We start from the raw sequence: 144,179 nt of genomic DNA, 5'->3' as shown, positions 1-144,179 counted from the left end.
TATAGCAGACTTCAATGCCTGATGTACTTTATTCAAGTTTAAAAAAAAAAAAAAAGGAGGGGGGGGGGGTGCAGTTTGTTGTCAACTTTATGTGTGCAAAATGCAAATGTGCAAATGCTTTAGCAGGTTCTGCACTGCATATGCCATCACACAGTTTTAGTGAGCCTTATACACCAACGCTTTCTTACTAGGAATTGGAATTGTATGTTTTTGCAGAGTTCAGGAAAACAATAAGTGGAAAGGAACATTCAATCTCACAGTAGGAAAAGTAAATGAGAATTATGGTGAAGGGGATCTCACTGTTGGAAAATATACAAGATACCAAAAACACGGATCATTCAAGCCAAACATGCGAGAAGTTCCCCAGACTCAGAGAAGGGAGATTTGTGCAGCACATTTGGCAAGTAAGGTAAAAGTGCAAGGAAACAAATGACAGTCCAGAATATTGATGAACCAGCAATTCCTGGATTTAATAATTTTCAGTGTAAAAGTGGCCCCGCTGAGGAAGTTCACAAGGAACGCAACGCGTACGGGGAAGAGCTCCGCATGAAGTCACCCGCTGCTGCCCTTCGGAACGAGAGACACGTCTGAGATTTTATGCCTGTAATCATTTTAAAATGTGAGTAGGCCATGTGTGGAGATAAATTTATAATCACACAGTGAGCACTTAGATCTTCTCTTTCTTATTATATATGGTCTGATACCCGTATTGAGCCTTTGAGAAGTCTGGAGAGAAGTGTTTGATCCGTTTTTTTTTACCCATTCGATATTGGGATCTGCTTGCATAACTACTTGTAAGCTCAGGAGTCCATGCCTTGAGGTGAGAGTACAAAATAAGATCGGGAGGTGGAGGGTCCCCCATTGTGTATTTTATTGTCACTGGTGAAGGCTTTCTGGGACCTGTTGTCCACTAACTCTCTGGACTGACTTTTACACTGAAAATTATTTAATCCGGGAATTGCTGGTTCATCAATACTCTGTACTGTAATTTGTTTGCGCTGCACTTTTACCTTGATACAATATTTACTACTTTGGAATTTTGTGATAACCCTTTATGTATGCAAGCTGAACATTAAAGAAGTATTTTATTTATATATTTCTGCGCTAACTGCACCTTCTGCTTTTATAAGTACAGAATCAAAGTTAAGGATTTGGCCTGGTGCTCGTTCCATGGCAGACATTATGTAACGGGCAACTTGAAGCATCGCTCTGCAGAGAACCGTGGTTGTCCAACAGTGGAGTGTGGAGGGGGGCGGAGGAGACTGGACCATTTCTTGCTTCAGTGCCCCTTCAATGTGTAAGTCTATAAGCAGGTGGGTGGGGCTCTGGGTATCCCCTTCCTTTCCCGCTTGAGTTATGCGAAATGGTCGTACGGGGCCTTTGCGACACATTGGGAATTTGAGACACTTTTCAAGTTAGCTTAGTAGTCCATTTCTTCACATGGAATGCACGGTGTCAGGTCTCCATGTTCACATGTCAGTCCTTCCTGTCCAGGTGGTGGCACGACATTCTGGGTGAGGTTGGGAAGATTTGGGGTATTGATAAGGACAGGTGGCGGCCGGGGGCATGGACAAAGGCATGGAGGAATGTCAGGTCCCTGTAGCTGCTGCTGTCTGTCTGGGTGTGTGACTTTTTTGTCCTTTCACGTACCCTAGATTTTTATATAAGATTGGATTTTTGAAAAAAGGCTGCATGCATGGGTTAAACGTGTAATCGTTTATTAGCCTGAGGGGGCATTTAGGTGGCGGTTAGGGCTTTTAGTTGAATTATTATTATGAAAATGCATCTTGGTTGACATATTTAGCTTTCTGTTTCTATGCTGATGTAAGCTATTTTTGTTTATTTTTATTTAATATTATGTTTCTAAGATTACAGAATAACAGTGTAAGATAATATGCAAAGAGGTTTGAGGGAAGCTTCAGAATGACAAAGATGGTTTTATTATAAATTATGTGAGCAGACTGCAGTTCCTCTTTAACTAGAGGGAAAATTCGAACGGGACGTGTGTAAATCTAGCCTCCTATTTTCACAAGTCTTTACGAAATAGTGGCCAATGCTCAATATCATGGAGAGAAAAAAAAAAAACAACAACCATCACAACACACGTGAACAGGACACATAGAAAACATGGTCTGGACAAACCTTCAGTGGTACTGTCCCAATATAGTAATAGGGGCAAGTATACCTCAATAAAATTAAGAGGTCATCCAGCACAGTGTACTAAAATAATAAAAGGAAAGTAATTAATAAAGTGCGTGTTACAAGTCAAAATATCATGGTGGGGCATCCAATATATCAAATTTACAGTTGTGCTCAAAAGTGTGCATCCCCTGGCAGAAATATTAAAATTTTGGCATCGATATTGAAAATATGACTGATCATGCCAAACGACTGTCTTATTTCAGGATAGTGATAATATGAAGCCATTTATTATCACACAATCATTTGGTTCCTTCTTAACTCAGAATTAAATCACCAAAATGACCCCGGTCAAAAGTTTCCATCTCCTGGAATGTCTGGCCTTGGCACAGACACAAATGGATTAAAACGCCAATTAAAAGGTTAATTTCCTACACTGTGGCTTTTTAAATTGCAATTAGTGTGTGTATAGTCAATGAGTTTGTTAGCTCTCACATGAATGCACTGACCAGGCTAGATACTGAGCAGAAAAGAACAATCAAAAGACCTGAGTAACAAGGTAATAGAACTTTATAAAGATGGAAAATTATATAAAAAGATATCCAAGATATTCCAGTCAGTACTGTTCTATCACTTATTAACCACTTAAGGACCAGGCCTCTTTTTCAGATGTGGTGTTTACATGTTTAAAACATTTTTTTGCTAGAAAATTACTTAGAACCCCCAAACATATTTTGTTTTTTTTTCTAACACCCTAGAGAATAAAATGGCGGTCATTGCAATACTTTTTTTCACACCGTAATTGAGCAGCGGTCTCACAAGAGCACTTTTTTTGGAAAACATTCACTTTTTTGAATAAAAAAAAAATAAGACAACGGTAAAATTATCCCTTTTCTTTCATATTGTGAAAGATAATGTTACGCAGAGTAAATTGATACCCAACATGTCATGCTTCAAAATTGCGCCCGCTCGTGGAATGGCATCAAACTTTTACCCTCAAAAATCTTCATAAGCGACATTTTAAAAAATTCTACAGGTTGCATATTTTGCGTTACAGAGAAGGTCTAGGGCTAGAATTATCGCTCTCACTCTACCGATCGAGGCGATACCTGACATGGTGTGGTTTGACCGCCGGTTTCATATGCGGGCGCTACTCACGTATGCGTTCGCTTCTGTGCGCGAGCTCGTCGGGACGGGGGGGGGGGTTTTAAAAAAAAAAATCTTATTTATTTTACTTGTTTTTATTTATTTTTAAACGGTTTAAAAAAAAAATTATAATAATAATGGTTCACTTTTACTCCTATTACAAGGAATGTAAACATCCCTTGTAATAGAAAAAAAGCATGACAGGTCCTCTTAAATATGAGATCTGGGGTCAAAAAGTCCTCAGATCTCATATTTGGACTAAAATGCAATTAAAAAAATAAAATTAAATGTAATTTTAAAAAATGAAAAAAATATACCTTTAGGAGGTATGGGCGGAAGTGACATTTTGACGTCGCTTCCGCCCTCCTATGGTATAGAGATGAGTGGGGGCCATCTTAGCCTCACTCATCTCCATACCCAGCCACCGGTAGGACCCGATCGCCTCCACAGCTACCGACGAGTCCAGTAAGCGGCGGAGGGCGCGGGAGAGCGACGGGAGGGGGGGTGGCACCTCTCCCGCCGCTGATAACGGTGCTCTTGTGGCGAACCCGCCGCGGAGACCACCGTTATCGTACACAAGACCGCCTCCTGTAAAGAGGGATACCTCGGTTGTGGCAGCAGCTGCTGCCGTTACAGAGATATCCCTCTTCAAAAAAAATGACGTATATTTACATGAGGCGGTCCTTAAGTAGTTAAGTGGAAAATTCGGGAATCTGTTGATACCCAGCCAAATTCAGACAGACCCAGAAGGACTACAGTCACAACTGTCAGAAGAATTGTTTGGGAAACAAAGAAAAGCCCACAGGTAACCTCAGGAGAAATACAGGCTGCTCTGGAAAAAGATGGTGTGGTTGTTTTTAAGGAGCACAATACAATGATACTTGAACAAAAATGATATGCATTGTCGAGCTGCTTTACTGCACCAATACCATTTAAGGCTGACTTTACACATATGCAGCCGGGGGTTTCAGTGCGGCAGTCTGGTGCGGTTGTGTTCACCGGTTCAGGTGCGACTTTTTACCTTAAATCGCACATGAATGGACCAAAAAAATAAAATTAAAAAAAAGCACAGGACTCTAAAAACCGTCACCGTGGCTGCTGCGCATGTGTGAACTGGCTCCATTGAAAGCCGTTCCAATTCAGATGTTATGCGAATTGGACGTGGTTAAAACCGCGTGAACCAAGCTAAGGATTTATAAGCTGCAATGTTACATTTTTTCTTTTTGGGTTTAATACAGCTTTAGATAGATCAAGGATATATATAGATCTGTATGTTTAACTTCTGGTTTTAACCTCAAAAACATTGGTGAAGAAGGTGTAGTGCTGCGATACAGGCTACACAGTGGAAATCTATGTGATGAAGGCTCAATTACACCGGATAGCGAGATATGTGTTTGTACTGCACATGCAAGAAAATGTATTCCAATAGGCCAAGTTCACACCATTGCAGTGTGTTTGAGTATCTAAGGCTCGGTTCACAGTGAGATTTCTGATGCAACTTGAATCAAACCGAATCGCATGACATTGGAAATCATTGTTCTCAATGGTGTCCGCTCACATCAATGCCACCCAGCACAGTGCAATTTTGGAAAGGTTTCTTGTGTTATTTTGGTGCAATTCCAGCACAACTTTGGCCCCATAGAACAAAAGAATGCATGAAGGTAACAAACCTTCACAACCACTTTAGGGCTTTATGCACACTAAAAAGCTAAAAACTGCTTTAGAACCGCTGGACAAAAAAATGCTAATGTTTTATCGTTTTTTGCAGGTGTTTAGCAGTATTTAGTAGCTCCAGTGTTAAGGAGCGGGGCGATCGGCATCCTTAACCAGGGAATAGCTGATTAAGGTGCGGGATGGGAAGCCAGCTGCCACGTCCTTAACGGATGAGTCCTCAGCTGTTGGTGAGGTTCTCCCCAGTGTAGATCCTTTGTCAATCATGTCACCTGCTGCCAGCACTGACCCAAAAAATAAATAAATAAATTAAAAACTTCAGTCATGATGAAGGCTCCTGCTGTCTAACAGCTCTTAAATAATGAAGGTGAGGTGCCACCCAGTGACATCAGGTGGGTCCACCCCATAGTTATTTAAGAGTGGTCAGATAGGGGGAGCTTTCGACAGGACCGTAGGGTTTTGTTTTTTTGCAGTGGGCGGCATAATTGACAATGATCTACACCAGGGGACATGGTGTAGATCCACAAACTTGTGTTATTTACTTTTTACACTATTTTGGTAAACGAGGAGGGGAGGTAAGATATGGGAGGCCCCTTGTTACAAAAGTGGAGGGGAAAAAAAAAAAAAGGATTTGGGGTCTTTTGGACACCAGATCTCTCCATATAGAGTACCTGTCATCCTTATTTCTATTACAAGGGATGTATACATTAAAGAGGAAGTAAACCCTGATGGGTTTACTTCCTCTTTGTCTCCCTGCAAAGGTAAAGCATAATGGACTACTATGCATCGCATAGTAGCCCATCCTGTGTCACTTACCTGGCACAGGAGCCTGCTGTCCCCTGTAGTGCGGAGCATCCATCTTCTTCCGGGTATCGCTGCTCCGGCCACTCACAGCACCAGAGCAGCGATGACGTCACACCCGCTAACGTCGATAGTGCGCTTGCGTGCCGCTGTCTACGGCGCATGCGCCGTAGACAGCTGTGACTGTGTTTTTGTAAATACATGGTTTAGGAGACATTTCTTGGACCTACAAGTAAGCTTTAATCTAGGCTTACCTGCAAGTCAAAGTGGTTTGTAAGGGTTTACAACCACTTTAATATTAACGTAAAAAATAAAGTAGGAATAGAAAAAAAAATTTTTTTTTTTTTAAAAAGTGAAAGGGACAGTGTAAAAATAAAAAAATATTTAAAAAGATGAACCCCCCCCACCCCCCCATGCTTGCTCGCATAACAAACGCATACGCAAGTCGCACCCGCATATGTAAATGATATTCGAACCACACATGAGGTATCACCGCAAACGTTAGAGCAAGAGCAATAATTCTAGCACTAGACCTCTCTAACTCTAATCAGGTAACCTGTAAAAGGCATTCAAATCATCAACTATGGAGATTTGTATCCACTGTAGTTTGTCGCCATTCCACAAGCATGCGCAATTTTAAAGCATTACATGTTGGGTATCTATTTACTCAGCGCAACATCATCTTTCACATTGTACAAAAGAACTGGGGTAACTATTCTGTTTTGTTTTTATTCATTAGTGTATGTTGTCCAAAAAAAATTGTGTTTGCAAAACCAATGCACAATTACAGTGTGACATACAAAATTGCAGTGATAACCATTTTATTCTCTAGGGGTTGTTGCTATAAAAAAATAAAGTATAATGTTTGGGGGTTATAAGTAATTTTTTTTTAGCAAAACATACGGATTTAAACTTGTAAACAAAAAGTGCCATAAAAAGCCTGGTGTTAAATGGATTAAGGTAATCACAGAGGATAAGGGGGCACTCTACATCTGGAGAAGAGAGAATTAATCTCCAAATAGGGAAAGGCTTCTTCACAGTAAGAGCTTTGAGAATGTGGAATAGACTCCATCCAAAGGTGGTTCTGGCTAGCCCATTAGATTTCTTTAAAAAAAGGCCTGGATTCTTTCCTAAATGTACATAATATAATGGGTGCCCCCAAAGGTTGATTTCCATGGGGGAACAATTGGGCATCAATTGACACAGACAGCAGGACTTGGCCATTGGCTCCTGCTGCTATCAATATATCCAATGAGGAAATGACAACGCAGCTGATCGATCGCGGCCAGATAAGTAAAAAAAGGGGGTGGGGTGGCTCTGGCGGACAGCTGTAACACAAGTATTTCACATTAATGCATAGAATGCATTTAAGCAGAGTTCTGACTTCCCCTCAAAAAAATTTAAGTCAGCAGCTACAACTACTGTAACTGCTGACTTTTAACATTAGGGCACTTTACCTGTTCTGGAGTCCAGAGCTGCAACCACCGTTTCCATCTGCTGTCAGGTGCTGCTGCCATCGCCGGTATGGGAACCTGGCAGTGGAGCCTTGCGGTTTCACGGCTGGGTCCCTGCTGCGCTGTGCTCTCCTACAGGCCAAACAGTAGGGGGAGGAGGAGGAGGGACTACCGATGTACCTTGCTGCAGCGAGGTCTGATGGAAGTGGGGACAAGTACCCCCCCCCCCCCAAAAAAAGGTGCCAAGTGTGGCACCAAAAGGGGGTGGGGAGACATAAGCAGAAGTTCCAATTTTGGGTGGAACTTCGCTTTAAGGTAAAAACCATAAAGCCTCTTACACAAGTTACGATTGTTGGCAGGGGATTGTCTTGACAGACTGTTGTCCTAAAATCTGATCGTTAGTACGCTCTGAAAATTGTTGCCAACTTTCTGCCAACAAATGTTGGACGGCAGGTTTATAAATTTTTGAGGACAACGGTTTGACGATTTTCGTATGGTCAGTACACAAATCCGCCCCACAAAAGTCGAAGGTACAAACACCGATGCTCGGAATAAATGCTCACCAAACATGAAATTAGCAGAAGAGTCCCAAAGGGTGGCGCTCAAGAGCTGAAATTCATCGTAGTACGTCACTATGTTCATGTTTGTTGCGCGACAATTGTGTGCCGTTAGTATGCAAAACAAGATCCTGGTACATGCCCTTAAAACAAAAAACAGACGCTCGGTTGGCCAACAATCATACCGTGTGTATGAGGTTTAAGACTTTACAACACCTTTAAACTCTACAGGGCTCAGTGAGGAGAGGTCTGATATTTGATTGGAGGGAAGAGACATGCTTCCCTTTAAAAGCAGCACATAGAAACAGAGCTGAGGCCGTCAGATGAAAGACCATTCCCTTTTACCCTTGGTGTCAGGAAAACTTGTCAGAAGTGCTTTGACAGAGGATCAAGGCAGCAGACGGGAATGACAGGGCTTTTTCACACCATAGGTGTAAGAACTGATAGTAAAACCGAGCAAATTTCACAGACACAGTTTTTAGGCACATTGACAAAAGTTTTCATGCACAATAGTTTGTGGTGTGAACAAGACATGTGTTGACATCACATCAGTTTTTTTTTTCCGTCGCGAAAACTGCATACACATTGCAAATTCCTGAGCAGAATGGTATCCTATGCAGATACAGTGTTGTGAACAGGACACACAATTGTTTTTTTTTCTTTTGGTGCCCTTGCAGAAAAACTGATGTCTACACATGGTGTGAACGAGGCAAGTCTGTCATAATGTGCGACGCATACTAGAGCTGCACGATTCTGGCTAAAATGAGAATCACAATTTTTTTGCTTAGAAGATAGATCCTCTCACGATTCTCGCAGTGCAACATCATCTTTCACATTAAAACAAAAAAAATTGGGCCAACTTTACTGTTTTTTTTTTTTTTATTCATTGAAGTGTATCTTTTACCCAAAAAAATTGCATTTGAAAGACCGCTGGACAAATACAGTGTGACATAAAATATTGCAGCAATTGCCATTTTATTCCCTAGGGTCTCTGCCAAAAAATATATAATATAATGTTTGGGGGTTTCCAATTAAAGAGGAAGTAAACCCGCCCAAAAAATTTCCATTTTACTAATGTTACTCTAATACTGTACATCAGCCTTCATTCTGTATATGTTATATCTCAAAACGAGCGCTGTAAATACCTTTTTTCTCTTTTCCAAATTATCTTCCTTCCGGGTATCACCCGCGCCATTTCAAATTGGGGCTTTGACGTCCTTTCCGGACGTCATTTCCGCCCTTAGTTAGATTTCACTCCGGAAATCTCGCGCATGCGCCGTAGCGTCAATAGAAATCCTAACCAAGCCTCGATCTCGGTTGCCGTTACTAAGGCAACAAAGCATTCATTCCCCTGCGTGACGTCTTCAGTCACAAGGGGGAGTGTCAGGAAGAGCAGGGATAGGATTACAACGCGAGACTTCTCCTCTGCCGCAATGAGGAGAATGCCTCGTATTAAAAAAAGGCAGAGAGGCAGGAAGATGAAAGTCGGCAATACAGTATACGCCGCATTCGCACGACCACACAGCGCAAGCGCGGCTGACGTCACGGAAATGTAAACGGCGGTTTTTACGAAAATGTGACAAGTAAGTTCACTTTCTCAGGCAGCGATCAGCTGCCTGAGAAAATTATTATCTAACAAGCTAAACATGTGTAGGAGGGTTTACTTCCTCTTTAATTATCTAGCAAAAAATATTGATTTTAACTTAAGCAAGTAGTGTCAAAAAGATTTAGACTTTAAGTGGTTAAACTTCCTGCATTTAAACATTGTTGAAAACTTGGCAGGCTGCCTTTATTTACACAGAAGTTCTCTTTGATCTAAGAAGGAAGCTTAGTTACAATGTTTCAAGTTGAAGACTTGGTAGACTGTTTTCTTTTGACAGCTGAGTGAGCAGATAGTCTGTCCACTTGTTTATATGAAAGAATTGACAAACTCTGCAGGAGAGATGGGGGGGGGGGCGGATGAATCGAGATCACAATTTTTTTTAACAATTAATTGTGCATCTCTAATGCATACTAGCACACATTGGCTTAAATCAGCGGGGGAGGGGGTGACTTTACTACCTCTTTCTGCATTTTTCCAATCAGAATGCATGTAAATGGACATAAACACATCACAACTGTGCAGTAATGTGTGTCCATGAAACTTAGGCTGGATTCACACCTATGCATTTTTGTGCTTTTTGCATATTTGCTCTACAGAACGTGTTCCATAGGAAACCATGTTAGATGGACTGCAGTGCAAATCTGCAAACTGCAAAAAGAACTAAAACTGCATAGGTGTGAAGCCAGCCTTAGTGAGAATGAGAACTAACATGCAGTGAAGGAGCCTGCAGTGTATATGAGCCCTACAGCAGTGTGATCGCTGTATGACTGGCAGTGTTCTGCGTGTCCGCTGTATGACTGGCAGTGTTCTGCGCGACCGCTGTATGACTGGCAGTGTTCTGCGCGATCGCTGTATGACTGCCAGTGTTCTGCGCGACCGCTGTATGACTGCCAGTGTTCTGCGTGGTATGCAATCATCGTCGTTGATTTACTAAAACTGGAGACTGCAGAATCTGGTTCAGTTCTGCATAAAAACCAATCAGCTTCCAGGTTTTATTATCAAAGCATAACTGAACAAGTTGAAGTTGGAAGCTGATTGGTTACTATGTAGAGTTGCACCATATTTTGCACTCTCCAGGTTGAGTCAATAAGCCCCAGTGTGTTCTCCAAACTTGTTATGACAGGAGCCGCTCCTTCGGTGTGGTGCAGCGCCGAGCCTGGCCCGGGCACACGGCGGATAGAAGCGGGCAGTGCGCTCAGCGCTCTCACTCACACAGGGAACTCTGGGTAACGTGTTGCTAGGAGAAGCGCTGCACGAGTTAACCGTCCCGTCCAAGTTGTGCTCGGTGACAGGCCGGGGCGGGCACTTACCGTGATAGTCGGGGGGTCACAGAGCAGGAAACGCAGGAGGTGTGCCGGCGGGCCTCCAGTCCCTGTGAGGGGGGCGGCTAGAGCGTACAGTCCCGGCTCCCGCAGCTGTCACACACAAGGGGGGGAGCAGCAATCTTTGGAAAGGACGGCAACAGCGGAAAGAGCTGATTCTTCCGCTTCCGCTCACGAGGGGAGGAGGGGACGAAGGGGGTTCCGGTGTACGCGGCCTCAACCGACCTGCGGGAGGCGCTCTGCTCGTGCCGTGCAGTGGGCGTGACACGAAGAGTTGGGGGCGCCTTGAAACTTTTGGGCGGGGCGGAGTGCGGAGGTCTGAGGGAGTGGGCGGGAGGAGGGAAGCGATTTGAGGGGGCGGGAAGACGCACCGTGCTGCGCGTTCTCGGCCAATCAGCACACGGCTAGAGAGTCTGAGAGAAGCGTCCAGCCTGCGCTCAGTTACGCTGGTTACCTGCAGCGTGAGATCAGGAAGTGGTGTCCTCCACACCTTGTTATGGAGGGAGGGAGGAAGGAAAGTGGGGGCGCTGGAGAGCTCCTGTGTTGTCTCATATCAGTGTGTTCTGCACACTTCACACACTACACCGTGGTTTGGAGCAATGACCCTCATGTGTCCCTAATTTTGGTGTGATCTTTATAGTTGTATAGAAAATGCATTTTTTATATTTCAAAAAGTGTTTCCCAGAGCTAAACCTTTCCTCCGAATTCTAAATTGCTGCATTTGGACAATTTAAAAGCTAATATAAAGGAATAGTAGTGATAAAAAAGCACTTCTCGGTTTAACCACTTCAACACAGGGCACTTATACACCTTCCTGCCCAGACGAATTTTGAGCTTTCAGCGCTGTCGTACTTTGAATTACAATTACGCACTCATGCTACACCGTACTCAAACTACATTTTTATCAGTTTGTGCCCACAAATAGAGCTTTCTTTTGGTGGTATTTGATCCCCTCTGGGATTTTTATTTTCTGCTAAACAAATAGAAAAAGGCCGAAAATTTTGAAAAAAAGCATGTTTTTTTTTGTTTTAGATACAAAACTTTGTAAATAAGTACGTTTTCTCCTTCACTGATGGGCAATGACAGGGCTGCAGTGACGGGCACTGATAAGGGGGCACTGATGGGCACCAATGATGTGGCATCAATGAAGTGGCACTGATATGCGACAGACACTGATAGGTGGCATGGATGGGCACTGATAGGCAGCACGAATGGGCATTGTATTGTACAGTATTGTAGTGATGGATGCCAATCAGTGCCAAACAGTGATGCCCATTGTGGGCACTGATTGGCATCCATTATGGGCATTGATTGGCATCCATTGTGGGCACTGACTGGCATCCCTGGTGGTCTAGGGGGGGCATACCTGGTGCTGGGCATCCCTGGTGGCGTCCCTGGTGGTCCAGTGAGGGCATCTTCAGGGGGCTGTGCTGATAATCGATCAGCACAGACTCCCCCCCCCCCCCCCCGTCAGAAGAGCAGCCGATCGGCTCTCCTCTACTCGCGTCTGACAGATGCGAGTGAGGAAAAGCCGATCACCGGCTCTTATTTACACTGTGATCACATGGTAAAGAGTCTCCGTCAGAGACTCTTTACCGAGATCATAGTTGCAGGGTGTCAGACTGACACACCGCAACAACGATGACCGCGTTGTATGCCCCCGGGGGCGCGCAGCGGCTTAATATCCTGATAACGTCATATGACGTCCGGTCAGGATATTAAAACCACTTTGCCACAGTAATTTTGCTATATTTGGTGGGCAGCAAGTGGTTAATAAACCTTTTTTTGTTAATTCTCCTTTAAGGGGTGTGGCAGGGGCATGTCATTTGTTAGTAGGTGTCCCTCATTCCCATCTCAAAATGTTGGGTGGCAGTGGCGTCACTAGGGGGTGGCTTTTGGGGCTATAGCCCGAACCAGGGGCCCATAGCCCCAAGTCTCTGCAGGGGTCCCCAAGGGGGAGGGGAAGCCCTCTGGGGACCCTGATGTAAGGGGGAGGCTCTCTGGGGATATATATATATATATATATATATATATATATATATATATATATATATACATGCACACGCATATATTATATACATGTGTATGCCCACCCAAGCATATGGCTTTCTTTACTACGCTGCTATGGGCTCCAGCCCCAGATCTTTAGTAGACCTAGCAACGCCCCTGTTGGGAGGTATGCATGCCTGGCATAGAGAGCAGACACACGCCTTTGCCTGATCCTCTCTATCACCAATCCACTACAAGACTTCTTTCATCTCAGTGAATCGTATCGGGAGTAGGAAATGGAACCGTCGTTGTGCTGTGCTCTCAACCCAACTGTCACACCACTAAATGTGATCAGTGATGAGATCAGACGTGCAGAATCACGGCAGGTGAAGATCAAACAGAGGCTTAGGCCGCGTACACACGCGCGGACTGTTCGCCCAACTTTGTCCGCTGAACAGTGTTTCAGCGGACAGTCCGCTCGTGTGTGGGCTTCAGCGGACAGTTTCAGCGGACAGTCTGACGAACAAAGTTTTTCGGAATTTCCGTAAAACTGTCCGCTGAAACTTGGTTTGAGCGGACAGTCCGCTCGTGTGTAGGCTTGTTCGTCAAACTAAGTTCCGCGCATACTCAGAAAGGATTTACACGCCGAAGGTTGCATTGCAGTGTATAGGACGTCGTTTTCTAGTCCCGTCGTACGTGCCGTTCACGTCATCGCGCACGGTTTCAGCGGACTGTTCGTTCATCGTGTGTGGTCAAGTCCGTTCATGCTAATTTTGAGCGGACTGTTTGTCAAACAGTTTGACGAACAAGGTTGGGCGAACAGTCCGCGCGTGTGTACGCGGCCTTACAGTGCCTTAAAGTGATACTAAGGCCCCATGTATGAGGGACGTTTTTACAACCTCTCCTGAACGATTTAACTTGACAGATAGTAAACCACGTTTAAAACGTTAATTTTGCTGTGTTTAGGAGCGTTTAAAAAAAATAAAATAATAAAAATGTATTTTTTTTTTTTTAATTCCCAAAAACGACTATGATCGAAATGTAGGGTACCACGTTTGGCATCTGAAATGTTAGAAACTTTGGCGCCTGAACCCGTTTTTGCTTTCAAAGAAACGCTGTTAAACGCAACTGCCTAAAAACGTCAATAAGCAAGACTGTGTACATGGTCACATAGGATAACATTGAAGAAGTTCAGGGCTCATTGAAAAAAAAACGTCCAACTGCCTCTGAACGTACGTTTAGCAGCGACCCGTGTACATGGGTCCTTAACCACTTTCAGACCGGACCATTTTGCTGGTAAATGACCAGAGGTCTTTTTACACTTTGGCACTGCGCTGCTTTAACTGGTAATTGCGCGGTCATGCAATGTTGTACCCAAACAAAATTTGCGTCCTTTTCTTCCCACAAATAGAGCTTTCTTTTGATGGTATTTGATTGCCTCTGCGATTTTTATTTTTTGCGATATAAACGTAAAAAGACCGCAAATTTTGAAAAAAAATTATATTTTCTACTTTTTGTTATTAGAAAAATCCAATAAACTCAATTTTAGTCATACATTTAGGACAAAATGTATTCAGCCACATGTCTTTGGTAAAAAAAAAGTCAATAATTGTATATTTATTGGTTTGCGCAAAAGTTGTCACATCTACAAACTAAGGTACGTTTTCTGGAATTTACGCAGCTTTTAGTTTACGACTGCCTATCTCATTTCTTGAGGTGCTAAAATGACAGGGCAGTACAAAACCCCCCCAAATGACCCCATTTTGGAAAGTAGACCCCCTAAGGAAATTGATAAGAGGCATGTTGAGCCCATTGAATATTTTATTTTTTTGCCTCAAGCGATTGAATAATGACAAAAAAAAATTTTTTTTTTTTTTTTACACAAAGTTGTCACTAAATGATATATTGCTCACACATGCTATGGGCGTATGTGAAATGACACCCCAAAATAAATTCTGCTGCTTCTCCTGAGTACGGGGATACCACATATGTGGGACTTTTTGGGAGCCTAGCCGCGTACAGGGCCCCGAAAACCAAGCACCGCCTTCAGGCTTTCTAAGGGCGTAAATTTTTGATTTCACGCCTCACTACCTATTACAGTTTTGAAGGCCATAAAATGCCAAGATGGCACAAAACCCCCACAAATGACCCCATTTTAGAAAGTAGACACCCCAAGCTATTTGCTGAGAGGCATGTTGAGTCCATGGAATATTTTATATTTTGCCACAAGTTGCGGGAAAATTACAAACTTTTTTTTTTTTTTTTTTTTTTTCACAAAGTTGTCACTAAATGATATATTGCTCATGCATGCCATGGGCATATGTGAAATGACACCCCAAAATAAATTCTGCTGCTTCTCCTGAGTACGGGGATACCACATATGTGGGACTTTTTGGGAGCCTAGCCGCGTACGGGGCCCCGAAAACCAAGCACCGCCTTCAGGCTTTCTAAGGGCGTAATTTTTTGAGTTCACTTCTCACTACCTATTACAGTTTTGAAGGCCATAAAATGCCAAGATGGCACAAAACCCCCACAAATGACCCCATTTTAGAAAGTAGACACCCCAAGCTATTTGCTGAGAGGCATGTTGAGTCCATGGAATATTTTATATTTTGCCACAAGTTGCGGGAAAATTACAAACTTTTTTTTTTTTTCACAAAGTTGTCACTAAATGATATATTGCTCACGCATGCCATGGGCATATGTGAAATGACACCCCAAAATAAATTCTGCTGCTTCTCCTGAGTACGGGGATACCACATATGTGGGACTTTTTGGGAGCCTAGCCGCGTACGGGGCCCCAAAAACCAAGCACCGCCTTCAGGCTTTCTAAGGGCGTTACAGTTTTGAAGGCCATAAAATGCCAAGATGGCACAAACCCCCCCCCCAAATGACCCCATTTTAGAAAGTAGACACCCCTAAATTTAGGGGTACACTAGTGAGACTAGGTAATAAATGGCGGGTGCCCTGAAACTATAAAAAAATAACTAACCAACCAGCGTCACCTGTAACAGTTATATGGTGATCACTGGTGAAAGGGTTAACTAGGGGGCAATCAGGGGGCTTTATGCGGTAGTATATGGGGGTCCCTGGCGCTATAAAAAGCTGCGGCGAACCTAAATACCTACCTGCCTAACTAGCGTCACCTGTGACACTAATACAGCGATCAGAAAAACGATCGCTTATTAGGCTGGGTTCACACTGGAGCGATGCGGGAACGCCACGAATGCGCGGCGGGTTCCCGCATCGCATGCCTCCCGGCGGCAGTTCACACTGCCCTATGCGAACTGCTGGGAGTGTCAGTGAAATGTTAATGACACCCCCAGATCAGTTCGCATATCGCAGTGCGATCTGCAAACTTGGATCGCATGGTGTGAACACCCATGCGATCCGATTCTGCTGCGGACCAAAAAAAGGGTCCCGTGCGAGTTTGCGGCGGGTGCGGCGGGTGCGACACGAATTCAGCCATACTATCTGTATAGCTGAACTCGAATCGCACAGAGATCGGATGTGATTTGCACTGCAGTGCGGTGCGAATCACATCCGTTCTCATAAACCGCTGCAATGTGAACCCAGCCTTAGTGACACTGGCGACGGGGGGTGATCACGGGGTTAAACCTTTATTGGGGGGGTTAGGGGGGTACCTTAGAACTAAAGGGGGCTAACCCTAACTGCCCTAACAGTTATTAGTCACAAATGACACCTGCCGGGTGATCAGGGGGTTAAACCTTTATTAGGTAATAAATGGCGGGTGCCCTGAAACTATAAAAAAATAACTAACCAACCAGCGTCACCTGTAACAGTTATATGGTGATCACTGGTGAAAGGGTTAACTAGGGGGCAATCAGGGGGCTTTATGCGGTAGTATATGGGGGTCCCTAGCGCTATAAAAAGCTGCGGCGAACCTAAATACCTACCTGCCTAACTAGCGTCACCTGTGACACTAATACGGCGATCAGAAAAATGATCGCTTTTTAGGCTGGGTTCACACTGGAGCGATGCGGAAACGCCGCGAATCCGCGGCGGGTTCCCGCATCGCATGCCTCCCGGCGGCAGTTCACACTGCCCTATGCGAACTGCTGGGAGTGTCAGTGAAATGTTACTGACACCCCCAGATCAGTTCGCATATCGCAGTGCGATCTGCAAACTCGGATCGCATGGTGTGAACACCCATGCGATCCGATTCTGCTGCGGGCCAAAAAAAGGGTCCCGTGCGAATTTGCGGCGGGTGCGGCGGGTGTGGCGGGTGCGGCGGGTGCGGCGAATGGCTGAACTCGAATCGCACAGAGATCGGATGTGATTTGCACTGCAGTGCGGTGCGAATCACATTCGTTCTCATAAACCGCTGCAATGTGAACCCAGCCTTAGTGACACTGGCGACGGGGGGTGATCACGGGGTTAAACCTTTATTGGGGGGGTTAGGGGGGTACATTAGAACTAAAGGGGGCTAACCCTAACTGCCCTAACAGTTATTACAGTCACAAATGACACCAATGCAAAAAAAAAAAAAAAAAAAAAAAAAAATGACATTGGTGTCACTGTGACTGGGGGGCAGGGGTAATTGGGGGGGTGATCGGGGGGTAAAGGGGGGGTGTGAGTGTGCCTGGCATGTTCTACTGTGTGTGGGATGTGTTGGTGCAACTCACTGATCCGCTCTCCTCCGTGTCGGAACGAAAAATACCGACACGGAGGAGAGAATACATCACTTCCTCTCCTGTGTTTACATTACAGGAGAGGAAGTGATGTCACCGGGGATTTCCATTCGTCGGGAGCGATCGCGAGGGGGTGGCCATGAATGAATGGCCGTCCCCTCGTCCGGGATCGCTCCCGAACGAAAACCGACCGCCGCAGGCACCGGGCGGGGGCCCGATCGGGCCCCCGACCCGCGGGAGGCAAATCACGTACATGTACGTGCTTATGCCTGCCCGTGCCATTCTGCCGACGTACATCGGCGTGCGGCGGTCGGCAAGTGGTTAAGCTTAGTTTTTTTAAATAAACATATACTTACCTTCACTATGCAGCTCATTTTGCACAGAGTGGCCCCCGAACATCCTCTTCTGGGAGCCCCCATTGGCTCCTCCCCACATTAGATAACCCCCCCTAGGAGAAGCGCTCTCCTAAGTCAATCATTTGGCATCCATAGAAGCCAAATATATGACTCAGCCCCGGTCACTGGATTTGATTGACAGTAGCGAGAGCCAATGGCTGCTCTGCTATCAATTATCCAATCAAAGCTGGGACATGTCAAAGCACACGCCAAATCGGCGGCTATTACCGGCAATGGCACCGTCCATTTGCGGTGCAACACAGATTCCCAAAAGTAGTTTCTGTACCACTTTTGGCGACTTCAGGGTGCTGATTTCAATAGACATCTGTACAGAAACCCGCACAGAGGTATCTGAAATCACTCACATCAGTCAGGACTGACATGCGGGAATGAAATTGTGCAAGTTCAGCTGAACTTGCATGATTTCATTCCCGCTGTCAGTGTGAACCTGGGCTTAACCGCATGCCGACCAGCCGCCGCAGCTGTACTACGGCAACATGGCTCTGCTGCGCGAATCACCGTTATGTTACGTCGGTAACATAAATGGTCACTAAGGGGCGCGTGCAATCGCTCGGGGCACACGGAGAACCAACAGCTGTGTGTGTAAACACACAGTTGCCAGTTCTCTGAGCAGTGATCTGTTCGTTTCCCTGCACAGGCCCATCCCCCTTTCAGTTAGAACACAAAATAGGATACATATTAACCCCACTCCTGCCTCCTAGTGTTAACCCCTTCACTGCCAGTGATATTTGTACAGTAATCAATGCAATTTTAATTGCACTGAACGCTGTATTAATGCCAATGGTCCCAAAAATGTGTCAAAACTGTCAGACGTGTCCGCCATGTCGTGGTCACGATAAAAAATCACTGATCGCGCGCAATTACTAGTAAAAAAAAATTATATTAATAAAAAAATGGCATAAATCTATCCCCTATTTTGTATACGCTATAACTTTTACGCAAACCAATCAATAAACGCTTATTGCGATTTTTTTTACCAAAAATATGTAGAAGAATATGTATCGGCCTAAACTGAGGAAAATTTTTTTTATATATATTTTTGGGGGGTATTTATTATAGCAAAAAGTTAAAAATAATGAATTTTTTTCAAAATTAGCGCTCTTTTTTTGTTTATAGCGCAAAAAATAAAAACCACAGAGATGATCAAAATACCACCAAAAGAAAGCTCTATTTGTGGGAAAAAAAGGACGCCAATTTTGTTTGGGAGCAATGTCGCACAACCGCGCAATTGTCAGTTAAAGTGACGCAGTGCCGAATTGCAAAAAGCGGTCTGGTCTTTGGTGTGCCAAATGGTCCGGGGCTTAAGTGGTTGATCAGAGAAGCAGCCAAGAGGCCCATGGCAACTCTGGAGGAGCTGCAGAGAGCCACAGCTCAGGTGGGAGAATCTGTAAGGAAAGAAAGAGAAAAGAACTCCCAAGGGCTTTTGCGCAGCTTACAAAAAAAATTTACTTGGGTCATTCATTTTCAAGGGCACCTAAACATGTTGCAGTTTTGCCGTAATGAATCATAACACACAAACCTTGTTGCATAAAAGAAGCTCCTACTCCTTTTGGGCAACAAGCTTAGCAGGTTGTGGCAAAATCACACAGTATTTTAACCCTTTCATGACTAAGCCTATTTTTGACACTTGGTGTTTACAAGTTAAAATCCACATTTTTTGCTAGAAAATTACTTGGAACCCCCAAACATTATATATATATTTTTTAGCAGAGACTTTAAAGAATAAAACGGCGATTGTTGCAATATTTTATGTCACACGGAATTTGTGCAGCAGTGTTTTAAACGCAACTTTTTGGGAAAAGACACTTTCATTCATTTAAAAAAAAAAAAAACAGTAAAATTAGCCCAATTTTTGCATAATGTGAAAGATAATGTTACGCCCAGTAAACAGATACCAAACATGTCACACTTTATAATTGCACGCACTCGTAGAATGACGACAAACTACGGTACCTAAAAATCTCAATAGGCGAAGTTAAAAATTTTTTTTACGGTTACCATGTTAGAGTTACAGAGGAGGTCTAGTGCTGGAATTATTGCTCTCGCTCTGATGATCGCGGCAATACCTCACATGTGTGATTTGAACACCGTTTACATATGCGGACGCAACTTCCGTATGCATTTTCTTTGCTGCGCGAGCTCGCGGCGATGGAAGGGCGCTTTAAAAAAAAAAAAAAATTCTTATTTATTTTAAAATTAATAAAAATAGTTTTTTTGAAAATAAAATAAAAATTTTGATAACTTTTATTGCTGTCACAAGGAATGTAAACATCCCTTGCGACAGTAATAGGTGGTGACAGGTACTCTTTATGCAGGGATCGGGGGTCTAAAAGACATCCAATCCCTCCTTTACACTTCAAAGTATTCAGATCGCCGTTTTCGGCGATTCTGAATACTGTATATATTTTTTAATGTCGCGCCATTGGCAGTCAAGTAAACGGGAAGTGACATCATGACTTTGCTTCCGTGTTTACAATTAGGAGACTGGAATGAAGCTGCTTATGGCTTCATTCCAGTCCCTCCCTAGCCGCCAGAAGCGGCGGATTGTTCATCGGTGCGCCCTGGTAAGAGCGGCGGGAGGGGGAGGATGTCCCCTCCCGCTCCTCCGGCATAACAGCCGAGCAGCTGTTAGCCACATCGGTTGTTATGGCTGGAAAGCCGATTGCCCGCTCTAAATATCAGTACCGGGATGATGCCTGCAGCTGCGGGCATCATCCCAGTATAACCCCCGGAAGCCAAGTACGCACATCTGTGTACGCTCAGCGGGAAGGGGTTAAAGTGGTTGTAAAGGCTGAAGGTTTTGTACTGTAATGCATTCTATGCAGGAAGGGCTAAAAACTTATGTATGCAGCAGCTAACCCCCAATCCAGAGCTCACGATTGGCTGTATGGGGGCTCTCCCTCATTGGCTGAGAGACAGCAGTAGGAGCCCATTGGCTCCTACTGCTGTCAATCACAGCCAGAGTGTCAATGAGGAGAGAGCACAGGGTGGGGCTAAGCCACAACTCTATGCGTTTTATGGACACATAGTGCAGTGGCTCAGGAGTAAGCACACAGCAGTGCCCACATAGCAAGCAGTTTTCTCTGGGTGCACTGTTCAAGGAGGAGGACCTAGGAGCATCGGTGGGGACCCCATAAGAGGAGGATCGGGGCTGCTCTGTGAAAAACCACTGCACAGAGCAGTAAAGTATAACATGTTTGTTATTAAAAACAAAGCTTTAATATCACTTTAAGGGCCATTGAAAATAATGGTACTGAACATGTGTTTTGCGATTGTAGTGTGCTTTTAGATCGCAAGAAGAGATGCAGCGATTCTGCCCAAGATCCCAAAACATCAAATGTAAAAAGAGCCTAAGATGACATCTTCCGATTTAGTTTAGTTCCGCTTTAAACCAAGGCATGTTAAAGATAACTGTTAAAAGTGCTTGTGCTCTCATCTGAATGGTCAGGCTATCAGATGGTCAATGTCTTAACTAATCACATGGGCAGTACCATGGCAACAGCAGATCAGACTTAAATGGCAGCTTCCTTCACTGGCAAGGATAGGAGGGTTTAGTTCCGCTTTATTACCAAAAAGACTATTAATCTAATTTGCTCAACATTTTAAGCTTCCTCATTGCATCAGCGGCATTGATGCCAAAAAAACGCATTTGATGGGGTGCATTAGAGTTTCGTACATGCCTCCCTATCACACACAGCTTTTCCCCTTTACATTTGGTAACGTTGTGCCATTTTACACATTACCATCTTACTGTGTACCAGTAAACGGTTCAATATCTGATGCTTTTCAAATTCACAATGCAGCTTGTTAATGCATTACACCCTAATGAACCTATTCAGGGGATAGTCATTGGGGCACCCAAAATTGGACAGATGACTTGTTGCTATACCTCTCCAATCCACATATTGGGCTCCCTTCTCTAATAAAGGAATTCAAATCCTACAGGAAACAAAGTGGATGTAAACCCAAATGTCATCCTTTCTAAACTACTGCCATAGGGGTTATCTATAAAGGATATACATGCCTCCTGCATGTATCTTTACCTATCAAATGTCTCCCCTCTGTCTGTTATGAGACCCGAAAAACTGCAGAGTCGGTGGGTGGGTCTGTTGTCTGGAGCTCGGTGGGTGGAGTCGTGATGTCAGTAGACTCCCTGCCCACCTCTACATTTCCCTGGTCAATATGCATTTTCTCCTGTGTATTTCTTACACTGAGCTTCTACTATAATCTCTAACATCCAGTGAAAAGACAGAAAAGTAACCACATGACTTCAGCATGCCCAATTATGCTGAGGTGGAGAACAGCCAATCCTGGCAGAGCAGCAGAAGAAAGGAGTGGGGGGGGGAATTAAAAAATAATGCATGTCTATTAGGCTAGTGCACGAGATATGCAAATCACCTGTCACTCACAGCAAGGGGGAGGATTTGACAGTTTTTCTCTCTCAAGATTTGACTGAACAAAAAAAGATGATTGCTCAGAGATGGATTACAGTGCCTTGCGAAAATATTCGGCCCCCTTGAACTTTTCAACCTTTTGCCACATTTCAGGCTTCAAACATAAAGATATAAAATTTTTATTTTTTGTGAAGAATCACCAACAAGTGGGACACAATTGTGAAGTGGAACGAAATCTATTGGATTTTTGAAACTTTTTTAACTAATAATAAAATGAAAAGTGGGGCGTGCAAAATTATTCGGCCCCCTTGCGTTAATACTTTGTAGAGCCACCATTTGCTGCGATTACAGCTGCAAGTCACTTGGGGTATGTCTCTATCAGTTTTGCACATCGAGAGACTGAAATTCTTGCCCATTCTTCCTTGCAAAACAGCTTGAGCTCAGTGAGGTTGGACGGAGAGCGTTTGTGAACAGCAGTTTTCAGCTCTTTCCACAGATTCTCGATTGGATTCAGGTCTGGACTTTGACTTGGCCATTCTAACACCTGGATATGTTTATTTGTGAACCATTCCTTTGTAGATTTTGCTGTATGTTTGGGATCATTGTCTTGTTGGAAGATAAATCTCCGTCCCAGTTTCAGGTCTTTTGCAGACTCCAACAGGTTTTCATCCAGAATGGTCCTGTATTTGGCTGCATCCATCTTCCCCTCAATTTTAACCATCTTCCCTGTCCCTGCTGAAGAAAAGCAGGCCCAAACCATGATGCTGCCACCACCATGTTTGACAGTGGGGATGGTGTGTTGAGGGTGATGAGCTGTGTTGCTTTTACGCCAAACATATTGTTTTGCATTGTGGGCAAAAAGTTTGATTTTGGTTTCATCTGACCAGAGCACCTTCTTCCACATGTTTGGTGTGTCTCCCAGGTGGCTTGTGGCAAACTTTAGACGAGACTTTTTATGGATATCTTTGAGAAATGGCTTTCTTCTTGCCACTCTTCCATAAAGGGCAGATTTGTGCAGTGTACGACTGATTGTTGTCCTATGGACAGACTCTCCCACCTCAGCTGTAGTTCTCTGCAGTTCATCCAGAGTGATCATGGGCCTCTTGGCTGCATCTCTGATCAGTCTTCTCTTTGTCTGAGCTGAAAGTTTAGAGGGACAGCCAGGTCTTGGTAGATTTGCAGTGGTCTGATACTCCTTCCATTTCAAAATGATCGCTTGCACAGTGCTCCTTGGGATGTTTAAAGCTTGGGAAATCTTTTTGTATCCAAATCCAGCTTTAAACTTCTCCACAACAGTATTACGGTACTGCCTGGTGTGTTCCTTGGTCTTCATGATGCTCTCTGCGCTTTCAACAGAACCCCGAGACTATCACAGAGCAGGTGCATTTATACAGAGACTTGATTACACACAGGTGGATTCTATTTATCACCATCAGTCATTTAGGACAACATTGGATCATTCAGAGATCCTCGCTGAACTTCTGGACTGAGTTTGCTGCACTGAAAGTAAAGGGGCCGAATAATTTTGCACGCACCACTTTTCAGTTTTTTATTTGCTAAAAAAAGTTTAAAATATCCAATAGATTTCGTTCCACTTCACAATTGTGTCCCACTTGTTGGTGATTCTTCACAAAAAATTAAAATGTTATATCTTTATGTTTGAAGCCTGAAATGTGGCAAAAGGTTGAAAAGTTCAAGGAGGCCGAATACTTTCGCAAGGCACTGTTTGTGGCAAGACTGGGCTCAAATTATAGGAAATCTTATATGCTACATTATGACATAAAAAAATAAAAAATAACATTTCAGGTTTACATCCACTTTAAGAATTATAAAGTGAACCTGCAAAAGACAGAAATTGTGAATGTCTCACTTCCCGTGAGCATTTCACGGGTCAGAGACCTGGTCCCAGGTAAATGGAAGAGTGCTTTTATGACACACCTGGGTGTGCAGATCCCTTCTGATCTGATAGAGCTATATAAACTTAATAGAGAAGTAAGGCTTTAACCACTTGCCAAGTACATTAAAGCTGAATGCCTGCTACAGAGCAGTCATCCAGATCTGGCAGGGGTTCTATTGACATCCTCCCAGAACCCCGCCCCCCCCCTACGTGCCCTCACGCAGCACTGTCACTGAGGAAACAAAAACAGATAAATTGCGATCCCGTGACGGGACATTTACACTGATAATAAGGACATGGCTCATCAGCGCACATCAGTGAAGAAAAAAAGTATTTTTTGCAAGTAAGTAACAGAAACAAAACGGAAAATTGTATACTCACCTTTTTGTAATTTCCCTTTCCTGGTGCATCTTCATGGCAGCACACATCTGTATGCTGCCATGATGCACCAGGAAATAGATTTTTCATTTGTTTAGAAAAATAATAAAAACCCCCAGTGGTGATTAAATGCCACCAAATGAAAGCTCCATCTGTTTCAGAAAAATTTCAGATGAGTACAGCGTTGCATGACCGCGCAATTGTCATTCATAGTGTGACAGTGTTGAAAGGTGAAAATTTGCTTGGGCAGGAAGGTGGTGAAAGTGCCCAGTAGGCAAGTGATTAAACAAAAACAAACATTTACAATTAAAGTACTTAGTTGGATGCAGCATTGATCAGATGCTGCATCTGTCCCCCCCCCCCAGCTCTGTAATGAAAATTGAGCAAACACCCCTGACCACTCAGTTCTCCCCCTACACTGAGCAGAGAGTTGTGACTAGCAGGCACAAGTTCTCTGCTCTGTCCCTCCAACACTCCTCACTGGAACACTGGGCTGTGAAGGGGTTGGCTGAGGCTCTCAGCAGATTGCCAAACCAGGTGCTGCGCCAGGCTTCTTGGTGGATCCCGACCATATGATCAAAAAAGATTACAGGAGTACAGAACAAACTACACTGAGTGTAGTTAAAGGATAGCTATGGCTATATTTCACCTTTAACCACTTGCCGGATCAGCTCACATACTTCTAATGTGGCAGATTGGCAGTGCTACGTGAATTTCCATACCTGTAGGGTGGCCCGCGCAGTTGCTCTGGCAACCTGCGATCACCTAGAACAGAGGCAGAGTGGGGATCTGCCAGTGTAAACAAGTGGATCCCCGTTCTGACAGGGGACATGTCAGATCTTCTGTTCCCAGTGATCGGGAACAGTGATCTCTGTCATGTCCCAGTGAGCCCACCCCCTACAGAAATAACACACCTAGGGAACACACTTAATCTCTTCCCTGCCAGTGTCATTTTTACATTGATCAGTACATTTTTATAGCACTTATTAAATTTAATAAGATCACTTGTCCCCAAAAAGTGTCATTTGGGGTCAGATTTGTCCACCGCAATGTTGCAGTCCCGCTGAAAAATGCAGATCGCCGCCATTACTAGTGAAAACACTTTTAAAAAAATTATAAAAATCCCTAAATCTATCCTATAGTTTGTAGACACAATAACTTTTGCGCAAACCAATCAATAAACGCCTATTGCAATTTTATTTTACCAAAAATATGTAGAAGAATATATATTGGCCTAAACTGATGAATAAACGTGTTTTTTTAAATATTTTTTTGGATATGCATTATAGCGCAAAAAAAAAGTTTTACTTTAAATTTGTCACTCTTTGTTTATAGCGTAAAAAAGTAAAAACTGCAGGGGTGGGGTACAGCGTCGCATGACCGCGCAATTGTCAGTTAAAGCGACACGGTGCCATATCGCAAAAAAATGGCCTGGTCATTAAGGGGGCAAATCCTTCCAGCCCTTAAGTGGTTAAATTCCCCTCCTTAATGATATCTGTTCAACACTTCAAAATTGATCCAATTGACATCACACATGGGTTGGCTGTATAGCGCTTTTCAAGATGAACCTTCTTCTGCACTGCCTATACTTCTTCCAGACAGTTCCTATAAACTCTCATCAGATCTTTACCTGTTTGATCTCTGCTTTATTGAAATACATCTGGAAGGTTAAAAAACCAAGTCGGTTACCAGATCTTACCAAATGGAAAGAATACGGAGGGCCACTGTTTTCAATATTGAACTTTGCCACAAAGCCACACACACTGTTCTATCACGGTTACATGATAGTTTGTGTTTTTGGGATTGTATTTGAGATGTACAAAGAGAGAGCACACAAACACTTGTAGGTATACCATTTAATTAAATAACGGCAGATACAGATAACAAATGTAATAGAAAATATAACAAGAATACTTAAAGATGCCATTTCCTCCATGGAGTCCCGCTCACTTGGGCAGCGTGGCAGAGATGATCATGCCAGATGAATGAATGATACAGCTCTAGAGATGGAACTAAATATTCTAAGTTTTTAGCTGTGTTATATACAAGGCTCCCCTTGCAAGCAACATCACATTTTAAAGGACTTAGTTTGCAATGACTTTCCTTTGGTATGAAGTCAGCTAAGGTAACCAGGATATTGGAGGATTTTCTAGCTATTGTGAGACAACTGTAATAAGGAGATATGGGATATTGATGGGGAAATTTAAAATCTTAGAGTGGTTTGCCAAAATTACTTTAAGAGATTAATCTCTATTCCCTCGCTACCATATAGCACTACCAACATTAAAAGATTTACCTTTCTTTGCCCCAATAATACCTAGGACTTGGCGTTCCACTATGTCCACATTTCAATTATCTACTCTATATTGCCTGGGGTTCCCACCCACACAAGGTGCATAATCTTTCTTACACTATCAAGCAACTGAAGCATCATATCTAAACTGATGTCTGCAGGAAAGCCACACACACACACACACACACACACACACACTTTTTCTCAATAATTTTACCCCGAATGTCCACTAAGGGGTGACGCCTTCAGTGCCTGCAGCTCTCTCACTTTATCCGATTCTTGTCTAGCCAGCAACATCTATGCCACCCAGTCACTTTCTTCGAACAAGCATACTCCTTACCACCCTATGTATTTTCTATGTGGCACACTACTATCCTACACACCCATTATGAACTTCCATAGTCTCTTAAGTAGTGTAGACAAAAATAGTTACTGGTCCCCCCCACCCCCAGTGAAAACTTTCTGGGACAAAAATAGGTAATATTACCATTAACATTTATCCCTACACCCTAGCTGAACTTTCAAGATTACCAGGCTTGATATCCATGCAAAGAAATAGTCAAGTAGATTTTTTTATTTTTATTTCTGAAACAAAAACCCTTATCCCTATACTTAAAGAGGGAGTCCGCCGGGAGTCCGCGTTTTTTTTTTTTTTTTAAAGCCAGCAGCTACAAATGCTGCCGCCGCCATCTTGGGTATGGGAATCAGGAAGTGGAGCCTTTCGGCTTAATTTCCCGGTTCCCTACTGCGCATGCGCGAGTCGGCCTGCGCAATAAGGATGGACCCGCTGCCTCTGGGATCTGTGTGTTTCCCAGCAGGCAGCGGGGGACTTTCGGAAAGGGGCGTAATCTACGCCCCTTTCCGCAGAGAGCTATCCCGGAAGTGGGTGCAGATACCTGTAGTGTACAGGTACCTGCACCCCCCTCCCCCCTGAAAGGTGCCAATTGTGGCGCCGGAGGGGGGGAGGATTCCAATGAGCGAAAGGTCCACTTTAGGGTGGACCTCCGCTTTAAGCACACAAATGTAGTTCCACCAACTAATAAGTATGGAAATTGAATAGCTCACCAAAATGACACACATTAATCTTTTCATATTAGATGAATCACATGGTAGGTTTTTGTCAAGTTTTCAGAAACTTAACGTGACTAAAGTCGGTAAAAGTTGGATCAAATCTTTGCCAATTCAGCAGGGACCGGCCAAGATTCAACACCACCTTCTCAAGTCTCATCTCTCTATATTGCCGACCTTTCCTTATTACCTCACACTGTTTATATAAACAACTAAAACTTACCACCAACCCCCCTCCCCAACACAAATCTCTGTGGCAAGAAAACACCGGGGTGAATGCACTTCTCATTGGACATATGAGGATTTGTTAGCTTATGCTTGTTACAATGATTCAGTTACAGCCCCAATTCCAAAACATTTTGCAAGCTGTAAAATCTACATAAAAACAGAACTAAAACTAAGTAACAAAACGTGAAAAAAAATAAAAATAAAACCTCTAAAATGTGAAATGACACTCTGAAAAGCAAGCTCAATAGTGAATAAATGACCAATATTTTTTTTCTTACTAGTTTTGGTACCTAGCGCTGCACTTAATCAAATATTAATATACACTTAGGCTGAGTTTACATGTATGCAAAAAAAAAAAAAATCACTTTGAAAGCTCAGCTAGACATGTCAACCGAGCCTTACTGGGATTTGTTTATTTTGTTTTTTTAAACCAAAAACGTAGCAAAATAAATTTTGCCCTCAATTTATGAATATATGCGATTCGATATGTTTTATAACAAAGTAGAAAATATTGGGGGTTTTTTTTCAAAGTTTTCCCTTTTATCATTTATATAATAAAAAACCCAGAGGTGAGCAAATACCACCAAAAGAAACTCTGTTTATGTGGAAAAAAAATGATTTAAAATATCATTTGCGTACAGTGTTGCATGACTGCACAATTGCCAGTTAAAGAACTGCAGTGTAGAATAGGAAAAAAAAAATCTCTGGTTAAGAAGGGGGTAAAACTTTCCAGAGGTCAAGTGGTTAAAAAATTTGTGATATGATTTTATCTGATATGTTTTATATGTTCTATTGTGAAAAAATAATGGGTTTATGAGGTATGCAAATGATTGCATTCTGTTTTTATGTAGATTTTTACTCAGTGTCCCAGGTAATTCTAGAGCTATGGTTGTACATTTATGCAGATTGTCATACTGAAATAATTAATATAAGCTGAACTGCAGAACTGTTAGAGTAATGAAACTGCAGCCAAACTGTACTTGTAAAAAGGTAAAATATGCAAATTAAGCAAAAGTAAATCTAAAACTTAAATTCTCCAAAATATATGCATTTTTATTCCAAGATACACAAGCAGTTTATGCAGAAATACATATTAAATATTTAAGTCCATTGATGTTTATTTAGTTCTCAGCCTTCTCTTTTGAAACAAAGATTGCATATGTCTGAGGAGAGCCCCAGTAACAGTCTATAACCAAATATTTTAGTCATCATCTTGCCCCATCATGAGGCAATATTCGTGAAGTTTCTATGAGATCATCGGTCCATGCTGTAGTCATCAAGAGTATCCTGGAAGCAGATCTTCAAAAGACGCTCACAAAACTCCAACTCTTCCTAAAATAAAATAAAATAAATAAATACAAAAAGAAACAAAAACCTTTTTTCTTTTTAAAGTATCTAAAAGTAAACCATGCCTCCTAAATCCCTACTGTTTCCACTGCTTTCATCTTTCAATTAAACATAATGACCTCCTTGGTCCATGCTACCTTACTGTTGCTAAACACAGTGCTAAATAGTAAAACATAATTTTTCCATTTCCTTGAGTAAAGTAACACAAGCTTTCTTCAAATGATTATGACTGTTATATGCAGCTACCTTCAGATGACTGATCATTAGCAAAAGAAAGGCTGTAGGGATAATCCCCCTATACTTCCCCATCTTCTAGTTAGCTATAGGGAGAGCATAAGAATAGAGGGGAGGAGCCTATGTATTTTACTTCAGGAAACTAACTTTACTGGGAGGCCAAAAATCCAAATTTTCCTGATCGCACAGTGCAGGACACAGGCTTTTTTTAAATCATTATATCCGGGATGTCCAAAATCAGTCTAACTGAGGAGCGGGCAACATAGCAAAATGCAAAACAGACCAAAATAACAAACATGTCAAAAAGGCTCAACAGACTCAGAGCAGCTTGTATTGTCTGCATCTTAAACTATCAGAGGAGGCTGATGAAAGCCTTGCAAATCTGCAGAACATTTGCCCGATGCTGAAAAGGTTCAAGTAACACCAACAAATCTGTGCTTTAACAAGAAAAGGAGGAACCCTATTCAGGCTATAGGCCTTAAATGATAACTTGTCTAAACCACCTAGCAATGGTGAAGTGAGAAGTGTGGAGACTCTTGCAGGAACCTCCAGGTGCACAAAGATTAACCACTTGCTTACTGGGCACTTAAACCCCCCTCAGTCCCAGACCAATTTTCAGCTTTCAGCGCTGATGCACTTTGAATGACAATTGCGCGGGCATACAACACTGTACCCAAATTAAATTTTTATCATTTTTTTCCCACAAATAGAGCTTTCTTTTGGTGGTATTTAGTTACAGCTCGGAGTTTTATTTTTTGCTAAACAAACAAAAAAAGATGCAAAAAAAAAAAAAAAAAAAAAAATCATGTTTTAATAGTTTGTTATAAAATTTTGCAAACGGGTCATTTTTCTCCTTCATTGAAGTGCGCTGATAAGGCGGCACTGATAGGCTGCATTGGTGGGCACTGATGGGCTGCATTGGTGGGCACTGATGGGCTGCATTGGTGGGCACTGATAGGCTGCACTGGTGGGCACTGATAGGCATAGTTAAGGCGGCACTAATAGGCACAGATAAGGCGGCACCGATGGGCACAGATAAGGCGGCACTGATGGGCAAAGATGGGCACAGATAAGATGGCACGGATGGGTGGCACGGATAAGTGGCACGGATGGGTGGCACGGATGGGCACTGATAGGTACCACAGATAGATGGGACTGATGGGCACTGATAGGTGGCACTGATAGGTGGCTCTGATAGGTGGCACTGCTGGGCACTGATGGGCGGCACTGCTGGGCACTGATGGGCGGCACTGGGGTGCAGCACCTTTGAGGCAGATTGGGTGGCACTGTGGGTGGCACTGTGGGTGGCACTGTGGGCACAGACGGGGGCACTTAATTTTACTTTTAGTTCTACTTCAGGATGGCACTGCGGGAGGCAGGTGGGCACTGGCAGGTGGCATGTGGTGCCTTGCCTTGCCGGTGATCGGCTTTTTTTTTTCTCCTCGCGCTGTCAGCGCGAGGAGGAATAATAGCCGATTACCGGCTCCGTTCTATCACATGATCAGCTGTCATTGGCTGACAGCTGATCACGTGATAAGGGGTCGGGATCGACGATCAGGCGAGTCTCACGGACTCGCCGATCACAGAGCGCGCCGCGCGCGCCCCTCAGGGGGCGCGCAGGCCGCTCGTAACCGGGACGACGTCAATAGACGTAGTCCCGGAAATCTAGGTCCGCGCTAATGCCGTCATTCGGCAATAGCGCGGATCCCAAGTGGTTAAAAGAGTGAAAGTGTGGGATGTTAAAAAATAGGATTTTTTTTGTCACTTGCCTGTAAAATCCTTTTCTTTAAATACATCACAGGACACGGCTAATATTCATTACCTACTGGGTTATATGCCATCTCTAGGTGAATGGACACTGGTAGACAGTATTAGACAGGAAGTTATCCCATTATAACCCCTCCCATTCAGGAAGCAATTCAAATTTTGTAGCAAGCACTGAAGCCTCAAAACGAGGGGAGGAACCTCTGTGTCCCATAATGTAATCAAAGAAAAGGATTTTACAGATAAGTATGACGAAAAAAATCCTATTTTCTTTATCATACATCAGAGGACACAGAGTTGGCCAATATTCATTACCTACTGGGACATCCCAGAGCAATAGCTTTGAGGGTAGGGAGAAACCCTGCCAAACAATAGCCATCAGACTTTAAACTGCAGCCCGCAGTACACTGCAGCCAAAAGCTGAATTCTCAGCCGCTCGAACATCCACTTAAAATTTTGTGAACGTATGCACTGAAGACTAGTTAGCTGCCTTACAAATATAAAGTCAGATACCTGAAGGCAAAAAGCCCAGGATGTTCCTACACCCCTGGTAGAATGAGTTCTCACCCTAAAAGGGAGGAGCCCTACGTTTCCGACCATAGGCCTGAATGACCAACTGATGGACTCAATTGGCAATGGAAGCTTTGGCAGCTGCCTGCCCCTTCTTGGGTCCTTCTGGTAAAACAAAAAAGGAGTCTGATCTTCGTATCACCGCAGATCTAGACAAATAAACTCTGCCCAGACGACATCCAAGGAATGCAGTCGTCTCTCTTCTGCCGAACGAGGCTGATAGAAAAAAAAGAAGGCAAAACAATGTCCTGATTTAATAAAAGGCTGACACCACCTTTGGTAAGAAGGATGGAATAGGACACACCACCTTATTGTAGTGAAGATTTAGGTATGGTAACCTATATCAAAAGGGCCACCAATTCCCACACCTTCCTAGCCGAGGTGATGGCCATCAGGAAAGCTAGCTTGCGTGACTGCAGACTAATGGAATTTCCTTGATAGGCGCAATGGGGGGAAGCAAATGAGTTGCAACCTGCATAAAAGTTCGGACCAACAAATGGGAGGCTAAAGGCCTTTGGAAGAATACTGACAGGGTTGAAACCTCACATCTGATTGTACTCAAAGCCGTCCTCAGGGCCCACTAACACTCCAGGTTTGGGTGCAGGCTAGAATAATGCAATCACTAAGCAGCAAATGCTATCGCCTGCGATGTATTTCAGTTATCTTGCAAACCTGGCCTGTTAATGGGCCCTGAGGACAGGGTTAATGACCCCTGCTCAAAGCCAATCTGATTTCTACAGCCAACTGTAGAAAAGAGAATTCTCCCAATCACGTATTTCTGAGGATACCATTTTCTGGCTACACACCAAGCAATATAATTCTCCCAGACCTTATGATAGATCTTCCTAGTGACTGCTTTCCTAGAATTCACTAGGGTAGACACCACTGGTCCCGAGATGCCACAATCTTTCAGCACCTTAGCTTCAATAGCCATGCAGTCAAATTTAGAGACTGTAAATTGTGGTGGAATATAGGACAGTTGATCCGGTGGCATGGAAGTGTCCAAGGCCCAGGCTGATGCCACCAGAATGACTAGAACCTCCTCTCTCCCAAACCCGTGCAACAAATATGGAAGGAGAGGGATCGGGGAGGGGAAAGCATAAACCAGGGAGTACTGACTCCATGGGACTACAAGAGCATCTGCTCCGATTGCCAGGGGATCCCTTGTTTGGGACACAAACTGATGTAGCTTGATGTTGAACCTGGATGCCAATAGATCGACATCTGGCCATCCCCAACACGTGCAAATTTCCTGGAACACCCTTGGGTGTAGGGACCACCCCCCCCCCCCCCCCGGGCAGATCTGCTATGCCCTCCAGTTCTTTACCCCCGGGATATGAACCACAGATGGAACCGGCACATGTCCCTCTGCCCGGGCTAGTATGTGGTTCACCTCTTTCAAAGCTGAATGACTCCTGGTGGTTTTTATAGGCCACTGTAGTGGCTTTGTCAGACAGAACTCTGACAGAGCAGTCCTGAAGCTCAACAGTCCAGGAACGTAGGGATAGATATAGCCTGTAGGGCCAGATATATAGCCTGTGATCTCTCTGAGTGATCTCTGAGCAGGAGGTCGTCCAGGTACCCGAGCACCAAGATTCCCTGGGCAGTTAAAAGACCCAATACTGTTTGTGAACACCCTGGAAGCTGTATCAAGCCCAAAGGGCAGAGCCACAAACCGAAAATGATGTTCCTCTACTGTAAATCGCAGGAACCTCTGATGAGGTTGAAAGATGGATACGTGTAAATACACGTCCTTGATATAGATGGAAGCTAGAAAGTCTCCCATCTGGAGCGAGGCTACTACTGAGTGGACAAACTCCATCTGAAAGGACTGGATTAATAGATACTGGTTCAGGGATGCTAGATCCAAAATGGGCCCATTTGGTTTTTGAACTGTAAACAAGTTTCATTAAAACCCTGCGGCCCTTTCAGATGCAGGATCTAGTGCCTGAAACAATATGTTTCTCTTTGGAGGATCCGAGGGAACGCTGGATCTTGGAAACCTCTGAGGGGAACCCCCCGTAATTGCAGCTTGAAACCACGGGATACTGTCAAGGTGACCCACTCGTCCTGAAGCACAGTTCTCCAAAATGTCTGCAAAGTGCAGCAGCCTTCCCCCCCACCCGATAGAGTGGGGGCGTCTCCTCAAAAGGAGGGCTTGATGCTGGGTTTAGAAGAGTTTTGGACCCAGGATTTCTTCTGGCCCTGTGGCTTTCCCTTGGCTCTAGCGCCCTGTTGGTGGCGGAACTGCCTTGGCGCAGAGACACCCGAGGAAGTGGTCTCTGAGGTTTTAAAAGACTGATGCCTGGTCTTTCTCTTCACAGGAAGTAGTGAACTCTTCCCTCCGGAAGAGAGCTCAGCTGACCAATTCTTAAGCCACAAAAGTCTGCACATATGTACAGACAGGAGAGCCAAACGAGAAACCTGCTGTATTGAATCCTTTAAGGCATCAACAGCAAAACACAGCCCTCGAGATATATCTGCTCTGCTTTCAGCAGGATCATCCTCTTGGTTAGTCCTGTCAGGCTGTCTGACCTGATCCTTTAACTGCTTCCCGACAGGCGCACACCGATGTATGTTGGCAGAATGGCATAGGTGAGCAAAAGGGCGTACCTGTATGTACCTTCGTAATCCCTGGCTAGCGGGTGCGGGTCCCGCAGACTCAATGTCTGCCGGTGGCCCACGATTGCGACAAGGAGAGGCAGAATGAGGAAATGCCTATGTAAACAAGCCATTTCCCTGTTCTGCCTAGTGACATGACAGGGATCTACTGCTTCCCGTCATCGGGAGCAGTGATCTCTGTCATGTCCTAGGTAGCCCATCCCCCCTACAGTTAGAACACGCTGAGGGAACACATTTAACCCCTTGATCGCCCCTAGTGTTTAACCCCTTCCCTGCCACTCACATTTACACAGTAATCAGTGGCTATTTTTAGCTCTGATCGCTGTATAAAGGTCAATGGTCCCAAAATAGTGTCAAAAGTGTCCAATCTGTCAGCCGCAATGTCACAGATCACCACCATTACTAATAAAACAAAATATATAATAAAAATGCCATAAATCTATCCTCTATTTTGTAGACGCTATAACTTTTGCGCAAACCAATCAATATACACTTATTATGATTTTTTTATCAAAAATATGAAGAATACATATTGGCCTAAACTGAGAAAGAATTTTTATGGTTCTTTTATATATTTTTGGTGGATATTTATTATAACAAAAAGTAACACATTTTTTTTTTAATTGTCCCTTTTTTTGTTTATAACTCAAAAAAAAAAAAAAAAAAACAGAGGTGATCAAATACCACCAAAAGAAAGCTCTATTTGTGGGGAAAAAATTGTTTTATTTGGGTACAATGTCGCAAGGCCGTGCAATTGTCAGTTAAAGCGACGCAGTGCCAAATCGCAAAAAATGCTCTGGTCAGGAAGGAACTTCCGGGCTGAAGTGGTTAAGGACTGACAGACTCCAATTGTTTGCGACAGCTAGCTGAAATGGCCAAAGAAAAGGAAGCCTTTAAAAGGGATTCCAGTTTCTTGTCAACAGGGTCCTTCAAGCCCTGTGAGTTATCTACCAGACAAGCCAAGTTCTTGTTTAAAGAAGAGACTGCCGCCCCCTATCTAGCCCGCATCTATGGCTAGCATGCGCCACGTCTTAAACTTTTCCTCCATGGGATATAAAAGGGAAAACCTCTTAGGAGGAACGAAAATCCCGTCAGGATGTTCCCAATCAGCATACATTGCCTGTTCCAACAGTGGGTGCAAGGGGAAAGCCTGTGAGGCCTGAAGAGGCCTCGGACTCCCAAGAGGATCAGGGGGGCTCAAACCGCTGCAGGATGCAACTTAACTACTTCAGCCCCGGAAGATTTGGCTGCTCAATGGCCAGAGCATTTTTAGCGATACGGCACTGCGTCGATTTAACTAACAATTACACGACTCGTGCCGTTGTCGCTATACCCAAACAAAATTGACATCCTTTTTTCCCACAAATAGAACTTCCTTTTAGTGGTATTTGATCATCTCAGCGGTTTTTATTTTTTGCTCTATAAACAAAAAAAGGAGCGACAATTTTGAACAAAAGAGAAAAAGAAAAAAAAAGAAAAAAAAAAAAAAAACACAATATTTTGTACTTTTTGCTATAATAAATATTCCCATTTTTTAAAAAAAAAAATATAAATTTTTTTCTGTTTAGGCCGATATGTATTCTTCTACATATTTTTGGTAATAAAAATTGCAATAAGCGTATATGGATTGGTTTGTGCAAAAGTTATAGCGTCTACAAAATAGAGAACATATTTATGGCATTTTTATTTTATTTTTGTTATTAGTAATGGCAGCCATATGTGATTTTTATTGTGACTGCGGCATTTTATACACATTTTTGGGACGATTGATAATCATACAGCTATAAAAATGCACCGATTACTATATAAATGTCACTGGCAGGGAAGGAGTTAACACTAGGGGGCGATCAAAGGGTTAACTGTGTTCCCTGACTATGGTGTCCGTTTATGAAGGAGTGATCAGTGGAGATCCAGAGGATCACAGCCCATAAACAGTATATAAACCAGAGATAATCGGGGGAGAAGTGTTTGAACTTGTTCTCCCGCCGATTATCTCCACACACTGAGAATCCTCATAGACTGACACAGTAACGGTCACTTTATGAAGCTGTGATCTCAGCGCTTCACTGGTGATCTGTGTCAGAATTCACATTCCCCGATTCACCAACTCAGAGGTGGAGAACCGGGGAGTGAAGAGAGAATGTGGGGGGATCCGAGGAGGAAAGAGGAAGATAATTAACTTCCTTATGCCTCGTTCAGACCCCCCCACACTGTAACCATGTCCCCCTGTCATATGTATGTGTATATATATATATATATATATATATATATATATATACACATACACATATATATATATATATATATATATATATATATATATATATAATGTGTGTGTATATACATGTATATATATAATGTCTGTGTGTGTATACATGTATATATTATGTAGGGGGACGCTTTATTTCACTAACATTAATCACACCGCGTGTCAGTGTATTGAGCTGTGATAATTTATCACTGCTTAATAAATTGACATCTCTGTGTATCTGTGAATTTCTAGTACTGTAATCTCGTAAAGTCTCACGAGATTACAGTATTAGGTGCCGTTCTCCAGTGTTAGAAGCGTTTGTAGATCGCTTCACTCCTCCAAGGGTGAAGAAATCTACTCCGCTTCATAAAGTGGCACACAGAGGAGAAAGATCTCCTATGCGAATGCCGAAGAATGAAGCAGTGAATAGATTTCACTGCTTCATAAAAGGACACCTTTGTGTTCCAACTGTGGGGGGAGGGAACTGACTAGAGAGGATGACAGATTATGATTCCCAGCTATTGGGAACTCACAGAAAAGAACAGGGATTTGTGTGTTTACACACACACACACACGTCCCTGCGATCGCAAGCGCCGGTCACGAGCATCGGCACGCCCGCCTGCTATCCCGCTTAAAGGAGCCAACGTATAGCTATGACAGCTCGTGGGAACATGCCGACCTGCCACAGTATAATAACAAGGGCTGGTCGGCAAGTGGTTAAAGGCAAAATGAACCATCTCGGGAAGAGTCTGGATCAAAAGCCTCTGCGACTGAGAGGCAGACATCAACTGGACATCTTCTGGTCCAGATTGCTCTGCTCAGAAGCAGACTCATCAGCCAGGCCCTCCACAGAATCCTTGGCATTTAGTTCTTCCCAATCCTCAACCCATTCCTGCTCCAAACTAGGAGGCTCAGGAGAGGGGGATCTGTCACGCTTCTTGGCATCCTATGGGAATCCTGCCAGCAATCCTGTGCTCTAACCCAGCTAGGGACGAGGACAGTTCATCCCTGGTGATAAAGGGTGAATCAGCAGTGTTGACCACAGGCACAATACCAGACAGGAGCAGTGGCACAGATTATCTGGAAGCCTCTATTGTCTCAGGGGATACAACACTAGGGTTATGACTAGGTTCCTCAGGCGCTACTGACAACATAGGTGTGCCTTTCCCTGTAGTCTTAACCCTGCTCCTCTTTTTTTTTTTTTTTTTAAGACCTTGCAAGCAAGAAAAAGGGATTATCTGGGGTAGCATTTACATGCCCCAGAAGGGAGACCCCTTAATAGGGCTCACCAAGCCCCTATGCAACAATTCTGCTATGCACCTTAGCCTGAAAAGCAACACCTGGTGACTCACGTGACCCGGCTAAGGAAAAAATTAAACGCTGAAAATGGCCGGTTCATTGTCTGCTCTGTGTCTCACAGCTGCCCTCTGGAAGCACCACGTTTTGCATACAAAGCTTAAATAAGCTGGCTGTGCGCAGGGAAATTCCGCGCACCCACGTGCATGGTCCCGGGCCAACGGGCGTGGCAGTAGGCGCATATGACGCACCAGATTAGGATATTGCGCAGTTACGTGTGCACACAATGCCTGCGGCTGCCAACAAGGGACTCCTGAGCACCTTGTCCAAGGCAACGTGCATCATGCGAACCAAGATGCACAATGGCGCATCCTCATGCGTGGACCATCCATTAAAAAAAGGTAAAAACAGCCAGACAAGAAAAAAAAAAAAAAGAAGAAGAAGTACTCTTTGCAAACACCCAGAGCTAGCCCAAAACTCTCCCCTGTGGTCACCACACACAGGTGTCCAGCCTCTAGCTAGCTTGACTGATTGTGACACCCCAAAATACATAGGGGAATTTCACTTACCTGTCAAGGCGCAGGGCAGCCTTAGAAACCAAGAACCCAATCTTCACTCATCACGGTCGGTTCCTGTCACTTGAGAACCTTCAAGGACTGGGTACCCTTTTCATGTTTTAGGGTCCACTCCCTTGCACCTGTACAGCACCCTGCAGGAACGCATTAGCTCTGTGGTTTCCAGGATTCCACTACCCAGAGTCCAGCACCCGGAGGTCGCATTACAGCCAAAACCTCGCAGGGTCCTTACATCTTGTTTGCGAGGCTCCGGTACCATTTATCTAAGCATATAAGCCTGTGTCAAATGGATCCAATCAGTCAATCCCTTTATTCATTTCAGAAGCTGTTTTTGGGACTGAGCGCCTGGAGCTCAGACAGCTCAACAAAACGTGCCCATCCACTTTGCAAACACTGGTAAACTGAAGTGCTTCCTGTATAGAAGGGGTTATATAGGGGATCACTTTCTGTCTAAGACTTTTTCTACCAGTGTCCATTCACCTAGAGATGGCGTATAACCCAGTAGCTAATGAATATTAGCCCAACTCTGTGTGAGTGATGCATGATAAAAAAAACATTTATACTCACTGAGATGGATGTCACATATCCAAGCCGCAGCGGTCCCCTGCCAGCTCCACACTGGAGCACCATACTGTGGAGAGGGTGGAATAAGCTAGCTCAGGCTCTCAGCAGCATGCTGAAAGCCTGAGCCAGCTGTCTGTCAGGCATCTGGGTGAATCCCTACCCAACGGTCAAGATCCCTTCAGAAGCTAGAATGACAGTGACGTCAGCCGACAGTGTACCTTATCCCGCTGAATGTGGGTCACAGGAGTTTAGAACTAAGTGCACTCCTATGACCCATAGGATATCACTGCGTGCACCAATTCTAGACCGCAAAGACAAGTTTTCCCAAGGATGCCTCCGAGCAAGCATAAAGGAAGGAAATATGGACAGGATCCAGAATAAGGAGGAAGGTAGAGACCACCTTTGGGAAAAAAGGAGGCCTTAGGCCCCACAATGTCTTTCTGCAACACTAAGAAAGGCTTCTTACAGAATAAGGCCATTAATTCTCCTTGAGATGATATTCACAAGAAAGGCCACCTTACGGGTAAGGTCATACAAAACAATATCTTTGATCTTTAGTTTAAGGAGCAGGTTCTGAAAAGCCAAGAGTCCGAGATTGAGATCCCACGGGGATAAAGGGGGCGAAAAGGGGGAAAGCTTTGTGCAATTCCCTGAAAAAAGGCCATAACAAGAGTGGGACGTAAAGGTCTCTGAAAGAAAAGGCCAGGGTGGTACTTGTTAGTAGTGCTAAATACAAGAGAAAGGGGGGTGGGACTCTAAATGAGAGGCGGATCTTACATTGGTTAGACCAAAATCTATCTATAGAATATACTCAAAGGTAACAGTATTGTTGAGCGCGGATTTTAATAAAAAAAAAAAAATCATCAATATGTAGACCAAATGAGTGGTTGGAGTTAGAGTCCAAGCTAAAATGATGTACAACAGATATGGCTAGATTGTGACATGCTGCATCAACAGTGTATACATTACAAATGACACAAAATTATAAAATAAAATATAAACGCATAATGGTGTAATAGGATTGCATCAACAGGCTCAATGTGTTTTGTGGTCTGAAATCCCCTTCCTCAGGTGTAGAGGCATGCATCTCTACAAAATATATGCAACAATAATAACATGATTCCAAATTGGATCACTATACATATCCGCACATACCCCCAATATGAAAAGCCCCAATACCTTTCCAAGTCTACTTATCTATGCCCAGGGACAATACCACCTAAGCTCCTGTTAGACGATCCCCAGCTCTCCCAATTCGAAAGAACCAAATACTGACCAATGCACTGAATATGAGAAATATTAGGGTAGGTTTTCCACCTACTTGGTGTTTTCCTCCATTCCCCCCCCCCCCCTTATGTTTTTAATGAATACTGCATTGTTCAATTTAAATACTGATTTTATTGTTGTTGCATATTTTTTGTAGAGACGCATACATCTGCTCCTGAGGAAGTGGATTTCAGACCACGAAACGCGTCAAGCCTGTTGATGCAATCCTATATATTATTTTATTATTTTGTGTCATTTGTTTATTATGTATACACGGTTGATGCAGAATGTCACAATCTAGCCATATCTGTAGTACATCATTTTAGCTTGGACTGTTCCAATACTCTGTTACTTTTATCCTTCATTGTGTATATACTATCGATTTTGATTCACCCAATGTGAGCTACGCCTCTCATTTAAAGTCCCAACCCTTTCTCTTGTATTATGAAAAGGAAGGATATTCCTATCCCCTATGTAGGAGGTGCCCTACTTCTAGCACTGAGCCTCATTTAAGGCAGGTTTCTCATATAAAGTCCCAAACTCCCTTTTTGTTTGCAATTAGTAGTGCTAAAGGTACATTTCTGGTCCAGACCAAACTGGAGGAGGTACATAAATGAAAGTTCCCTGATTTGCAACAAGCAAACTAGACCCTCCAGGTGCAATGGCTGACTGTACAAAAAAGTGATTTACTAGCCTTCGAGAGGGCAGGGATCACAAGGCCCCCAGACTGTTTAGGACCATAGCTTCAACAGCCTTTCCAATAAAGCCAGTGACCAAGAAGCAGGATGAACACTGGACAATTCAGAAGAGCAGACAGGTGGACTGTCAGGAGCTTGAGTACATGGAAATCCCATTTACTGGGCCAATTTAATGCAATGGGGATCATCGGATGTCCTCCTTCTCAATCCTATGAAGAAGGCGAGGAAGAAACTGGAGGGACGGAAAGGCATAAATCAGACTGAACCTATCCAACAGTTTCACCAGTGTCCCCTGCGAAGGCCTAATGATACCCAGACTTGGTGACAAACTTAACCAGTTGCTGTTGAATCTGGACACCAAGAAGGTCCACATCAGGTGCGCCATACCAGTGGCAAATGCTTTTAAAGATCTCCAGATAAAAAGCCCAGTCTCCTGGATCCAGATGCTGATGACTGTAAGTTTCCCTGTCTGGAACGCCATAACGAGATGTTCTGCCCAAATAAGGATTAAGTCAGTTTCCCTTAGAGTAGCATTACTTCTGGTGCCTCCTTGAGGACAGATGAAGGCCACAGCATTTTCCAAATGTGTTCTTGTCAATTTACCTCATAATAGAGGAGTCCAGCATTTAAAGCATGACCAAGCCATCCCAGAATGTTGATCGAACTGACAACCAAGTCCCCTGTACTAAGATGTTCAGGACTGCTCTTTAGCCTGACAGGATAGCACCCATTGTGAGAACTCTCCACGATTATAGAAAATACGGTTTCCCCATTTCCAGTGCCGGACTGGAAATCCACCATGTCAAGGATAGTCTGGTCTTGGGGATCAGACATATCAGGTGGTCATAGGACTAAGTGTATATACTACTTGGCCAGAATTTTGAGGTTTTATGGTGTTGAGTGAAAGCAGGTTTGTGACACCACCCCAAAAAAAAAAAAAAGGCAACCATGTGACCCAAGACCCTCACGCATACACAGATTGAGGGCTACTTCTGAGAATGATAGGACAGAAGTTTATATCAAGGCAGAAACAATCTGGACAAATGTGTCTAATGCAAGACACAGGTACTTCAATCTGTGAAATAGATCCAGCGATGACTTTGGTAGGTTGAGGGTCTAACTGAAGCTCTATAGAACCTGTAGCACACGTTGAATGTTGGATGACAGGAAGGACTGATCCTTTAAACAGGAAAATGTCCAGGTACTCCACAATGTTGGTCCCCGGAGACAAAAGCAGAGCCAAAACTGGGGCAAGCACCTTTGTTAAAACAGGGTGGGAGACGTGACAGGCCCAAGGGAAGAGCGAAAAACTGGTAATACAGATTGCCCATCACAAAATGAAAACTGCATCAACGAGGCAGAAATGTGCAGAAAGGTATCCCGGATGTCTATGGAGGAAAAGAAGATAGCCAAAAAGAGGGAGGAAATGGCCGACTTTGCAATTTCCTTGTAAAACAGCTGAACCCATAGGAATACGTTTAAAGTTTTCAGATCCAGAATGGGCTGAACTCCACCATTCAGTTTTTAAGCTTTTAATTTTACAAGTATTATTATTTTTATTTTTTTTTAAATAGACTATGTACAGTAGCACAGGACATGGGTATACAAGTAAACCAAACAATGGCTGGTGTAAAAAATTACCAGACATCAGTACCAGAATGTAGAGGCACTTTAAAAACACATCCGCAAGGAGGTACAAATTCTATGGGGATTCCTCAATGAAAAAGGTAATACAATGCCCGTAAGAAAGGGAATGGGTGAATGAATTTGCTCATGATTAAAAGACAGTAAAAACTACAAATGGGGAAGGAATAGATAGTGACAGAGAAATGGAAAGGAAGAAGGGTAAAGGGAAAAAAACAAGCACATGAAAAAATTGGGACATGGGAAAAGGGTACAAAGGACCAACTAAGCAGCAAATCCAAGCTTTGGCTAACATCTGCCAGGCTGGAAAGAACATAAACCCCACCAGCTTACTCTTGTTTCTATTACAGACTGGGATAGGTCTATGGAATAGGACTTTTCATGGTTTATGAGTGAGATTGACATCTAGGACATGTTACACACATGTATCCAGAAGCAGAAGGCCTTGAGGAAGGACCATTAAATCTGAAACTGTCTATAGCCCTGAAATCCAATTGGGGGCACATTGGTAACGCATTTAGATCTGTGGTCAGGAGTCCTTTACCGTCATGAAACTAAGTATTAAGCATTTTCTTGGGCAAAGATGTTTTGGGAACATTTCGAGGTGGCCGCCCAAATGTTATTCCTGTTTGCTTTTTCAAGTGGTTTGCTTAGGTCTGCACTTTTCTATGTAGGAAAGATTCCTGGGACCCATAGAGTCCATGTGTGAAACAGAGTAGAAACCAGACCCCCAGAGTTAGGGTCCTTCTGGCAGCAGTTTTCTAATAGCGTCAGGTATGTGGGGCATTCAGTACGGTGCAGAACTAAACTGGAAATGTAATTATTTACTTGGAGCATAATGGATGGCTTCCTCAGCAGGTAACTTCTAGTGCTCCTGCAAATATTAGCAAAGATTAGCAGTCCATAAACCTACCTGACCCTACCACAACCAGAAAGCTATGGGTTTTTTCATAGGTAGGAAGAAACAAAGGGGATAGGGCAAATGGGAGGAGCTAAGATTACATGAATATTTCCCCTGATCCCAGTTTTTAACCTTTTAAACCTAGAAAGCATTCTCCTATAGCAGGAAGGAGATTAATATGGATAAGCTGAAGCAGGGAGGAGGTAGAGTGTGAAACTCTAGTTTGTAATCCTCTGGAAAAAAAAACACAGTCTGAACCTAGGCATCTGATGGGCAGACTCAATGGACAACTCACTCATCCGCCATCACTTTTCAATGTTTTGTCTATTCTGAAACCAAAAGGTTGAGAAGGCCAACAGACATAAGTCATTGGTTCCATGCTTAGCTCGATTGGATGGCTAGGTCTTCTTGCAAAAGTTGATTTATGTCTAAGACTTAATATTGGAAATATAAAAAAAAAAAAAAAAATAGGGTTTTTATAACAGCTTACCTGTAAAATCCTTTTCTTGTAGTACATCACGGGACAAAGAGCCACAGTAAATACTGTATGGTTATATAGGCACCTTTAGGTAATGGACACTGGCACACCCTAGACAGGAAGTTTAGCTCCCTATATAACCCCTCCCCTTTCCTCAGTTTTGTAGCAAGGCAATACACATGTAATCAGAAAGAGGGGAGAGACCTCTGTGTCCCATGATGTACTCCAAGAAAAGGATTTTACAGGTAAGCTGTTATAAAAATCCTATTTTCTTTATCGTACATCACGGGACAGAGCCATAGTAATTACTGTATGGGATGTCCCAGAGCAATGCTATCTGAGGGGAGGGAGACACAAACAAAAAGTAGGGTGCAATCAGACCAGAGGACCTATACTGCTGCCTGCAGCACACTGCGCCCAAAGGTGATATTGTCACGTTTTCTTACATCCACATGATAGAATCTGGTGAATGTATGGACTGAAGACCAAGTTGCGGCCTTGGAGCCATGGAGGCTTGGTGATGCACCGCCCACAAAGCACTAACAGCCCTGGTGGAGTGCACTTTGATTTGAAAAGGTGGTATTTTCCCTCTTCAAACCATAAGCTTGAATAATTACTTGTCGAATCCACTTAGCAATAGTAGATTTAGACGCTGTTTGTCCTTTCCTAGGACCTACAGGCAACACAAACAAAGCATCCGTTTTCCGAATCTGAGCAGTCGCCTCCAAATAGATTTGGACTGCTCTCACTACATCCAGAGAATGTAGTGACCTTTCTTCCGCAGAGCAGGGCTCTGGAAAAAATGAAGGTAGAATAATAATATCCTGGTTTAGATGAAAACCTGAAACCACCTTTGGCAAAAAACTAGGATAAGGATGCAATACTACTCTATCCTTGTGAATGATTAAATATGGCTCTTTACAAGAAAGAGCAGCCAATTCTGATACCCTTCTTGCAGAAGATATGGCTACCAGAAAAACAAACTTCCTTGTCAAGAGGACCAAGGGAATATGTTGTATCGGCTCAAAAGGCTGTTTCTGTAATGCCGACAGAACTAAATTCAAGTCCCAAGGGTTCAGGGGTGCTCTAACCGGTGGATTAAGCTGCGTTACCCCCCTGTATAAAGCTTCGGACCAAAGAATGTGAAGCAAGTGGTCGTTTAAACAAATTACAATAAGGCAGAGACCTAGACTTTGATGGTACTCAAGGCCAGCTTCATCTCTAACCCCATTTGAAGAAAGGCAAGGATTCTACCCATTACATACTTTCTGGGCTGCTAACCCCTGGATTCACACCAGGCAACATATGCCTTCCAGACTCTAATAAATGTCTCTGGAAGCTGGCTTCCTTGTGATAGCAGGTCTGGACATGGTGGTAGGGTCCATGAGGCCCCTACTGCCATTTTTACGATCTCTGCATACCAAGATCTTCCAGGCCACAAGAACTACCGACTTCCTTTCCTGCTTGATCCTGCGAAGAAGACGGGTAGCAGCAGAATAGGAGTGAATGCATAAATCAGTGAGAACTTATCCCAAGGAGTCACCAATGCATCTGTTCTGTATGCGAGTAGATCCCTTGTTCTTGACACAAAGTTGTTGACTTTGTTGTTGAACCTGGACGCAAACAGATCTACGTCTGGGATCGCCCATCTTTGGCATATAGCCCGGAAGATGTCTGGGTGAAGAGACCATTCCCCTGGAAACAACTGCTGGCGACTTAAGAAGTCTGCCTGCCAATTCTCTACCCTTGGAATGAAGATTGCCAATATGCACGGCACATGCTTTTCTGCCCAGGTTAGGATATGGTTTACCTCTCCCTGGGATGCATGACTTCTGGTGCCCCCTTGGTGATTGATATAAGCCACTGCTGTGGCATTGTCGGATTGGATCCTGACCGGACAATTCTTTAGGGCTAGGTATGCTGCCCGAATCTCTAAAATGTTGAGGGGTAAGGTGCTTTCGGCTCTGGACCATTTTTCTTGGACAGTTGTCTATTCCAGGACTGCCCCCCAACCGAAAGGCTGGCATCTGTTACCACCTTCCAGGTAACTGGTAAGGAGGATTTCCCTTTCCGCAGATTCTCGGGTATCAATCACCAACTGAGGCTCTGGCGCACTTTTGGCGACAAACGCATCGGAAAATCTAGCGCCTGGACCTTCTTGTTCCAGGCAGACAGCATACTGTTTTGCAGCAGTCTCGAATGAAACTGAGCATAGGGAACCGCTTCGAATGAAGACATCTTTCCAAACAATCCCATGCAAAGGCGAATAGAAGATTCCTTCTTCACCCTGACCACCTAAACCAGCTGCTTTATGGAGTCGATCTTTGCCTGGGGTAAAAACACCCTCTTCTGGGTTGTATCTATAACCAGACCCAAGTACTATAGTCTTCTTACTGGCTTAAAGAAGATTTCTCTAGGTTAAGGATCCAACCTAGGTATTGCAGGTAGTTGACTGTGGTGACCATGCTTTGGACTAAGCGGGCTACCGACTGATCAAGAGCAGGTTGTCTAGGTAAGCTATAATGATTATACCTTGGGCCCTTAATCTGGCCAGAGGAGGGGCCAGGACCTTTGTAAACACCCGAGGTGCAGTAGCTAGACCGAAAGGCAGAGCTACAAACTGAAAATGAATGTTTTCCACTTCGAAGCGCAGATATTTCTGATAAGCGGGGAAGATAGGAACATGCAGGTATGCATCCTTGATGTCAATTGAGGCCAGAAGTTCTCCTCCTTGTAGAATGGAGACTACTGATCGAATTGATTCCATACAAAAAAAGCGAATTTTCAGGAAACAATTTAGATCTTTGAGATCTAGAATGGGTCTGACATCTCCATTTGGTTTTGGAACCGTGAAAAGGTTTGAATAAAACCCCAATCCCTGCTGTTCCATCCTGGCTTTGCAATGTACGGTGGGCATAATCCCATAGGAACGCTCAGAGATTGGGCTCTGCACTAGGCAGACCAAGGCTCTAGACCTGTAAAAGGCACCCTAAATCCATATACTTCACTGCATGCCAAGGGAAGCATCCTTAGCAGGATGCAGGGCATAGCAACATTACAGGCCAGCCCCACATCTTCCACCATGCCGGGTCTGGGTAGAGCCTCTTAAAGCTCTTTTTTCAGAGACCACCAAGCTGGAAGCTACATAAAATAATTCAATGTAAGAAGCCAAGCTGCTGTATGTAGACAGAAGGGGTCCATCACCCAAAGACCCTAGCAAAAAACGGAAGCCATCTGGGAATGGGAGGGGTTATATAAGGAGATGTCCCTGCACCCTTTTTTATCAGTGTCTAATCACCTGAAGGGATCTGCATTGAACCCATCATAAGGATTTAGGCCTCATTCACACAAGCGCTGAGATTAGGCTCAAGCTGCATAAAACACATGGCCTAGGAGTCTCAGCACACTAAAGATGCCGGAGTCCTATACTGTACAATCAAAAAGTCATTTTGTCTCTAAACATAAAATTCTCTATTAAGTCAGCCTGTATTTGCTCAGTAGAATACTGCTGTTCCCTGGGATGAGGCTAGAGCCAGTGGTGTTTGCTTAGTGTACAGAGTACCATATTTCTATACATATGTGTAACAAAGCTCATCCAGCAATAAACCACAAAGTATGAGTTGTAAATGGAGTTCATCATTTTTAAAATATAAAAAAAGTTCCTAGGTACAACATTTTAGTTGCATTAACATGCCATGCCATGAAGAGACAATTGGAATAGGCAAGAGAAAGAAACTACTCGTTTTCACATTAGTAAGGCTGCTAATTAACAGTCTGGATTTAATTGCATAGTGCATGAAAAAAAATTATCTAGGTTTATGCAAATAACCAACCTTAAGAAAAAAAAACAAATCAAAATGTAACAAGTAAATGAGCAGTTGCTAAAACCATACCAAGAAAGGATATAATTTCCCAGTTTTAAAATTACCCATACAACAAGGATGTTGTCACACTGAACATCTCTAGAAAGCCTAATTCAAGATATGAGGAGGACAAAAACCTCCAAATAACTTTTTACTAAAGATGCTAATTATCGTAACTATCATGCCGTTTCAGCCTTATCTAAACATCTAATGAAATTCTCAGACAAAATCCAACCGCGTTCTTAGATTGTGACTATCCAAACCTTTCATATACTGTATGGCAGGGAGACAAAATGGCTCACTATATGTAATTTCAAGCTGCCTGGAACTCAGACATCTTTAATTCCTCCACATTATGCATATCTTCCGCTCAACCTGGAAAGTAACCAATCAAATTATCTTAAAGCGGGAGTCCGCCGGGAGTTCCGCCGTTTTTTTTTTTTTTTTAAAGCCAGCAGCTACAAATACTACAGCTGCTGACTTAAAATAATGACACTTACCCGCCCAGCACGCCCGCAATGTCGGCACCCGAAGCCGATCTCTCGATCGTCTCTCGGGTGCTGCCGCCGCCATCTTTCGGCTTCATTTCCCGGTTCCCTACTGCGCATGCGCGAGTCGTGCTGCGCAATAAGGATGGTCCCCGCTGTCTCTGGGATCCGTGTGTTTCCCAGCAGGCAGCGGGGGACTTTCGGAAAGGGGCGTACCTTCTGCAGAATCTACGCCGGAAGTGGGTGCAGATCCCTGTACTGTACAGGTATCTGCACCCCCCTCCCCCCTGAAAGGTGCCAATTGTGGCGCCGGAGGGGGGGGGGGGATTCCAATGAGCGGAAGGTCCACTTTAGGGTGGACCTCCGCTTTAAATGTAATGAAAAAAAAAACATTGGTTTTATAGACAGCTATCTATACAAATACTGTGCAGGAAAAAAATAAATACTTTTGGCCATAAATGGCCTAGACAAGCTCCACAATGTTCACATTTTCAGTCATTCCCTCCAAAAAAATCCATCCATTTCTAATTTCTAAGGCTCCATCTACACGACATCACGGAGCTGGTGGATGTTAGACCTCTTGTGCTCCTCCACCTTCCGTTTGAGGATGCCCCCCAGATGCTCAATAGGGCTTAGGTCTGGAGACATGCTTGGCCAGTCCATCACCTTTACCCCCAGCTTCTTTAGCAATGCATTGGTCGTCTTGGAGGTGTGTTTGGGGTTGTGGAATACTGCCATGCGGCCCAGTCTCTGAAGGGAGGGGATCTTGCTCAGCTTCAGTATGTCACAGTACATGTTGGCATTCATGGTTCTCTCAATGAACTGTAGCTCCCCAGTGCCGACAGCACTCATGCACCCCAGACTATGACGCTCCCACCTCCATGCTTGACTGTAGCCAAGACACAATTGTCTTTGTACTCCTCATTTGGTTGCCGCCACACACCATCTGAACCAAATAAGTTTATCTTGGTCTCATCAGATCACAGGACATGGTGCAGTAATCCATGTCCTTAGTCTGCTTCTCTTCAGCAAATGGTTTGCGGCTTTCTTGTGCATCATCTTTAGAAGAGGCTGACCCCCCACCCCTTCAACCTCTGCAGCAATGCTGGCAGCAGTCATATGTCTATTTCCCAAAGACATCCTCTGGATATGACTTCTTTGGTCGACCATGGCGAGGCCTGTTCTGAGTGAAACATGTCCGGTTAAACCGCTGTATGGTCTTAGCCACCGTGCTGCAGCTCAGTTTCAGGTTCAGGTTCTTGGCAATCTTCCTATAGCCTAGGCCATCTTTATGTAGAGCAACAATTCTTTTTTTTCAGATCTTCAGAGAGTTCTTTGCCATGAGGTGCCATGTTGAACTTCCAGTGACCAGTATATGAGAGAGAGAGCGATAACACCAAATTTAACACACCTGCTCCCCAATCAGACCTGAGACCTTGTAACACTAACAAGTCACATGATACCGGGGAGGGATAATGGCTAATTATACCCAATTTGGACATTTCCACTTAGGGGGTGTACTCACTTTTATTGCCAGTGGTTTAGTCATGAATGGCTGTGTATTGAGTTATTTTGAGGGGACAGCAAATTTACACTGTTATACAAGCTGCACACTCACTACTTTACATTGTAGCAAAGTGTAATTTCTTAAGTGTTGTCACATGAAAAGATAGAATAAAATATTTACAAAAATGTGAGGAGTGTACTCACTTTTGTGAGATCCTGTACGTCTCTCTATGAGAGTACTACTCAGATGTGCATCAGAGATGTGCATCAGGAGAGGCAGATGAGGCAATGCATCACCTGCCATGAACATAAGAATCAAGCTTCGAGGGTCATAGCTTGGCGGTCTGGGATTACAGAGACCCCAAATTTGGGGGGTAGGTGGCCAAAGTTGTACCCCACCACTGGTCAAAATTTGGGGCTCCTATAGTTTTGGAGATACGGGGCTTCTTGCACAGCCCGTTAGAAGCTATATACAGTGCAGTCAATTTAAATTCAAGCTGGCACACGCTGTTTGCAGCAAACTGAGAGGATGAGCTCACAGTGCCTATGATTTGTTGTCAGAGGCACTGAGCTCAATGGACAACTTGGAGCCTTGGACCAAATAGTAAAGCACCATTGGTCCAAGCTGTCCATTAAAAATGCTGTAGTGGAGGCTCTCCTCTCACTGCAGTGTCATAGAAGGGGGCATGTGTCTAAAAGACACATGCTCCCTTCCAGCCCAGCCCTCATAAGTACAAAGAAAAAACATGGGTTTATGGGTATAAGGTTTACCCATAATCCCATGTTTTTCTCACACAGTTAAGAGGGAGAATCTGCCTCTGCTGAAAATGTACTTTTTTTTAATCAAGTTAAATATAATATTATGCTATATACTATTACATAATTTATTATTTATCTATTTACTATGAAATTACTGGTTTAAGTTATAACTTCAAACTTCAGTGATTTGTCCATTAAGCCACCTGCTTGAGTACAGTTTTTGAAAATATAGTAAATTACCTTAAAACTAATATACAATTATTTTGTATATTACTTCCTTATGGTAATTAAAGCGGTGTTCCACCAAAAAATGGTACTTCCACTTTTCTGAATCCCCCCCCCCTCCGATGTCACATTTGGCACCTTTCAGCGGGGAGGGCGGAGCAGATATCCGTCTAATACAGACATTTTGCTCCCACTTCCGGGCATAGATCGCCGAGCCACCCGCGGGTATCTATGCCACTTCCGGCGCCTTCTCCACCCCTCTCGTTGTCTTCTGGGAGACACACAGGTCCCAGAAGACAGCACAGACTGGTGGGATCGCGCAACGCAAGTTGTACATGTGCAGTAGGGAACCAGGAAGTGATTCCCTTACCGAAGATGGCGGCGCCTCCACCCAAGAGCCGGAGGACGGGTCGGCTTCGGGTGCAGACATTGCGGGCGCCCAGGACAAGTAAGTGTCCTTTTTTTAAAAGTCAGCAGCTGCAGTATTTGTAGATGCTGACTTTGAAAAAATAAAATAAAAATAGGGGGAACTCCGCTTTAACCACTTACCACCCAGGCCAATTCTGGCACTTCTCTCTTATGGAGAGAAGTGTCAGGGACAGCGTTTGTAAATATTTTTGTTAAATGAGTAGAACTGCAATTGCATACATAATGAGAATATGTAACCTATGTGTATCTGGCTCTATTAGCCAGTGCCTCAACAGCCACTGACCTCACTGCATGTCCCTGATGTGCATACAGTTGAAGTGTATTTCAATCGGTCATTGAATTTGATAAGAGAATGGGCTGTATGCACCTCCCGGGTGCCGAAATTTGCTAGTTTGTATGCTGTACTGGCAAATGCACTCGTGTGTATGAGGACTACGGCTGGGTTCACATATGTGCAGTCTCAGGTTCGTGGCTGGTGTTCGGTGCATTCCTGTACTGTTCACTGGTTTAGGTGCGATTTAGGTCCGAATTCGCACATGAAGCAGACTCAAAGAAGCACTGGACCCTTTTTCAATCTGGATCGCAGCCGCCCCGGACACGTGCGAACTGGTTTCATTGAGAGACAGTCACACTTGCCTGTCATATGAATTGGATGCTGTAAAGTCCACATCCAATTCACATGTGTGAACCAGGTCTAAAAGAGTGTAGCGAAGAAGTGTGAAAAGCTGTTACTTTAGAGCAACATTCATAGTGGGTTCTGGTGCTGAGATGACTTGCACAATGACTGGACACATATCTATTTGCCCATGCTATTTGGCTGGAGATGTATTTAATTGTAGCTTTAGATTATTTAAAAATGGTAACCTTCTGGTTCACAGACATGGTGATCAAACTGTATTTCAACAGAGAGAAAATAAAATCTTTTTACCTGAAACTCCTCTTGCTTCTGTATTAGCCGACATCGGTCTTTGAGCAGCTCTTCAAAACCTAGTTCAGGTGCTCGACATTCAGCTATACCGAGTGGGAAATCGGATACCATGCTTAAAAAAAAAAAAAAAATGTTATCAACTTATTTTTGAAATGAAGCAATGGTTTTACATGTTCTGCCTTCCTCCCTCTCTCTTCTACTAGCAGCTCAGGGGAGAGACACCACCAGGGGAAGGAGTGTGTCTGTGCTCACATATCCTTACTGTGTGGATTTATGGTGAAAAGTATTGCATCAGCCAACAATGCACTGCACCATATTTACTAATCGAGATTATATGCTATGGCGGAGTTGTTTAGTCGAACAACCAAAACTTTAGACCTGTAACAGTAAACCAGAATAATCTACTATAAAGAATTCAAAACGTGTAGTATTTGTATCATTCACCCTTTAGCATAATGGGAAATGCTCATTCAAGTCTACAGACTTGCAGGTAACACATATTCAGAAGCAATAAGTAGGTCTTCAGCAGAAAGGGAGGTTCTTAAAAAAAATAAAAACACACACACACACACACACACACACACACACACACACACACGTGTATGGCCATTTTAAAGTGTGTTGAAAATACTCCATAGGGCAGTACCAAATGACAACTACCCATTTACATCAAACCTGTCTTCTGGCACACTGTGGTGTGTTAAACACAGGTTACCGTATATTTTAAAAAGTGTTGCATTAAGGCGGCCCATTCACTGTGAATAGGTTGCCAATGCACCACAACAGATAGAAAATCTATATAGGGCTTTTTTTTTAGCAAGGCAACATTCCGTATATGTTTTGGTGCGCTGCAATGTGTTGCACTATACATTACAACGCTCTGGAGTGAGCTGCCCAAACTCAGACCCTAGAGAAACATGGAGTGACTTTATTGCATTCCACAGCGCAAACAGAATGCTTGTTGTCTTCACTGCATTGTGGCACGTGAAAAGTGTGCCAACCATTTGCCACCCGCAATACACACACACACGCATACACACACACACACACATATATATATATATATATATATATATATATATATATATATATATATATATATATATATATATATATATATATATATATATATATATATATATATATATATATACACACACATACATACATACATACATACATACATACACACACACACACACACACACACACATTTTGGCAGTGGTTTACCGGGATTAGAGCTGAAAGCAGCTAATTAGCTACTGGATCGCCACAAAGCTGGCCATGTGAGGTGAGCAGAGATCAGATCGTCTCTGTACACCTCTATGATCTTTTTGGACCGGAGTAATGTTGTGACACAATTTCTGGTCTAGGGTGGAAATAAACATTTTTGATAATCTTTTTGCTTAAAAAAATAAAAAAATAATCTTCTTGATCTTTTGCTTTCAAAAAGGTAGAGGAGAGATATGGGGTCCCATAAAAGGGAACCTGTCATTCTTTAAATCTATTACAAAGGATGTTTACATATAAACAGGAAAAAAAAAAGTGAAAAAATAAAATAAAATAAAATAAAAAAGGAAGGAGGAATAAAATCAGGGGGGTGTAGAAAAAAAAAAAAAAAAAAAAGAACCCCCCCCCCATGCTTATGTGCAGAAGCAAACGCATATTCTAAACAGTGTTCGCACAACACATGTGAGGTATCGCTGTGAACGTTTGAGCTAGAGCAATAATTCTAGAGATAGGCTTCCACTTTAACGCCCCTGCTCGGCTCCTTCCACTATAGCTGTCAGCAGGGCAGAGGAGAGAGCTGAAGAGTCACGCGAGCGCCAGTAGCCGATCTAATATATGGTATAATCTGCATTTTCTTTTTTTTAATGCAACACAGGCACATTGACACATAGCATTATATAACAGAGAGGATGGCATGATCAAAGTATAGTGGGTTAACAACCACTTTAACCACTTTCCGGCTGGGCCATAGCTGAATGACTGCTACAGCATGGTGAGGAGAGAGGGAGAGCTGAGTGCAGCAGGACTATCTGAAGTTCCCACATCACTGATCTGTGTCCAGCCATGGCTCATCCATCCACGCTCTGTGTGTGCTCCATCCATGGCTCATTCATCCATCCTCAATGCGTGCTCCATCCATGGCTCATCCATCCATGCCCCATCCATCCGTGCTCCATCCATGGCTCATTCATGTTACAGCCATGACTTATACATCCCCATTCATGGCTCATCCGTGATCAGCAATGCCACATCAGTGATCATCCGTACCACATCCCCTCTACTTTATGAAGATATTAAGTACCGTACTAGTAATCCTAAATACCTTCTTGCATAGTGCTGCTCTGCAGTAATGTGACCTCCGTCCACTCTCATTCCCAAATCTAAGGAGAGCAGCAGGAGGGGTTGAGATTAGCCTCTGACGTATGCCAGCCAGCAGAGGGAGGCATGTAGGATTATAATTTTTTTTAAACGGACACACTGTAAAATATTAGAAATGGGCCAAACACCCACCGGTTCGATTCATGCCACATCTCTCGAACATCGGACCGGTACAACTAACCCCATTGGACTTGAAACTTGAACAATCAAAAGTCCCTGTTTTGAAGGCTTATGTGCAAAGTTAATGGCCATAAAAAGGGTATGGGGGCCCGGCTATTGCCCTATGGGACATGTACCAATGCAAAAAAAAAAAAAAAACTTTTAAAAGATTGTTTTTAAAACAGCAGTGATTTGAATGATGCTTAAAGTAAAAGGGAATAAAGTTAGAAGATTTTGGATTAGAGTGTATAACTTTATTTATACCCTCACTAACTTGAATCTGATAAAATCAGCTAACCAAGCTCTCCTAGGCGGCAGGGTTGCGGAGGCCTCTAAGTCCCAAAGACAACTCCTTACATTTACTATTTATATCTGCAAAAATTACCATAGCAAGGAATTGGAGATTTGCCGCCCTGCCAATTGCACAGCTTAAAACATAAAATGTTGTGGTTGATGATGAATGAAAGGTTGACAGCATTGGCACAGGACAAGATGAAATTGTTCCATAGAATGGATTGCATATCTGACAAATGATCCCAGGACACATATTGACTAGCTACACTCAAGGGATATGGGACATGTGACACGGGACTGTGGAACCCCCCCCCCCCCCTTGTCTTTCCTTACTCTTTCCACCTTTCTGATCTTTCTTATAATCTCCCTTTCTTTATTTTGTTTGTGTTACAATTTTCTGGTCTCAATTGAAGCACGATCCGCTGCAATATTAGTCATTCACTCCTGGCAGGTCATAGCCCGCACGGAGGGTGGGGGTTGGCGCTCGCCCGGGGGAGGACCCGGGGTCCCCCGTGGAGAAAATGGGGCACGGGTCATCCCGGCGAGCGGAGGGCAGGCAGAAGATTTAAAGTGGGAATAAGGTGTAAACCATAGGATGTTGTACTAAACGGTGAAGCTATGATTTATAGTTGGTAATAGAATGGAAGTCATCAATAGCCCTGCTAGCAAACTGTAAAAGGCACTAGAAAGAAAGATCTAGAAATTTTACTAAAGGAGTGCCATAGGAGATAACCAGAATGATAATTGTATTGCATACTGAACTTATTGTACTGATATAATGAAAAGTTGAGACCTTTGTTTTTTCTTTTTGCATTGTAAACCTAAAATTATTGAAACATAAAAGTAAAAAGGGAAAATGCAAAATTCCTTTATATATAGTGCCTGGGGGGGGATCTCCCTAGTCTGCCTGTTAAGCGGCACATCTCTACCGTGTATAGAATCTGCTGCAGCGAAACAGACATTTATAAAAGAAAAAAAAAAAAACGAAATTTAAAAATTAAGCCTGTATGAGGCCACAATTTAGTGCACTTAGAACATTTATGGTGTCTCTATGGCAGACTTTGGATGGAAATAAAGTTTTGCACCACAGAGAGCAAGCCTTATGTGAAGAAGCCAAATTATAGTACACTCAGGCCAAGGTTAACATTAATGAATTAACGTTAATATTTTTTTAGATGAAGTCTTGTGTCTCTTTTGCAGCCTTTAGATAGAAGTAACGGGTGCAAAAAAAATTGGTCTTTGGATGTCGGTGGGGTCTTTACACCGTAACCCTATAGAGGTACTCTTGATGACAGCAAGAATTGGCCTTGCTGTAAAAAAATGTTTAATTTGATGTCCCAAACAGGTGCAGAAAAATTGGTCCTTGTGTATTAAATTGTGCCCATGAAACCTATACCAAAAAAAATAAATTCAAAATCAACACCCACAAAGCTAAGCAGCCTCGATAGTCTTGCAGAGACTCGAGATCCCATTAACACTTAATCAGCAACATCTGCATCAGGGATTTGATTGCTGCTGTTAATCCAGGACAGATTAATTTTAGCAAATGTCAGCTGGTCAATGGAATCTGTGGACAGACACACTCTTATCTGTCACAAAACCTCCAGCAGCACTGAATGCCCTTTCGGAAAGCATGCTGGATGCAGGGGAGCCCAGCAGCTCAATTGCATACTGGGCAAATTTTGGCCAGTAGTCTATTATCATGACCCAGAAACCCACTGGATCATCTACTAGAAAGATCTCCATGTCTGTTTTCGCCCCTAGATAATCTTCCAACATATGATGCAGATTCTGCCGATGGGATCTTGGAGCTGACAGCCCTGGGCATCGAGAACAATTTTTTTTTACATGCATCGCTGAGGCGGCCCCCTTCTCCACCGCTCCTCCTTCAACCAACAGAAGCCTCAAAAGTAGCTTTTTCATGTGATTGTAACCTACATCTGGAAAGGTACTACATAAACTCCTCTTTAAAGGTGTACTCTGTGAGGACAGGATGAGTTCTGAGACTTTTCCCTTGTAACAGTGGTAAAGGAGGGTTGCCAGCCACTAATGAGCCTTATCCTTGATGCCACAAATGTTCAGGTCCTTTTGCAGGCTTTGAAGAATAAGGGAGCCCATGCACCGCAAGTCTGAGGGGGAATGAGAAGCAGAGTCCTCGAGGTCACTGAGGATTACAGTATCTGGAACTGCCTCCTCTCAGCCACGTACTACTCCCAAGGTTTCTGGGGACTGAAAACCAATCTCTTAAGGTTTAACGTCTTCTTAAATGTCTTCCTTTGCTTCTATGCCTCCAAAACTGCCAGTATCCTCTTCCTCCTCCCTCTCCTCGTGTGTTCTGTGGAGATGCAAGAATGGGGTCTACATAAAGCGGGCCATGAGAGGAAAGGAAGTCTTCTCCATTCCTCCCGCTGCTCTGCCTCGAGTGCCCGGTCCATAATGCCATGCAGAGTATGCTCCAGCAGGAGCACAAGAGGGATTGTGTCTCTGCATGCATAGTCATGGCTCACCATCCTTGTCGCTTCCTCAAAATGATGACAGTACAGCGCATGCATCCTTTATCAGCAGCCATTGGCGTCACAAAATAAAGCAGAGCTGCCCCAAGCTTGTTCCTTGTGACATACTCACACAGGTACTCGTTGACTGTCCTCTGCTGCATGTGCAGTATAGTCAATGTTTATCTGGCACTCCAAATGGAGTAATGCTTAGGGATATAATCTGTGGCTGTAGTATGTCCAGAACTCTGCAAGACATGTAAGGAGAAAAACAGGGAGGGCGGGGCGCCAACCTGAATGTAGTATTAAAATTATGACTTTAATGGGATAAGATTAAAAACACTTACATGATAGAAGATACATTCTCGTCAAAGTAAAGTGCAGTCCTGGCATTCCAAATGGCTCTGCAGGTCCTACCACTGTTCCAGATAGCTGGAAAAGGATTGGGCAGCTGGCTGGAATGGATCAGTGTTGTCTCCAGGAGAAAGGAACCAGGAAGCTCCACAGTGAGCAGCAGGAAGCAATGTCACCGGTGTCTGATTGGACCAAGGCAGAGCTGGAATCTAGTCAATCAGGGCTGCAGTGGTGAAGGCTACATGCTTGGAGCTGCCTGCTCCTTCTACTGGCCAATAGAAGTAGCAGCCAGCTCCGAGGCTGCTGAGAAATCATAAGGTATAGCGGGGGTAGACATAAAAGGGGAGGAGTGAGAAGAACAATTGTGTGCCTTGTGTGTGATTTTCAGGTGCTTGTGCCAACAGCCTGAGTGGTGGGAGGTTAAAATCCTTGTCACGCATTTGGTACCCAAACGGCTGGTGTTTTTGCCATGCTTGATCTGTTTGTGGCAGAGACTGCAAATTGCAACAGTGCGATCAGCTGAACATGTGCTTAAAAAGGCCCCCACAGCTGAGCTGGGGCGGAGATAACAGCTCCATAATCTGATGGAATAGGGTGGCTGCTCTCTACTCTTCCACAATGGCTGCTTCTGGAGTACATCCTGCCTTGTTGGGATTGTTTTTCCTCCTCACTTTCCTCCTGTGATCCATCCAGCACCCAATACCTTATCACCCCCTCCATCCACATCATCATTGGAGCCAACTTGGCAATATGCTGTGGCTGGGGGAACATGACTGCCAATTTATTGTTTATTAGTGTTCTCCCCTCTGCAGGCTTATGGTACTCTCTTCCTCTACCTCAGAGCCAACATCAGAATCAAGTGATGTCTGTGCATCCTCAAGAAGCAAATGGCTGACGCTGTGTTCTAAAATTTCAGCTGACTACTCCATGCATGATACTTGGGCTATGGCAGGAGTAAGCCGCTCTGATACCTGCGGTGGACTGCTCACTAGTGTCATCTTGGGTCAGAGGACGAGGATGGCTTAGTAAGCCAGTCCATCACCTCATCGACATGCTGTGGTGGTGTCACGTACCTGGTGGAAGGAGCCCGGAGTGCAGGGAGCGGCCTCTCGTAAGCCTCTGGCTCGAGATCCCCTGAGAGTGGGAACAGGGACTCTAGAGATCAGAGGGCACAAGTTCCAAGTCCGTGTTGGTGGGCTTGGTCCTGGAGCTGGCGTCAGACAGCAGCGGGTGCAGGCAGGTGGTTCTGGAACAGCTGGAGAGCAGTCAGCGGCTGGCAGCAGATGCAGGAGGTAACACAGGAACGGCTGGCAGGCGGGCAACAGGCAGCAGCGGTCACAGAAGACAACCGGATCAGCAGGCAACAGCAGGGTCAAACACAGGCCGGGTCGTCAACGGGCAGGCAGCAGAAGTACCGAAGGAGAAGGCAGAAGCGTGGTCAGGAAGTCCGAGGGTCAAGGCTGGCAGCAAGCAGGGGTAATCGGGAACAAGCCGGGTAGATCAGAGGCAGGAACAATCAGGTTTAGCAGAGGTAACTCACAGGAACGCTGTAGACAGAACAGCACCGGGCCACTAGAACGGATCTCTTAAGAAGCCCTCTGGGCGCCAAGAACGGTCGCACGGCGTGCCCGCGCGCCCCCACGTGAAACCGTGCAACCGTTCGTGACCCCGCGCACCCGCGTGCGCACGTTCGCAACCTCGCGCACCCGATCGTACCTGCTCGCACCCGCGTGCGTCCGTTCGCGCTAACGCGCGCCCGGGAAGACCTATTAGCGCTCAACGGACCAATTCTGTGGATAGGTCTTCCATGGGCCGCTGGGACTCGGGAACGACCATGACATTGCCCCCCCCCCCAAGGGGCAGCCTCCGGATGCCCAATTGAGCCATTTTACTAGGATGGGCCCTTTCAAAGGCAAGAATCAGTCTCCTGGCATGAATGTTGGATTCAGGTTCCCAAGAATTTTCTTCAGGTCCGTACCCTTTCCACTTCACCAGGAATTGAACTTGATGCCGTCTACGCCTACAGTCCAAGATAGATTCCACCTCGTACTCGACTTCACCGTCGATGATCACAGGTTCAGGTGGGACAATCCTCCGGCTGTCAAAGGGATCCGGGATGGCTGGTTTGAGTAAAGCTACATGAAATACGGGGTGAATCCGGAACGATTCTGGCAGTTTTAGCTCAAATGCTACGTCGTTTATCTTTTTCACAATTGGGAAGGGACCCACAAACCTTGGTCCCAATTTCTTAGTAGAACAGGCCATCTTTAGGTTCAACGTGGAGAGCCAAACCTGGTCCCCAACTTTGAGTTCAAGTTCCCCCCTTCTCCTCCTGTCAAAGACTTCTTTATTATGTCTTTGGGTCCTTGCCATGGTCTCCTGCAGCAGTCTGTTGTTGGAGCTGAAGAAGTCGATACTCTCCTGGACCGCTGGTACCGGGCTTTCAGGCAGGTCTTGGGACAAAAATGAGGGATGGAAGCCGTAGTTGGCGAAGAACGGGGACTGACTTGTGGCAGAGTGGATGGAGTTATTATAAGCAAATTCTGCTAACGGGAGCAAGGGAGCCCAGTTGTCCTGAGAAAAAGACGAGAAGCAGCGCAGGTACTGCTCCAGCGTCTGGTTTGTCCGTTCTGTTTGCCCATTGGTCTGTGGGTGGTAAGCAGACGAAAGACAAAGATCAATTTTCAAGGCCCTGCAAAGTGCTCTCCAGAATTTAGACGCGAATTGCACACCCCGATCAGAAGTAATGTTTGCGGGAACGCCATGTAGCCTCACAATTTCTTTAATAAATACCTCAGCGGTTTCTGCAGCGGAGGGGGTGCCCTTCATCGGCAAGAAGTGGGCCATCTTGGTTAGCCTGTCCACTACCACAAAGATTGTGGAATAGCCTGATGGTGGAAGCCCTACGATAAAGTCCATTGATATCATCCGCCAAGGCCTCTCTGGAACAGGTAATGGTTTCATCAGACCCCAGGCCCTGGACTTGTTGCTTTTGTTCCGGATGCAAATGGCGCATGCCTCCACGTATTTCTTACAGTCAGATCTCAACTGGGGCCACCAAAAGGTGTGCTGGACCAACTCGGTGGTCTTGAGGGCACCGAAATGGCCGGCCAGCGGGTGATCATGGCATGCACTGAGGACTGGCACCCGAGTCTCCTGGGGAACAAAAATTTTGCCTTCATACCAGAGAAGTTCGTCTTGGGCCAGAAGTGTGACGTTAGGTGGAGGAGTGGCACCAGCGGAGGCTTGCTTGATCAGAGACAACAAATCTGTTTGAAGAAGAAGAAAGTTCCCTGAGGTCAGGATGGTATCTGGATGTGGGGAAGTCTCTGGCTCGTTGAACATTCGGGACAGGGTGTCCGGTTTGGTATTCTTGGATCCCGGGCGATAAGTAATATGAAATGAAAACCGGGAAAAGAAAAGAGCCCATCTGGCCTGACATGGCTTCAACCTCTTGGCGCACTTCAAATACTCCAGATTTTTGTGATCTGTGTAAATAAGGATTGGGTGTGTGGCCCCCTCCAGCAGGTAGCGCCATTCCTCAAGGGCCACTTTAATGGCTAATAGCTCCCGATCTCCGACATCATAATTCGCCTCTGCTTCGGATAGCTTGCGGGAAAAGAATGCGACTGGGTGCAGACGGGCCCTAAGCCCATGTCTTTGGGATAGAATCGCCCCAACCGCAATCTCAGAGGCGTCGACCTCTAGGATATAAGGCCGGGTCGGGTCAGGATGCTTGAGAATAGAGGCCGACACAAACAAGCTTTTCAGAGTAGAGAAGGCTTCCTGAGCCTCTGGGGACCATTGAAACTTCAGACCCTGCCTGGTCAGTCTTGTGATGGGGGCTATAATAGTGGAAAATCCTCTAATAAATTTCCTATAGAAATTCGCAAATCCAACGAAACGCTGGACCCCTTTTCTGTCAGTGGGAGCGGGCCAATCACGGATAGCGGAGATCTTCTGAGGGTCCATCTCGATGCCATCTACAGAAATTACCAGCCCCAGGAATTGAATACTTTGTTGTTCGAAGGTACATTTCTCCGGTTTGGCATATAGCCCGTGAAGTCGGAGTCGGGATAGTACTTTCCTGACATGTTCCCGGTGTTCTGCCAGGGAGGAGGAGAAGATCAGGATGTCGTCCAGATAGGTAATGACGAACAGGTCTAGGTAGTCTCTGAAGATGTCGTTGATGAAGTGCTGGAATGTGGCGGGAGCGTTACATAAACCGAAGGGCATGACCAGGTACTCAAAATGGCCGAAGCGAGTACGGAAGGCAGTCTTCCACTCGTCGCCATCACGGATGCGGACCAGATTGTAGGCCCCCCGGAGATCCAGCTTTGAAAACACTGCTGCTGACCCCAGTCTCTGGAAGAGTTCCGGCACAAGTGGTAGGGGATAACGATTCTTTATAGTTATCTTGTTAAGGGCCCGGTAGTCAACGCAGGGCCGCAGAGTCTGGTCCTTCTTTTCCACGAAAAAGATCCCCGCTCCCGCCGGTGAAGTAGAAGGACGTATAAATCCCTTCCTGAGATTATCATCCAGGTAGGACTTCAAGGTCACCAACTCAGTCTCTGATAGTGGGAAAATTCTCCCAAAAGGAATTTCTGCCCCTGGAAGTAATTCAATAGGACAGTCGTATGGCCTGTGAGGGGGTAAGGTCTCCGCACCCTTTTTGCTAAATACATCCAGGTAATCATGGTAGGCAGGTGGTACAGCTTGGCGAGTTTCTGCGTCAACTTCCAGGCAGAGCAATGAAGAGGAAGCCTGGTCGGTTCCCGACAAGCAGTGCTGGAGACAGTAAGGTGAGAGGAATCTTAAAGTGGAGTTGCCCCCCAAAAAATAAAACTACTTAAAATTCTTAAAAAAAATCAAAAAAAAATAATTGGCAAAAAAAAAATTTTTTACTCACCTCTAAATACCGGTTGCTAGGGGGTCCCTCGTAGTCTGCCTTCTTCATTGCCCGGGCTGGTGACATCACTTCCCCTCGCGCCGCACATTCACCGGGGACCTGTCACGTGTCCCAGGTGACTGTACGGCGTATCACGGCGCCCTGCGCCGCTCGCGCATGCGCAGTGGGTGCCCGGCTGTGAAGCCACAGCCGGGTGCCCACAGTATGCATGACGGCGCCGAGAGCGGAGCGGGGAGCGAGGGGGGGGCTTCGTTCCCCCGCATCGCTGGAACCCGGGACAGGTAAGTGTCCGATTATTAAAAGCCAGCAGCTGCAGTATTTGTAGCTGCTGACTTTTAATTTTTTTTTTTTAGGGGGTACCCCACTTTAACTCCCCGGTGGACCAGTCAATAAGGGGGTTATGTGCCTTTAGCCAGGGCATGCCGAGAATGATAGGGAAGAGGGGGGAAGTAATAACATCCAGACAGAGCAATTCTTGATGGATCCCGGCAATAGAGGTTAATAAGGGCTGAGTCTCCTGGGTTACAGGACCGGACTTGAGAGTAGAACCATCGGCCAGATGTATAGAAAGTCCCCTTGCCCTGGGCCGGAGAGGGATGTTATGTCTTGAGGCGAAAGTTAAGTCCATAAAGCCACTGCAAGCTCCCGAATCAATAATGGCGTTGGTCTGGACGTTCCCTCCTGGTAGCTGCAAGGAAATGGACACAGTCAAATGGGAGGTAGTACTAGGACAGTCTAACGTAAGGGCAGGAGATACGGAGAGACACTTACGGAGCTTGGCAGGGCAATTACGCACAAAGTGTCCAGACCCTCCACAGTATAGGCAGAGATTTCCCTCCCGACGGCGTTGGCGTTCTTCTGGCGTTAAGGAAGGCCTAAGTAAGCCCAGCTGCATGGGCTCAGGGAGATCCTGACTCGTCGTGGTGACAGCGGGAGAGGTAGGATGAGGAGAGCTGCGGACCCGAGGAAGCATCCATACCAGACGAGTTGTTGAGGACCGCTCCAGGCGGCGTTCCCTCAGCCGCCTGTATTTGGATAGCTAGCTCCACCAAGGCTTCTAGAGTCTCTGGAATGCCCACTCGGGCGAGCTCGTCCTTCAAGGGTTCCGATAGGCCCATACGGAACTGATAGCGTAATGCCGCATTGTTCCAGTCTGTGTCGGAACTCCAGCGTCGGAACTCCGACACATAGTCCTCTATAGGTCGGCGACCTTGCTGCAGTGAATGCAGGGCTGCTTCAGCGGTGGCGGTTAATTGAGGATCTTCATATAACCGCGACATGGCCTGAAAGAAGATGTCCAGGGTTTCAAGGGAAGGATCCTTCTTCTCTAACAGGCGGTGGGCCCAGGACTGAGGTTCGCCGGTTAGCAGAGAGATGACATAGCCCACCTTGGTGGCCTCAAGGGAAAAAGTCCTGGGCTGTAGAGCAAAGAACAGTTCACATGAGTTGCGAAAAGTCCGGAATTTCCCACGATCTCCAGAGAATCTCTCGGGTGTAGGCACCCTGGGTTCGGGTGGCAGCATTACTACAGCGGGAGTAGCAGAAGTTCCGGAAGCAGCAGGAGAAGAAGTAGACAGGGCCTGGACCCGTTCCTCCAGCTGACTATAGCCCTCTTGTAAACTCTTCACTGCTTGAGTGAGGCCTGCGAGGTGGCGGCAAAGTTCGTCCATAGGAGAGGCTCCCTGCGTGGGCTCGGACATGGCTGTTCTGTACTGTCACGTACCTGGTGGAAGGAGCCCGGAGTGCAGGGAGCGGCCTCTCGTAAGCCTCTGGCTCGAGATCCCCTAAGAGTGGGAACAGGGACTCTAGAGATCAGAGGGCACAAGTGCCAAGTCCGTGTTGGTGGGCTTGGTCCTGGAGCTGGCGTCAGACAGCAGCGGGTGCAGGCAGGTGGTTCTGGAACAGCTGGAGAGCAGTCAGCGGCTGGCAGCAGATGCAGGAGGTAACACAGGAACGGCTGGCAGGCGGGCAACAGGCAGCAGCGGTCACAGAAGACAACCGGATCAGCAGGCAACAGCAGGGTCAAACACAGGCCGGGTCGTCAATGGGCAGGCAGCAGAAGTACCGAAGGAGAAGGCAGAAGCGTGGTCAGGAAGTCCGAGGGTCAAGGCTGGCAGCAAGCAGGGGTAATCAGGAACAAGCTGGGTAGATCAGAGGCAGGAACAATCAGGTTTAGCAGAGGTAACTCACAGGAACGCTGTAGACAGAACAGCACTGGGCCACTAGAACGGATCTCTTAAGAAGCCCTCTGGGCGCCAAGAACGGTCGCACGGCGTGCCCGCGCGCGCCCACGTGAAACCGTGCAACCGTTCGTGACCCCGCGCACCCGCGTGCGCCCGATCGTACCTGCTCGCACCCGCGTGCGTCCGTTCGCGCTAACGCACGCCCGGGAAGACCTATTAGCGCTCAACGGACCAATTCTGTGGATAGGTCTTCCATGGGCCGCTGGGACTCGGGAACGACCATGACAGGTGGATAGCACGGGAAACATTACTAAACATAGACAAAAGTGTCCAGCCCAAGGATGGACCACGTCCTCCTTTGCCTGTGGGTACAGACGCTGCTGGCCCCCTTATAGTGGCATGGAAACCTCTGCCTCTCCATGCTGTGTGATTGGATGCACTTTTTTGAATGAAAAAGTTGTGTTTGGTGCACTTTAAAATTGAGGACTGACCGAAATGCAAAAAACGGGGGGGGGGGGGGGGGGGGACACAACAGCGTCATAGTAAAAAAAAAAAAAAAAAAAACAGTGGCTGACAATTAAAAAAAATAAATGGAATGATGTAGAACAAATTCAATTTAATACAAATTTATTTTTTTAACACCATTTTCCCCACCTTCCATTATCACTGCCCCCTCCTTCCGTAGAATTCCCTCTTCCACTTTTAAATTGAAATGTGTTCTGGCCAATCGAAAAAGGTCATAGGTCTGTTCTCTTCTTTAAAAACAGCGGTGGGTTTCCTAGACCGAGCAGTTCTCACATAATAAATCGGTAGGCCACTGTGCTGTCCAGAAAAACCATGAGCACATGCCAGTGTGATGACAAACCCTCAGAGTGGCATGTCCATAATGGCCAGGGCTCACAGAAAGGGGGTGGAGAAGTACAGGGGTCATTCAGTCTGGAAGAAGAGCAGCACTGGATCAAGGAATCTTTGGAAAAAAAAACCTCTGGTGCTACCCTCAGTTTTTTACCACACTGGGCCACTGAATTTTTCTTCTTTTTTGTAAAAACAGTTGGCATGAATACATATAGCTACAAACAGAAGCAAAAACTGCTAATGCTAGTACAGACTAAATGTATTTTAGTCATGGTTGTTGAAACTGCTAGAACATGCTCTACGGGGGGAATGTTCACCTGGATAAATGGTACAAGGTGCAAGAGTCACATATCCAAATGTAAGTATGGAAATAATTAACATGGATAACCTTGAAAGCATTGAAACTTGTAAATCACCAGATTATCTAGATAGCAGTGGAAAAATACTTAAAAGCTTTTTGGAAGAAAAAAAAACGGTTTATAAATATCTGAAAGCAACAGTGAGCCTGGGAAAAACCTATGGAGTCTACCACTGGGATTAACTGGATAGTGTGCAGCAAAATATATCACATTAACGTTCATGTATATTTTAGAATAGAATAGAAGGCCTTTATTGTCGTCATTAGAATACATATAATTTAAATTTCAGATATGCATAATGTTTTTCACCTGCATAGGGCAGAGAGGACATGTTCATGGAAAGGGCTATGCTCTGTGCGAAGCAAAGATACCAGTTGCTGAATCATTCCCATAGAACACAGTGTACCTGCAAATCAATAAACTATGTTATTACTAAATTGTAAAATAATATAATCAATATACAATATAGTACATTCGATTAGAGCTTGTGTACAAAGAGCATAGTTCTAAATCTCTCTGAAATATAAACACAACCTGCATACAGAATTCTTGTTACATATGGGAGAACACCATCTTAAAGCACAGTCTCACTGCAGAGGTGGCAATATGAGAAGGGACAGCGATAAAGTGGGAACTACCATCTACATTCCTCTACAGCAGTGGTTCTGAACTCCTGTAATTGGACCCAATAACAGGCCAGGTTTGCAGGATAACTGAAATACATCACAGGTGATATCATTTGCTGCTCAGTGATTGCAGCATTCTAGTCTGCATCTCCCCAAGGTAATACTTAAAATCTGGCATATTAGTGGGTCCTGGGGACAGGAGTTAAAGCCTAAGAGCCGGTTCACACAGGGGCGACTCGGATCCGACTTCAGGTCGCCCCCTAGTTGCGCTACATGTAAAACTCAATGTAAGTGAATGAGAGCCGTCTTAATGCACACTTCTGAAGTCGCTCCGACTTCAGAAAAGGTTCCTGTACTACTTCAATCCGACTTGTAGGCGACTGGTACCCATTGATTTTTTTTTTAGTTTATTGAAATAACACACAACTTATATTTCATTCAACTCTATACACAGCAACGTATAGTGTAAAAATGCAGATATACTGCCATTTAACACAGTACACAGTAGCACACATTTATGGTGTTAACAGGGCACATAGAAACAATTGTTTCCTAATTGCACACAGGACAGAGGAACTTAGATTATTGGGTTATGCAGCGACTTACATTTGACTGGATACTGGCAAATAAAACTTTAAGAACTACCCCAACATAACCCTCCCACTTGCAGCAAGATTCAGCTTTTTGCCAGTGTCTTTAGGTGTACAGACATCTCTCTGCTCTGAGAGAAGCAACCCTTTGCTTTATTGTATTTTTCCTCGGTTTGCATCACGATTCATCTAGTTTATACAGAAGCGGTTATCCTGACATATACTATCATGAACAAGTACCAGGCGTGCTTTAGCATGGAAATTCAGCTAAGCACAGAAAGAAAATCAGCAAAAAAGTATTAACCCCCTTGGCTTTTTACCTATTTTGGTACATTACAGCCTTTAGTTCAATTTTTTTTTATTAATCTGAATTATATGCAATGGCTCAGAGCACAATAGTCTCAGCTAGTGAAGTAAAATTTAAAAAATATATACATAAAACTATTTTTCAGAAATAAAAAAATGATAATTGGCATGTGCACATGTATTCACCCCCTTTGTTATGAAGCCCATAAAAAGCTCTGGTGCAAACAATTACCTTCAGAAGTCACATAATTAGTGAAATGATGTCCACCTGTGCGCAATCTAAGTGTCACATGATCTGTCATTATATATACAGACCTTTTTAAAAGGCCCCAGAGGCTTCAAACACCTAAGCAAGAGGCACCACTAACCAAACACTGCCATGAAGACCAAGGGACTCTTCAAACAAGTAAGGGATAATGTTGCTGAGAAGTACAACTGAGGGTTAGGTTATAAAAAAAATCCAAATTTTTGATTATTCCTAGGAGCAGAATTAAATATATCATAACCAAATGAAAAGAATATGGCACAACAGCAAACTTGCCAAAGACGGCAGTACACTAAAACTCATGGACCAGGCAAGGAGGGCATTAAATCAGAGGCAGCACAGAGACCTAAGGTAATCCTGGAACAGCTGCAGAGTTTCACAGCAGAGACTGGAGTATCTCTACATAGGACGACAATAAGCCATACGCGCCATAGAGTTGGGCTTTATGGCAGAGTGGCCAGAAGAAAGCCATTACTTTCAGCAAAAAACAAAATGGCATGTTCTGAGTTTACAAAAAAGGCATGTGGGAGACTCCCAAAACATATGGAGGAACGTGCTCTGGTGAGACTAAAATTTTACTTTTTGACCATCGAAGAAAACGCTATGTCTGGCGCAAACTCAACACATCACATCGCCCAAAGAACACCATCCCCACAGTGAAACATGGAGGTGGCAGCATCATGCTGTGGGGATGTTTTTCAGTAGTGGGGACTGAGAAACTGGTCAGAGTTGAGGGAAAGATGGATGGTTCTAAATACAGGGATATTCTGTGTGTGTGATTTAAAGAGGAAGTAAACCCTTTCAAACCACTTTGACCTACAGGTAAGCCTAGATTAAGGCTTACCTGTAGTTCCAAGCAATATCTCCTAAACCTATATGGTTTAGGAGATATTTGCCCGAAAATGGGCACCGCTGTCTACGGCGCATGCGCCGTAGACAGCGGCGCGCAGGCGCACTAAATGCGGCAAGTCCAAGAATGGATTTGTCTAATTTGTCGACTCCTGTGCGCATGCGCGGGAGTGACGTCATCGCGGCTTCGCCGAATGGCAGCGGCGGAGCTGCGAGACACGACTCCCGTGCGCATGCGCGGGAGTGACGTCATCGCGGCTTCGCTGCTGTGATTCGTCGGAGCTGCGAGACGCCACCAGCAAGATGGATGCGGCGGACTACAGGGGACAGCGGCGACTTCGCTGGCTCCTGTGTCAGGTAAGTGACACATAATGAGCTACTATGCGATGCATAGTAGTCCATTATGCTTTACCTTTGCAGGGAAAAAAAGAGGAAAAAAAGAGGAAGTAAACCCATCAGGGTTTACTTCCTCTTTAAGGCTAGGATGGAGGTTCAAGATACACTATTAATGGCCTCCCGTCTAGTATATCACCACAGCGCTCAAACCCCCCCCCCCTCCCCCCAGCTGCCACTTAGAAAATTGAATATATCTCTCAGAAGGTGAAAAAAGCAAAACTAACACTCACAATGCAAAAATCACCTTGTGGTGCTACAAAGAATAAACACTGTTAAATAGCAGTGTACTGCAATGCCCAAAACTGCGCAGCGTGAAAATTCTAAACACATGTGCATAAATAAGTACAATAAACAATAAAGTAAATTGTGATTAAATAGCAAAAAAAATAATCGCAATCAAAAAATCGCATAAAAGTGATACAGTGAATATGTGACAAAACATAAATAAAGCAAATAAACACAATAATTTTTATACTACAAATAGTGCTCTAATGGAAATGTGCAGTTCCAAAATAAATTTAAAGATTGATCTTCAATCAGACACAATTATTGAGGAGCAATAACTGTGATGGTAGCAATAGTTCAAAAACTCCTTTTCAAGTGAACGTTCTGTACCCAAGTGTCCATAAACTGCAAAGCCTCCACCGCACCCTTGGTGTTCGTGCCCCCCTTGTTTAGAACACTCACCAGCAGTATTGCCCAGCACTCTCGTGTCGGGCAAAAAAGGATGGAGGTTCACCTTCCAGCAGGACAATGACCCCAAACACACTGCTACAGCAACACTTGAGTGGTTTAAGGCCAAACATGTAAATGTGTTGGAATGGCCTAGTCAAAGCCCAGACCACAATTCAATAGAAAATCTGTGGTCAGACTTAAAGATTGCTGTTCACAAGCGCAAACCATCCAACTTGAAGGAGCTGGAGCAGTTTTGTAAGGAAGAATGGGCGAAAATCCCAGTAGTAAGATGTGGCAAGCCCATAGAGACTTATCCAAAGCGACTTGGACCTGTGATAGCAAAGTACAAAGTATTGACTTTAGGGGGAGAATAGTTATGCACATTGAATTGTTCTGTTATTTTGTCCTATTGGGTGTTTGCTTCACAATAAATAAAAAAAAAAAAACATCTTCAAAATTGTGGGCCACTCATTAAAATTAGAAGAAAAGAGGTTTAACCTTAAACTACGTAGAGGGTTCTTTACGGTAGGAGCGGCAAGGATGTGGAATTCCCTTCCACAGGCGGTGGTCTCTGCAGGGAGCATCAATAGTTTCAAAAAACTGTTAGATAAGTGCCTGAATGACCGCAGCATACAGGGATATACAGTGCCTTGCAAACGTATTCACCCCCTTGGCATTTTTCGTGTTTTCTTTCCTCACAACCTGGAATTAACATGGATGGTTTGAGGATTTGCATCATTTAATTTACAGAACATGCCCACAACTTTGAAGATGTTTTTTTTTTTTTATTATTTATTGTGAAGCACACAACAAATAGGACAAAATAACAGAAATGCCAATATTCTGCTTGCTTTGTTAGCAGCAGCTTGGCATTGCATGCCATTGCTGAGCCTATCTACTAGGACCCCCAGGTCCTTTTCCATCCTAGATTCCCCCAGAGGTTCTCCCCCCAGTGTATAGATTGCATTCATATTTTTGCCATATTTTTTATCTGGAAAACATTTTTCTTTTACACGACACAAGTCCCGCCTCTTTATTCTTATATTTCACACCTTACTGCAGGATATTAAACTCAGGCTTGCTAGGAATATGAGGAGTTATACTATGGCTGTTCTGACATCTTTATTTGCCAATGACCAGTCACCTGAAGGTAGCCATATAACCCAATTGTTTAAGACTAGATTTCTGTGTCAGGCAATGTACTCCAAGAAAAAAGATTTTGCAGGCAAGTAAAAATTTTATTTTTCTGTGTGCCCTGGTGTTGAAGCTCAACTGGCACTGGTGTGAACGAGCCCTTAAAGGAGAAAGTAAACTTCCATCTCTTGCTTTCACCTATAGGTAAGCCTAGAAGAATACGTAGAATAAATATCTCTTAAATGTGCACAGTTTTGGAGATAATTACTGTACATGCAGCCAATGACATCACTGGCACAGGCACTCTGAAGAAATGGACAGCTGTGCCGTTTATTCAGACTCCTGCACTGTGAATAGTGACTCCTGCGTGCATGCTCAGGAGTGACGTCATCGCAGCTCCGGCCAGCTACAGAGCCGGAGTCCGCGAAACCAGAAGCAAGACAGGTGAAGATGAGAGCGCCTGCAGCGATGAGATCTCGGCGCGGGGGACTTTGTTTTAAGGCAAGTTTAACATAATGTGCTAGTATGCGACGAATACAAAAGTCAGCTTTTATTCATAGAGTAGAAATCTCTGTTCTAAAAAAAAAAAAAAAAAAAAAACTTGTTGTAACAGCTTAAAAAGTGTTCGCTGAAGTTGGGACACACGGCATCATCCAGGTATCAAATGTTTTAGGCTGTAGAGCCACTCTATCACTTCTACAGGCAGCAGAAGTTCCCCCACCCCCCCCCCCCTTTTTCTGGGCCCTCTTCTGTTTCATCACCTGGGACCGCTCCAACCAGAGGCATCTAGTGCACTCCACAGAGAGGAACCAACGTTGTTGTTCCTGTGTGAGATTAAAAACTGGAAGCAATGAAGATTGGCATTTCTGGTTTCAGTCGGGTGTAAAAAAAGCTGTTACCAGCTTGTGACCTGACCAAACCAATCTTGGTTTGTTTAGATGCTTTAGAGGCCAGAGGGGAGATATGGGGTCTAATAAACCCAAGATCTCTCCATAAAGAGGTCCTGCCATGGCCAATGCCATCACATGGGATGTTGTTTACCCTTATGATCGCAATAAAGTTGACCCAAAAATAAAATAAATGGTATATAGTGTAAAAAAAATAAAAAAATTGACTTCTAAATACATATATGTATATAAAAAACATGCAAATGTGAAAGCCCACGTAGGTCCTGCACGCATATGTAAACAGAGATGGCACCACACATGCTATCATCAGGGCAAGAACAGTAATTCTAGAGCCAGACCTCCTATGTAACTCTAAACTGGTAACCTGTAAAGACTTTTAAAGCGTCGCCTATGACTGTACTTTTATCCCAAAACCTTGCAACACCCACCATTTTATTTTCTAGGGCTTCTGCTTAAAAAAATTATAATTATATATATTTATATATATTTGGCCTGAGTGAAAAGTGGTTAAACACTTGTGTATACCAAACTGTTACCACAATAGTAAATTCAAGTGTCTGTTTTAAGCAAGCAAACTCCCTCATTAGAAAGCGAGAGGCGACTTGTACTACTACATAGAGTAGCTGAATGGAATATACTTGGAACAGCGCTGCTAACTGCAAAGCTTTGGCAACATCTGGGTCTGTAAAAGCTGGCGTTAGGCCCAATTTACACCTGAGCATTTTGGAGCCTGAAGCTCCAAAATGCTCAACATCAAAAATTCCTTGCATTTGAAAAGGTGGCTGTCCACACATGAGCAGTCAGGCACCTGTAGCTTGACACCTGACGCTCCAAAAGCTACACAAGCTACTTTTGAGGCAGAATTGGGCACTTTTGGCCCCACAGACTTAAAAAGAGTAATTCCACTTTTGCTGAGAAAAAAAAACACACAATAATCCCTTTTGAATAATCAATATACATTGCAAGGAGATTAAAGGGTTGAACAGTTGGAGACCAGAGATGAGCTCAGGCATGTTTGGAAACTAGTCTGAACTTGCCTGAACTATTCCTCCAGGAAATTGTCACTGCCACAAACCGCCTTTGCTACCAGACAGGGAATGCCTTGTCCGCTTGAGACTGGGGGACTGCAAGGACAACTTCCTGGTGGGATAGCTCAGATGGGTTTGGAATAGTATCCAAAATATGCCTGTGTTAATCCCTACTGGAGATCAGAACCAACACTTTTGTGCGAGAGTCATGGTTTAACTCTGCAGTGTGCTGCCAGCACACAGAGTATATTAAAGTGGTTATAACCCTAAAATTAAAAAATAAAAACCTGCTCCTGTTCCTTTAAAACATGACATATAGCATATGCCATGTAATTTGTCCCGTTGTACAATGTAAAATTCCTGGTTGATCCTTCCTGTTTCTGTGTCCCCGTGTGTGCCAACCAAAGTAATCATGGCTGCTGATCCATAATACCATGATCGGTTTACATGCCGCCGTCATCCCGCTCTCTGCTACGAGTCTCTCCCTCTCCGTCCCTGCCTGTCAGCTCAGTTTAAGATCCGATCTCCTCCCGCCCCTATTCCTGTACAATAATATATTGAAATCCCTGGCATCCCCATCTATTAAAATTATAATACACATACAGACACATACATATATACATACATACATACACACACTCAACTTAAAGGGGTTGTAAAGGTAAATGTTTTTTCACCTTAATGCATTCTATGCATTAAGGTGAAAAAACATCTCACACTGCCGGCGCCCCCAGTCCCCCCGTTTTACTTACCTGACCCCTCGAAAATCCCGCGCTCGCCCCCGCCGTCCTCTTCGCCGCTCAGCCTGGCCGCTGATTGGCTGGAGTGGATGGATTGAAAGCAGCGCAGCCATTGGCTCGCGCTGCTGTCAATCACATCCAATGACGCAGCGCGCCGGGGGGCGGGGCCTTGTGATACAGCGAGCGGCTATAGCCGCCGGCTGTATCACGGGAGCGCGCCCGCAGTGCTTCTCACCAATGCGAGGGAGCTCGCATTAACGTGAGAAGCACCTGCGGGAGGAAGCTGAGACAGCCGCCGAGGGACCCCAGAAGAGCAGGTTCGGGGCCACTCTGTGCAAAACGAGCTGCACAGTGGAGGTAAGTATGACATGTTTGTTATTTTAAAAAAATAAAAAATTTTACTTTACAACCCCTTTAAACTTCCTGGCCCCACTCCTTAACCACTGGCCACTTAAACACCCTTAATAACCAGACCAAATTTCAGCTTTCAGTGCTCTTACATTTTGAATGACAATTACTCAGTCATGCAACACTGTACCCATATGACATTTTTGTCCTTTTTTTCACACAAATAGAGCTTTCTTTTGGTGATATTTAATCGCTGCTGGGTTTTTTATTTTTTGTGCTATAAAAGAAAAAAGACAGAAAATTTAGCAGATTAGTAATTTTTCTTCATACATTTTGGCCAAAATTTATACTACTACATATGTTTGGTAAAAATAAGTTCAAATTGGTGGATATTATTTGGTCTTTGTGAAAGTTATAGAGTCCACAAGCTATGGTGCCAATATCTGAAAATTGATTATACCTGAAGTACTGACGGCCTATCTCATTTCTTGAGACCCCAACATGCCATAAAAGTACTAGTAGCCCCCAAATGACCCCTTTTTGGAAAGAAGACATTCCAAGGTATTTAGTAAGGCCGCGTACACACGCGGGGACTGTTCGCTCAACTTTGTTCGTCAAACAGTTTCAGCGGACAGTCCGCTCAAAATTAGCATGGACGGACTTGCCCACACACGACGAACGAACAGTCCGCTGAAACCGTGCGCGATGACGTGAACGGCACGTACGACGGGACTAGAAAACGACGTCCTATACACTGCAATGCAACCTTCGGCGTGTAAATTCTTTCTGAGCATGCGCGAGACTTAGTTTGACGAACAAGCCTACACACGGGCGGACTGTCCGCTCAAACCAAGTTTCAGCGGACAGTTTTTCGGAATTTCCGAAAAACTTTGTTCGTCAGACTGTCCGCTGAAACTGTCCGCTGAAAGCCCACACACGAGCGGACTGTCCGCCGAAACACTGTTCAGCGGACAAAGTTGAGCGAACAGTCCCCGCGTGTGTACGCGGCCTAAGAATTGTTTTCCTACAATTCTTTGCAAAATCAAGATTTTTTACTTTTTTTTTTTCACAAAATCGTCATATTATCAGGTTATTTCTCACACACAGCATATGCATACCACAAATTACACCCCAAAACACATTCTGCTATTACTCCCGAGTATGGCAATACCACATGTGTGAGACTTTTACACAGTGTGGCCACATACAGAGGCCCAACATGCACAGATCAGGTGTTCTGGAGCACCCAGGCCAATTCTGACATTTCTCTCCTACATGTAAAATGCATAATTTTTTTGCTAGAAAATTACATAGAACCCCAAAACATTATATATGTTTTTTTTAGCAAAGACCCTAGAGAATACAATGGTGATCGTTGCAACTTTTTATCACGCACGGTATTTGCACAGCAATTTTTTTTAACGCGTTTTGTGAACAGTTTTGTGCTAAAAAAAAAAAACACACACACACAAACAGTAAAGTTAGCCCAATGTTTTTGCATAATGTGAAAGATGAAGTTACGCTGAGTAAATAGATACCCAACATGCCACTCTTCAAAATTGCACACGCTCGTGGAATGGCGCCAAACGTACCTACTTAAAAATCCCCATAGGCGACGCTTTCATTTTTTTTACTGGTTACATGTTTTGAGTTACAGAGGAGGTCTAGGGCCAGAATTATTGCTCTCACTCTAACGTTCACTCTAACCTCACATGTGTGGTTTGAACACCGTTTTCATATGTGAGCGGGACTTGCGTATGTGTTCGCTTCTGCATGCAAGCACATGGGGACAGGGGCGCTTTAAATTATTTTATTTTTTTATTTTTTTTATTGTTCATTTTACTTTATTTTAGTTTGATATTTTTTTCCCCAAAAAAATTTTTTTTTGATCCCTTTTATTTCTATTACAAGGAATGTAAACAGCCCTTATAATAGGAATATGGCATGACAGGTCCTCTTTACAGTGAGATATGGGGTCAATAAGATCCCACATCTCACCTCTAGTCTGGGAAGCCTGAAATAAAAGAAATAAAAAAATAAAAAGTAGTTGGCAGGGTATTGCAGAGTATTGGCAGAGAATTGAGGGGTTAATTTTCGGTGAGCAGCACTGTGGGCACTGCTGTACCGATCGGTACAGAGAGGGGAGGGAGGAACCGGCGTCATGTTATGACGCCGGTTTGTTTACAAGTGATCGCTCCGTCATTTGAGGGAGCGAGTCACGGATGCTCTCGAGTGCACACCCCAGGGGGCACGCAAGAGAGCGTAATTCTGGGAGGACGTCATATGACGGCCTCTCAGAGTTAAAGTGGTTGTAAACCCTTACAAACCACTTTGACCTATAGGTATGCCTAGATTAAGGCTTACCTGTAGGTCCAAGAAATATCTCCTAAACCTATATGGTTTAGGAGATATTTGCCCGAAAACAGGCACCGCTGTCTACGGCGCATGCGCCGTAGACAGCGGCGCGCAAGCGCACTGGGCGCGGCATTCTCAACGACAGAGCTGCCGCGCGTGTCGGCTCCCGTGCACATGCGTGGGAGTGACGTCATCGCGGCTTCGCCGAATGACAGCGGCGGAGCTGCGAGACCCCACCAAGAAGATGGATGCGGCGGACTACAGGGGACAGCGGCGACTTCGCTGGCTCCTGTGTCAGGCAAGTGACACATAATGGACTACTATGCGATGCATAGTAGTCCATTATGCTTTGCCTTTGCAGGGAATGAAAGAGGAAGTAAACTCATCAGGGTTTACTTCCTCTTTAAACAACCGCCCTGTAGCCGTCATTCGGCTATGGGCCGGTTGTTAAGTGGTTAACAATCAGCTTATACTTCTCCATGACTGGGCAAAGCTTTGTCCAATAAGGGCGCAAAATGCACTGTGCAGCGTGCAGTGCATTGCAGGGCGTTCAGCGGGGCAAACACCTGCCGGAGACCCTGCAAATTCAGGTGTTCCCTCAATGTGGCGAACAGCCAATGTGTGGCCCGAACCGTTCGCCCAACTCTAGTGGCCAGATAGGGAAACAATCTAAGGGCCTATTCATGTGGTTGCTAGCAGTCAAAATGTCCACCAAATGCAGTGTTGTTCTTGGTTGAGAGAGTATAAAAACAACAGGTGTTACACAGTACTTGTGCATGCACACAAAATGGAAATAACTTGAAAGTCTAGGTTTGTTAAATAGCAGGCAGGAAAGTATGAACTGTTGCCTAAAGTAACAAATCCGATCTCTACATTTCAGACCTGCTCTTAAGCTACTAGATTCTGAAAAGCTATGTAAGGACAACATTAGTGCAATTGGAAACTAGTATATACATTAGGATAAAACTTGTAGTATATGTATGGCCTCATAGAGGTTCTGGTCACTTAAAGTCAGAAGTTCACCTTTAATAATAATAATAATAATAATAATAATAATAATAGCACATTTTGCAGGTAAAAAAAAAATAAAAAATGTGCATTTATTATTACTTTTTTTTTTTTTTTTTTTTACCAGGAGCCTGGAAAGGTGACTGCGGGTTCAATGCAGGACTCCTGCAGACTTGACAGTGTATCTGTCTGCTCATACAGTGGGGCAAAAAAGTATTTAGTCAGCCACCAATTGTGCAAGTTCTCCCACTAAAAAAAAGATGAGAGAGGCCTGTAATTGTCATCATAGGTATACCTCAACTATGAGAGACAAAATGTGCAAACAAATCCAGACAGACAATCATATTGTCTGATTTTTGAAACAATTTGCAAATTATGGTGGAAAATATGTATTTGGTCACCTACAAACAAGCAAGATTTCTGGCTCTCACAGACATGCATCTTCTTTTTTAAGAGGGTCCTCTGTCCTCCACTCATTGCCTGTATTAATGGCACTTGTTATCAGTATAAAAGACACCTGTCCACAACCTCAAGCAGTCACACTCCAAACTCCACTATGGTGAAGACCAAAGAGCTGTCAAAGGACACCAGAAACAAAAATTTTAGACCTGCACCAGGCTGGGAAGACTGAATCTGCAATAGGCAAGCAGCTTGGTGTGAAGAAATCAACTGTGGGAGCAATAGACAATGGAAGACATACAAGACCACCAATCTCCCTCGATCTGGGGCTCCACGCAAGATCTCATCCCGTGGGGTCAAAATGATCACAAGAACGGTGAGCAGAAATCCTAGAACCACACAAGGGGACCTAGTGAATGACCTGCAGAGAGCTGGGACCAACATAACAAAGGCTACCATCAGTAACACACTACACCGCCAGGGACCCAGATCCTGCAGTGCCAGACATGTCCCCCTGCTTAAGTCAGTACATGTCTGGGCCTGTCTGAGGTTTGCTAGAGAGCATTTGGATGATCCAGAAGAGGCTTGGGAGAATTTCATATGGTCAGATGAAACCAAAGTACAACTGTTTGGGAGAAACACAACTTGTCATGTTTGGAGGAGAGAGAATGCTGAGTTGCAACCAAAGAACATCATACCTACTGTGAAGCATGGGCATGGCAACATCATGCTTTGGTACAATTTCTCTGCAAAGGGAACAGGACTGATCCATGTACATGAAAGAATGAACGGGGCCATGTATCATGAGATTTTGAGTGCAAACCTCCTCCCATCAGCAAGGGCATTGAAGATGAAAACGTGGCTGGGTCTTTCAGCATGACAATGATCCCAAACAAACCGCCCGGGCAATGAAGGAGTGGCTTCATAAGAAGCATTTCAAGGTCCTGGAGTGGCCTAGCCAGTCTCCAGATCTCCACCCCATAGAAAACCTTTGGAGGGAGTTGAAACTCCATGTTGCCCAGCGACAGCCCCAACACATCACTGCTCTAGAGGAGATCTGCATGGAGGAATGGGCCAACATACCAGCAACAGTGTGTGACAACCTTGTGAAGACTTACAGAAAACGTTTGATCTCTGTCATTGCCAACAAAGGATATATAACAAAGTATTGAGCTGAACTTTTGATATTGACAAAATACTTATTTTCCACCATAATTTGCAAATAAATGATAAAAAAAAAAAAAAAAAAAAACAGACAGACAATGTGATTGTCTGGATTTGATTTCACATTTTGCCTCTCATAGTTGAGGTATACCTATGATGACAATTACAGGCCTCTCTCATCTTTTTAAGTGGGAGAACTTGCACAATTGGTGGCTGACTAAATACTTTGGACAGAGTAAATAAAGTGGTGTTGCACTCTCAGCGTGAGAAATACTCAAATAAAAAATAAATAAAAATTCATGTGATAAAAATCCTAAAAACATAAAAAGGAGAATTGATGAACAGGTGATAGCTGCAATAAATATCACAATGAAAAAATATTTTTTTCACTGTGATATTTATTGCAGCCATTACCTGTTCATCAATTCTCCTTTTTATGTTTTGGATTTTTATCACATTCATTTTTATTTATTTTTTACTCGAGTATTTCTCACGCTGAGAGCGCAACACCACTTTATTTACTCTGTCCATTTATCGATGAGATTTGTTTGACTCATGCAGTGTATGCAGCACTTTTGAGATGTGATTTATCTTTGAACTTTCCTTATTAGCGCAGGAGCCACATATTGCCATATATACTTTGACTAAATACTTTGTTGCCCCACTGTACCTTGTACAGGGAGGTACACACTGACAGGAAGAGACAACAAACTACCTAGAGCGCTCAACAGCGCCATGGTAGTTCATTGATAACTACAAGCTGACAGCTACAAAAGGATGACGGTACTTGTAGTTTGCCATTCACAGAACCCTGTGAATGAATGATGCAGTCGGACAGGTGGAGCCCACGCAGCCACATTTAAAGATCCCCTGCTTGCTGTCACTAGATTCAGCAGACTGGAAAAACACTGCAGGAATGGGAACACCTTACCCCCCTAAAAATAGATGGAACATGTAACATGTTCCCAAAGGTGAACTTATCCTTTAAGATCTAGATTTCTGCATGAAGCAGATATGTGCTAGGGTTGAATAATCATTCAGCCTCTTGTATTGGACAATGACAATTAATCTTTTGCACCAAAATTCCTAGCTCTGCGTACCTGCCACAGCCAATACAAAGCAGTCTTACTCATGGTGCGGAATTGTTTTAGGCCGTGATTCAACCCTAGCACATATGCACAACCCTAGGACATACGTGCAATGCAAATGCATGAAGCAAAAAAAAAAAAAAAGTACGCACATATAAAAAAATTAAAATAAAAAATGCAGCAGCACTACTGTGCACCTGAGAGATCAAGCAGCTTTGTTGAAGACTTCTAAGCATACATGTGCTGACATGTATCACTTTTACTATAAAGTCTGAAGTAAACACAAGGTCACAGATCCTACTGTCACAGCAGTGGCAGTAAAATGATTAGTACAAGAATAAGTGAGGGTATATTTACAAATTTTTTTCTGCTGCTCATTAATAATAAAAAGTATGCCATTAAGAAAAAGAAATCCATTCCTGTTTACAATACAAAAAATCAGATATCTTACTGATACCTAAACACTGATGCCTAAAGACAACTTTTGTGTGCTTTTTTATGATGTAAGGGCCCTTTCACACCGGAGTGGTGCGTGGCGCTTTACTGTCATTTTAGCAGCGGTCTGCGGCCGCTAGTGGGGGTTAAAACTGCCCTGCTAGCAGCTGCAGACCGCCGTTAAAATGACAGTAAAACTGCCCGCAAAGCACCGCTGCAGCTAGCTTTCACCTCTCCAAAGATGCGGCTAGCAGGACTTTTTTCACTGTCCTGCTAGCGCACCGCTCCAGTGTGAAAGCCCTCCGGCTTTCACACTGGAGTGAAAGGGGCTGTTTTTTTTAAAACCGCCCCAGTGTGAAAGGGACCTTAAGAAAGCCCATAGTTTTTAATGTGCCTGTACACACAGTGTCGTAAACACGTGCTGCATATAGATCAGTTAAAATAAATAATTCACAATGCTAGACAGTATTTTACACATATAACAGATTCCCCAACAAAAACTAGAATAGAATAGCCCATTCTCCTGTTTTTATGCAATCAGAAGTAACCAGAAGTCAGATATTCACACATCAGTACAGTGTGCAAGTAACCTTATATGCTAAAGATATAGGTTTTAATGCAGTAACAGAAAAGCACATACATTTTACCAACTAAAATTCAGTTGAAACTGAATTACCTTTATGTTCTGGATGGCTGTACAGCAGATTCTGCAGCAAAAAAGCAGATTTTATTTTTAGTTTCTCTACTTCACTCTGCATGGCACGCATCAAAACAGAAAAGCCATCGAGCTTCACAAATTCAGCCAGCCCAGCTTCTTGCTCTCGAATCAGGCCTGAAAGCCACAAATAAAGTTACTAGACATTAACATGTGACCACTTGCAAGAATTACTTGACTACAATACTGCTATGGCATTTCAATAATTTACATACATACTCCTTAAAAGGGGAGAACCAGCCGGGAAAAAAAATAAAAAATAAAAATGTAAAAGTCAGCAGCTACAAACACTGTAGCTGCTGACTTTTAATAAGTACACTTACCTGTCCTGGTTGCCCGCGATGTCGACCGCCCGAGGCCAACCATCCCTCGGCTCTTGGGTCCCGGCACCTCCATTCCAACTAAGGAAACAGGCAGTGGAGCCTTGCGGCTTCACTGCCCATTTCATACTGCGCAATGCACAAGTCGCGCAGCGCTTTGCGAATGGGGCACGATGTGTTCTGGGACACACACAGTTCCCAGAACACACCGTGCCCCATTCACTAGAAGACGACGTGAGGAGAAGACTGAAGATCACCGCGGAATAGGAAGAGGTAGATTAGGATGACCTGCCTAGCAACAGGCATTTCTGGCAAGTTAAAAAAATATATAATTTCATCCAATTTTTTAGGAACATTTTTAGGCCGGTTATAAAAAAAAAAAAAAAAAAAAAAAAAAAAAAAGTCAGCAGCTGCAAACACTGCAGCTGCTGACTTAATAAACACACTCACCTGTCCAGGGCGCCCGCGATGTCGGCCGCCCGAGGCCGACCCGTCCCTCGGCTCTCGGGTCCCGGCGCCGCCATCCCTTGTAAGGGAAACAGGCAGCGGAGCCTTATGGCTTCACTGCCCGTTTCCTACTGCGCATGCGCGAGTCCCGCAGCTACTGCGCATGCGCGAGCCCCGCAGCGCTTTCTGAATGGGACGCGCTGTGTTCTGGAACACACAGTTCCCAGAACACAGCGCGACTCATTACCCAGAAGACGCCGCGACGAAGAGAGAAGACAGAAGATCTCCGCGGAGGAGGAAGAGGAAGATTAGGATAAAGTGCCTAGCAACAGGCATTTCTGGTAAGTAAAAAAAAAAATTTTTTTTCATTTTTTTTTTTTTAGATTTTTTGTAATTTTTAACATTTTTTTGTTTTTCAGGGTGGCCTTCCCCTTTGAGTAGCCCTCCACTTTGTCCTGTCACGTGACTGTGCCTGGGCCTTTGAAAGGCATCTTGGTAGCATGAGGTCATTAGTTTGCTTCAAGCAGAACTAAAGTGTCTCCTACTTTCTGGCAGTTCACAAGGTTAGAGGTCACAGCAGGGAGCTTAAGCTGGTAAAACCACCAACACATACACAAGCCCATACTGCTATGGCACCAGGATTTATAGGACAGTTTTATCTATAGGCTGGCTGATTAGTACAGTTGCTAACTCTGAATGACACCAACATGTCTGCAGCCTGAATGAGTATAAAAACCAGCAGGTATTGGGGTCTATTTGCACAGGCGATTACATTGAGCAAAAAAGTGCATTCAGCCACAATCACCACAAGTAATTGCTGGTTGTGAGAACAGTTGCAAATACCTGCAGCCACTAGACATCCTGTCATTGCATTATACAGGCTCAACAGTAGTCAACTCCAGCCACAGGAAACCCCAGATTCTTGCCACTGGAAATCACAGTAGGTGTAATTGCCTATGCAAATGGACTCACACACATTACACATGTACACAACATCGAAAAATGCATGCAAGACTAATTCTTGGTTTGGAAAATAGAGGGCAAGTGGTTTAAGAGTGGTGCTCATTGCAGTCAATCAGATCTTCATTCATAAAGCTACTGCAGTCTAGGTTGGTAGGGACAGCAGTAGTGACATTCAGAGGCTAGTGGGTACATAACAGTTCCAAAATTAAAACAGGTAGTATAGTGGATAAATAAGCAGCGGATTTGTATCTTTGGGCCACACAAAACTGATGATTTTGCTTGGGGCACGCATGGTGAGTTGAAGCATCAACCAGCTGCTATGACAATGAAACCTCTGTACCAAAAAAAAAATCTATTAAAAAATCAGTCATAAAGTGACTGTAAATGATCACCTTGTAAAACAACCCACACCGTTTAAAGTAGAAATGAAAAAAGGTAAAACATTTTTGTATACAGTAGATATTTAACCACTTGCAGACCGGACCAATTTGCTGGTCAAAGACCAGACCCCTTTTTGCGATTCGGCACTGCGTCGCTTTAACTGACAATTGCGCGGCCGTGCGACGTGGCTCCCAAACAAAATTGACGTCCTTTTTTCCCCACAACTAGAGCTCTCTTTTGGTGGTATTTGATCACCCCTGCGGTTTTTATTTTTTGCGCTATAACCAAAAATAGAGCGACAATTTTGAAAAAAACACATTATTTTTTACTTTTTGTTATAATAAATATCCCCCAAAAATATATAAAAAAACATTTTTTTCCCTCAGTTTAGGCCGATACGTATTCTTCTACATATTTTTGGTAAAAAAAAAAAAAAACGCAATAAGCGATTCATTGGTTTGCGCAAAAGTTATAGCGTTTACAAAATAGGGATAGTTTTATAGCATTTTTATTAATAATTTTTTATTGTTTTTTTTTTACTAGTAATGGCGGCGATCAGCGATTTTTATTGTGACTGCGACATTGTGGGGGACCCATCGGACATTTTTGGGACCATTGTCATTTATACAGTAATCACTGCTATATAAATGCAGTGATTCCTGTGTAAATTACACTGGCAGTGAAGGGGTTAACCAGTGGGTGGCAGTGTAGGGGTTAAGTGTTCCTAGGGGTGTGTTACTAACTGTGGGGGGGTTGGGCTTTCATTTAGTGAACACTGATCTCTGCTCCAATCACATGGAGCAGAGATCAGCGTCACTAGTTGCTAGGCAGAATGGAGAAGTGTTGTTTACACAGCATTTCCTCCATTCGGCAGCTCCGTGAGACGATCGTGGGGATGCCCGCGGCGATCGAGTCCGCGGGTCCCGCGACCTGACTCACGGGGGTCCCGACCAGCGCGGGAGCGCGCCGCCGGCAGTGCGCTCCCGATGGCAGGGCGGCATTGAATATTGGACGTACCTGTACGCCAATATGCCTGCCCGTGCCATTCTGTCGACGTACATCGTTGACAGAATGGCACGGGCAGGCATATGGATACTTTGAGAAATGTCTTTCTTCTTGCCACTCTTCCATAAAGGCCAGATTTGTGCAGTGTGCGGCTGATTGTTGTCCTATGGACAGACTCTCCCATCTCAGCTGTAGTTTTCTGCAGTTCATCCAGAGTGATCATGGGCCTATTGGCTGCATCTCTGATCAGTCTTCTCCTTGTCTGAGCTGAAAGTTTAGAGGGACGGCCAGGTCTTGGTAGATTTGCAGTGGTCTGATACTCCTTCCATTTCAAAATGATCGCTTGCACAGTGCTCCTTGGGATGTTTAAAGCTTGGGAAATCTTTTTGTATCCAAATCTTCTCCACAACAGTATTACGGACCTGCCTGGTGTGTTCCTTGGTCTTCATGATGCTCTCTGCGCTTTCAACAGAACCCTGAGACTATCACAGAGCAGGTGCATTTATACAGAGACTTGATTACACACAGGTGGATTCTATTTATCACCATCAGTCATTTAGGACAACATTGGATCATTCACAGATCCTCGCTGAACTTCTGGAGTTAGTTTGCTGCACTGAAAGTAAAGGGGCCGAATAATTTTGCACGCACGACTTTTCAGTTTTTTGATTTGCTAAAAAAGTTTAAATTATCCAATAGATTTCGTTCCACTTCACAATTGTGTCCCACTTGTTGGTGATTCTTCACAAAAAATTAAAATGTTATATCTTTATGTTTGCAGCCTGAAATGTAGCAAAAGGTTGAAAAGTTCAAGGAGGCCGAATACTTTCGCAAGGCACTGTATATCCTGGGTTGGCATTGTAAACTCGATGTGCCAGGGAGAAGCATCATAAGCCCGTTAGTGTTTATTGTTATAGCGAGACATTTCCTATGTCCTGGCTTACCAGTTTTTTTAGATTCACCTTGATGGTGTTTTTTTTTATTTTTTTACATCACATATGTGATTAGCCAATTGGCTGTATTTCCTATATAATGGATGTGTGTGAAATATCTATTATATTATTTTTTATATATTTATTGTATGTTTGGAAGGCATGTTGGTTGCATGTCCCCTACATATGTATCCCATTTACCATTTTAACTGTATAGGTTTTTGTTGTCCTGGACGTTACTCCATTATGCCCACAGTTCTGAGCTTGAATGGTGCAGTGTGGCATTTGTGGGGACTAACGTTGCTTGTAGGTATGTGTCTGGACACTGGTATTTTTTTTCTCATACTCTTTTCTAATCTATTTTAGGTTATTTTTAATTTATAATCTTTTTGCCAATTCTTTGCATGGCAGACTTGGTGTCATGTTGGTTCTCCATGCATTGAGCTTGATGTTCTGGTCTGACTCACATCGAGGCTTGGTTTTATTCGGCTTTGTATATAATGCGATGCCTCAGTGCATTGCTTGTGCCCCAGACTATGTCACTATTTGACGAAACGTATGTCGGGATGAGCCGACATCGCGTGCAGAGGTCTAAGCGGATGGGCGTTTTGCACAGCCAGTCGGCTATTTTGCTACTTTTAAACTTTTACATTGTAAGTGCAACTTTTATTACTTTATTAAATAATGTCTCGTCGGAATTATGCGATGTTGAATTCCTTTCATTCCGGGCAATATTTGACCATCTTGTGGGAACCTTCCTGATCCGGGCATCTGTATGGTTTTCCTGGCCACGTCTTTGGATTAATTGGAGGCACTGGTTCATATTTCTGGATAAAGGCCCCGACCCGGTATTTGGTCACAAGCTTATCTAGCTTGCCATTTGGTAAGCACAAATTTTATTTGGTGTTTACACATGGTGGAGGGATCCTCACTTTTTCAACTTTTATATGTGTTTCACGGACTTATTGTGATTGAATTCACGGTAGAAGAGTTCTACCTTACACTATATTATAAACAGTTTTTTTATGGTTTATTTTTATATACACCTCTTATTTATTTTTTTTCACTGATTAATTGGTTTTGGGTGTATTCATATTTATTTTTAATCGATCAATACCTGTATATTTTCATTCTTTTCTTTGGGTCACATTTAGCACTGCTCCAATTTCCACAAATCAGGAATAAGAAGCGTTGGGATAAAAAATGCTTTAAGCCCAGTACAAAGGTCAGTCTAATGACCAGCTTCTGTCGAATGGGCATGCTGGAAAATCAGCATTCAATCAGCACTGGCAACCAATGGCTGTGAGCAATAATCAGTGTATTTTAAAAGGGGAGGGGGCAGGAGGTTGGAGTGCCCAACATAATTCAATGTTTCAGCGGGAGAGATTGCTGCATCAACATTGCTTGTGCCGATGTGGCGACCTGTCAGTTTGTTTTTGTTGAACCCATTGGCTAAACGGGAAAAAAATAAATAAAACCTGAAGGTGTGTACCCAGCTTTAAACAAAGTGCAAAATTATTTTAATGTAGAATTCAACTGGCCTTGTAGTTGGTGTGTCAGAAAGGGTTGCTGGAAATGTCAGGTCTTTTGCCTGAAGTCCTCAAAACAGGAGAAGCCCAGCAGCATTCACATATCTAAAATAACAATTTTGGGTTGATTTGTACTTTAAATCAAATACATAGAAGTAGTAATCCAAGTAATGCACTTACAAGAAATTGAAAAAAGGGCTTTTATCCTGACTTGTTCGCTGCTGTCAAGATCCAGTAATTTCAGCAATTTGCTCATAGCACCAAGACATAGAGCACACTCCTGAACAAATGGTACATTCTGGCTACAGGTGCCAACCAGGTCAGCAGCTCTCCAGCGAAGCTCAGCCTCAGGGCAGCTCAAGTAACGATTTAGCAGCAGCTCCATCCCACCCAGCTTGCAGAAATCTGTCAGAATAGAAAAAGGAAAAAAGGAGATGACCCAAACTATATAAATCAATACCGTTTCAAAATCAAAAAGAAAATCTAAAAGCACTAAACACTAAACAAACCTGTGGAGAAAAAAAAGGAAGAAGAGGATGGCCGCACTTCCATACGATGCAATGTAGTTTATTCGAGAGAAGGTAAAAAAGAGCTCAGATGACATAAGGCATACAGGCAGGGAATGAAAGGTGACATGTTTCACGCGACTAGTGTGCTTCGTCAAAACTAAACAAACCTGCCTTTTTCTGGTACCTACACTCCAAGTAATTAGCTCCATACACAAGGAGCAGATTTGTAAAGCAGTGAATGTGACCTTCACCAAAAGTTCACAGATGGTTAATCATTTCCTGTAATTTACATGCACTAGGAAGATTGGCCCACAGTAAATATTCGATGAATGTTGCTGCATTCACTGCTTTAGAACGAGGATAAAAACACTAGACTTCAAGAGAGCCAACTATACTAATCTGCACTCAATGCTACATGATACCAAATGCTAGCAACAAAACTTCACCTTTCATAGCATGTTACATCTATAGTCAGGGTGTTACATGTAGCATCTTATGAAAGGACCGGCCCCCTGGTCACCCCATCCCCCTTTTCTGACAGCTAGCAGGGATCCTGCGTATACAGCCACGTCATTCATTCATAGTGTTCTCTTAATGGAAAAGTACAAGTCCCAACATCTTTAGCAGCTATTTAGAAGAGTGCCAGCATTTATAAAGAAAAAAAAGTGGGGAAAAAAAAAAAAAAGAAGGTACTTTTGTCCCAACATAATAGGAATTCTTTTGGGAGGCCAAGAAGGACTTTTGGTACCGTACAAAGGCTTGGGATAAAAAAATGTAAGATTGTATTCATTACAAAACACAGTTTAAAATACATAGATTAAAAAAAAAAAAAAAGAAGTGGAATAAAGGCTCTGTCTGGTCACATAAAGTGTGACATTGGAATGAGTTCGACCGTGTGTACAAGGGCTGAGATTCCGACAACCAAATCCGTCGGAGTAATTCCGACGGATTAATTCCGGAAGAGGTCCGGAAGTGATGTTGCATACACACGGTTGGACCAAGTTGTCGGAAAATCCGATTGTACATAACGTGATGACGTTATTTTGTTACGACGGGACTACGTTCAGGCTAGTAGCCAATAGCTTTGGTCTAGAAATTTGATCTGAGCATGCATGGCACTTTGTCCGTCAGAGTAGGCTACACATGATCGGAGTATGTCCGATAGGAGCATTTTGTCGGAAAATGTTACCGCCAAGTTGGAAAAATTGGTTCGTCGGATATTCCGACGGAAACAGTCCGATGCAGACCACACAAAGTCGGAATATCCGACAAAACGGTCCGATAGGAAACATTCCGACGGAATCTCCGACCGTGTGTACAAGGGCTAAGAGCTACACGATTCTGTCTAAAATGAGAATCAATTTTTTTTACTTTGAAGATGGATCACGATTCTCTTACTATTCTCACGGCATAACATCTTTCACATTAAAACAAAAAAATAAAAATAAAAATAATGGTCTAACTTTACTGTTTCGGTTTTTTTTTTGGTTTTTTTTTAGCAAAAAATTGCATTTGAAAGACCGCTGGGCAAATACAGTGTGAAAATAAAATATTGCAGCAATTGACATTTTATTCCATAGGGTCTCTGCTAAAATATATATATATATGTTTTGGGGGTTCCAAGTAATTTTTTTAGCAAAAAAATATTGATTTTAATTTAAGAAACAAGTGTCATAAAAAGATTTACACTTGCTCAAAAATGGAAACACCTGTCCCCATTTGCAATAGCCCAACATAGCATTACATACTTAGGGGTACACATAGGACGTGAACCAGCCTCATTGTATGGGCTTAACTACCCCCCACTTCCTGTACAGGAATTAGAGATGTGGGCGACTCTGCATATTTCGCTCTCCGGGAGATGCCATTTATTTAAAATGATATCTTTTGCCAGATTATTATACCCAATGCAGACCATACCCCTCCTGCTGAAACATGCAGATATCCAGAAGCTATATAAAAAGGCACTGTCTGCCTTTTTATGGTCATGTAAGAGAGCGTGCATTGCTTTGCCTAAATTATGCCTCCCGAAGACCGAGGGTGGTGTAGGTGTACCCAATATTCATTTTTATAATCTTGCATGTTAACTAAGACAGGGTCTGGACTGGCTTTCGGGCAACTCTAGATATTGTAACGTGCACCTGGAAGGTGCTATGGCTTCCCCCTACACGTTGGCAGCAATCCTTCACTCCAATCTGAATGCCCTGCCACCCCATCTGAAATCTAATTTGCTCATCAGAGACACAAACATTGCATGGAGAGAAGTATGCAAATTACTGGGGTTACCGACAACCATCTATAGCCACCTACCCATCCAAAGGAACCCTATGTTCCTCTCGTCCACCTTGCATGACATATACTTACAATGGGAACTGAAAGGTCTCGCGTCTACAAAAGCCTTATATCAGGCCGACCATCGCAAGTTTAAATCGTTTGAGGCTTTGTCTCAGGAATTTACCTTACCGTCAACTCACGTTTTCTACTATAACCAGCTGACCGATTACCTAAGCTCGCAGTGCGGTCCACAGGCGGACCCCTTCCAGAATCGACACAGTGCTACACTCAGGAGACTACTCCATTACCAACTTATATTCATACCTCATCCAAGACCAATCAGACAAATACCACCTCGCACCCTTTCAGAAATGGGCGACCCTCTTTGGGGATTAAACTCTTCCTGAGAAAATTATGGATGGCTACAGGCAAGTACGCAAACTCACACTTTCCGAAATGTGGCAAGAAACACAATTCTAGATAATTCACAGAGCTTATTACCCAATTTACATTGATAAAAGTAACGCAGACCTGAAAAAGTGCCCGTGGTGCTCTACACCTCACCCCACTTTAATCCATCGCCTGTGGGAATGCCCTGCCATAGAAAGAGTAACGCAGTAACTACATATGTTGGCTCTATATCTAAACAACGGATCCCGAAGGATGTTATGCTCTGTGTATTTGGATACGTACCTCGAGCGCCCCCGACACGCGAAGGAAAACGAACCTCTGTTTCCCAATGGGCACAGATAGCCCTTCTTGTTGCTTGTAGAATGATTATGCAATCTTGGATCTCCAAGAATCCGCCTGAATTACTAGCGGTAACAAAAGGCTATCGAATGACTCTTCTACATGGAAAGGCTGGATACCATCACAAGAAACCCTCGACCTACCCACCTTTTTTTACACGATGGCGCAACTATATGGAGGCCACGTTGACTCACTCTGACATCCAAGCAGCCATGCAACCGTTTCGTTTCACGGCCTGGTATCTCCAAAGCAACCTTGCTGGCTCTCTGGGTAGACTCAAACTGCTTTCACATGGCGACCCTTCGGCCTTTAGGCCACCTTGACATTACAGCTCCTACGCTGTGCACTTTTCACCAGGACTTGAGGATACCCCGTCCTTCCTTCACTCTCGAGGTCATTCACCCTAGGGTTATTAGCGTTAATCATTTCTCTGGTCTAATCAGATTATATAGGTTATTGGGACCTACTTTGGTCCATTTCTCCCCAAACCTATTTCTTTTATGCCGTCTAACATTTCTTGTTCATTGCACAGGTATGTGTATGTGTATGTGTAAGCATATTCACTGTACAGTTGTGTTTTGTAACCTCTTCTGTATAAAACCAAATAACAAAAAAAAAAAAAAAAAAAAAAAGAAGGATTTAGACTTTAAGGCCCCTTTCACACGGACTGTCCGTTCAGAACTGCCTGTCAGTTTTTTAGGCGGACCTGAATGGACGCTCCATAGACCTCTATGGAGCGTCGGATGTCATTGGTGACATGTCCGCTGACATCCGACCTGATTCGATCCGAAAAAGTGTGACGGAGGAAAAACCTACTTTTCCATCCATCTGCGGATCGGATGACGGACTCTACAGTCCGTCCTCATCTGATCCCCTATAGAGAAGACAAGCACTTTGACAGGTCCGTCCCTGCACAGTGTGCAGAGATGGACCTGTCATCTTCCTTCTCAGTGGGAATTGACGGATCGATCCCCCGCTGAGCAGAGTGGGCTCCGTACACGGACACGTCCGTGTGAAGGCGCCCTTAGTGGTTAAACTTCCTGCATTTACACTTGTTAAAAACTTGGCAGAATACCTGTTTTTTTTTTCTATACACACAGAAGTTTCCCTTTGATCTAAGAAAGAAGAGTTATACAATGTTTCTTTTTAAAAACTTGGCAGACTGCCCGGATGTTTTCTTTTGACAGCTGAGTAAGCAGAAAAGACTCTCAACTTGTTATATGAAAGAATCAGCAAACTCTGCAACAGATCTAGATTATACCATGCAAAAACTTTTCGCTCTACATATTTCGCGGAAGGAGTTCCCGCTTCTTCAGGAGCTTATTTTTGTACATACAGGCATATAATGCTATAGGACAATTATCAATATCAAACTATAAATCAAAAGAAACACATTAGTCATCATATAATATACAGCCCCCAGCTCCCTCACATACCGTATATACTCGAGTATAGGCCGACCCGAATATAAGCCGAGGCCCCCAATTTACCCCCAAAAAAACTGGCAAACTTATTGACTCGTGTATAAGCCGAGGGTGAGACATGCCTGTCCATCCCTGTGTGTGTGTCCGTCCATCCCTGTGTGTCCGTCCATCCCTGTGTGTCCGTCCATCCCTGTGTGTCCGTCCATCCCTGTGTGTCCGTCCATCCATCCCTGTGTGTGTGTGTGTCCATCCATCCATCCATCCCTGTGTGTGTGTGTCTCCATCCATCCATCCATCCATCCCTGTGTGTGTGTGTCTCCATCCATCCATCCATCCATCCCTGTGTGTGTCTCCATCCATGTGTGTGTGTGTGTGTGTGTGTGTGTGTGTGTGTGTGTGTGTGTGTGTCCAGCCTACCTTTGTCCCGAGCCTCCGTCCCGTGCCTTGCCTCCTTGCCTCCGTCCCGTGCCGTGCCTTGCCTCCTTGCATCCGTCCCGTGTCGTGCCGTGCCTTGCCCCCGTCCCGTCCCGTGCCGTGCCGTCCCGTGCCCTCTTAGTCGGCGGCCATTGTAAAGTTCAAAAGCTGCGCCGCCGCCTTCGCCTGTGATAGGCGGAACACTGAATTTCCCAGCAGCCTGTGTTCCGCCTATCACAGACGTCGTATCATCCTCGTCCGTAGTACGAGGATGATACGATGTCCGTGATAGGCGGAACACAGGCTGCTGGGAAATTCAGTGTTCCGCCTATCACAGGCGAAGGCGGAGCCGGAGGCGCGGCTTTTGAATAGAATGGCCGCTGTCTGTCTGCTCGACACGCTGATCGAGCGGGCAGACAGCGATGACTCGAGTATAAGCCGAGGGGGGCACTTTCAGCCTCAAAAAAGAGGCTGAAAATCTCGGCTTATACTCGAGTATATACGGTATGTCTTTTCTGACAGCTAGCGGAGATCCTCTCCCTGACCTGCTGTCATTTTTTAAAGATGCACCAGGGCCCTGCCCGCCCAGCCACGCTATTCATTCACCAGTGTTCCGTGAATGGAAAACTACAAGTCCCAACATCTTTAGCAGCTGCTTGAAGTTCTCAATTACCATGGCACTATTGAGCACTGTGGTAGTTCATTGATTCTTTCGGTCATGAGGTACAAGCAAGCAGATACAAATGCATTGATTATTGTGTAAATGACAGTGGCAGTGAAGGGGTTAACCACTAGGGGGCAGTGAAGGGGTTACGTGTGTCCTAGGGAGTGATTCTAACTGTGAGGGGGCTGGACTTCAAACACACAGGACAGTGATCACTGCTCTGGATGACAGAGCTGTGATGACTGTCCTGTCACTAGGCAGAATGGATAAATGCGTTGCTTACAAAAGCATCTCCCCATTCTTCCTCTCCGCGACATGACCGCAGGCACCTGGCAGTCTGTGGGACCCGCAGTCACGGAGACCGTGGCCAGTGCGCACGCAATTGCAACACCGCTTCTTAAAGGCGAAGTACCTGTACGCCCTTTTGTCTGCCAGTGCCATTCTGCCAACATAAATCGGCATGCACTGGTCAGCAAGCGGTTGAACTAAAGCCAACCATACATGGATCGAAATGTAGGCAGGGACCAGCCAAGATACTTTCTATACATTGGCATGCTGATTATACCCAAGTCGCCGCCCCCCCCCCCCCCCCCCCCCCGCCGGCAGAACACTATAGCACCGAGGGAGGCATTGCTCCATTAAACACAGACTGTTGACCGGGGAATCAAGTGATTTTCTTTCACCTGAGGTGGAAGGAAAGAATGTGCATAGAGCACATACAGTATAACTATGAGGGGTTGCTGATAAGTATTGAGCCTTACCCAGAATAATCTAGCTAGGAAGCTGTAAATTGCAGGGTGTACTGGCCAATTTGTCTATATTCAAACTACCTATGATTTTAACTTATTTTTCTTTTTCAGGTCCAAAGTGAACATGGCAGCACCTCCAGAAAAAAAAAAATTCATAGGACCATAATCAAATTCCTGTTTCTCCAAGGGAAAAGGTACAAAGCAGATCCATGATGAAAGGTCACAAACTTTGGGTGACAGAGGCCCTTCATATCAAACTGTTAAAACGTTGGGTTGTCAATTTTAAAACTGGCCATATCGGTGTTGAAAGTGAGAAACCCAGTGGAAGGCCTGTTTCAGTCTCTGTTCCTGCAAATGTGAAAGCCATCGATTACACGATCATGGGAAGACCGCAGAATATCAGCCAAAAGTATTTCTACATATCTGGGAATATCACATGAGAGTTGGTGTCATTATCCACAATGACTTGGAAAATGAGAAAGCTTGCAGCAAAGTGGATCCCAAAACTTTTGACAACTGAACAAAAGAGGAAACATCAGTGGCTGTTTTGGAACATTTTGCAAGAAATGAGTCAGATTTCCTGGACAAACTGGTAACTGGTGATGAGACATGGATCTACTGTTATGATCCTGAGACAAAAAGGGACAGTCCAAGGACTAGAGGCACAGTGGTTCCCCCAGGCCAAAAGAAGTTCCATGTGCAAAGGTCAGTGCAGAAGCAAATGGCAACCATTTTTTGGGATCAGAATCAACTTCTGCTGGTGGACTACTTCCAAAAGGGTTCAACCATCCATGCAACATATTACTGCTCTTTGACTGGCAAATTTAAGGCAAAATATCAAGGAACAACATTGAGGAAAGCGCTCCAATGGTTTCATCCTGTCACATGACAATGCCTCGTCACACACTGCAGATGAAAATAGCAAAAGTGATCTCCTTAGGCTTTCAACTGAAGACCCATCCACCCTATTCGCCCGACCTGGCTCCTGACTATCATCTGTTCCCCAATCTCAAAAAATACCTTACAGGGACAACGATTTGGGAGTGTTCCAGAAGCAACTAATGCTGTAAATGAGTGGTTACACCAGCAGTGCATTAACTTCCTGGGGGAATATATAGAATAGAGTGGCAGTTACAGCTTCCTATCTCAATTTTTTCTGGGTAAGGCTCAATACTTAGCACTCCTTGCATTACAGCGGTCACAGGATGTGAACACAAGTTTATACAGGTGCATTTATGCCAAAGATAAATGAATAATGAAACAAATCATAAACTATTATTCCATTTGTCAGCAAACCCCACACCATGCTCCAAGCAAACATGGCTCACTGAAGAAAAGGGACACCTGGATGAAGGCTCCACACGGGGGGTCTGCGCCAAACTTTCAGCCCAATAGCTCCCACAGGTCAGGTCAGATCTCCTGTACAGATCTCACTGTGTGTCGGACAGAGACAAGGGAGATACAAAACAGGTGCCCAGGGTTCAGTGCAGTCATGGGCAGGAGAGGGTGCGTGGTAGGTTGCACCCTCTGTGGTCTCCATTTTTTCCCTGGTGACTGTCCAACTATCCATTCCAGAGGTATGTGAATAGCCAAGAGAGCTGGAATGTAAGTTTTCACCCAGAACAGTAGCAGTTTTGTTTACCTTACAGCAGCTTGACTTTGGTGCCCCCTTGATGGTTTATGTAGGCCACTGCTGTGGCATGGTCTGATGGCTCTTTGTTCCAGAATTTAGATGAAAAAAGTTTTAAACATGTTCTGCTGGACAGTGAGGGAATTGTAAACTCCACCCAGCCTGTAAGGCTGGCATCCTTTGTCAACACCTTCCAAGGCATATGAAGAATTACTTTTTCAATTTCCAGACAGGATGGAACCACTAGGCAATACAAGGTTTGGATCTGCTCGTTCCATGTTGTAAATGTTTTACATTGAGTACGTTTGGAATGCAGAAACAAACAGGAGGTGCCATTTTGACCTGAGAGTATGCATGCACGATTTTAGAAAAGTCATTTTTTCCCCGAGGAAGGAAAATTCTGGCTTGGACTGGTACAATAGATGGTGTGTGGGATGGAGGGCAGACATTGGAAAGCTGATTTGAAGGTTTTAAGAAACGGAATCGTCCTTTGGACCTAGCCAGACAAGGTTGTGGCTGAGGAGTCCTTTAGTAGGAGGTAATTTAGGCAACCTGTGACATGAAGTCATGAAAAGCCAGAAGCAAGGCAAGCATATTTGTGAGTACTCCGGTTGCCAAAGATAGCCCCAAATGGTAATTCAAACATTTGGAAGTCTTGGTCTCCCACAGCCAAACATAGTAAGAGCTGATGTAAGGGGTCTACTGGTGTCAGAAATTCCCCTCATCTGAGAGAAGCAATTTGCTAAAAGGAAGGTTTCACATGGGCTTCAGCTTGTATGAGCAATGTAAACAATGAGCTTTTTACAAAGCATTTGAAGAGCTTTCAACAAGCTTTGTTGAAGCGTTTAACCACCTCAATACAGGGCACTTTCTTCACTTTTCTGCCCAGGCCATTTTTCAGCTTTCAGCGCTGTCACATTTTGAATGACAATTGCACGGTCATGCTACACTGTAACCATGTGAAATTTTTATCATTTTCTTCACACAAATAGAGCTTTCTTTTGGTTGGTATTTAATCACTTCTGGGTTTTCTTTTTTTTTTTTTTTAGAATAAGACAGAAAATTTTATTTTATTTTTTTCAAAAAAGAGAAGACGACGTTTCTTAGTTTTTGTCAGTTAATTTTGGAAAGAAGTCATTTTTCTCCTTCACGGATGAGGCGCCAATTATGTGCAGGCACGAATATACCGCACTTATGGGCACTGATGTGGCACAAATAGGCAGCACTGGTAGGCAAGTGATAGCCGGCACTGATGGGCAGCACCGATAGCCAGCACTGACTGGCATCACTAATGGGCACTTATTGCTGGCACTGGTGGGGGGGCTTTATTGTAATCAGGGCACAGATGATCAGTGCCCCGATTACATACCTAGATGTCCTCTGCGAGGAGATGCCGCTGATAGTCTCTCCTCTTCTCACACTGTCAGTGTGAGGCGAGGAGCGCCAATTACCGGCATCTCCGTGTTTACATGCAATCAGCTGTGATTGCACACAGCCGATCACATGGTTAAAGCGCCACGGCTCTTTACAGAGATCGGGGTAACACCGTGTCCTAGCAACACAGCGCGGCCGCGATCGTCGCTCTGCGTTCCCCTGTGGGCACGCAAGAGCGGCCGTTCTGGGCATCGTCATATGACGCCAACCCAGAACAACGGTGGGCAGGCGGCAAGAGGCTAAAGGAACATTAAGCTCCCGTTGGTGCTTGTTGAGCACAGATCCTAATGGGAGTGCTGATTATCACGTTAAACAAGCTGCTAGCAGACTTCAGAATCATTTGAAGTTTGTTGAATGCCTGCTGAAGCCTGTTAGCAGTTTGTTTAAAGTGACAACACATGAGGAACCCAAAAGTTGTTGATGGAAATCTACCTACAATGTAAATTGTTTGTTATGTCACTTTTACTTCCATCATTGATATGGTGCTCCCCTGTCTTTGAGTAACTGTAATGCTGTATTTCTTGACTGAAGGTGTAGTAGATATTTCTGCTGTCTGTATTGTATCCTGCCTTATAGAAGAAAAAAAAAAAAAAAAAAAAAACTTTAAAATCCAATCTCTCCCCTCCACAGATCAATACACAGAGGGGAGAGAGGAACCGGCGTCATGACATGACGCTGGTTTGTTTACAAGTGATTGCTCTGTCATTTGACGGAGTGATCCCATTGTAAATGGCCACCTGATGTACCAAGATGGCCGCCGCTCCAGAGCTAGGCCGAAGCCGCTGCCTTTCCTAAGGCCGAGGCAGCGGAGCACTCCGCAGATCGCAGGGTGTGCCGATCCGAACAGGTTGACCCATTCGGATCACAGATCAGTGACGATCTGTTGCACCCCTAGTGACAACATTGGAGAAATTACATTTTACTTGTATAGTAGTGGGTATACAGCTTGTATAACAGTGTAAATTTGCCGTCCCCTCAAAATAACTCAACACACAGCAATTAATGTATAAACCTCTGGCAACAAAAAACAAAAATTGGGCCCAATTAGCCATTTCCCTCCCCGCTGTCATGCGACTCGTTAGCATTACAAGTTCTCGGGCGTAAATGGGGAGCAGGTGCGTGGTACATTTGGCATTATCGCTCTCACGCTCAATCTCCCATACTGGTCACTGGAAGTTCAATATGGCACCTCATGGTGATTGTTGCTCAACATAAAGATGGCCTAGGCTATAGGAAGATTGCCAAGACCCTGAAACTGAGCTGCAGCACGTTGGCCAAGACCATACAACAGTTTAACAGGACAGGTTCCACTCAGAACAGGTATCGCCATGGTTGACCAGAGGTTGAGTGCATGTGCTCAGCGTCACGTATGAGTGCTGCCAGCATTGCTGCAGAGGTTGAAGGGGTGGGGGGTCAGCCTGTCAGTGTTTAGATCATATGTCACACACTGCATCAAATTGGTCTGCATGCCTTCATCCCAGAAGGAACTCTCTTCTAAAGATGATGCACAAGAAAGCAAACAGCTTGCTGAAGACAAGCAGACTAAGGACATGGATTACTGGAACTATGTTCTGTGGTCTGATGAGACCAAGATAAACTTATTTGGTTCAGATGATGTCAAGAGTGTGTGGCGGCAACCATGTGAGGAGAACAAAGACAAGTGTGCCTTGCCTACAGTCAAGCATGGGGGTAGGAGTGACATGGTGTGGGGCTACATGAGTGCTGCTGGTACTGGGAAGCTACAATTCATTGAGGGAACAATGAATGCCAACATATACTGTGACATACTGAAGAAGAGCATGATCCCCTCCCTTCGGAGACTGAGCCGCAGGGCAGTATTCCAACAGAACAACCCTAAGCACACCTCCAAAATGCTTCCCAGCAGCTCCTCCTCAGTGAGCTCCTGTCAAAATGAATGACACAAATCCTTATCCTCTACTTCAATTTGCACAATAATCTTCACTCTAAGCATCTTGACAAAGGCAAAAATCCAAAGCAAATGGCTCCCAGTTCCCAAGTGTACCCAATCTGGTCATTGGTGGGCTTCACGATTATGTCAGGGATCAACGGCTAAGGAGACCAGACATATAGCTACACAAGAAAACTGAGACCACAGTATATTATTAAAGTGATATTTATCTATAGTGAAATATAGCAAACCATGAACACAGCACACAGTAAACAAACAGAACAAAAAACCCTGCTAACAAGAGCTAGGGACCAAAAATCATGACATGCCAGAGGACGGAAGGAAGGAAGGAAGGAAGGAAGGAAGGAAGGAAGGAAGGAAGGAAGGAAGGAAGGAAGGAAGGAAGGAGCAGCCCCCCTGGCAGCTGATCACTAATGTGACTGATTAGTACAGCCCTGCTCGTGGACACTGGAACAGCAGCCATCGGCCCAGAGAACCTCAGTGCCACCAGCAGGTGAACTCAGTCCTGACAGTTAAATAAGGGAGAACTGGTCCCTAAGGTGTTACCAGTGCATCCGCCCCTATTGACGGTGGGAATTTCATCCCAGACACAACCTCTTCACACTTTTGTAGAACTTTAAATCTAGTAGCTCCTAGGGCTGGGGAAAAAAAATGAATAAATCGATTTAAATCTTGAATCGAGTTGAGGTCAAATCTATTCAAAATTTCAGCAAATCAATTTTTTTTTTCCTGCCAGGACCGGCGCGGTGTCAGTGCAGCGGTCCTGAGGTCCTGCGGGCAGGAGTTTATAGGCGAGGCTACGGCTTCGACCTAGTCCGTGAGGCCGGATGCCTCGGACTAGGCTGAAGCCGCAGCCTAGCTTAAGAACTCCTGCCCACAGCTCCTCAGGACCGGCGCGGTGTCCATCAAACAGAAACTCTATACAAAATCGTGAATTGAGTTTTTTTTTTTTAAATCGCAGATTTTTTTTTTTCTTTTTTTTTTCTTTTAGACAATCGCCCAGCTCCAGTAGAGCCACCTGCAGAGATCCCCCTGCCATTCTATACCTGAAATATGTACTAGTGATAGAGACAGCACTTGTATAGTGGTTCACAGCCACATGACTCCTGGTGCCGTTCTGGTGGTAGATATATGTGGCCCTGCAGAGGCATTTCCAGATTAAACCTACAACTGGTTTATTCCCACATCCAGAGCAAGGCGTACTGGCCCTAAGTTCCAAGATATTGATAGGTAGTATTTTCTCCTGTGGAGACTAATTCCACTGAACTATAGCCACCTTCGAACCAACTGGAGAAGCTGGCATCAGTGATTATCTTCCCAATCCCATCTCCAGATTTTCAAACCATCAACCACCAAATTTAGCTCTGCAATACCCGGGGAACAGAGCCCTCTGGCAATCCAATGCCTAGATCTTCATGTTACAGACAGAAAGAATAATCTACAAATGACCTGTAGAGTAGGACTATACAGAGGGAACGTGCCTTGACCTAGATACAACTTCCTCCTGCAGAAATGTATCAAAGGAAAATCTGGAACAGACTGCTTTCTGAACAAAGATTGAAGTATATGGAGATTGGCACCCTCTACCTTCTTAGAAAGTCCAGCACTGGGGCTGAGAGATATGTGAACCCTCAGAGCTGTGGCCAGCCCGAAGAGCAGAGTCACGAAATTAAAAAAAGATGATGACTGCACTGCAATTGCACAAACCCTTGATGAGCCTGGAAAAAAGTGGCACATGAAAAATATAAGTCATTGAGGACTATAGACCCCGAAATCTACCTCTTGTAGAGAGGTCAACACTAAATGGACAGGGCCTAGCTGAAACAGAAGGATGTCCAACAGCTTCAAATCTTAGCTAAAGCTGTTCCAATTTGGTTTTGGGACTGCTACCAGTTGGGTATTTTTTTTTTTTTTTTTTAATAATGAGCCCATACCTTTGCTCTGAGAGTCAACTGCAAGGCAAAAGACGACAACTCTGTGGCAGACCCTGAAGGCCCAAACAGAGCTTCTGCCGGCTCAAAACCACCTCAGAGACTGCCCAGAGATCTTCTGGCCTGAGATACTCTCAAAACACAGCAGCCTCTGATACCTCCCTCATGCAGATAAGGAAAAGCTTACAGAATCTGGTATTCCCAGGCAGTCTCCCATCCATATACTAACCAAGCTTGATCCTGCTTCGCCTTCGATTAACATATCAGGCATGATCAAGGTGATGCGTCTGCAGTCTGACGAAAAATAAATGCGTCGGGGAACACTGCAATGCCAAACATCACAGTGGCTCAGTTGCATCCAACACTACTGTCCACTGGGAGATGTGGACACCGCCAGATCACTGAACCTGAGAGAGAGGTGCACCTGCCTCCCCCAGCTGCCTCTTTTCTGGAACCATTTAATTGGTATAACAGGTAAATAACATAGCAACTATATTAGCCAACCGAATACACAGTCTTCCAAGGATGCAGGCCTAAAACAATGTTGGTTTATCACTATGCAACCCCTTAGGTATCCAAGTACCAAGGTATGCCTTTATGTAGGTACCTAGGTATGCATACATGCAGGTATACAAGTATTCTTGTCATTCATGCATTTATGTATGTAGTCCTACACAAATAAGCACATGCAGTACAAATGAAAAAAACATGCCGGCCTGTGTTTAAGCAATATGCATTTATGGAAGCATGCAAGTATGTGCTTATGCAAATATGCGTTTAAGCAAAACATGATTCTATGCAAATGCGCATTTTTTAAATACGTGCCTATGGAAACATTTACGCAATAAGCAAGCCTGTGTTCATTTAACGTGTTTATGCACACATGCGTTTACACAAACACTTGTCCATGTATACATGCGTTTACACAAACATGTATCTATGCCAATATGCGTTCACGCAAACACGTATATCTATTCAACATGTATATACATTTATGCACACACACGTCTATATGACACGTGCCTATGAAAACCTGCATTTACGCAACACGCGTCCACACAAACATGCTGTCGCAGCCAGGCTTGGGGAGCTGCATGCCAGGCAGATGTGTGGACTTGTCGGGTGTGGGGGCCATGGCGTGGGCAGGCCAGGGCCCTCTGCAAACACGTACCTGTGCAAGCTTGCGTTTATTCAAGCAAGTGTCTATGCAAGTATTATGAAACATATATACTATGCTGCACCTACTCAACTGCACCTGCGCCCATGCTAGTTTTAGTCAGGATTAGCCAAGTACATGGGCATCCAATGCAGCCTCTATGCTGCTTCAACAGCCTAAAACTAAGCTCCTGCAGACACAACTCCTTAACCCCTTCCCAACCACCCGCCGCGGTTATACTGTGGCAGGATGGCTCCCCTGCACAAGCCATCGTAGCTGTAGATTGGCTCTTTAAGACGGTATAGCAGACACCACAAGTTCTGCACCCGCGATCGCTCATGACAGAGCAAGAACCGGGATCTGTTCTGATCCCGATTCTGTCAGGGGAGAGGAGACAGATTGTGTGTTCCTACTAAGTACGATCAACAATCTCTCTCCTCCTCTAGTCAGCCAAATCCCCCCCCCCCCCCCAGTTAGAACACAACCCCTTGATCGCCCCCTAGTGTTTGCTGTATAAATGTCACTGGACCCAAAAGTGTCCGATGTGTCCATCGCAATGTTGCTTTCCCAATAAAAAAAATAAATAAATAAAAAGAAAATCGCAGATCACCGTCATTACTAGTAAAAAAAATGTATGTTTTATTTATAAATATATATATATATATATATTTATTACTAATAAAATTGCCATAATCTATCCCCTATTTTGTAGACGCTTTAGAATGTAAGCTCTACGAGCAGAGCCCCCCCATGTACTTGCCACATGTATCTATGAAACATTTATGCAAAATAGGTTTATTCAAACATGCATTTAACCACATGACAACTGGGCACTTAAACCCCCCTCGTGACCAGACCAATTTTCAGCTTTCAGTGCTCTCACACTTTGAATGACAATTACTCAGTCATGTAATACTGTACCCAAATGATTTTTTTGTCATTTTTTTCATACAAATAGAGATTTCTTTTGGTGGCATATGATCACTTCTGGGTTTTTAATTTTTTGCACTACAAATGAAAAAAAACTAATTAAAAAAAAAAAATAATGCATTTTCTTTGTTTCTGTGATAAAATTTAGCAAATTATTAATTTTTCTTTATAACTTTTGGCTATAACTTATACTGCTACATATCTTTGGTAAAAAAACAAAAACAAATTAGTGGATATTATTTGGTCTTTGTGAAAGTCAGAGTAAACAAGCTGTGGTGCAAACCATAAAAAATTGATCACCTGATGTACTGGTAGCCTATCTGATTTCTTGCGACCATAACAAGCCAGGAAAGTACAAATACCCCCCAAATGACCCCTTTTTTGAAAGTAGACATTCCAATGTGGTTAGTAAGATGCATGGTGAGGTTTATTTATTATTATTATTCATGTTAAGTTTTTCAAATGTATTTCTAATTCTGTGTTCTGTTAGCCATCAGGGTGCATCCTGCGACAGGCTATGAAAAGTAACATTACAGTCTTGGTCACTGTATTCTTCTTCAGTTTCCCTTGTGAAGACTGAGAAGAAAATACAGTATTTATCAGCGTATAACACGCACTTTTTTCCCCTTAAAATCAGGGGAAAATCGCGGGTGCGTGTTATAGGCCGATCCCCCACCATTTTGCAGCCTCTGGGCGGCTTTTAGCCACCTTCGGCCCTTCCCGGCGGCCGAAAACCACAGAGAGCAGCCGAAAGCCGCCGAGAAGGGCCGAAGGCAGCCGAAAGCTAACGAGAAGGGCCGAGAACTACCACGCACCGCCGAGATACACAGGACATCTCGGCGGCGCCATTTTTAAAAAGAAAAGCTAAAAATAAAAACAGACAAGGCTGAAAATGACAAAGACAAGGGGACAAGGCTGCAATGGTGGACAAGGCTGCATATGACACTGACCAGGGTGCAATGATGGACAGGCTGCATGAAAAGGCTGCAAATGACACTGACAAGGCTTCAGATGGACACTGATAAGGCTGCATTGATGGGCATTTAAATGTAAGTTTTTTTTCCTTAAAATTACCTCCTAAACTTGGTGTGTGTGTGTTATACGCCGATAAATACGGTAATCAAAACCATCTCTCCGTCTTTTGTAACCAGATTTCATTCATTCCTTATGGGGCCCAACATGTTCTGGCCTCTCTTTCTTACTATTTATACACTTAAAGAATTTCTTGGGATTTTTTTTACTCTCCTCCACCATGTGCCTTTCGTGTTCTATCTTAGCCGCCCCAATTGCACCTTACATTTCTTTTTGCGTTCTTTGTAAAGTTAGAATGCTGACAATGACCCCTCAGCTTTGTATTTAACCCTTTTGCTGCCAGAGACATTTTCTACATTTTTTGCACACATTTAAAAAATAATTTTAGGCCTGAAGATTATACAAAACCCACAAATATTATATTATGTTTTATGAAAGCAAACAACCTAGAGAATAAAATAGTAGTAGTTGCAATTTATGTCACACGATATTACTGCAAAGGTCTAGGAAATGGAAAATTTCATAAAAAATAAAAAAATAAACAAAATAAACACACACACACAGATGGGTTATATAACTCTCCCTTATTCCAATATGAAAAACAAGTTTTACTTATAGTTCTACTTTAAAGTCTTCCCAACATAATACATAAGATGACCTTTCAATAAGGAGCAAGGGCAAAACACCTTACTCCTACAAATATTTTTACCTGAAGCATTATCAAGGTTTTCACACAGGTCTGCAAGAAATTCCAATGCGCTCTCCTTCCGATCATATCCCTCTTCATCGCTTGTATCTGTGTTCAATTCTTGTAGGCATTCCTTCATTTGCTGTACTTCATCAACCTGGCCCGCAAAGGCACTGTGCATGGCTTCCTGGAGCCACTGCCTCCTCTACAAGATAAGAAAGTCATACTTCAGAAATGTGTCAAATCAATCATCCCTCAACATATGCATACATCTTATGACATGCTATACCTGACTAATCCCCGTTGAAGCAAAAAATAAAAAATAAAAAATAAAATTATCACTGTTAGCCGCTGCTACTAGAGTGAAACTTTGCTGTCTTCAGAGTTCCGTACCAAGCAGCTGCCCCGCTTTACACTCCATTCACATAAGCTGAAGTAGGGCGGCCCTGGCATACATCATCATGGGGCCCTGGACCTGAAGCAGGAAGAAGCATCCAGCGATATCAGAGGTGCAGACTCAAACTGTGGCAGGAGTGTAGTGAATAAAAGCAGGACAATGCTGGATCTGCTAAGCAGCTATCTGAATCCTCATTTGTACAGTGGGATGGAATCTCAATCTCATGGACCAGATTTTTTTTTTTTCCCCTTGGCAGGCCTGCTAATTAACCACTTCAGCCCTGGAAGATTTTACCACCTTCCTGACCAGAGCACTTTTTGCAATTCGGCACTGGGTCACTTTGACAATTGCGTGGACGTGCGACGTTGCACCCAAAACAAAATTGACACCCCCCCCCCCCCACAAATAGAGCTCTTCTTTGGTGGTATTTGATCGCCTCTGCAGTTTTTAAATTTTTGCGCTATAAAAAAAAAGCGACAATTTTGAAAAAACAAAACAAAAAGGCCTTATTTATTATAGCAAAAAGTTTAAAAAGTATCCCCCAAAAATATATAAAATAAAAAAAAAATGTTTTCCTCAGTTTAGACCCATTATGTATTCTTCGACTTTTTTTTTTTTTTTTTTTTTTTTAAATATCGCAATAAGCGTATATTGATTGGTTTGCACAACAGTTATATTGTGATAGGGGATAGTTTTAGGGGATGAAAATAGGGGATAGTTTTATGTTTTTTTTAACATTTTTTTTTTACTAGTAATGGCAACGACCCGTGATCTTTATCAGGACTGCGACATTACGTCGGACAATTTTGACACATTTTTGGGACCACTGGCATTTTACAGTTATCAAGGATATAAAATTGCATTGATTATGGTAAAAACGTCACTGGCAGTGAAGGGGTTAACCACTAGGTGGCAGTGAAGGGGTTAACCACTAGGTGGCAGTGAAAGGGTTACGTTTGTCCTAACTGAAGGGGGGGATGGGACTGTGCAGGGGAGATTCACACAGCCGAGACATGTTGCCGCAGTACAGCTGCGGCGGCTGGTTGGCATGCGGTTAATGAGGAACTTCAACCTCAATTATACAGATTACAACCAAAGCACCTTTAGAAATACTTGGCAATGACAATCTAAAGATACCTATAGATAACTGCAGGCTTTTTATTCTTTGCATACCTTTAATTTTTCTTTTCCTCACCCTTCTTCTCACAGTGGCCATTTTTGCAACGGGCGGATGAATCCATCTCCCATTATTTCCTGGAACACTACCTAAAACCCTTTGTCTGCCTCCTGAAACTGGAAGTTCCCAGGATGTTGCCACAAGGCTCTGGTTACATCACCAGAAAATGGAAAAACAGTAAATTTGAAATAAAGCAAGAAATGTTTAAACTAATGGATGGAAGGTGATTTCATATCAGAATGCAGATCTGTGTGTTGCTGTAATTTTTTATGAAATAGGGGCAAGATCCGCTTTAAGTTCACTTGGTGCAAGCTGTGTGGGTCAGTCAACTCAGAGAGCCAAGCTATAATGTAAAGCTGGAGGCTGTTGCACTAAGCTCTATAGGAACCTGATTCTGGACCGCTGCTCATCCTAAAGTAGAACTTTACCTAGCAGAAGGAACTTGTTTAGAACATGGACTAAGCAAGGATTAGTTGAGCACACAAGCTCGTTTTGCCATGTATGCATTTACTTTGAGGCTGTATGCCTGTATTTTTTATTTATTTTTCATTCTGCTGTAATTAACAACTTGTTTTGTTTAGACCCCATTCACACTTGCGAATAGGCCCCTTAGACAAACCAGAAGTTCCCGACAATTAGCTACAGGAGGCAGCCCCATCGAAAGTAATGAAACACTGACAAACGCCCACAGCTAATCGCAGCCGCTTACATTTAAATGGTCATGGTATGATCACCTACGAGACCTTCTGCAAGTGGTCGCGATTAGCCGTGGAAGCCATCAGCCTCACATTACAATTGGGCCATCACCTGCAGCTGATTACCCAGAACCCCTTTCAAGGTCTCAAGTGTGTGAAAGGGGTCAAAAGGGATGAACTTCGTTCTGCAGATGGAGAGAGTTCAAGTAGATGTAAACTTGAATCATGATATTTGATCTGGTGACATATCTGCAGTGTTTTGTTATCTCTCTTCAAAGCACTACGTCCCATAGCTTTCTCCTGCTCTGTTCTTCTATTATCAGCCTGATAACCTCTGACAAGTTCTCCATCAACTGAGATAAAAGCAGCCAGAATTTTGTGTTGGGGAGGATGCTATAAATAGATTAGAATTATTCAGTGAACAGTTCTGAAAGTCTCTATGAGGAGAGGGGGTGTGTGCCTTTCCTCCAATCAGCTGTCTTGGCTGCAGGCCCAGGCTTCAATGCAGTGTGGAACAGGAAGAGAAAATCTAGCACCATGTGCACTTTCTAAACAGTATAAAAAGACGAAGACAGAAGATATACATGTAAAACATATTTAAGGAGATTTGTTTCATACCCGTGTATCATCTGAGGCTGTTTACTTCACGGAGTATGTGTGAGGGTTTACATCCACTTTAACCACTTCCGGACCACTCACTGTCGTTATACATTGGTACTTTGAAGGAGAATATCGTTATGGCAGCAACTAGCTGCCATAACCCCTGTATCCTCTGCTTCAGTGAGCAATCCTGTTTAATATAAAAGTGGTCTCTGCGGCGGATTCGCCGCAAGATCACTTTTAATCGGCGGCAGGAGAGGTGCCCCCCTCCTGCTGCGATCTGGTGGCCTCTGCCGCTTACCCGAGCCGTCGGCACCAGCGGAGACGATCGGATACTTCCTGTGGCCTGGCGACAAGTGAGGAGAAGATGGGGCCCCCACCCTTCTCCATATCATTGCCGGACGGAAGCAACGCCAGAACGTCACTTCCGTCCATAGCTCTTAAATTACTTTTTTTTTTTTTATTGCATTTTAGTGTAAATATGAGATCTGAAGTCTTTTTGACCCCAGATCTCATATTTAAGAGGTCCTGTTATGCTTTTTTTTCTATTACAAGAGATGTTTAAATTCCTTGTTATAGGAATAAAAAGTGACACCATTTTTTTTTTTAAACCAGTGTAAAAATAAAAAAGTAAAATAAATAAGACAAAAAACGCAACCGACCTGACAAGCTTGCTTGCAGAAGCGAACTCATACATGAGCAAGCCCTAGCCCTAGTGTGTGGCCCAAAAAAAAATAAATAAATCTAAAAACTCCTCCACTATTATGCTGATCGGACTTTCCGGCGGATGCACCCGCCCGTCGAGCTTGCGTGCCGAAAGCAATACCAAAAATGAAAAATACACTAGGCCAAAAACCGAAAACTTATTTAAAAAAAAAATATATATATATATATATATATATATATATATATATATATATATATATATATATATATATATATATAATTTTTTTTTTTATATAGGAGATGGCCAGAGACTGGGGACATGGTACAGGAGATGGCCAGAGACTGGGGGCATGGTACAGGAGATAAATGCAGCCTCACAAGTGCCCGTCAGATGCAGCCAGCCAGTGTCCCCATTGCAGCCAGCCAATGTCCCCATGGCAGCTAGTGTCCCCATTGCAGCCAGAGTCTCCAGTAGTGCAGCCTGTGAAGGGAGAGGAGAGCTGCCTGTTTGATTAGAGCGCCAGGAACATCACAGCTTTCATTTCAATAGCCGTGTGTTCCCCGCTGCGAGCTGTAATATTCCAATAATAAATGTATACTTTGTACAGGTTGTGGCAAGGTAGGGTTCGAGCATTTAGTGATGGAAAAAAAAATCGACCCGTCGACTTCCCCCTGCCCCCCCCATGAACATATTGTATTCGTGAATACATGTTGGCCATTCCTCCTGGGTATTATTGTGGATTGAAGACAGCATGTAGATATCCCTTCACAGCCAGAATTTCCTCATTTCGCAAACTCGCCATCTCCCCTCCTAACTTCTTGTAGACGAGCCTTTGAAGAAAGCCCTTCAGGTTCTTCCTTATAGTGACACATGCTGGAGTGTTCTTCCTGTGAAGGTTGTGGAACAGGGGCAAACTTCTATAGAAGTTGTCAATATACAAATGGTAGTCTCTCTCCAGGAGTGGGTTTATGAGTTCCCAAACGACTTTCTCACTCAATCCCATGTAATCTGGGCAATTGGGGGGGGGGGGGGGAAATGCAGCTGGGTATCCTCCCCTTCCTATACCATGAAGGCATATGGATAGGATACCCTGTGGCTCTGTCACACAATTTATACAGCTTCACCCCATAGCAGGCTCTTTTGGTGGGAATAAATTGCTTTAAGCCGAGCCTGACAGTAAATTTGATAGGCGACTCATCCACGCTTATGTGTTGGTCAGGGGTAAACAACTGGGGGAACATTTCAGAAAAGTAAATTTAGTAGTGGCTGAACTTCATAAAGCTTATCATAATTTGGGTTATTTCAGGGAAGGCACTGAGTATTATTATATAGTGTAGGAACCTTATAATGAGATATCTGGTTATGGGCATTACTGAAGAGAAGATGGGCATGTGGTGGATGGGGAGGGTTTACCAATATGAACGCAATTCATTTTTTTTTGATTAGTCACATACAGAATGCGAGGGCCAACAAAAACTTAAACTCCTCCACCGTTACGTGGAGTACACACGATCGGACTGTCCGGTGGACCAGAGTCCGGACAATTCGATCGTGTGTGGGCTCCAGCGGACTTTTTCTTCCCAAAAGTACGGCGGACCTAGAAATAAGACTGGCTTCAAATTTGTCCACTGGACTCAGCTTTTAGCAGACAATCCGTTCGTCTGTGTGCCAATCCGGACTAAAACCAACGCTAGAGCAGCTATTGGCTATGAACTTCCTTATTCTACGTCTTCACGTTCAAATCCTTCGGACTTTTGAAGTGATCGTGTGTGGCCAAGTCCGTTTGTTTGAAAGTACGGCGGACTTCAGATCCAAAGTCTGTGGGATTGTCTGCCGGACCAAGTCCGTCGAAAAGTCCAGTCGTGTATACGCGGCATTAGAGCTCTCCAATCGTAGGGATGGGCATAATAGGACGTTGACTTTCTTGCTATGAGATGTTGTGCATACAGGTTGCACTGGGCCACAATTGATGCCAACAGGTCCTCAGTAAAAAGTGGAAGAAATCTATCTGGGGGGGTCAATTTTGTGTCCACCTGGACTTCTGGCTGGGCAGTGAAAGGGGGTATGTTAGCTTCTCCTGAATTAGGAGGAAGCCACAAAGGTTACTGAAGGGAATAGGGAAGGCTGGCATGGAACCTAACCCTTTGGGACTGAGGTGACACCCCACTGGTATTTGGCCTTTCTTGCTGAGGTACTGTAGTGCTGGTGGATGGCACTGCCTCCTCACCAAAACGCCTTCGTCTGGCGGGCGGAAAATCATCCTCCTGAGGCTGTCAGTGGTCCACTGCTTAGGACAGGCCCGTAGTTTACATCAGACTCAGAATCTGAATTTGAGGAGGAATTCAAAGCAGAGAGCTTCCAGTTGCTCTCCCCGGCCGCAAGAATATTGTACGCCTCCTTAGCTGAAAATAATTTTCTAGACATTTTTGGTGATGAGCTTGCACAGATGTGCAGCACTGATGACACAGATGGCACTTACGACACTGCAGCAGTGATGGCACTTGTGACACTGATGCCACTTATGGCACTGTAGGCACTGATGACACAGAACACCGGTGACAATGATGGGCACTGACATATGAATGGGCCCAATTACACTGACACCGATGGGCACTACACATTTACTGTTCAAGCTGACAGATGATAACTCGCACTAATAGATCTGCAGCACAGAAGTTCTCCCTCCTCACACGCGGTCTCTGTGTGAGGAGGGAGAGCCGTCAACGAGAGATGATCTCATGTTTACATTTGGGTTCATCTCTCATTGGACACGCCAATTGCACGCAGGGAACAGGTAAAACAGGAGGACGTCCATAGACTCCCTCCCAGCAATTAAAGGGGTTGTAAAGGTTTATTTTCTAAATAGGTTCCTTTAAGCTAGTGCATTGTTGGTTCACTTACCTTTCCCTTCGATTTTCCTTCTAATTGTTTTTTTTCTTTGTTTTCTTTGTCTGAATTTATCACTTCCTGTTCCTCCTCAGTAAGCTGTTCAGTAAGCTGTTCTGGCTGACTAAAACACTGCTCGGATGATGGTGTGACGTTTACCGAGAAGAAACAGGAAGTGAGAAATTCAGACAAAGAAAAAAAAACATTTAGAAGGGAAATCAAATGAAAAAGGTAAGTGAACCAACAATGCACTAGCTTAAAAAGGAACCCATTTAGAAAATAAAAAACAAAGCTTTACAACCCCTTTAAACCCCACGCTGTAGCTTTTGTTTAGTTTTATTATGTTTAATTGTCTAAGGATTCAGAAAAAAAATTAAATAAATAATTGTTGCAGAATAATATATTATTGACAAAAAGAAACCCTTGGCTTTAAAATGTGGGCATTTTAAATCTACCTACACTCCTGCGTTAACGTAGTTATTTTTTCTGGTTACATGGATGTGTAAAATAATTAAATAGGTTAAAAAAGGAAAATATTTTTTTATTTATTTTTCCCCCATTACAAAAAGGGCCATTGCACCCAATGCATGTGTCAAACTATACTGTGAGGTTTGATTTACGTCAGAAAACAGCTCCCTGTCCAGAGAATAGGTGAAACTGCTGCAGTGGGATGCACAAGTATTATGAACAATATTTTGTAACAAAACACTATCTGTGTTTCATCCACCATAAACACAGCACAGAGAGCTAGAAGATAGACTATTACGGAATTTGAATAGGCCTTTATGGCAACAGTTCTCTCCTAGACCTGGGAACATTATTCATAGAAAGAGCATGGTGTTAACCCCTGTTAAAACTGCAAGGAGAAAATGTATGAGCGTTCAGAGTTGTAAACACAAATGTACTCAGGTTTTTTTTATCACTACCATCTGGGGCCAGAAATTTTTTTGCAGGGTAAGACACTTTCCTGGTCTCCATCTGTTTAAGATCACCGGGAGCAGCAAGCAAAATGTCAAACTCCGAAGTCAGGGCACTTATCTGTGCTCTTGGTAACACACTTTAATATGACATAATACTACTACTAAAGCAAGGAAAAGTACAGAGACCAGTTTTAAACAGCAGAAATGACATGCACTTTCCTAACATTTCACAAAACGTCACCCAGACACATCATACCAGCAAAGCACTGACACTTGGCCATTTATATTCCGTTTAAAACATATATTACTAAAATAGACTGAAAAAGATTCAGAATCCTGACAGAAATACAGGAGGGCCCGTCTTTGCATATCTCCAGTTTTCAGCAAATTGTGAAGTTGTAGCATTGGATTTTACCGACAATGTCATCTGTAGGCGAAGCGAGCCATTACAGCCTTAGCACTCAGAATGGTGCTCATAAAAACATCTAGACCCAAAAAAGTGCAAACAGCACTGCTGGGGACCCTGCCTGACATAACTAATGGAAAATTGTAGTGAGAGGAATATGCAGTCTGTTATTGCTAACCCGTCCTCCTACAAATAATTTCCCCGAGGTCATATTGAACCAATAACTTCAGTACAAAGTCACCAACTTTAAAAATATATATATATATTTTTTTTTAAAGTATGCAAGAGGGACCCTACTCTAAAAAGCGTGATTTTATTGCAAACCTGTTCTTGGAGTTCCATCAAGAAATAACGGAACCGCAAGCACGCCGCGCGTTTTAGGGCATTTTTCACGCGTTTGCAAAAATTCTTGTTTCTGCTACACCCAGGAGAGAGAAGGGCCTTATGTATCTGACACAAAAGCAAAGACCATGCTGAGATCATGATGACAAGGCCATAATTGTGAGCGAGCGAACAGACTGCAAGAAGAGCTAGGGCACAATGAAGTAAGGAATAAGTCCAAGGGTAACCCCCCCCCCCCCCACACACACACACACACACACACACACACACACACACACACACACCTTTACCTTAGCCCTACCACTATACTCAATCAAATACAAAAATTATATATGTTGAACAGTATATTCATCTTGAAAAAAACATTTATTTCTTAATCCTTCTCATTATTTACAAACAATAACAAACAAAAAAAATAAAAAAAAAATAATGACATGTAACGAGTACACAGTAATTGTGTGGGGCTGCTACAGTGTCGTGACAGCCATGAAATCCAGGAGAGAGGATTAAACCTTCTGAACAGGCTGCAGCTCTGCAATGCCAGGAGTTTTAAAAAAAAAGGGGTATGGGACGTAGAAAATGGATAAAAACCCAAAGCCACTGTAAACATAATTCCTGTTTAGATTCCAAATGGAGGGTGGCCAAAAAGGGGTATTAACATAATACCCATTTTGGCTGGAGTCATGAATTGACTACCTAATGCGAACATGATTAATATTTAGAAAGGGCAGGATGTGACCTTGGAACAAAGTTCTTATGATAGAATTTCGAAGTTCCACCCTTCTTAGTTGCACATAGGATGAAGGAAATATAGGATTTCAAGATTACTTCCTATGGTTTCACTGACCTTCAACCTGGCATTAGCGGAGATTCTTATATTTATACGGTACATACAACATCACATGCTGCAACTTACTGCTGGCGAACTTGTACCCTTGTCACCTGGCCAGCTATGTTGCAGAGTAAGCATTATGTGGAGCATAGCCTATATAACTAAACATAGACAGGGAAATTTTTGGAAAGCCTCAAAGATTCGATGAATATTGTTCATTGAATAAACAGCAGCAGCACATTGTGGTTTCATGCAGCTTGATTGTTAGAGTAACTAGCTAGTCCCTAAAGCTTATCTAAACCAATAAAATGTAACATATGGCAGTTTACCAGCCCTAGGATGAGGGGCAGCATTCATTCATTAGACCAGGCATGTCCAAAGTCTGGCCCATGGGCCAATTGCGGCCCACATTCAGGTTTTGAACAGCCCGTCTGGTCATTTGGACATGTATATCTTTTATGGCCCTTAACGAATCCCAGAGTGCCGGGGGCCACAAAAGATATAAATGCTGGCTGCCTTGGAGGGGACAGGACGAGTGCCCCACATACAGGAGAATTTCCTGTTTAAACGGTGGCCTCTAATAGGAAGCCCCGTCTGCGCTGCCGTTGGATGACTTCTGTTCATCATAGGAGGCCTGATTTTATATTAAAGAGGCCGCAGGGAAAACAGGAGTTTCTCCTCTATGTAATCTGTTGGCGCTCGTCCCACCCTCCTCCCTGACTCCTCCAAGGCTGCAGAGGGACGGCGATCAGGCTGCACTGATGGCAATGGTGGGGCTGCATTCATGGCAATGGTGAGGGCGCTACATTCATGGCAATGGGGGGTGATGCATATGGGCACTGACCCTTATTTTTCTTCACAGTTATTCATTTAAAGTTTAAGGCGGAGGTCCACCCTAAAGTGGACCTTCCGATCATTGGAACCCTCCCCCCCTTCGGCGCCACAATTGGCACCTTTCAGGGGGGAGGGGAGTGCAGGTACCTGTACAATACAGGTATCTGCACCCACTTCCGGCGTAGATTCTGCAGAAGGTACGCCCCTTTCCACAGAATCTACGCCCCTTTCCGAAGGTCCCCCGCTGCCTGCTGGGAAACACACGGATCCCAGATACAGCGGGGACCATCCTTATTGCGCAGCGCGACTCGCGCATGCGCAGTAGGGAACCAGGAAATTAAGCCGAAAGGCTCCACTTCCTGATTCCCATACCCAAGATGGCGGCGGCAGCACCCGAGAGACAATCGAGAGATCTGCTTCGGGTGCCGACATCGCGGGCGTGCTGGGCGGGTAAGTGTCATTATTTTAAAAGTCAGCAGCTGCAGTATTTGTAGCTGCTGGCTTTTAAAAAAAAAAAAAAAAAAAAAAAAAAAAAAAAAGGCGGACTCCCGCTTTAAGTTTCTTTCCTGAAACTTCCCTGTTAAAGTGAAGATGCATGTTATACGCCGATAAATACGGTATATACAAATAACACACCCAAGATCATCTCTTCACCACACACAGCCACAAAGGCAAGATAATAATTTTTGTGCATTAGCGCTCAGAACTGAATTTTAATGGTTCAAAAGAATGTCAGGCAAAATGGTCGGCCCTTACGCATTTTCACTTCATAAAATCTGGCCTGGTGATCCTGCAAATACCACATTTCCTATCCTAGGGTGGCTACACTCACCAACTCCACTGTATCTACTGAGGGAGCCATGGTTGGCACCCAGGCTGGACTCCAAGCATGTCTTCCTCGCCATTACATGAGGGTTGGGGAAATGGAGAATTACAAAAATGTCTTGTTTATGCTTTTAGTTGAGCTAAAAAAGGACATGTCAAGAACACTGTATTGTTGGAAATAAACAGGTATTTTCTGCACTTACTGAAAGTGTTCTTGGTCTGAAATATAAAAACAAATGTACAGTGGCAGGAAAAAGTATTTGAACCCCCCTGGAATTAACTGGTTTCCTGGTTTGCCAATTCTGGAAAATGAAGAAGAACCCCGTGCAATAGCTAAATAACATCAAAATAACTATATAAATATCAGCCACTCCCCTCAAAGTGCAATAAGATGACTTTGTGACGCATGGGTTGTATATAGAGTAAGCTTCTTCCTGATGAAGTAATACGACAAAACGTACGCCAAAGCTTTTCCCAGTCACGTGTTTATCTCCGGCCACTTCCGTTCTCCAGGCGGTGGAACGCACGCCAGTTCAGCACGAGCGAGATGGCTACTGCAAAACCTACCTGGTGGTAATGTTATGCAGTTTTCCTTCAGGCACCATCTAAAGTAAGAGGCTATTTGGCTGTTCTGTTACTATGGTCCTGTCCTTTTTCATCTTTTTCTGACTACGATGAATAGTGTTCCCCAGGCCTGTCTTATTGACTCCCACATCCCAAATCAAACCAAGCCTCACCTGACCTGTCTTTTTATTTAAAGGGGTCATGGTGATTTGGTAAGTAGGCTACTTACCTTTATCCACCGGGTGTGTTCAGCCATAAATCTTCCCATGGTGATGTAAAGATCTGAATCACTTCACATCTTTTATAGACTTTTTTTTTTATACTATCAACCCAAATTGCTGCATATAGTTATAGATTATATTCACCTTGATGATTGTATATGCACTTTGATGATTTATAAGCACTTTATGTTTATGCTATTTAACCATAGTATATATTTACTTAGCGTCCCCTTACTCTATATTAGGGCTGCAACGATTATTCTCATAATCGATTAGTTGGCCGATTATTGTTTCGATTAATCGGTTAATAAACCTTAAAAAAAAAATAAGTGGGTCAAATTGACGTTCATTTTCAACCACAGTGACGGGTAAATTTGGAAATAGAAAACTTCTTGGTCAAAGGAATTTTCAGACAGTGTATGTGGTTTTTGTTTAGAAATGAAGTGAAAATTTCAAACAAAATTCTTTCATTCAGCGAATGTACAAAGATTTTTCATCTGAATATTCTCATCTGAAAATGTATCCGTGAGGCCAGCATAAGGCTCGGTACACATCTATGCAGTTTTTACTTTTGAACTGTTTCTGCAGTGCGTTTTGATTTTTGAGCACGTGATTTTACTGCAATTTGCATTTTTTTGTTTTTTAATCTGCCCAAAAAAAAAATGCAAACTACTGCAAAACGCATTACATTATTTTCTGCAGCTTCTAATTGAAGTATATTGAACCAAAAAAGCACCATTTTGCTTTAAAAGTCCCCGACCCTTTCTAAATATGCAGCGGCTGAAAAAAGCACAGATATGAACGTGTCCCATAGGAAACCATGTAAATTAACTGTAGTGCGTTTCTGCAAAAATCACCAATAAACATATAGATATGAACCAGGCCTAAGAGGTTTAGTAACATAATGGGGTTAAAAATGACAAAAATTAGCCCTTTATAGTACAAAAAAAAAAAAAAAAAAAAAAAAGCAGATAATCACTACTGGAAGGGGGTTCATTTTTTTTTTTTTACTGTAGAACAGTGAAACTAATATTTACAGTAGTGATTATATTGTTGTACTATAAAGGGCTCATTTGAGTTGAGTTTTTTTTTTTTTAACCCCCTCATGTTACTGGCCAATTAATCGATTATGAAAATAGTAATAGATGATGAAATTAATCGATTCGTTGTCGATTAATCGATTAGTTGATTCAGCCCTACTCTATATACAATCCACAATTTGCCAATTCTAATTCTCATGTCCTTGTTTAACCCACCCTTAAAAAGGCATAATGCAGAATCGTTAATGAGGTAAAGAACTCATGAGTAACAGTTAATGGCCTGAAGACATCACTGGACAAACATCCCTGTTCAGGAGTCCACCACATGCAAGTCTATGAACAGGGAGTGTGTGTCCATGGCAGAACACCAGGGAGGAGCTGCTCTTAAAAACACATTTGCCGAAGAGCGCCTTGGCAACCCACAACGCTACTGGGAAAACGTTTTTTTGGGACTGAATAAACAAAAGTTATATTGCTTGGGAAGAATACTTAGCACTATGTATGGCACAGCTTACCAACATGAAAACATGATCCCAAAGGTGAAGTATGGTGGAAGGAGCATCATGATTTGGGCTTGCTTCTGTGCCTTTGGGCCAGAACCACTTGCCATCATTGAGGGGAAAAGGTTTACCAAAATATCCCACAGAATGGGTGTTGAACTGAATTTTAATGTGGGCCGCAGCAGCATTATGGTTGCCCTCAAGGGGCCGGTTGTACCTGTAAGACTGGGGTGTTATTTATTACGAAAGGCAAATCCACTTTGCACTACAAGTGCAAACTACAAGTGCAGTCGCTGTAAATCTGAGGGGTAGATATAAAATGAGGGGAAGCTCTGCTGATTATCCAATCATGAGCAAGCTAAAATGCTGTTTTTTATTTTCCTTGCATGTCCCCTAGGGATCTACAGAAACTGCACTTTCAAGTGCACTTTGCACTTGTAGTGCAAACTGGATTGCCTTTAGTAAATAACCACCTATGTATCTACTTAGATACTTACGAGTGTGATACATACAGACTCTGTAGAGTCAAGGAGTGCGCTGCATACAGAGTGCAGTGTTAAGGTGTGTGCGACATACAGAGTGCTCAGTTTATGGATGATTTAAGTATAGAGTGCAGAGTTCAGGAGTGTGCAGTGTACAGAATCATCTACCCAGCTCTAGCACCTCCTGGCAGTGTAGGTGGCTCTGCATCTCTCCCTCCAACTTACAGGGAGATCATTTGGTCGGCACTGCTGTGCCCCTCCGTAAGCATGTACAGGGTAGGCCGGGATCTGCAAGAGCCAGATGTAGCAGAATGGAGTTCCACCACGTTCCAGCTGAAAAAAAAAAAGCCATGGGTGCAAGGGGCACATGAAATGGCCATTGGGCCTTGTGTTTGACACCTGTGTCCTACAGGTTAATGTCAGGGTGGCTGTCTGCCACCCTGACATTGAGTGATGCAGCAGAACAATAAATCCACCACAGACTGGCTTTAGAAAAATACACCTCATGGAATGGCCCAGAGTCCATCCCTTAAACCAGAGATTCCCAAATTATGTTCGTCACCACAAAAATTATCAAACATATTTTCAGGTGTGCCGTGAAAATTTATAGATCTTTTTGGTTCGCAACACAAAAAAAGTTGAGAAACAGTGCCTTAAATGCCATAGAAATGCTGTGAAATGACCTCAAAAGCCAGGGAATGAGAAACGGCACTTATTTGGAAACTACAATCTTGTGCATTATTTATGCCATATACAGTGATAATTTTATTTTTTTAGGGATTGGTGCAGTGTTCATAGTACACCAATTTGTGGATTATCTAAATTTAAAAGATAATTAAAATTTTACTTTGTCTTTTGATCAGGAACAATGAACATAAAGAAACTAGATGGGGGCTTTTTCTGTAACTCTGACTGACAATCCCTTACTGCATGCCGACAACTTTTCTCCACCAAAAGAAATCAAAAAAGGTATTCCCACTGGACAATATCAATGAATTTCATTTCAAGGAATTGGTCAAATCACAATCTTTGAGAAGGAGGCTAAAGTACTATGTTTAAGATTTAAAGAAAAAGAGGCTCAACGGGCACAGCATCCATGGAAGATGAGGTGCACCGTCTCCCCAGCACTTCCACCTAGACTCAGACATGTCTTTGGTTGAATAAAGACAATAGTCCATCCAGTTCCACCTGTGAAGTTGTACGTGCATCAATGTCGGTAATCATTTCCCCTATCCCTGCATGTTGTGTTCACCAAGATGCATGTTCCAAGAGTCTTTTAAAAATATCAATACTCCCCGCTGACACCAAGTGTGGAAGAGTTCCGCATTCTTATCGCCCAGGCAGTGAAAAAGCTCCTACGCAGCTTAAGATTAAAATCGCTTCTCCTCCAAGCTTATTGTGTGGCCCATGTCCACTTCCACTCCCAGGGCAGAAAAGTTTTTTTCTACACTGGGATCACCACTGAGGTATTCATCATAGATCGCATATCACCTCTCAAGCGTCTCTTCACCAGGGAGAATAAATTTAGTGCTTGTAGTGGTTTCTCGTAATTTAGGTCCTCCAGTCCGCTTATTAATTTAGTTACCCTTCTCTGGACTCTCTCCAGCCCCAATACATCCTTCCTGAGGACTGTTGACCAAGAACTGGATGGACTACTCCAGATGTGGTCAAACCAGAGTTTTATAAAGTGGCAGGATGATCATTTTATCTCTGGAGTAAATGCCCTTTTTTATGCAAGCTAATAGTCTGCTGGCTAGAGCTTGACATTGCCTGCTATTGCTCAGTCTCTTCTACCAGAACACCCAGATCTTTCTCCATCCTTGACTCCTCCAGAGGTTTTCCCCCTCGCGAGTAGTTTGCATTTATATTTTTAGCGCCCCCCCCCCCCCCCCCCCCAAGTGCATCACTTTACATTTTTCAACATTAAACCTCATCTGCCTCATACCAACTTCTATATAATTTATGAATAAATTAAATAGAATTGGTCCCACGACAGACACTTTTATGCAAAGGAATAGCACAGTGCCTAAACTTGTTTACTGCTCAGGTATGTGCCGTTCAGTAAGCACGACCCCATCTCCCAGTGATAGAGGAACAGAAAGAGTAGGTGGATTGCTGAAGTTGTAACCACTTCTAACCTCTCAAAACAGCAAACGGACCATTACTGGGATCTACATGACAAATGAAGTGCCCCTCCTGGAGAAAGAGGAGAGAGGAAAGAAAAACTGCTTCAGGATTATAGTAATACGTTAGTTAGCCTATTCCATACTTCTTTAAGACAAGAACCTCACATTAAAGGGATAAAAATTATAAAGAGGGGACGTCATTAGAGCACATTAGGAGTATCCTCAACACTGATACTGTTTATGACGACTCAACCATCTCTGGGTTTCTGCTGCCTACACCTTCCATTAGCTACAGACATGCGAAGTCTATAGGTAGTTCACTACAAAAAATAAATAAATACATTTTAACCACTTTCAGACCGGACCATTTTGCTGGTCAATGACCAGAGGTCTTTTTACAATTTGGCACTGCGCTGCTTTAACTGGTAATTGCGCGGTCATGCAATGTTGTACCCAAACAAAATTTGCGTCCTTTTTTTCCCACAAATAGAGCTCTCTTTTAAAAGGTATTTGACTGACTCTGCGATTTTTATTTTTTGCGATATAAACGTAAAAAGACCGCAAATTTTGAAAAAAAAAAAATATATATTTTCTACTTTTTGTTATTAGAAAAATCCAATAAACTCAATTTTAGTCATACATTTAGGCCAAAATGTATTCAGCCACATGTCGTCATGAGGGTTTGTTTTATTAGCGTGTCTGTATTGATTGCAGAAGAAAGTGACTGTTGTAAAAACCATTAAATTGGAACGAAACCCTCCTATAGCTTTCAGCCATGGAAGCTGTCATCTCGGCCTGGGTTTGATCTTCAACAATTGCCATGATGCTGCACATGTGATCAGTTATGACACCAGACACATTTGATGGTTTGACAATTAGGTTGAGAGAAGAAGCCCAGGTTCACACTAGTGCGAATACAGACATTGCATGCGATTCGCACCCCCACTGTGGTGTCGATAGCATGTGATGTCTGTGCAATGCGAGTTCAGCCATACAGTTGCATGGCTGAACTTTCATTATATTCACACGAAAATAGTGCAGGGACCTTTTTTGTCCCGCACTGGAATCAGATTGCATGGGTGTTCTTACCTATACAGTCCAATTCCTGCGAGAGTTCACAGTTCGCACTGCGATCTGTGATCCGATCTGGGGGTGTCATTAACATTGTATTTTTCACACTGCAACAGTTCACAGAAGGCAGTGTGTAATTGTGCTGGTTCACGCATCGCACAACTGTGAACCTAGGCTAACTGACACCAAAGTTATATTCCTGGCACATGCCAGGAACAAAACTGTTTTTTGAAACTGTTAAATTGATGGGTTTAGTGCTTATTTGGTGAAAATAAGAAAAAAATTGGTGTAGCGCTAGTGAATCAATTAGTGAAAAACTCTAAAGATGTATATTAAAAGGGGTGATAATGAAACCAATATTAACCACTTTCAGACCGGACCATTTTGCTGGTCAATGACCAGAGGTCTTTTTACAATTTGGCACTGCGCTGCTTTAACTGGCAATTGCGCGGTCATGCAATGTTGTACCCAAACAAAATTTGCGTCCTTTTCTTCCCACAAATAGAGCTTTCTTTTGATGGTATTTGATTGCCTCTGCGATTTTTATTTTTTTGCGATATAAACGTAAAAAGACCGCAAATTTTGAAAAAAAATGATATTTTCTACTTTTTGTTATTAGAAAAATCCAATAAACTCAATTTTAGTCATACATTTAGGCCAAAATGTATTCAGCCACATGTCTTTGGTAAAAAAAAAAAGTCAATAACTGTACATTTATTGGTTTGCGCAAAAGTTGTCACATCTACAACCTAAGGTACGTTTTCTGGAATTTACGCAGCTTTTAGTTTATGACTGCCTATCTCATTTCTTGAGGTGCTAAAATGGCAGGGCAGTACAAAACCCCCCCAAATGACCCCATTTTGGAAAGTAGACACCCTAAGGAAATTGATAAGTGGCATGTTGAGCCCATTGAATATTTTATTTTTTTGCCTAAAGCGATTGAATAATGACAAAAAAAAACATTTTAATTTTTTTTTTTTTTTTTTTTTTTTTTTTTACACAAAGTTGTCACTAAATGATATATTGCTCACACATGCCATGGTTATATGTGGAATTGTACCCCAAAATACATTCTGCTGCTTCTCCTGAGTACGGGGATACCACATGTGGTCGACTTTTTGGAAGCCTAGCCGTGTACGGGGCCCCGAAAACCAAGCACCGCCTTCAGGATTTCTAAGGGCATACATTTGTAATTTCACTCCTCACTACCTATCACAGTTTTGAAGGCCATAAAATGCCAAGATGGCACAAAACACCCACAAATGACCCCATTTTAAAAAGTAGACACCCCAAGCTATTTGCTGAGAGGCATGTTGAGTCCATGGAATATTTCATATTTTGCCACAAGTTGCGGGAAAATTACAAACTTTTATTTATTTTTTTCACAAAGTTGTCACTAAATGATATATTGCTCACACATGCTATGGGCATATGTGAAATGACACCCCAAAATAAATTCTGCTGCTTCTCCTGAGTACGGGGATACCACATATGTTGGACTTTTTGGGAGCCTAGCCGTGTACGGGGCCCCGAAAACCAAGCACCGCCTTCAGGCTTTCTAAGGGCGTAAATTTTTGACTTCACTCCTCACTACCTATTACAGTTTTGAAGGCCATAAAATGCCAAGATGGCACAAACCCCCCCCCCCCCCCAAATGACCCCATTTTGGAAAGTAGACACCCCTAAATTTAGGGGTACACTAGTGAGACTCACAGGTAAAAAAGCACCTAGGCTGTCAGCGACTGTATCAAAACGCTACAAAAAAAACTGTTAGCGATCGCAGGGATCAGGCCTGACTCTGAACGCTGCAGTTATGTGTGTTGTGTTTTGTAAGTGACAGTGATCGATCGATACTGCACTTAGGTGGGCTGGGCTTGGCGGAGGGGCTGATCCCGCTAACAATGCGTTTTGGGAAACCTAAACTGCTGGCGACGCTAATATAGATCTGATCAGATACTATATTACTAAGGGAGGTATATGCTTTGCGCGTGGGTGTTAGCGGTACTGGCACTAACCTGACGCTGCCTGGGGCGACGCAGACCTTATCTGACCCTCAAACTTATATCACCCGCCGGGTGATCAGGGGGTTAAACCTTTATTAGGTAATAAATGGCGGGTGCCCTGAAACTATAAAAAAATAATGAACCAACCAGCGTCACCTGTAACAGTTATATGGTGATCACTGGTGAAAGGGTTAACTAGGGGGCAATCAGGGGGCTTTATGTGGTAGTATATGGGGGTCCTTGGCGCTATAAAAAGCTGCGGCGAACCTAAATACCTACCTGCCTAACTAGCGTCACCTGTGACACTAATACAGCGATCAGAAAAACGATCGCTTATTAGGCTGGGTTCACACTGGAGCGATGCGGGAACGCCACAAACCCGCATCACACTGCCCTATGCGAACTGCTGGGAGTGTCAGTGAAATGTTAATGACACCCCCAGATCAGTTCGCATATCGCAGTGCGATCTGCAAACTCGGACAGGAATCGGATCGCATGGTGTGAACACCCATGAGATCAGATTCTGCTGCGGACCAAAAAAAGGGTCCCGTGCGAGTTTGCGGCGGGTGCGATGCGAATTCAGCCATACTATCTGTATGGCTGAACTCGAATCGCACAGAGATCGGATGCGATTTGCACTGCAGTGCGGTGCAAAATCACATCCGTTCTCATAAACCGCTGCAATGTGAACCCAGCATTAGTGACACTGGCGACGGGGGGTGATCACGGGGTTAAACCTTTATTGGGGGGGTTAGGGGGTACCCTAGAACTAAAGGGGGCTAACCCTAACTGCCCTAACAGTTATTACAGTCACAAATGACACCAATGCAAAAAAAATAAAATGCAATTGGTGTCACGGTGACTGGGGGTGCAGGGGTGATTGGGGGGTGATCGGAGGGTGAGAGTGTGCCTGGCATGTTCTACTGTATTGTGTAGTGTTGGTGCAACTCACCGATCCTCTCTCCTCGGTGCCGGAACGAAAAATACCGACACGGAGGAGATTACATCACTTCCTCTGTCTGTGTTTACATTACAGGAGAGGAAGTAATGTCACGCTTCACTTCCATTCGTCAGGAGCGATCGCGAGGGGGTGGCCATGAACGAATGGCCGCCCCCTCATCCCGGATCGCTCCTGAACAGATACCAACCGCCGCTGGCACCGGGGGGGCCCGATCGGGCCCCCCACCCGCGGGAAGGCAGGGACGTACATGTACGCCCATATGCCTGCCCGTGCCATTCTGTCGACGTACATCGTCGTGCGGCGGTCGGCAAGTGGTTAAAGAACAAGGTTCCAGGTGTGAGACAGAAGTTCTCATATCACTGCCAGAACATAAGGCCATATACTGTATATAGCTGAGGCTACTTACAATTTATACACCCATCACACGTTTTAGCCGAGGAAAATAGTTTGTTTGAAACTAGTTAAAAGGTACAGTAAACCTGGAGGTCAGCTTTAGGGCACCTGTGCAAAAATATACACAATACATTTGATCTTTTAGATTGTGAGCTCTAACGAGCAGGGCCCTCCGATTCCTCCTTACCAAATTGTAACGTAACTGTAATGTCTGCCCTCATGTTGTAAAGTGCTGAGCAAACTGTTGGCGCTATATAAAACCTGTATAATAATAAATAATAATCTGCCGAACAGAAACACTCCTTTCTCTAGACACTTTGCCAATTGCAATACAGAGGGAGTGATCAATGTTCTTCTATGCTCCTTCCATGGGGAGGACCAAATGGGCCCTCAAAGTTCATGTTTCTGACCATATATTTCAGATTTTTCCTCAGGTAACTTTTGCTCACCCATAGCTTGACAAGCTCCTTTCTAACAAATGACAAAATGCCACCTAATTATTATTTTTTCAATGGGCACGATTTCTTCGCTATTTACATCAGGAGATCCAGCCAGTGTGTGTTTTTCAAAAGAACATGCTCTCCTCCATATATAACAGTTTAAACCATTTAAAACTGGAAGGTAGGTACTTACAATGGTCAGCTTCTATTTATTCATGCAAAATCTGATACCAGTTTGGCTTTAAATTTGTCAGTGTTTTTAAATCAGCTAGTACATTTAATGCTGACCCTCCCACCTCATCAATGTGTGTTAGGGGAAAAAAAAAATGAATGCAGCCACCAATGATTTGTAAGCTGCAATATATCAATATATTACATATTTGATTTTGGGTTGAACAATTGTGCCTATAAATCCATCTTTTTGAGGTTCAAGGCTAATTTTCACAAGGTCCAACTGAGAATGTAAAATGTTGCCCGTTTTTGTATAGGTTAAAAAAAAAAAACATAACGTGTTTTCCTTACAAATATAACTGAATGTATTCTATTAGTATTTTTATTAGACACTAGAGTGCTCAGACCATACGCCGCACACTGCATCAAATTGGTCTACATGGCTGTCTTCCCAGAAGGAAGCCTCTTCTAAAAGATGATGCTCAAGAAAGCCTGCAAACTGTTTGCTGAAGACTGGATTACTGGAACCATGTCCTGTGGCCAAGATAAACGTATTTGGTTCAGATGGTGTCAAGCGCGTGTGGCTGCAACCAGGTGAGGAGTACAAAGAAAAGCGTGTCTTGCCTACAGGTCTAGCATGGTGGTGGGAGTGTCATGATCTGGGGCTGCATGAGTGTTGCCGGCGCTGGGAAATTACAGTTCATGCAGGGAACCATGAACGCCGTCTACTGCGTCATACTGAAGCAGAGCATGATCCCCTTTCTTTGGCGACTGGGCATTATTCCAACACAACGACCCCACTTGCTAAAGAAGCAGAGGGTAAAAGGTAATGGACTCGCCATGTATGTCTCCAGACCTAAACCCTATTGAGCATCTGTAGGGCATTCTCAAAACGGAAGGTGGAGGAGCGCAGGGTCTCTAACATCCACCAGCTCCGTGATGTTGTCATGGAGGAGTGGAAGAGAACTCCAGTGGCAGCCTGTGAAGCTCTGGTGAACTCCATGCCCAAGAGGGTTAAGTCAGTGCTGGAAAATAATGGTGGGCAGACAAAATACTTACACTTTGGGGGAAATGGCAGAGACTGGAGCTCCTCTTGAATGATTTGCAATCTAAAGAACTGGTAGCCCAGAAAAACAGAATGTTAATGTAACCTCCTTAACCTCTGCTAGTCAGACTGAACCATCTTCTTCACAGACCAGTAGTCCATTTCAGGTTGGAATTCTTTCAATTGAAAGCCTGGATTTTTAGTAGCAAATACTAAGAAAAGGTTTGTTCTGACAGAGTAAATTGACAAGTTTCCCCAAGAGTAGCAAAGTTGTTAACAGATAAAAAAAAAAAAAAAAAAAAAAAAAAAAAAAAGAAGGGGTGTATGCTAAGGTGTGGAAAGTTTTATACATGTGGTGTAAAAAGGATAATTTCACTTTTCCTTCGGTAAAAACCATTCTAGAATTTCTTCAAGGTGGCGTTGACAAAAATCTAGCTCTTTGTACTCTGCATGTTCAGATTTCAGCACTGTGGCTTTCAACATAGTAGGTGAGGTTGAAAAAAAAGACACAAGTCCATCAAATGACGTAAAGCTTGCAGAAGAGCCTTTAAATTAGAAGATTCATTTAACCTCCCTGGCTGTATGATTATTTCAGATTTTAGGTGCTGAAAGCAGTACAATTGTTTTGCATGAAAATTTGGCGTTTTATATTGTAGTCCTGTAATTCTTAGGAATAACTCACTTAAATCTGTCCAAACCAGAGACTCGCAGACATCCCGGGTATGATAAAGTTTGAAAAACGAAATCATAAATTATAATATAATAAATAACTATAAATAATTATACCAAATAATAATATAACAATAATAAAAATTATTCAATAATGTAATCAAATCAAAAACACTGAAATCTGCTCAGTTGCAGAATTGTCACGGTCATTACTTTTCAATATTTGAAGACGGATCTCCCCACAAATCGCTATCGCTCAATTCTGCGAGTGATTCTAATTTTCTATCGCTACTTTCTAGCTGGTCTAAAATCATTTTTGATGTAAAGGGACAGTTTTGGTTGCTATGGACAATCTCCAGTTTCCAGGCATAAAGAGCAGTTTTTATAATATAAAACTGCATGCAGGACACTGGGCAGACCACTAGGGACAAAAGGGATGTGAAATTATTACATACAGCAATGTAATCTGTAAGATTACATTATACTGTATGTATACTGTGTGTTTCACTTTTTGAATTTGGCGCCAGTCTCCGTCCCCGTGCGTCGCAACGCTCGCAGGGAACGGAGATCAGCTCCGTGATGAATCGTGCGGAGGACGAGCCACTCGTACAGCGGGGGGACATAGCTGGTAAGTAAACCTCCTCCTGCATTCAGCGATGTGGTCCAGAGTCTGGCTCGGGGTTACCGCTTTTGGTATAAAACTTCCACCCCGAGCCAGACTCCGGAATACCGCCAGGGGGGGTTAATCTAGTAAGCATTCCATGCTAGCCCAGCAGAAGGCTTTCCCCTCCTTGGGATGTGTCCAAGGTCCTGATTTGACAAACAATATCAATCCTCCAACCATTACTGGACTGTTGCCTAAAGATTTGGACTTTAAAGATTCTTCTAGCCATCACAACAGCCAGAAGAGAAGGGGGATCATAAAGCCTTGACAGTCAAAAGACCTTATGATACAATTCAAACCAATGAGGTTACTCTAAAACTGGATACACGTATTTACCAAAAAGGTAGCCAAATATTCAACCGGATCCTTGGCAACATTCTGGGCACAAAAAGCTTCTGTGGAACAAATCTGCAAAAGCAGACACTTGGTCAAACCAGGATACCTTTAAACTGGCATTTGGCAGAAGAGTTCTACAGGTTTATTCTCGCTTTCCTGTCCTGGAAGATACTTTGAGAAAACCCCAGTTAGTCTTTATGGTAATGATATTTCTATGAATCTTTCAGGATAGCAAGCTGGCTTCCTACCCTTGCTTTTAAAATATTTCCTCATGCACTGGTGGAGATAATCTACTTTATCTCAACTGAGTGAAAAGAATGGCCAGAGACACTGTTTGTTACTGTCCTGGAAGATTGATAGAAATACTGGTAGCGACTGGTAAAACTAACTGTTGATCCTTACAGTTAAGCCTGGTACACATGATCCATGTGACAATCCAATGCTGAACTATTGTGTTTTGACAGGGGGACGCCCAACAGAACACACTGGTGCTGAACGGCAGACTTTTTTTGGTCATGCCCCTTCTATTGGACCAGCGGTCTACACACGGGCCAAATGCCATCCGATATTCGGCCCATGTGTATGACCCTTTAGATTGATCCCATCAAGTGCTGCTAAAAATATTTAAGGAGTCCAATCTGTGTTTATTAGAGGGTGGTGTGATGCGAGGGCCCCCTTGTTTTACATAAAGGATTGCAGGCAGAGAAGGTTTTTAGGTTGCTTTCAGAAGTCCGTCCCCCCCCCCCCCCCCCCATTAGATTTATACCTCCTCAGACATCTGTTCCATTTGGTCTGATGTGGTCGATTCATTGCCAGCCTCAATGGCCATATGTAGAAGTCCCTGGAGATTGTGTGGATGTTGCCTGTTTCCTTCATGTCCTCCATCCGCCATGGTAAATTCTCACTGTGGACAATAAAAAACAAGATGTGGCTTAATTTACAGCTGCTGTATATCTTGTGGCATGAATGAAAATAAAGAGATTCAGCTAACAGTACCCATAACAGTTGAGATGAAATGCTGTAGTTCCTGTATGACTGGCCACACACAGATTAGTGTTGGCAATGGGTATAAATGCCTTTGAGCTGACAACGAAGAATGTTTATTTTCTCTGACTTAACTAATGTGTGGATGTGGCAGATGTGGTAAAATATTTGGTCCCCCTTTTCCACAAAAGAAAAAAAAAAAACATTTAGCACCTAGTTGAACAAGGTTTTTATAACATTTTCCTTCCACACTATAAAATTATAACAGGCTTTTAATTCACAAAAGACTTATAATGGTCTCCTCAACAATGTCCAACTATGTCACAGTAGTCACAAGCCATGTCAACCATCATCTGCAAGGTTTTCAGTCTGCAGAAGATATATGGATAAATAATAAACCCCATATTGTGAGCTATCATTACAGGATTGATGTGACAGGAATTTCGATTTGACACTAATGCCCTGTACACACGGTCGGACATTCCGACAACATAATCCATTGGATTTTTTCCGACGGATTTTGTGCCAAACTTGTCTTGCATACACACAGTCGGACAAAGTTATTGGAAAATCCGACTGTTCAGAACGAGGTGACGTTATACACTTACAATGGGACTACATAGAGGCCAGTAGCCAATAGCTTTGGTCTCGTAATTTATTCTAAACGAGCGTGGCACTTTGTCCGTCGGAATTCTCTACAAACGATTGGAAAAAGTCAGATCGGATTTTGTTGTCGGAAAATTTTAGAACCAGCTCTCAAACTTTTTCCATCAGGATTTCCAACAGAAAGTCAGATAGAGTCCACACATGATCAGATTTTTCCGACAACATAATCCGATCCCACTTTTTCCGTCAGAAAATCAGACCGTGTGTACAGGGCATAATTTATGCAAGTATTAGCTTTTACTTTGAAATTGTTACTCTGACCCAACCTTGGCTGTTCCCACTCCTACTACTGTCTCCTAAAAAATAGCTCTGACCTACACTAAGGAGTAGGCAAGAGCTCAGCCTACAAGGAGGATTCTCACCTTAAGCTAGAAAGGCTTGCTACCCTGTGCACATAGCACTTGTCCCTGTTAAAGAATATTATCAGTTACACCAGATACGAGGAACAAGAATCCCAAGGCCTACCTTAGGGCGGTACCACGGATTGTTAAACTTTTCTGCCAAATGCCTGAGGCGACAACAGTTCCACTCTGTAGTGTCTCCAAAAATGTATCCTGCTTTGCCCATGTGGCTGTTCCGCAGATCTACTCTATTGAGGCACCGGCTTTCTCCACCCATGGAGGTGGCCAGTGATCTCGTGGAATGGGCTTTAAGATGAGCTGGTCCTGGGGACCCTGTCTTGCCTCAGATCCACCCTATCCTCCAAGACTAACAAAAAGGGTTCCTTAATAGACAGGGCCTGTAGGTCGCTTACTCTCCTGGCTGTAGTAATGGCCAGTAGGAAAGTTAACTTAAGGGATAAAAATTTTACTGAAATTTTTAATGCTGGTTCAAAAAGGAGCTTTTGTCAGCGCCTCAATACCAGTGTCAGATTCCAGGGTGGGAATTGGTTAATCCTAGAGAAAGTCAACCTCTCCAGAGCTAACAAAAATCTTTTGACCAGCGGGAGCCTCTGGTCCAAAAACACAGATAGAGCCGCTACATGGACTCTCAGGGTGTTCAGGGACACCCCTTGATCCACTCCTGTCTGTAAAAATTCTAGCACTACTGGTATAGATGAAAGGGAAATCCTATAATGCCATCAGCTTGAGAAAAGTTTTCCGAGTGACTGGCTTCCTACTACCTGGGAGGACCTCAATCACTGTTTCTGAACATCCCTTCCCACTGAGGATTTCCCCCTCAAGAGCCAGGCCATCAAGCAAAAGAATCCCGGGTCGGGTGGTGAACTGGCCCCTGTAGCAGAAGATCCTGCCTGGTCAGGAGGAGCAACTGCCATTTCCCCACAAAGGGAAAACCAGGTTCTTTTTGGCCACCAAGATCAGGTTACTTTCTGCAGGACCCACAGGATTAACACTAGAGGGGGAAAGGCATACACTAGGTTGTAGATAAAAAAAAAAAAAAAAAAAAAAAAAAAAAAAAGGAGCTGTGCCAAATACTAAAAAACAAATCAATAAACCAAACACTATAGGAAAAAGTCCATGGAAAGTTTATGTTACTCAGGAAAGGAAAGCGATCGCACCACAGTGATTCCACACTTCCTTATCGCTATTGTGCCCAGCCACCGACAAATAAGTGCGCTTACCAGACGGTAAAAGCACAAGGAGCGTTTATAATCCCAAGCCACTGACAGCTCCTTGCCTTCACCAAACACTTTGTCACTCAGGAACGAACGATCCATATATTGAAGAATCACATGCTGCTCCGCATTCTCATCAGTACCCAAATTGCACGTTCATAACATAAAAAGAAAAGAAGCCTCCCATAGTGTAAAAAACTTCAATGATCTTTTAAATTATAATAGAAATGCACTTACATAAAAACCAAAGATTTTTGCATATAAAAACAGGCCGGCCGGCAAAACGAGAGCCCGTCCTCCTCTCGTAACACGCGGTGACGTCACAGCGTTTATTGATTTGTTTATTATTTGGCGCAGCTCCTGTTTTCTATTTATCTATTTCTATGTGTGTGTATCCCACAGTGGAGCAGCAGCCTTACATCCTTTGAACATTCATTTGAATTTTTTTTCAATTATTTGTATTTATTTTTAAGATTAATTTATTGGTTATTTATCTGAAAATATTTTTTCTTGCTTGATAAGTAGGAAAAAAACTTTTTTTTTTGGGGTCTCAGCGCGGTTTTATTTCTTTTGATACACTAGGTTGTACCCCCACTCTTTTGCTAGTGTCTACCCCCTCTGAACCATTCCACCTTCCTTTTCCTCCTGCATGGAACAAAAAAAAGTCTATATCTGGGACCCCGAAATGCCAACTTATCTGAAAGAAAAAAAAAATAAATAAAACCCCAACACGCAGCTTTGTTCAACTTCCATTCCCCCGATGTATGGGTTGTCGACTTAACTTAGAAAGTCTGCTTCTATATTAGTGTACCCTTTTAAGTGGACCACCAATATTGATGGGAGGATCTCTTCTGCCCAGCCCAAAACTTCCAGGGATAACTTTAGGAGACTTCTGGATCTTGTCTCCCTTTAACAGTTTATGTTAGACTATCGTCCTATTGTCTGACGAGACTTGGACTTCTCATTTCCTGGTTCCTGCCCTTCAACCTCTTCAGTGCCTGCCCTATGGCCAGGAGCTCCCTGCAATTGGAGAAGATTTTTGTTTGAGCCGGGGTCCATGTTCCCTGAGCTCGTAGGTCCTGTAGATGGGCGCCCCAACACCAGGAACTCACGCTGGTGTTTAGACTGGGTTCCACTGGACCCAGGAGCGACCCGGCATCAACCTGTCTTCTCCTAGCCACCAACTTAGAGGGGCCTTTACTTGCCCTGGGATGGACACCCTCCTGTCCAGTGACTCCCTCTTCCTGTCACAGGAGGAGAGCAGGAAGAACTCCAGTTCCCTGGAATAAAAAGTTGTGCCCAGGGGACCGCTGATATGCAAGATGTCATCAGTCCTAGAACTCTCATGATGAGTCTGCATGAGCAGTCCTCGAGTTCTAGTAAGGACAACATTGACACCACTACTTTCCTCTTCGGGAGGAAAAAAAGTTTCTGGACCCTGGAGTTTACCAGATACCCTAGGAATGGCTTTGACTGGGAAGGTTCGAGGGATGGTTTCTCCTGACAATACATCCTAGACTCCCAACAGCAGGTGAGAGGCCCGCTCTCCCCTGCTGTCGGGAGGACCCGTAAACTAGAAGATAGTCTAGGTATGGAATTAGGGAGATCCCTTGAAGGTGGAGGCGAGTCACTACCTCCGCCAAGACCTTGGTGAATACCCTTGGGCTTCATGCTAGGCCAAAGGGGAGGGCTCGGAACTCAGATTTTTTTTTTTCCTTCTTAACACCAGGAAACAAAATCCAAGATCTGCTCTCTCTAGCTACATGGTCAATTAGTCTATGAAGCCATGCATCCACTTTTCTGGCTACACAAGCTGAGGCTAATACTGGTGCCATGGCCACAGCAGTTGCATTCCAGGGCCTTTGCAGCAATGTCTCGGACCTACGGTCCATCTGTTCCTTGGGTTTTGGCCTACGGGCACTGCTCTAGGCAGATTCACTGGGTTCTGAGGAGACAAGCGGAACACAGCATCTAGATGTCAACACATCTCATACTGCCCCCCCCCCCAAACGCCTTTTCTCTCCACAGGGGTGCAGGTCAGGGCTGAGTTTGAGAGACCTTCCCCTACCGACTTCAGGTCCAAACATAATTAATGTTTTACTGTCAGGAAACACAATCAAGAACTGAGGTGCAGGGGGAAGGGTCGAGGTTTTAAACTATTTGTGGATTGCGTTTCCTGTCAGGTAGAGCCAGTCATGTCTCAGGTGTGCCTTCCTGGAAGAGAATTGTAAAAAGGGTGTAGGTGTGGCATTGTTCTTTTGTTTTAGAGTATATGATTTCAATTCACTTTCTAGGTCACTGCTTCAGATATATAAACAAACTTGAGTGCAATAACAATGCTACAAGTACAAAAACAATAATCATATAAAATAAATAAAAATTATAAACTGATGCCGAAATTGATCAACAGTATTAATATAAATTGATCAATAAAATATAAAGTGACTGGTGCTCTTCATTCATGTGTGACTTCAATCCCTAAATTCAGTATATATTAGCGAAATGATACAGTCCTTAAATTTATACATATATGTGCAGTCCTTCAATATGTGAAAATTATTCAAAAAGTGAAAAGTGCTCTTCATTTGTGCTCCTTACAGTGCCCCTATATGTAACGCACTCACCGGAACTCCTCACCGCTCACTGGGGTATTACGCATTCACAGTATCTGCCACTGTGCAGCAATATGAAGATCCACAGCTTGCTTTATTCTTAGTATATGTTCCTTCATGCCTCCCAAACAAAGAAGAAAGCTCCCATGTAACACCGTTTAATAAAGTTTTAATGTGCCAAACAGTAGCGTTATACTCACATTACACTGTGGATTTAAAAGCTAGTTTACAGGAAACAGGTGAAATTTTATATTTTGCAATTAAAGCATAACTTTGTATAGCAATAAAGGTCCCTGCATCGTGAACTCCCCCATTATGGGGGGGGGGGGGGGGCAACTTGATGATATCATATGAGGCGTACTTTATGCTGTTCTTTTTGAGACCTTTGTACTGCATGTCACCCGAAGTCCACCCCCTAATGTCTGTCTCCTTTTCGTTTCATGTAAGTGATGTGTTGTGCTATGTCTTTTCCTCTGACAAAATTAGGATTTTATTAAAAAAAAAAAAATAAAAAATAAAAAAAAACCAAGCTACTGTACAGATGGGAAGAGATGACTATAGTAAAGGATATGCCCTGGAATCAAAATGCTGTTTTTATTAAGTCAGTATCAATTGTATCTCCACCCCAGCCTGAATATGCAAATTGCGGGTATTCCCTTGGGGAAGGTACAAGCCGCACTGCAGCCACACCCCCTTCCTGCAGCTTTCTTTGCCATGCATTTCTGTGTCTCTTCTGCTCCATTTGTACAAATACACATATGAGCCCACAACCCCATTGTCACTCTGCAGCCATGCCTTTTCCGCTACTGCTAAAATAATGCAATCACACAGCTACCAACCGGTTCAGGATATGACTACAATGGCATGTGTTATGTGAAGGACGGTGGCTCAGGAGCAGTACCATTTTTATTTAATTTTTAATTGAGAGGCAATAGTTCTGCTTTAATCCAATCCTTGTATTGATGGGCCCTGCAAAATCCACTCTTTTTCCACATAGGAGCTCTGCTTAGGGGGGTGTAGACTGTCCTGTAATCTTGTCCCATACTCGACACAACTCCAAAATCTACTAATAATCCTCGTCATGAGGGTTTGTCTCATTAGCGTGTCTGTATTGATTGCAGAAGAAAGTGACTGTTGTAAAAACCATTAAATTGGAACGAAACCCTCCTATAGCTTTCAGCCATGGAAGCTGTCATCTCGGCCTGGGTTTGATCTTCAACAATTGCCATGATGCTGCACATGTGATCAGTTATGACACCAGACACATTTGATGGTTTGACAATTAGGTTGAGAGAAGAAGCCCAGGTTCACACTAGTGCGAATACAGACATTGCATGCGATTCGCACCCCCACTGTGGTGTCGATAGCATGTGATGTCTGTGCAATGCGAGTTCAGCCATACAGTTGCATGGCTGAACTTTCATTATATTCACACGAAAATAGTGCAGGGACCTTTTTTGTCCCGCACTGGAATCAGATTGCATGGGTGTTCTTACCTATACAGTCCAATTCCTGCGAGAGTTCACAGTTCGCACTGCGATCTGTGATCCGATCTGGGGGTGTCATTAACATTGTATTTTTCACACTGCAACAGTTCACAGAAGGCAGTGTGTAATTGTGCTGGTTCACGCATCGCACAACTGTGAACCTAGGCTAACTGACACCAAAGTTATATTCCTGGCACATGCCAGGAACAAAACTGTTTTTTGAAACTGTTAAATTGATGGGTTTAGTGCTTATTTGGTGAAAATAAGAAAAAAATTGGTGTAGCGCTAGTGAATCAATTAGTGAAAAACTCTAAAGATGTATATTAAAAGGGGTGATAATGAAACCAATATTAACCACTTTCAGACCGGACCATTTTGCTGGTCAATGACCAGAGGTCTTTTTACAATTTGGCACTGCGCTGCTTTAACTGGCAATTGCGCGGTCATGCAATGTTGTACCCAAACAAAATTTGCGTCCTTTTCTTCCCACAAATAGAGCTTTCTTTTGATGGTATTTGATTGCCTCTGCGATTTTTATTTTTTTGCGATATAAACGTAAAAAGACCGCAAATTTTGAAAAAAAATGATATTTTCTACTTTTTGTTATTAGAAAAATCCAATAAACTCAATTTTAGTCATACATTTAGGCCAAAATGTATTCAGCCACATGTCTTTGGTAAAAAAAAAAGTCAATAACTGTACATTTATTGGTTTGCGCAAAAGTTGTCACATCTACAAACTAAGGTACGTTTTCTGGAATTTACGCAGCTTTTAGTTTACGACTGCCTATCTCATTTCTTGAGGTGCTAAAATGGCAGGGCAGTACAAAATCCCCCCAAATGACCCCATTTTGGAAAGTAGACCCCCTAAGGAAATTGATAAGTGGCATGTTGAGCCCATTGAATATTTTATTTTTTTGCCTCAAGCGATTGAATAATGACAAAAAAAATTTTTATTTCTTTTTTTTTTTTTTTTTACACAAAGTTGTCACTAAATGATATATTGCTCACACATGCTATGGGCATATGTGAAATGACACCCCAAAATAAATTCTGCTGCTTCTCCTGAGTACGGGGATACCACATATGTGTGATTTTTTGGAAGCCTAGCCGCGTACGGGGCCCTGAAAACCAAGCACCGCCTTCTGGCTTTCTAAGGGCGTAAATTTTTGATTTCACTTCTCACTACCTATTACAGTTTTGAAGGCCATAAAATGCCAAGATGGCACAAAACCCCCACAAATGACCCCATTTTAGAAAGTAGACATCCCAAGCTATTTGCTAAGAGGCATGTTGAGTCCATGGAATATTTTATATTTTGCCACAAGTTGCGCCAAGCACCGCCTTCAGGCTTTCTAAGGGCGTTACAGTTTTGAAGGCCATAAAATGCCAAGATGGCACAAACCCCCCCCAAATGACCCCATTTTGGAAAGTAGACACCCCTAAATTTAGGGGTACACTAGTGAGACTAGGTAATAAATGGCGGTTGCCCTGAAACTATAAAAAAATAACTAACCAACCAGCATCACCTGTAACAGTTATATGGTGATCACTGGTGAAAGGGTTAACTAGGGGGCAATCAGGGGGCTTTATGCGGTAGTATATGGGGGTCCCTGGCGCTATAAAAAGCTGCGGCGAACCTAAATACCTACCTGCCTAACTAGCGTCACCTGTGACACTAATACAGCGATCAGAAAAACGATCGCTTATTAGGCTGGGTTCACACTGGAGCGATGCGGGAAAGCCACGAATCCGCGGCGGGTTCCCGCATCGCATGCCTCCCGGCGGCAGTTCACACTGCCCTATGCGAACTGCTGGGAGTGTCAGTGAAATGTTAATGACACCCCCAGATCAGTTCGCATATCGCAGTGCGATCTTCAAACTCGGATCGCATGGTGTGAACACCCATGCGATCCGATTCTGCTGCGGACCAAAAAAAGGGTCCCGTGCGAATTTGCGGCGGGTGCGGCGAATGGCTGAACTCGAATCGCACAGAGATCGGATGTGATTTGCACTGCAGTGCGGTGCGAATCACATCCGTTCTCATAAACCACTGCAATGTGAACCCAGCCTTAGTGACACTGGCGACGGGGGGTGATCACGGGGTTAAACCTTTATTGGGGGGGTTAGGGGGGTACATTAGAACTAAAGGGGGCTAACCCTAACTGCCCTAACAGTTATTACAGTCACAAATGACACCAATGCAAAAAAAAAAAAAATGCAATTGGTGTCACTGTGACTGGGGGGGCAGGGGTAATTGGGGGGTGATCGGGGGGTAAAGGGGGGGTGTGAGTGTGCCTGGCATGTTCTACTGTGAAGTGTCGTGTTGGTGCAACTCACCGATCCTCTCTCCTCGGTGCCGGAACGAAAAATACCGACACGGAGGAGAGATTACATCACTTCCTCTCCTGTGTTTACATTACAGGAGAGGAAGTGATGCAATGCTTCACTCCCATTCGTCAGGAGCGATCGCGAGGGGGTGGCCATAAATGAATGGCCGCCCCCTCATCCCGGATCGCTCCTGCACGGATACCGACCGCCGCTGGCACCGGGGGGGGGGGGGGGCCCGATCGGGCCCCCCACCTGCGGGAAGGCAGGCACGTACAGGTACGCCCATATGCCTGCCCGTGCCATTCTGTCGACGTACATCGTCGTGCGGCGGTCGGCAAGTGGTTAAGAAACACACATGTGACAAAATGTGCAAAAGTAAAAAATATATATAAAACAAAAATGAATGCAATTAATAATAATTAGCTAAGTATGTGGATACAATATATAAGTGCACGTAGATCTTGATGGGTATCAGCAGCTGAAATATAAATCCCAGCAAAACAGTCCACGTATGTTAGGTAGTGAAAAGTGTCAGTGTTGGTCTTCCCAGCAATGGAATCAGGCAACCACACAATTCAATTCAACCTGCAACAACGACTTGTCTGGAGTGAGTTAAAGAGAATTAAATACTCTTACCGGAGGAATTGGACACATCTGTCATATGACAGTGGGTCAAATGCGCTTGAAATCCTGGGTGGTATCAATCAGGTGTTATGCGTTGGTGGCAGGTCCCCGTTGGTCACCGCACTGTCTACGGATTTCACGGACTCCTGATATGAGTGGCTGGATCATACGTCTCCAGGGTCAACAGGGTCCAACTCCTCTATTGCCAGTTCCTACAATGTCTCCTCTCTACTTCCTCCTACGAGGAGGAAGTAGAGAGGAGACATTGTAGGAACTGGCAATAGAGGAGTTGGACCCTGTTGACGTATGGAGGAAGTAGAGAGGGGACATTGTAGGAACTGGCAATAGAGGAGTTGGACCCCGTTGACCCTGGAGACGTATGATCCAGCCACTCATATCAGGAGTCCGTGAAATCCGGAGACAGTGCGGTGACCAACGGGGACCTGCCACCAACGCATAACACCTGATTGATACCACCCAGGATTTCAAGCGCATTTGACCCACTGTCATATGACAGATGTGTCCAATTCCTCCGGTAAGAGTATTTAATTCTCTTTAACTCACTCCAGACAAGTCGTTGTTCCAGGTTGAATTGTGTGGTTGCCTGATTCCATTGCTGGGAAGACCAACACTGACACTTTTCACTACCTAACATACGTGGACTGTTTTGCTGGGATTTATATTTCAGCTGCTGATACCCATCAAGATCTACGTGCACTTATATATTGTATCCACATACTTAGCGAATTATTAATTGCATTAATTTTTTTATATATATTTTTTACTTTTGCACAATTTGTCACATGTGTGTTTCTTAGTATTGGTTTCATTATCACCCCTTTAATATACATCTTTAGAGTTTTTCACTAATTGATTCACTAGCGCTACACCAATTTTTTCTTATTTTCACTGAACTTTGTTTGTTTGGGTGTTAGCTGCTGACCCTCAGTCTTTGGCCTCAGCGCCGTGGTTTCCCCCAATTTTTTCTTTAGTGCTTATTTAACCACTTAAGCCCTGGACCAATTTGCAGCCAAAGCCCTTTTTGCGATTCGGCACTGCGTCGCTTTAACTGACAATTGCGCGGTCGTACAACGTGGCTCCCAAACTAAATTGGCATCTTTTTTTCCCACAAATAGAGCTTTCTTTTGGTGGTATTTGATCACCTCTGCGGTTTTTATTTTTTGCGCTATAAACAAAAATAGAGCGACAATTTTGAAAAAAAAAAAATACAATAATTTTTTACTTTTTGCTATAATAAATATCCCCTAAAAATATATAAAAAAAAAAAAACTTTTTTTTCCCCTCAGTTTAGGCAGATACGTATTCTTCTACATTTATTTTTATTTTTTTTTCAAAAAAATATCGCAATTATCGCTTATTGATCGGTTTGCGCAAAAGTTATAGCATTTACAAAATAGGGGATAGTTTTATAGCATTTTTATAATTTTTTTTTTTTTTTTTTACTAGTAATGGTGGCGATCAGCGATTTTTATTGTGACTGCGACATTATGGCGGACACATCGGACATTTTTGACACGTTTTTGGAACCATTGTCATTTATAAAGCAATCAGTGCTATTTAAATGCACTGATTCCTGTGTAAATGACACTGGCAGTGAAGGAGTTAACCACTAGGGAGCAGTGTAGGTGTTATGTATGATGTTATGCGTTTTTATTATTGTAGGGGGCGTTGCCTGGCATGTGACATCACTGATCGTCCTTCCCTATAAAAAGGGAAGAGACGATCAGTGACAGACACACAGGGAAGCACGAGAGTTGTTTACACAGACCTCTCCTCGTCCTACAGCTCTGTGACCCGATCGCAGGACACCAGCGGCGATCGGGTCCGCTGGTCCCGCGGCCATGGTCATGGAGCACGCCACCGGCAGTGCGTGCTCACGACCCACGGCTGGGCACTTAGAAAAAAAAAAACGTACAAATACGTGCTTGTGCCCAGCCGTGCCATTCTGCCAACGTATATCGGCGTGAGGCGGTCCTTAAGTGATTAATGGATAAGTTCACCTTTGGGAACAGGTTACATATTCCACCTGATTTTAGGGTGGAACATGTAACATTACCAATGCTGCAGCTGCCACCAGCTGTCCCCCCCTCCCCATGGCAGCAGTATGGGGAGAAGTTCCCTGCACCAGCTGACTGCTTGAGCCCCGCATGACCACATCATTCAGACACACAGCTCCGTGTTTCTAAATGAACTACAAGTTCCTTGTAGTTCTCAATTAATTACCACGGCATTGTGGAGCGATGTGGTAGTTAAGTAAGTGTTCCTATCAAGGAGTATCGGTTTACCCGTATGGGATGTACAAGCAAGACGATACACTGACAGTGTGTATAAGACCTGCAGGCCATCAGCAATTTGCTGATCGCTGGTGCAATGCTTTCCAGGCTCCAGCAACAAAAAATAAATGCACTTTTTTTTTTGCTGCAAAAGTGCATGTGTATATTATATATAATTTTTTTTTAACTTATCCTTTAAGTATATAGTTACAGGATACCTGCTTGTGTCCTGCCAGCCCAGATCTCAGGACAAATTGCACTACTCACATGCAGGATCTTGGCAGGAACTTCCCTTTGAATAAGAGACTCCACCATACATGCATCACATACTAGCTCATTATGAAATGCTTGCCTTAGAATGATACCCTGCTATGCCGCCCTCACTCCGCTCCCACGGCCGACATCTTTCACCGAAGTTACGTCCGGGTTGACAGGCTCCAGCTCTGTGATTGGCCGGAGCCGAGATGACGTCACTCCCATGCATGTGCTGCTTAGTCACGGCACGGGTACTAAAGAAACGACACGAGCGGTCTGTTTCTTCAGTGCGCATGCGCCAATGATGCCAGCAGCCGCGCATATAGTGAATATCTCCTATACTATGCAAGTTTAGGAAATATTTAACCACGTCCCACTGCACATATAAGGCCCGGGTGGGAGCTTCCTCCTGAGTGGACGTTCAGGAACATCCCTCATAAAAGGGAGGGGGAATCATGCGCGTTCCTGTGTAGCGGCGCCATCCCGATGCGCTCCTGTCACTCAGACACGGCACATCTCCAATCAGCAGGAAGGCTCTGCGATTGGCCCTCCTGATCACATGATGACTGTGTGCAATCACAGCCGCCATGTGATATAAATAGAGAGACGGTTGCTAGGCGATTGGCTCTCCTCACACATAAGTTGTCAGTGAGGAGAGGAGAGCGGATTGCTGAAGCCAGCGATCAGTGAGTAGAAGATTTTTGTTTTTTGTTTTTTTACACACTAATCACCTGACCAGTGTCCTCACAACACTGTCCCCCACATATGTAAACAGTAAAGTCATATGTCTCGATGATCATCTGCGCACATATGTCCGTGATCAAACCAATTATTATACACTTAACAGGATTTTTTTTTACCAAAGGCATGTAGCAGAATACATTTTGGCTTAAATGTAGGACAGAATTAGATTTTATTGGATTTCATGTAATGCAGAAAGTAGAAAATAGTATTTTTTTAAATATTTCCGCTCTTTTTTTCGCTTATAATCTCAAAAAATAAAAAAACTGATTTGTGAATAAATACCACCAAAAGAAAGTTCTATTTGTGTGAATAAAATGATAAAAATTTCGTTTGGGTGCAGTGTTGCATGACCGCGCAATTCTTATTGAAAGCAAGAGCACTGAAAGCTGAAAATTGGCCTGGGAATGAAGGGGGCGAAACTGCTCACTATTGGAGTAATTAAAGTACCTACAGGTAAGCCTTACTAACAGTTTACAACCACTTTAACCACTTACAGACCGTCCGCCGTCTTGATACGGTGGCTGTTTGAAGAGGATAGATAACTGCCATAAATGAAATGAATGAACCGCTCCTTAACCACTTCTCTACCGCTGTATAGTCATGGCGCCCGCAGGAACCCTTCATCTCTCCGGGTGGGCGTCATGACGTCCTGGGATTCCCTGCATTGTGGAGAGTGCCTGTACCCGTGGCATCACTTGGGACCTGATGCGTGTGCCCAGCGGCTGTGATGTCTGCTGGGCACCCACGATTGCTTGTCACGGAGCAGGGACGTGGATCTGTGTGTGTAAACATACATATCCACATCTGTCAGGTGAGAGCAGACCGATGGTGTGTTCCCTGTACAGAGGAACACTGATCGGTTTCCTCCCCTTCCGAGTCCCCTATAGTTAGAATCACTCCCTAGGACACACAGTTATCCCTTTGATCCCCCCCCAAGTCTCAACCCCTTCCCTGCCAGTCGCATTTATACAGTAATCAATTGTATAGCACTGATCACTGTATAAATGTCACTAGTAAATAGTGTCAATATCGCAGTCACGATAAAAAAAAAAAAACGCAGATCGCCGACGTTACTAGTAATAATAATGCCATAATTCTATCCCTTATTTTGTAGGTGCTATAACTTTTGCGCAATCCAATCAATATATGCTTTACGTGATTGGCCTAAACTGAGGAAAAAAAAAATAGTTTTTTTTTTTTTCCCATTTGGATATTTATTATAGCAAAAAGTAATAAATATTGTGTTTTTTCCTCAAAATTGTAGCTTTTTTTTGTTTATAGCGAAAAAAATAAAAACTGCAGAGATGATACCACCATTTGTGGGGAAATAAAAAAAAATAAAAATGATCAAAATGAATTTGGGTACAACGTCGCATGACCGCACAATTCTCATTTAAAGTGTGACAGCGCTGAAAGCTGGAAATTGGCCTGGGCAGGAAGGGGGTGAAAATGCCAATATGGAAGTGGTTAAAGGATTGAATGTAATAAATTATGCACATAGGTCAGGTGACAATAATATCACATGTGATAAATGTTAGTGATAAAAAAAAAAAAAATATTATATATATATATATATATATATATATATATATATATATATATATATATATATATATATATATATACACACACACACACACACTTGTTTAGAGAAGTGTAGGGACATATTCCTGCTGTCACTGGGTGTCAAGAAGAAAAATCTGATCGCCCTGAATTAGGAAAAAAAGTGGATTATTCTATCCTGGTTATAGATGGAGAGAAAACTCCATTTCCCAACATGCTTTGCTCCACCATGTATTTCCGGGTCACAGTCCTCACTGACACCCAGCATGGCTCTGTGTCATTCACAGACCCCATCCAGGAGTGTCTGGGAGAATCTCCTATAATATGAAGTGTACAAGTTCCCAGAGATGTGAGGGCATCCCATACATCCCTATGGAGGGAGAAGGAGCTCTGTGCATGGTAGAGACCCCCACCTCCTCCCTGTACACAGTCCATGCTGGGACCCCCTCCCCTATATACAGTGGGGACTCTCCATGGCTGCCCCCTCCCCCATGCACAGGAAGACATGCCTGACTACATACAATAGGAGGTCACACAGAACATGTGCACAGAGCCCATACCTGTCAGTGCTGGGGAAGTGCTCCTGGAAAGGTCTCTGCTGGATAGAAGCTCAGCTCTCCCCTCCCCCGGAGATGTATAGAATATAGAACGTGCGGCTCCTCTCCAGCCTCTTCCAGAAGCTTCTTCTCTCTTCCGCCCTCAACTCATTCATCGCTGACACACAGAGCCACCTGCTGGACAAACGCGGAACTTCCGCACAGCACAACTCCATTTCCAGCTTCAGCTACTTTATTAGATAAGAGGCAGAGAAGACAACTAGATCCTTTATCCATCCCAACCAATCAGGTGTCAGCCTTCTGCGCTCTTTGATGAAATAGGGAACTGGGGTGAGGCTACTGTGTGCAGCTTCCCTCTCATTTTTTACAGATTAGGTCCCACACACACTATAATGCCCTGTACACACGGTCGGAAATTCCGACGGAAAATGTCCGATAGGATTATATCGTCGGAAAATCCAACCAAAACTTAAGGATTGGCTGCTTACCAAATGCCCATGACCTCCCGTTACAGAAGGTCATAGAAAGCCTGTAACAACAATGGATCTCCCAGATCTTCGCACAATCACAAAGTTTCCTTATGATATGTAACCTCCGGGCAGTAGACAACCCCTCGGTGCTCTCCAGTCAAACAATTGTTGGTCCGAACGGACGTTGACATTGCAACATAGAAGACAAAAGAGCATAAA

General features: G+C 43.7%; 2 protein-coding genes across 5 annotated transcripts in view; both read right to left on the bottom strand.

Moving 5' to 3' along the window:
- LOC143934136 (serine/threonine-protein phosphatase 6 regulatory subunit 1-like) overlaps window positions 1-10,968 on the bottom strand; it is a gene marked incomplete in the record, with an annotated part of 277,801 nt that extends 266,833 nt beyond the window's left edge. The window contains 1 exon segment of the mRNA XM_077457496.1: window positions 10,682-10,968.
- Window positions 10,969-26,260: 15,292 nt separating this feature from the next.
- HSPBP1 (HSPA (Hsp70) binding protein 1) lies at window positions 26,261-143,636 on the bottom strand. Of its 4 annotated transcripts, XM_077457493.1 has the most exons (9): window positions 143,494-143,636; window positions 133,649-133,757; window positions 128,565-128,702; window positions 104,553-104,736; window positions 87,197-87,421; window positions 81,401-81,556; window positions 66,720-66,816; window positions 52,418-52,529; window positions 26,261-29,340 (listed from the first exon to the last, which is right to left on the bottom strand). In XM_077457493.1, the coding sequence occupies exons 3-9, from the start codon at window positions 128,688-128,690 to the stop codon at window positions 29,263-29,265; spliced, it is 978 nt and encodes a 325-aa protein (XP_077313619.1). In that variant the 5' UTR covers window positions 128,691-128,702; window positions 133,649-133,757; window positions 143,494-143,636; the 3' UTR covers window positions 26,261-29,262. The 4 variants fall into 4 exon arrangements, with proteins under 4 accessions (XP_077313619.1, XP_077313617.1, XP_077313620.1 ...); XM_077457491.1 differs by lacking the exon at window positions 133,649-133,757; XM_077457494.1 differs by lacking the exons at window positions 133,649-133,757; window positions 143,494-143,636 and adding an exon at window positions 131,031-131,160.
- Between the last annotated feature and the right edge of the window lie 543 nt (window positions 143,637-144,179).

This window comes from Lithobates pipiens, unplaced genomic scaffold (genome assembly GCF_037356315.1).
Source record: "Lithobates pipiens isolate NorthernLeopardFrog02 unplaced genomic scaffold, aLitPip1_a1.2 Scaffold_27, whole genome shotgun sequence".
NCBI lineage: Eukaryota > Metazoa > Chordata > Amphibia > Anura > Ranidae > Lithobates > Lithobates pipiens.
This window is presented reverse-complemented; position numbering and strand designations above follow the sequence as displayed.

Bases quoted from the DNA above. Each gene is read 5' to 3' on its own strand.
- HSPBP1 (XM_077457493.1), bottom strand. From the start codon at position 128,690: ATGGCGGATGGAGGACATGAAGGAAACAGGCAACATCCACACAATCTC. The intron at 104,737-128,564 runs GTATAAATCTAA...CTTATCTTGTAG, and splicing joins TGGAACAGATGTCTGAGGAG to AGGAGGCAGTGGCTCCAGGA. The intron at 52,530-66,719 runs GTGAAAAACATT...TTTTTTTTTAAG, and splicing joins GTCCTCTCTGCCCTATGCAG to CATGGTATCCGATTTCCCAC.